Source organism: Apteryx rowi, unplaced genomic scaffold, assembly GCF_003343035.1.
Source record: "Apteryx rowi isolate R43461 unplaced genomic scaffold, aptRow1 scaffold_13, whole genome shotgun sequence".
Classification (NCBI taxonomy): domain Eukaryota; kingdom Metazoa; phylum Chordata; class Aves; order Apterygiformes; family Apterygidae; genus Apteryx; species Apteryx rowi.
In genome coordinates this window covers 4,975,871-5,120,049 of record NW_020447530.1, presented here as the reverse complement: position 1 = coordinate 5,120,049, position 144,179 = coordinate 4,975,871, and the positions used below count along the sequence as shown (strand labels likewise).

Sequence of the window (144,179 nt, the reverse complement as noted above, 5' to 3'; positions counted from 1 at the left end):
CTGCAGTCTGGTCCCACCGACCGTGACCGAGGCCACTGGAGGTGGGCTCCAGCGCCACGGCAGAGGTGGGCAGATCYGCAGCAGCAGGCCGATGTCATGGCATTTGCCAATCATCCAGGCACCTGCGACAACAGCTGGCCTTCTGAAGGTGTTGTAGATACTGCTCTTAATGGAATTGAATTTTTTAAAGAGTTGTTTCTGCCTCCCCCCCTCACTCAGCAGCAGAAATGATCCTTCTCCCRCCTCTGTCGTAAGTCATCTTGGCATGGCCCCTACTGAGCTACACAGGGATTAATCTGGCCCCATACAGTTTCTGCCTCAAACTGAGCCGCCGCCAAAAACAAGCTCATTTGCACATATTTATTGTAAGAAAAAAATAGTCGTTCAGTGATCCAGAACATTCATCTCTAAATATTTACAAAGCATTATTTATCTGAACGAAAGAGACATTTTTCCACTCAACAAACTAGGCATATGGTAGCGGCGTGCAATAGAAGATGAATTGTGCAGAGTAATTCTAAACYGATTTAATGCCAGCAATAATTATTTTTAATCAGACAGAAAGTTCCCTGGGTGATAACAGAACATCTAGCATTTTAAAGTAATTGCRTCGGCCCTCATTGTTTGATACTATTTGTTCAAATATGCTTGTTGTGCCTTTTGATGTTTCRGTGCAACTTTCCTCCCCTCCCCTTTCCATCTCCCTTGGAAAAAAAATAAATAAATAAAWAAGCCCTTTGTCATTTATTTCAAGCATGTCTTTTAATTACAGCACTGCATTTAGATAGTGTACAAAATATTCCGGGCTGGATGCCTATTTAGCAGACTCCCCGGTTGCTGCTTGAAGCTGCTCAGTAGAACACTGTGAATCATTATAAAATCTCCCACTTCAGTACGTACCAAGGAAAATGGAGAACAAAATGTACTGACAGAAAACATTTAAGAAAGAATGACACAGCAGGAGGGATTTTGCTAGGCTTTAGTTTTTGTAAGAGTTTGATAGATGCTACAGATGAACCCAGCAGGTTATCAATCCCAAATAGTTCTCTCCTACAATGCAAGGTTGTGGTATTTTGTGTAACCCACCTGTCCTCACTCTGAAATGTTAAAAAATGTTCTTGCTAGCAGTGTCAGAAATACCCTTTCAGAAGCTCTGAGTTTCCAGGATTTTTATAATGACAGGAGAACACACTCTGAGAAGCTCTTGAAACCTTTGCCATCTCCTTCAGCGAAATCTTCCTACAGTTCCTAGAAACACGGTTAATTTGTTTTTAATGATGGCTTTATGTTCTCTGCTTGTCACTTCCCAATTTCATCTGCGAGGGGAAGCAGCGACGTGTTTGCCCCTCGAGTCTGTGTCCCTTGCTGATTCAAGAACCTTCCTTCCTCCAGTGTGTATTTCCCGGGAGTTTGCTCACTCCTGTGCTGACAGCGCTCGCACTCCTCCGGAGAGGCTGGGCCTTCCCTGACCTGTCATCGTGTACCTGAACCGGTGAGTGGGGTCAATGGCACCTTTCCACAACAGGCAACCAGTTGCAGAGGTGGCCTGTCACTGGTCCCACAACACCACCCAGCTGGGCACGCACGGGGAGGCACCGAGCACCCTTCTGACTCCTAAAATCAAAGCCTTCCCAGTGCATTGGACTCAAAGGCTTCCAGTAGTCATCCTGATTCTCCAGTTAGTTGCTGTGTAGTCATAGGAAAGCTTCTGCTCTTCTGTCGATTGACGTTTTATCACCTGACGCTGGAGAGGATGAGCAGAGCTAAGCTATGGCACCAGGGAGGAAGGCCTTTTCTCTGCAGGCTTTGGAGGCCRGTCCCATGCAGTGGCTGCCACAGAGCCTCCCAGCCTTGCGAGGCAGCCTGGGTTAAAGGGAAACGAGAGGGACACAACTCATCTTCAGTAGCACATCCAGCAGGTAGCCATCAAAGAGAGGAGCTCCTTAGGCTAAAGGACACAAGGACAGATGGGTATAAACTCACCATGAATAAATTTAGTCTGGAAATCAGTAATAGGTGCATAATTTTATGAGAGTATTGTCAGTCTGAATTACTCTTCCAGTAAGAATAATGGAGAAAAGACGCTTAGCTAATTGTGAGGCCTTGCTTGATCGGCAGGGAAAGGACAGTGTGACACCATAACCTGGTGACACAGAAGCCCTCCTACAGCTGCGTTAAGGCACCGGACAAGGGTCTGAGCGCATGGGGTTTCACTCTGCCTGCTGCAGCCCCCCTCCGTGCCATCAACAGAATCAAAGGTGACCTGCTAAATACAGAACCAGGTCTTACAACCCCGGCGGTAAGATGGATACATCACCTCCACCCTGCGTCCTCCATCTAGCCACTAGACTTCAGAGCTCCTGCTCATTGCAGATGTTGTACAGCACCACGCATAACAGGGCCTCTACAGACAACTCAGATGCAAAGATTTTAATAAATCGACGGTGTATATAAATAACATCTGGGAGATGCTTTGAAATCCTTGGAAGGAGTTTTGATATTCATTCTAGTCAAGAAGGCCTGGCTATTTTGACGTGCTCTTGGGTAGCTCCAGCCCAGCAGAGGTTCGTGTGCCCTTTGCGGCTGCTCGGCAACACCTCAGAGGCTGTTTGAGTTCACTTGCCACTTGTTTTCGCTTCAGAAGGTCAGGAGTTACGGCAATGAGATGCAGAAGACCGGGTGAGTTGGAAACACAATCTATGCACCAGACGGAGAAAGGAACAAGATCTGTGGAGGTAAACACAGCGCACAAATAAGGCTAATGGAGTATTAATGAAAAATAAGATCTACATGWGAACCGTTCGTCCATCTGGTGAATAAGCCCCTTTAACAAGCTTACATGCACAGTCAGCGCTGATGCTAACTGGGCTGTTCACGCTTCATTATGCACCTGGAGGAGCACAAAGCCCAGGTGGCACCTCATAGACTTTCCCCACCAGCTCCCAGCTCAAGTTTGGTTCCCTGCCACCACTAGAGGAGCAAATCGCAGTGATCAGCCCCCCAAAATCAACATTTTAGAAAAGATTAAGTTATGTTTCTGGCATGGCTCGGGGTTTTCAAGTCCCCTACAATTACAGTGGCAATTACAGGGCTGCTAACTTTTGTAATCTGCAGCCAGGAAAGCAATTTAGGGTCTGCTACAATGTAGAGGATTGTTCATGCAGTTTCTTGTTTAAGGGAATTTGGATTCTTGCTAAACAGTGCAAACAATACTGGGACCTCATGGCCTGGACCTGTACAAACACACTGCAACAGATAATCCTGGCCCTGATAAACCCCTCATCAAAACAGGCCCTCATCTAGAGATCAGGGGTGYAAAAAAAATGGGGAAGAGTAGCATGCAGAGTGCACAGGACAGGTTTGTAAGTCCCCTTTCTAGTCCARAAGAGTATRAGTCCAAAAGGAAAAACRCCTTGTGTCTGAATTACTCACAGAYGCTCRGAGCATCGACGTCCTCATCCCAGAGCAAACTGATCYGGCAGTGCCATGTCCATTTACATTATCGGGGGAAATTTGGCTGGTGCTGTGTCTCAGTCCCTAATGCCTCTTCCCGGAGAGCAGAGRTGCTCAGGAAAACCTTTGCAGCCTCCCTTGGGAAACCCAGGACAGCTCCCACAGAAGTCTGGCCCACTCCGTTAACCTYCAAGGCTGATCTCATATTTGTTAGCTTATTCCTGATAAATCAAAGGAGGTGACCACTGAAGCCAGGACTCTGTCTGATGAGAAGCAGGCTTCTCATCTTTAGTTTTGGGAAGGGCAATAAAGAGAGTCTTATTCACAAAATCCATCCCCTGCACACGAGAGTTGCTATAACCTGCTTCTAAATGTGACCAACATCTCTGATCTTTTTAATATCCCTTCCAACCAYTGGAGTTCAGAAAAGACAAATAGGCTTTTCCTTGCCATCAACAGAGCCTTTTGCACTTTGGCTAAGTTAGATCACACCAGTTATCACGTACAGTATAAGCTGAAACATGGTTTGTTCCAGCCAGCATGAAACCCAAGGAGAATCATTTTATGCTACTGAAGAGGTATCATCCGGCTGAGAAGGTCCAGGACTTGCTGTTTAATAATCAAGATAATTTTTAGGCAGAAAAAAAACAGCACTGCTTCATCCGGGAGACTTAAAGCAGCCCCAGGTGAGGGGAGTGACACCTGAAGACGGGCAGCCCTTCTCAGTCCCGGCTCAGCGGCAGCCCTGGGTGGTGAGATGCTCCCATGTAAAGGTTTGTGAGGTGCTGGGCGAAATTCCAGTTCAAACTTGGGATCAGCCACAAATACGTCCAGGGAGATCCACCTGCACAGGTCAGTCCCAGCGGGATGCCTGGCACAAGACCGCCCAGGAGTCTGCCGAGTATCCCGGCATCCCACTGACTCCACATATTGACCTTGACTTTCAGACTAAGCTCAGCCCACACAGGCCCTGACGGAAATTTTTGCTATGTTCTTGAGCAGCCGCACTAAACTTTGCGATTATGCACAGATTTACTGACGCTGGGCACAGAGGCGAAATGATCGCTCTTTATTACTAGCATCAAAGCAGCGCTCTTACAAAGCACGACCGTATCAACAGTTCATTATCCCTCCCATCCTCCCGGCTTCCTTGCCCTGCCGTAATAAGATGAGCAGCAGAAGTAAAAGACGTCGTTCTGGGGAAGGCTCTCAGGAACTGTTCATCAGACTTGCCCTTTTATAATGAGAGCCATCTAATTTACATGCTCGTTTAATGCTATATATGGTCATACATCTTATAGCACATTTCAGGTGCCTTATTCCTTTATCTGAAAATCAGCTCATTTACAAAAACAGCATTTCCCTTAGATCATAATTAGGTCACAGTGACCCTACATTTGCCTTATCAAAATCCTTTGTGTCAAGACAGCACTGCCTTGCAAATGCTCTATCCAAACACCCTCATCAAGAGGTTAAACATATTCCAGTCCAACGAGCTAACATATCAGGAAGCTTCATCCACTTTACGAAAATGAAATGCCTTCCTTCGTAAAGGGAAATCATTCCTATTTCTCTTTCTGCTACACAAACAAACACCATTTCCATCCAGGAAAGCCTCTCCAGGGCCTGCTTCCTTCCTCCGTGACCACACTTTCCAAAATCCTAAGTGTGACCGATGGCAAACCTCCCAGCAAGGGCCGATCTGAAATAGCACCATGATTTTCTGCTTCCCCAGGAGAGGACTTTATGAATCATTTTTCTGGAGAATCCCAATGTGCAGGAGATATTCAGACTATTCGGGAAAATAAAGTCAAKTTTGCCCATTTCTGGGCTGCTGAACACCCTGTTTATAAAGCACTAGCTCACTGCCGTGGTTCCCATAACATGATCACCACACTCCGGATCATAAATACTCCTGAGCTCCTGGGTACGTATTTCTCCCCTGCCAAAGGAAAGAAGTGCGTGTGCAGCAAAGTCCTTTCTTTGCCTCCCATTAGACTAGCTTTTGCTGGGACTGTTCAGGTGCTTTTCCGCACGTACATCTCCCGAGAAAGACCCATGAGCAGCCTTCGGCCTCCTGCTYCCTCCCGCGGGGCGGCAGGCAGGCCGCGGGGCTCGTGGTGCCAGCCAGACCTGTCCCCCGTGCACCTTGCAGCGCTTTCCGCACTTTCACAGCTTCCAGACCCCTATAAATCCTCCCGTCAGTCCCTGCCTGATGGTTTAAGCCATGCTGGTTTTATTACCCCCTGCAGGCTCCTTAAGAGAGCCTGGGACCTCCTGGGCTCCCCCGGCCGCAGCTCCGATATTCAACACCGCTCAGGAGGAGCTGACAGAGGCACCCTGCACAGCCGGGCTGGGACGGCACGGCCCTGCGCACGGGCTCATTAACTCAGCTGAGCACGGCCATGCGCTCGGGGACTAATAGCAGGATTTCAGCTCTCAGTCCTGCTCATCAGCTGGAAATGACAAAGGATAGGGACCGAGAGCCACAGCAGTGCCCAGTACCCTTCGTGGTGTCCACGCGACGGCGAGCAGACCAGCGCAGGACCCACGCGAGCTCTTCCACGGGCAGCGCCACGCGGCTGCCACTGCTTTTTCTCTATAGCTAAGACATTGCCCCAACCCCCCCCCATGCTCAGCCTGGCCACAGCGCTGAGATCCAGCCAGAGCAGTGCAAGGCAAACTCTGCAATTAATCATTTAGGGGAGCGTCCAGCTCCTGCACACCATGACCTGTGCCAAGCGAGATAAACGATCCCAGCCTCACCTCCCGGAGCCACTCAGGGCTGACTCTTCCTGCCAGCGCGACTCTGCYGCTCAGTCCCATCTTCCGTCCGCTCAAATGCAATTTATCAGCTTCGAAGGGGAAGGACAGTCTTACAGGGGTTTTATGCAGAAGACACTTGAATTTGGACTTGGATCCTACTGGCCCAAATTAATTGCAAATAATTTGCAATTTCGTTGCGGGTTTGCAAATGGTGCAATGATTCACATTTCCTGAGGCGTGCTGGCGCTTGAGAGGATGAGCGGAAAAGTYTGGCATTTTCAGATGCTTCAGGATTTCACAAATAGCACAGGATAAGGCTTGGAAAAAATCAAAAATCAAAAAAATCACATGATGCTATTAATAGCCACTGCTAATATTACCGTAAGCTCAGGGTTCATCGGGATGGCACGGCTGCAAAGTCAGAGAGCTCACAGTAGTGCTGGCTGCAAGGGATTTCCCAGACCAGACCCCAGTTCACCGCCAGCAGAGACAGCCAGGTCAGACCTGTCATCAATTTAACAAGCACTCCCTCAAAATTAGCTCTGAGGTCTTTCGCCCCCCCCCCACCCCCAATCCCATTAGCCAGGCATCCCCAGATCCGGCTGCTCTGCTAGGAACCCCATGCTGGTCTCCTCCCCGATTTCTTCCTGACCAGTTCACAGCTATTTGTTCTTCTGCTGACATTGGCCTTCAAGTTAAATTAGTTTGTTTCCCTCCCTGGTGTTTACATTACCACTGGATTTATAGACAAGAATCACGTCCTCTCCCAACCTCCTTCGCCAAACAAACCAATATTTTTCATGTCCCTCCTAAAATAGGGCCCCTTTTCCCCTGCCCTTTCTAGCAACCCTTCTCTGTACCTGCTGCAATTTAAACACATCTTTGTTGGAGTGAAGACTAGAAGTGTATGGCACATTCCCAAAGAGATTTCCCCAGTGGTTCGCAAGACGCTTAAGTATTTCCTCATCTCTGTCTTGCTTATTACACTTTAGGGTCACATTTTCCTTTTTCCTAGCAGCATCACATATAACTTGCACACTCATTTTATGTCCAACAAATGCACCAAGGTCTTTCCCCTCCTTGTAATTCACACCCATAAGCCCTTAGTTTAGTGGAAAATCTGATTAGTCCCCCAAATATATGAGCTCACCCTTTGCAATATGACATTTTGCCCTATTTTAAATTACCTCTGACCTAAGTCACCCTGCTTTTCCAGCCCTCCCCCAGTCCATAATAACAAGGTGCACTCAAAGACTGAACCTTAAACAACTCCTGCTGTAATCTCCTCTCAGCCCAAACAGCCTAATTTCAACACAGCCCTTTGCTGTCTACCTTTCATAACCGTGTCCTTACTCAACTCAGCTAACCCTACCATGCAGCTGCGGTGATAATGTCTTCTGTGGCACAGGTTTGCTGCTTTATCGAAGTCGGACAGATTAGAGCCACTGTATTTTCCTTGTCTAGAAAGTCTGTTCTCATTCAAAGGAAGAAATCAGGTGATACCAGGTTGGCTTGGCATGATCTGTGGTGAAACCATGCCACAGTTTATCTCATTTTCTGTTACGTGCTGACGGTGAGCGAGAAAAAACACAAGTGGGAGCATTTTGAATGCAAGATTCTCAGGCCAGGGATTTAATTTTCATATAGCTCATTAACTCATCTGGCAGCTAGCTTTGCTGCCCACYCTTTACAACTCCAGTTATTCCCTCCTTCCCCTTTCATCCTGAGGCCTTCCAGCCTTGCAAACTCAAGAAAAAAAAGTCGTTTAGATGACTAGCTCTTTTTTCCGCCTTTTTAAGTATTTCCTACTCTCTAGTCATATGATACCACTTCTGACTTCTCTGTCCACAAAGGGCTACCTTAAGTATTTGATGTAAACGCTGCAGGGAGCAATACTCACTCCATTTCTGGTTATTATCTCAGTAGAATACTATATATTATCTAGCAATCTCCAGCCAAGCAGGGGGTCCACTGTATCATCACATTATCTTGTTTTGAGTGCACAGATTGCTCACTACATGTTTCTGCCCACAAAGAAGGAGATATAAAAAAAAAAAACAAAAAACAGAAAGCATCCACTTAGGCTGTTAATAATATCCAATGTGATCTTGGTGGAAAAATATGAAACAATTGCTAATGGCATGGGATTTGTCTTTGTCACATGCACACAAAGTGGTGTCTCGAAAAAATTGCCTCTGAAAGGGGTGCCTCCGGTGCCTCGGGGAATAAGCAATGAGAGGGGATGCAAGTCGGAGAAAAAATCCTCCCATTCCTTAAAGTATTGCAAGCGTTGTGTGGGGCTCTGCACACACGTGACAGCGAGGGACCCTGAGATTCAGAACAAAAAGCAGAATTAACTTGTTTGAATACAGGTAAGTTTTATACCACTCAATGTATCTCATTGCTATCACTGTATTTAGGATTTGTACTTGGATTTTTMGTACACAAGGCCAAGAGGGATCCACAGATACCTTATTCTGATCTCCCATACTTCAAGCCAGTGGCTTTAGCTCAGGTAATGCCAGACCAAACCAAACTCTCATTAGCTGAACTGTGTGCCACCGGCAGAGCAGGAGAAACCCCCGTGCCCCACTCTCAGGGACCGGTGAGCCGAGATTTACCACTTACATCACCCAGACCTCTGGCAAAACAGGGCTCACCCCATGAAAGGATGCCAGCTACCCCCACGGTCTCTACCACCATAGCTGGGGAAAAGTCCTGTCCGGCTCTGCCCAACGGTCAGCACAACCCCAAGCATGGGGCCAAGACATCCTGGGTGCTTCTCAGCGATGCAACGCGTGGGGCTGCTTGAGACAAAAGTGACAGCTCTTCTCTAAAGAGACATCAGGCAATATCACAGCACGTTGTGGATTTCATATTTCTTTAGCCAAGGGACACCACGATCATGTCATCTCTTCTGCAGAACACACTCCAGGGATCTCATAATCGAACTAGTGTGAGTCGTTTATGGATTTCAAGACATAAGAAATTTTACATACCCGTGGTAATCAATTCCACCGCTCAATTACCCTTGCAGATTTGAGAGAAGATGGATCTTACTGCTAGAGCAAGAAATCGGCTCCTTGGCAGCACGGCCGGCTTCCCTGGGCTGCACTCACAGAGGCGCGACGTGGCCCTCCACCTCTTAGCACCAGCACCACAGCGGGCACCTGCCCTCCGCGTTGCAAAGAGCCACACGATCTAGATCTAAAAGAYAGCAATAAAGCAAGAGCATGAGCTCAAAAGGTCTTGACCAGGYGGGGAATACAACAGTAAGATTAGGAAGGGCTGTGAAGTTATTCACTGAGGCAGGCACATGCGTTACAAGTCCTGCCAGGTCTGAAGTTGTCCTGGGGGGCCGGGGGAGCACTGGGCTGGTTTCTGTACCCTACAGCAAGGTGGTCATTTGCTCCTTTGCCCTCACTTTGGTTCAAGTCAAGAGATTTMGGTATTGATTTCCTCCAAAGGACGGAAAACTTTTTCCTGGACTGCTAATGCTTCAGAGCAGGCCTGAGGYGACTGCCACGAGGTTGAAGGGCAAAAAAATTCCCCTTAACAGCTTTTGATTTGTCTGTAGGATGCTCGAAGCCTCTGATCTGACTCACTCACGTACTGGCTGTGCACAGATGTATCAAGACAGGCCAAAGGTATAGGGCAGCCAATGCGCGGTACATGGGCAGCACGAACCAACCGCCTGCAGAAAAGAAAAATCCATATAACACAGTCCGAGTCTGTGGCTGGTGATAAAAGCAAGGGCTGAGGCTCTGCCTCCAGCAGGTTTAGTCCAGGGAGAATGAGGCAAAGTGAATTTAACCTTCAGCGTATGAGCTGCTCAGAGATTAAGGAGGCCTTAAATATAAAACAAGGGAAGAAATGCTGCAAAGTGTCTTCAGCTCCTGCCTTGCTCCTCTCCCAGCCCGCCTCGGCAGGGCTGCCGGGTCCTGGCTGCCTTTCAGGAAGGGTCCTTGGTGCGTGCTGGCCCCACACCACTGCTAGGAGAGGCCTAGCAGCCACTGAGCAAAACCCCACCGGGAACATGTCAGCTGTGAGCACCCCCTCAACGCACAGGGATGGACCCCGCTGCTGAGCCCCCGGCCGATCCAAGGAGCCTGCTCTGCCCTCCTCTCCTCCCAGCGCCTTGCCGGCTTCTCACGTATGACCGGGGAGCAAGCGGTTTCCGAAGGGAGACACAAAGGCAACCCTTCTGCCCCGGGTACCCCACGCACGGCACGAGGCACCGCCAGCACTGCCAAGCCGGCTGTGCAGGAGGAGAGGCACGCACAGGTCCCTTTGCACTCTCAGCAGCCAGCATCAAGTTTTCTGCCAGTTGCGATGGTGGCACGTAAGCCATCCTCCAAAAAAATGACATCTTCCAGCACACGGAGCCTGTCCGGAGCAGCCTGCAAGAACTGAAACAAAGCAGGCGCCGCGGTCTCCTTCTTGTGGCAGAGAAATATGACAGTGAGGCAGAGGAGAGAAAACATTTCTCCTGGAGGGAGCAAACCTGTCAGTCTTCAGCATCGCAGGAGCGCTGCTAATGCGGAGAGCGGAGAAGGTGTAACACTCGCAGCRAAGGGCAAGAGGAAAAACAGAGCAAGTGCATGGAAATGACAGAGCGCAGCAAAAGGAGGCTGCAAATTGCTGCTTTCAAACTGACTATTAAGGGGCCCGTGGGCCAGAAACACCTTTCTTATTGCAAGTTAAAGTTTATTTTTACTTATTAGATCAGCTGCCATAATATTTTCCAGAGCGGTTTTCCTCTGCCAGGAACTCCTAGCAGGGCTTTCTCCCCACGGCTCGCAGCGGTGCAGCAGGAGCAACGCGGCGCCAGCACCCACCTCACCGGGCTCCCTCCCCAGCTGGGCACCTGCCACCCGCTTTGCTGTCTCGGAGTGGGTGCAAGGATTTTCAGCGCTACAGCAGCTGAGGTGAATGAGGATTTGGGAAGAGATATTTAATCTCCAGCTTCAGGGCTCCAACAAGCCTCTTGCTATCGGAGAGCAGACTGAGCTCGTCATGTTGGGGGATTTTCCTATCACTCCCAGACTTTCTTACAGCCTCCCCAGAAACATCTGCTGATGGCCAGCATCAGGGCAAGATACTAAACTCAGTGGATGGGGGCTTCATCCAGTGTGGCAGCTCTCACGTTCCTGTATGGGGTTGATCTGATCCCTGCGGACATGTGAGCTCTTATCTGATTAATCAAAGAAGATAACTTGCTGCTTTCCGTCTCTTCTTGTCTTAAATATCAGATACCTGAAAGGACAATATTCCACATGTTGCACAGTAGCAAAGTTGGGTGTTTTTGCAGGAACGGAAGCATCTTCCTCATTCTCTTAACCTCTTGCCATCGCACATAGCCTTATCTTCACAGAGGTCATGTATTAAAAACGGTCTTTCTGCAGACACAGCAGACCATGGAGGTTTCTATCCTTATTATGCAGCCCAAGCTTTGCACAGTCCAAATACTCTACAACAATTCAGTGCAAGACAAGAGCAACTTTTTCCCTGGACCAAGGATATTTCCTTGCATTTGCTCTGCATCTTCCCACTCAGCTATGCCAACCAGGAGAGCTGGGGAAAACCCCAAATTCATCTTCCACAGGAATTATCGTTTTCCTACATATTAATCAATATTATGTTGGCTCACTGWATCCATACTTTGGTCGCAGTTCGGAAAGGGAAGACAGAGATCCTGACTCCAACTGGGCTGGCTTGGGAGATGTGGTACTGAAGCCAAGTACCTGGGCTAAGGCCGGAAAAAATCACAGCTGAGGAAGGGGTTTCTCACTCAGGGAAGGGATACGAACTGACAGCTCTTGGATCCTCTGTCCCTCCTGCTAGGTTTCGTCCTGGCATCTAACAGTGAGAGGTTAATTAAGCTTAACTCTGAAAGCAAGAAGCTTAATAGCCCCTCCAAATCTTTTGTTATCAATGACAATTGCAATTCTGCATTCTCTCGTTTTCCACAGCAGAATCCAACAGTTCTTTCCAACTTGCTATGTCCTGGGACTCCAGAAGTCCTGATGGCTGCTCGTTCCTATAGTTTATTCCTTTTTTCAGGCTCTGACACAGCCTTAGCCTCCGGAAAGCTATCTTAAAAGCAGGTGATGCCCTGCCCGTGCATCTCCCAGGCGAAGCAAAGTGACCCGCTGCCCACAAGGCCGCACGCCCGAGCAGTGTCTCCGCTTTAAAATCCTGCCGTGGCGATTAAATTATTTTGCATTCRACAGGGAAATAATTGGTGCCGCCCCAGTTGTGAGCTATTTCTTTCAGTAATGAAAGCCTCTGTTCCAGCCCAATTAGCCTGATACTCTGAAAAGGCGAAGAACGGCGCTATTATACCCCGGGGAGAAAAGCAGATAGTGTGCTTGCATTGAGGAAAAAAAGGGGGGRAAAAAAAAAGGTCATGCGGACAGCACAACCTTACGGCACCCCTCACCCCAGCTGTATAATTATGTATCGGCCATCTAGTTTTGGAGCAAAAGGCTAAATTGTGCCAGCACACAGCAGCGGTCGCAGAGGACAGGGCAATGCAGTCCCGACCCGTCCTTCCCGCGYGGCAGAAGCCCCAGTGGGCCCAAAAAAAAGCGTGGCGAGCTCACGCTGTTGCCTGAAGGATCCTTTAAAACATTATATTTCTGTTTGCTGCGTTTGTCTGAGCCGGCGCGGGCAGGAGGGCACAGGAGACCCCCCCGCCGCCACCGCCGTCACCGCCGCAGCGTGAGGCCCCGGGGTTTGTCATCACGGCGCCAGGGGCAGCCATGGCGGTGGCAGTCACGGTGCCTCGGGCCTGCTCGTGACAGGAGAACAGATCAGCGTTTGCAGTGAGCCCCCATCGGCTTTTACATGTTCCCTTCCGGAGCGGGAGACCCGCGCTGCGGCCCCCTTGCTGCAGCCCCCTCGCTGCGGCCCCCCTCACTGCGGCCGCTACCACCATCGCGGCTCCCCCAGCCCTGCGGGCACCCGCCCCAGCGGACAAAGCGCCGCAGGCACCGAAACCCCGATTATATTTACAAACACGGCCGCCAGGGTTCCGTCGGGATGGGCGAGCTGGCAGCCGGGCTCCACGCGTTGTTCGAAACGGAAAGCACAAAATGGCGAACGGAAAGCACAAAATGGCGAACGGAAAGCACAAAATGGCGGCGCCGGAGCCGTCAAGCCGTGGCGCGTGCGAGCGGCCTGCGTGCAGCGAGGTGTTTCGGTGCGCCCGCAGCCATCGCAYGTAGCACRAAACGCCGCGCTCTCCTGGGGAGCRAAAAACAGGGCCTTTAACCAGCACCAGAGCTGCCCTGAAAAATAACGTTATAGCCACGATAGCTGGATTTCTGAACCTCGGGGAGCAGCTTATGCCGTCCGACCTCCCGTGCCAGCCAGGCTTGAGGATTCGGCCCGGGTTTTCCCACTCTGAACACAATTGTGCGTCTATACATTAAGCATATTTGCAAAGGGGGAGGAAAAAAATGGCTTTGCAATCGCAGTAGCTAATTAGCGTTTAGCAACCGACGTTATCTCCTTTTTTTCCCCCCAGTTTTCCAATGCTTTTATTTCATCTTATTAAGATTGGCAGCACTGGCTTTGTTTGCAGTTCCAGAACTAAATGAAACTTTTAGACCGAAGAAAAAATGTTAATTAAAAAGTTCGTTTGAAAACAACTTTTCCGGTGATTTTTACTGAGTGAATGAATTTCGTCTGACGTTTCACACACCATTAAAACCGAAAGAAATTTTGACCAGCCTGTTGACCATTTATGATGGGGGTACTGATGTTCTGCTTATAGATGTGTGCACACACATGCGCCACCTATCACCATCTGGGAACAGCCTTTTACTACAGTAGATTTATCACACAGAGAAATAAGCACAGTTGTCAAACTCTCTAGTAAAGAAGAGAGTCACAGCACAGATCTAAGAGCAGAATACTGCCCCAAATTCCCTCTTAAGCTGAATACTGTCAGCTTTTTTTTTTGCATGCATTTCTGTTCCCTTTTCCCAACTATAATGAAAAGGAAACTGTGAGGCTAAAGAAAAAGGAGCAATGTTGTTTAATCTCRAAAGAAAGCAGCGTTTTCTTTGCAAGGAAACCCACTCAGTGCATAGTTCAGGGCTGGTGACGCCCACATATTAAAATTCAGCCCACATCGGGCGACGCGAGAGCTCCTCTACACGTGGACTCGCTCACGATTTCGGCTCGGGAAGAGCGCTGCCTGGCTGTTTTTGAGCAGCTCTGAGTGTGAACTGAACAGCTTCTGGGCGCCAAAGACGCACCAGGCCTTACTCCCAATTGACTTGCAAGCACAGATGAGCCTTAAAGCTTTCRGCCTGGTCTTCCCATCACTGACATCTTTCAGTTTGGCCAGCGAAGCATGAAAAGCAGCATGGTGCAAAAGCATATAGTCTGCCATCAGTCGCTTTGGCTTTTCCTTTCCCTTTCCCTTTCTTTTTCTTCTTTTTCTTTTTTCTTTTTCTTTCCCTTTTCCTTCTTATTCTTTCTTTTTTTTTCTTTTCCTTTTTTCTTATTCTTTCTTTTTTATCCTTTTCCTTTTCTCCCCTTCCCTTCCCTTCCCTAAAAGCAGACCAGTGCAGGAGTCCCCCTTTGCAATGCTCTGCGAGTTCCTGGTAAGACAAGTCCTTTGCCGTGYATTAACGTGTCCATTAGCGTCAGGTCCCAAGCTGGTGGATGGAGCCATCGTTGCGACAAGCAGAAGACGGGGCAGGGAGCTGCTCTAGGTAATGCTGCGTGTATTGCCAACAAATGAGGCTTATCTGGGGTGGCAGATTAGGGAGGAGGGACAGAGAAGAAATCAAGGGCCCAGTTTTACAAACCATGCAGAAGAATGCCTAATCTTAAACATAYAGTTAACACAAACCTGTTCAGCAAAGCACCTAAGCACTGAATCATCAGGACTTAAATATGTGCTTAAATACACACCCTAGAGCCAGGGCTTAGTCCAATACAGTGTCTGAGGAGTCCCTGAAAAGCCGGTTGTTTTCCTCCCCTTTGCGATGCTGTGCCTGAATATTTTATAGTCCTGGGAATTAAGCAGTGATGGCAGCTCTGTGTTTGAGGAAAACATTCATTAAAGCAGGGAGGTTAGTATCTCYGGGCAAAAGCAGCAAGAACGCTGCCTCCCTCCATTTCCCAGCCTTCCCTAAACCTTTTGTCCAATTTCAGGCTGCTCAGAAGATGCCAATACCACAAAAAAACAATTTGTTGCTCCAGAAATGTTTCCTTTGTAGAGGCCTCCAATGTTGACTGAAAGATACTTTGGGCTGCGCTCAGGCAACCCATTTTGGTGGTAGAAGCTGGGAGCGCTGAGTTTGCTGAAGCTCTCAGGAAACCTCTCTCTCACGTTGTGTTTTGCGAGACTTAGACTAGATGTTTAATAGGGACCATATATTTAACAGGCTTCTAGTGGGCAGCTGTGTATCTTCTGCTTTGCTGCACAAAAGTGTTATTCTTTCAACAGAACAGCTCCTTTAGTATTTGTCTTTTGTATTTCCCAAGCCATGAAATCCTTTCTCCTGTTTCCCACCACTCTGTATACACAGGACAGTGTTCACAAACATCATGTCATTAGGACTCATTATCAGCTCTGCCAGCTCTTAAAACTAATGGAAAAGTRCTTTACACACAGTTTCCTCTTCTGCTGTGTTAAAGCATACCAGGATGAGAGCCTAGGATATGCCAGCAGCCCAAGTGGCAAGTAGTAAATAACTGCTTTGGGGAGGTAACGTCACCCGATGGTTGCATCCAACTAATTAGATCCTGATCTCCCTGTCTGCCAGTTCAGACAGCAAACCATGCCAGAAATGGCATTATAAATTCAGTTTATAATTTAATCTTTTCTCTCTCTCTTTAAATTAAGAAGGGCTTTCTTAAATTTCCCGATGATTTTGCTGCACCCTGGCCAACATATTGTCCCCATGTCTCACACTCCCTCCTGTCACTGGTTTCAAACAGGGCTAAATAGGGCATGACACATCTCAACATAAACCCAGAGCATATGACCAGAGGCATTGCTATTTTATTTATTTATTTTTAAAGCCCCTTTTACAGGACCATTAGTCACACACACATAAATCAGGCACATTTCTTGTGACTGGTTAGCAGCACAGACAGCAAATTATCTATCCTTGGCTAGCAGCAACACCTCTTTCTGCCCAAATCTATGCCAGATTGGCAAATCTCCCCACAATTATTTGATTTGTTGAGCTTCTGTGACTCAAAATAAAAGGAATTCTGTGAAATGTAAACTTTTTGTGCATGATGTAAGTCTACTAGGATAGTCCTCTGTTGGATTTCAGCTTGGATGCACTCCAGGTTAACCTAGGAGACCTCACCAGCTGCTCCAGGAGAAATCCCAGCCCCACTGGCGTGGTCAGCATCCCCTTTTTGACTTCAGTGGGGCTGGGATACCATCCCATTTTCCTTAAAAATATTTCACCCTCTTCCTGACTCCTACATCAGTTTGATTGGGGATTCCTGTGATAGCCCCAAAGCTGGACYCTTTCAGTGACTGCTGATCCTACAAAAATGTGCTGGGAGATTTTCCAAGGATGAGGAATCGCATTTGGAACGAGCTTTTGAAAGGGCTCAAAGAAACGCCAACTTCTCGAGAGCACCCAGCAGCAGCAAAGCTCCTGCTGCAACGCTCAGCGCAGCCCTGTTTATTTTGGGATGGCTGCATAGCTGCCTCCCCTCCCTCCCCCRCTTCTCGCCTCCACTAAAGCTCAGAAATGCCCTCAAGGACAGAAAACGCTGTCGGCCGGGGATGCGTTTTGGATCTGATTCACCAGGCACAGAAGAGCAAAAGCAGAGCATGCCCGTTGCGTGCAGCCAGCTTGCCAGCCGAGCTCGTCTGTGGCAGCAAATGGACAGAGATGTGCAGTAATTGAATGGAATAATATACTGTACAGCAATTTTAAATATTTTTCATTCAGAGATAAATTAGGCTTTAATTAAATGGTGTCATTTAATGTACTGTCCAATAGATAYGGCAATTGCTTTTTTTAAGAGGCAGCATAGCAATATCTACTCATTCGTAAAGTGATAATGATCCTAATTTAACCCAGTGGATGTAAAAACTGCCATGCTGCTTATCGCATCCTCGGTGAGGACAAAAACAAAAGTTCACTTCAAGCACAACAGCTGCATTTTATACATTTCACATCCTCTAATCCCCTTTMTGCTCCCACTCAAACCAGCCGAGCCCCCCAGCCCGGGCCACAGAGCAGATGCAGCACGTATCCACATATGGCATACGTGTATGGCCCTGGGCTTCCTTACAGGAGCCCTGCATTTGCTCCAAATTACTTGCAGACATCTCCCTCCCAGGGAAAAAAAGGAAACAAACGGGGATCTTYTCTCAGCCTCTCTGCAAACTCAGTCCGGAGCTGTAGAGGAAACTTTGCCGTTAGGGCTGCATTGGTGCAGCAGGAAAAGGGATTTATGGCAGCACTCTGTTATATCTAAACTCACACCAACTGTTCTGCGTTTTTTTATTTCACATGCTGAAAGTTTACTCTGCAAACAGAGCAGCTGAAGACTTGCAAATATATGTATAAATGCATAAAGTCAGGATTCCTGGGGGATTTCTGTAGCTAGCAGCACCCAGTGCCTCCAGCATGAGAGCGGGATTGAAGCTCACACAAGGTGCACCCAAAAATAAACCCTTGTTTTGAGCGGAGCGGCAGTGTTTACAGTGCCTGCTGAGGAGGAAGGATGGAGAACAGCCCTCACAAGATAATTTTAACAAAGCTCACATTTTTCTGGCCCTGTAATGCACTTGCATATTTTAACTCCTATCTTCTGTTCAGCAGCTAAAAAGAGACTTTCATTCCCGTTTTGGCTGCTGCATCTTGTTTCCCATTCATGTACGGTTACACAATTAGGCACTATTCTTATAAGCACCCTCCTTCTGATAACAGGGGGAAGACTGGGTTTTCACGAAAATCCTCGGAGCTCGTCCACGAAACAGGTGGGTTTTTTGCAAACACTGGCTCTTATAAGCCCGTTACTGTTATGTCTGCAGCGAGGCAGGAATATGAATCAGTGCTGAGGCTAAATTAGCCTTCTGCCCACAATTCTTCCCAAGAATTCTTATAAACAGAGATATATTTGTATTAAACAAAAAAAGATTATAAGAAACCATATAAACTCAACCTCGCATCCACAATTAGAAAAAAAATTGTGTAGAATCAGGAGCAACTTTCTCTTTTGAAGTCCTTTTTCAGTAATATGCTTATATATATACTTTTTATATTTATATATTCAAGGGTTTTCTGCTAAAGTTAAAGCTATGCAATGTACATGTTATATATATATATATAGTGTGTATACATATATTTTTAATATATGGATATACACTGCCTAGCTTTAACTTTAGCAAAAATCCTTGAAATACTTGGATTATATTTATATGTAAAGCCCCTCCCCTCAAAAATCTCCATGAAAAAATAGTTCTTAAATTTTTTTACTCGCTTTGAGCACAGCTTTCCAAGGACTTCCCAAAGAGGGAAAGTATCATTTTTTTCATTTCACAAGCAGCCAAATTAGATGGAGATCCCACTAGCCGAAGGCTCCTTGGCTGCRTTCACGCTGCAGATGCGGCTGCCCGCTGAACGTACCCTCCCACTTGCTTACAGAGAAATTTGCAGCRTGGCTTTTGCTCTGAAGTCATGCTTTTTGGTGACTTTGGAGGGGAACCGTCACCCCACATAGCRGGGCTGGTTTCTAATCGGTCAGTCAGGCCGTTGCCCTCTGCAGCGGCCAGGAGAGCGACCTGCGGAGGTCTGCGGTCTCCGGCACCCAGGAAGGCACTTTCAGGAGCACTAAACTTACCAAAGACTTTTTAAAAAAACCTATTTATTTGGAAAGTGTGGGAGGTGAAAGGTTTCTTTAAGTAGATCTAAAGTGAAAACCATTAGCGGTGCATTGTTCATTCAGTTTATCCATGACATGAGAACAAAATGATCTGATCTAAGCAAAACTTGTGGTTCCCTAGCAACAACGGATATATATTTGGGGGGGGGGGGAAATATAATGCAAATCAGCGCTTAGGTGCATAATTTGTGAGTACTTTATTTCCTGTACTCAAGTCTGTTGAAACACTATTAAAATATAATTTAACTAAATGGCTTCCTGGAAAGAAAAAAAAAAAAACCAATAACTCTAGTTTAAAAGTCCAAAAATGTCAGAAAGGCTTCTACGGCTAAGTTGTTAAAAATAATAATGTTGTTTAGCTTTTATGTAACCCTTTGTATTGGCGGATCTCAAAAAAACTTCGTGAAGAAAATAGGATGCGTTATCCCTCTTTTAGGGCTGGGAATCTAGAGCCAGAGAAAAGGAAATTGGCTTGCTGCCGGTCTAGGAGTTAGAGGCCACACCAGAAATGGAGCTGAGGTTTCCTGACCCAGGTCTAATGGCCTGGCCTCTTACGAGAACAGACACACTGGCTAGGAAAACAGTGGGCAAAATTTCCAGAAGTCCTCAAGCACCTTAGGAACTTAAATTTCTTTCTTAAAAGTAACGTAGATGTCCCAGCTCCACTGAAGTCATCTTCTTCCCATAAGTCTGTGACTGTGCGATGAATTCACCATGAGTGTTACATACCTTCACGGAGACACAGGTTCTGGAGAAGTGCATCTTTCCCGCCTTTATTCCCATACCTTTCACAAGAAATAGTCCGGAACAAGTCACCCCTGCCACGCAGACGCTGACGCCATCGCCTCCTTCCTTTGCAGTTCACCAATTAGCTGACCCTCATTTCTTTCCTTTTTCACCATGCCTCCTATCTAATTGCCATTTCCCTTTGGAAATCAAAAGCGAGGTTCCCACGGGCAGCAAAGCGCCTTGTATATTTAAGACTAGACATCGCCACTAAGCTTTCCAACCCCAGGATATTATGCAAAAGATGAACGGCAGCAGGTCTCCCCGCCACCCAAATTTTGGGTGACAGTGGCCATGGCTACCACGCTGAGCTTGAGCTTGAGATGTCAGTTTTAGAATGGGAAAAAAAGAACAGTTTCTGGTGTGGAGGCTAAAACCCTCGATCTTCAGGCACAGCGCCTCTGAGCACATGCCGTCGCCCACCTTCAGGCACGGGAGCTTCAGTCCAGCCAGGGAGGCGCCGGGGAAATTTTAGGTRACTTGGAGAGTGAGAGAAATTGGACCATGGTTTTGCAGGTAGCTCGTCTATAARCTACTTAAACTACCCCAACATGCCAGCGTAGCCAAAATTCAGTCTTGCCTCTAATCTCTTTCCTTTTCTGTAAAGCAAGGAAAATAATCGCTTCTGGGCAGTCAACTCTGTGAGTTTGCAGGGCAGTTTTCTAGGAAATCCCTTTGGCAGCCTGCTGCTTCTGGAGTTTCCCTGCTCCGAGGGGACAGGCGGTCAGGTAGGGGCTGCAATCAGAGGAAAACGGGGGGAAAAAGGGACTTTGGGTGATCACCCAATGATCTCCCTGCAGCAGCGTGGGGTCGGTGATGCCTGGGYCCTTCCTGACACGGGATTGCTTAACCCATACTTTAAGCTTTCCCGTGGCAGTGGTTCCCTCCTCACCTTTTGAGTGCTTTGCTGCCCTTCCCATAAGAAAAAATGCTCCTAACATTTAATTTAGACTCCCTTGCTGCAGTTCAAACCCATTATTTCTTTTCCTATCCCAGATGAACAATAACACGGCAACATTATCGCACAATATAAAAAATTAAACTCCTGTTATAAATATTAAACAATATACAAATACAGCCTGGCACAAATAATATTCAATACATTGCTTACATTGTTACTGATTAATATCGGAAATTAAAATTAACACTCGCACAACATAAACATCAGCAGGCTTTTAGCACGCAATTAAGCCAAACAATTTCATCAGCACAAAATGTTCTTATCCCTGCAAAACGAGACATAATAAAATCAAAGCAGGTTTGAAAATATCGCTGAARTCAAACTCCAGCTGCAAGGAGTGGGGATCGCAAAATATTTTTTCCACTACGCAAACTTTGCTGTCCCAAATTGGAGCCTGCAAATGTTCGGCACAAGGCTGGACCACGTTACAAGAGGCTGCCGCCCCGCGAGAAGCCCCTCGTGCCCGGGCGGCCAGGCAGGCTGCGCTAGCACCCGGCGCTCCGGACTCAATGATTGTGTGACTTGCAACCACCACTATTTACTTTGCTGAAGGAGCAAATAAAACGGGATGCGTTAACGAGKCTGTTGGATTTAAGGCACGTCGGGTAACCTTTTGACATTACTCACCACTGCGGAGGTCTCAGCTGGAAAGCGCTATTGCAGGGGGATGTGACCAAAGTGGGGAGCTCGAAGGGGTGAAGCAAAGATGATCCGAGCTCCAGAAAACTTAACCCCCTGAGGAAGGTCGGAAGGAACTGCGGAAAGCAGAAAAAAAGGGGCAAAGACTGAGAGAAGAGTAACTGAGCAGAAAAAGAAGTAGTGGATTAAAGTGTAGCACATTGGGGTGAGACTTGAGGAGATCTTTCTAATCATAAGGTTAATTAAGCACGAGTATAGATTGTCTGGGGAAGCAAAGAACTCTACATCACTGGAAATCTTTAAGAACAAGTTAGACAAGCGTGTAGGACCAATGCAGAAAGGGCAGTGTCACCTTGGAGCAGGCAATGTATTAAATGGCCATCTATTTTCTCTGATTGCTCTTATTCTTTGCTTTTTAGCTCCCCTGTAGTCAGTCCRGTTACGTTCTGGTGCTGGATTCGAGGCACCTGGGAGCTAAGAGGTGCATTAGCTCCTCAGCAGGCTCCTGGACGCCAACCGGCCCAATGGGGGAACCCAAGAGATGTCCTGCCGGGGAACCTCAGTCCAGCCATCCTGGTTCAAGAAGTCCCAACGCTCTGACAGAGCAGCCAGGATTGTGGTTCTTCAGCGCTCGGTCTGCAGACCCCATGGCTGATGCCTCTGCAAGAAGTAAGAGAAGATATAAAGCAGAGAAGCCAAAATGTGGGTGCGTAATTAGGTGATGGCACATGTCCTGGCAGATGATTGCGGTGATAAAGCATGCCATATGCTCAACCTCCCATGTAAGTCTTCCTAGCTGACATCATTATGGAGTATTTTAGAACATACGCCGGGCCCTTATGCTTACTCTGTCTTCACCACTTGTTGCCAAGTGCCGAACACTTAAACACAATTAACCTCTGACCTTTCATTGACAGGCTCCACTATATACTCAAAGTGAAGGAAGCTTCAGTGGCCTGTTCTCCCAAATATACTCTTACTACACCACCTCCACGGCAAAGAGATGGAATAAATGTATAGATATTAAAGCAGCATGCATGGGGAGCAGACTTCTCTCGTCCCCTCTAGTCTTTGCAAAACGAAGAACCGGGGTATCAAATGCATCAAACGGTGATCTCAGCCAGTCCCTCGGGTGCCTAGAAGAGGTAAGTAGTTAATACCCCCAGCAACCTTTCCCCGGTGTGCTCCTGCTCAGGGATGGAGCTAAACGTCCCTTCGCCTGTGGCAGTGGGAGCACAGAGCTCATTTCCCAGCCCGTTTGAAGAGCAAGGGCTTGGGGAGCATATSTCCAGGCCTCCCCCCAGGGCCACCTCCTTCTGACAGAGAAGACGGTGCAAGCCTTCCTCCCCTTCCTTGCAAAGTGAAGGGAAAAAGGACACAAGTCTCCTCTGAAAACAGAGAACCAGGACTGCTTTTTTCTAAACACTGAGGCGCTCTCAGAGGATCGAGTCCCAAATGAGATCACGTCTATTTATACAGGCAGTGCCTGGGGCATCCCCGCCGCAGCCTCGAGCCAACAACAGCCGCCTGGCGAAAAGCAATTACCTCCGAGGGCTCACGGTGCTGGGAGAGCTCCCGAAGGACCACGGACGGGCAAATACAGATATCTTCACATGGGGGGAAAAAGAGCCTAAGGAACTGCAGACCAGTCAACTTAAGTTCAACAGCCAGAAAGTTGCCAGAACAAACCAGTAAGTAATTTGTAAGCACCAGATCAGAGGAAAAGAAGGGGAAGAGAAATTGCCAACGGGGACTTGTCCAGAACAAATTCCTGCCAATCCATTCCAGTCTTTCTTTGACAAGAAAACTGGTCCCRCTGATGGGGGGAAGCTGCAGCTGGGCCAGAGCCGGGCTTGTACAACAACTTTGTGATCAAACACGGGAAAGATGCTCCAGGTGACGTTATAAAGTGGGTGCACAACAGAGAGGAAAAACCCCATACTCAGCAAGTAGTTATGCGTTGTCCCCTGCCAGACCGGAAGGGTGTGTGAAGGSACACCTTCTCCCAGGCTATCCAAAATTTGCATTAGCAACTTGGATGACAGATTAAAGAGTGTGTTATAAAGTGTGCAAATAACACTAGATTATGAGGACTGCAAGCTTTTTTAAAGACAGGCATCTAATTAGAAATGGTTTGAATATATATATATTTATTTCATAAAGATAAATTTCAATAAGATAAAATTCAATAAAAACAGAGGTTGTAAAGAGCTGTGTTTTGGATGGATAACTGCAACACTCAAATCTAAGTTGAGAAATGGGTTTTGGAGCGGTCTATAAGCCAAAAAAAGGGTCAGGTAGTTGCGATGGGCCACAAATTAGCAACGGGACGTTGGTGCCAAAGAAAAGGGTAGGAACAAGGGCCACCCTTGGGCACATTAGTGTGAGTCACCCCAGCAGACAGCTGGCCTCAGGTGGGAGGCTTTGACTCACTGCAAGGCATCAGAGCAACTAGACTTGGTCTGGAAACAACAACCGACAAGAAAAGGACTGAAGAACTGGGGGCTGCAAACTTTTTAACCATTTGCTATAAAAAGACAGGCTGAGGTTTTATCTACTTCGCCCAGAGCCAGAGTGATAATTGGATCTGTTCATGCATATTTTGCAAGGAGGATCTTCTCATTAGTAATTAGGTAACATGAGAGGGCCTGTGCCCTGCAAAGGGATCTTGCGGCATCTTGCTCAGCACGGGCAGGCGGAGGTTTCCCCTGGCCGATGAAACAGCACCGTCACTTCTTGGCAATTCAGCACAACACATGAAGTTTGCTCATTATTTCTCTCTGCTGTGACAGTCACCCATGGATGCTTCTTAACCCCTGAGACGTGCAGAGAAGTCAGTGATGAGATTATTTTATTACTATTAATTTTATCAATATTGTACTATGTATGCACATGTGTATTTCTCTATACATACATGTATCTTTCCCAGAACATCTGTATTACATTATTCTTAATTCAGTTGTTGCTTTCCATGATTACTATTTGCTGTAAAGTTCATTTAAAAGTCACTTCTTCGGAGTGGTTTGTTTCTCTGGAGTGGGTCCCTTGAATTTGCTTCATTCCTAGTTCAGGTCTGGGCATCAGCACTAAGGAAGCGTGGTGACAATCCCCTGTATACAAAAGGTGGTTGTAACAGGCGYGATACCTACAGTTCTCCATATCCACTAAGAGAGGAGGAAAACASCTTTCCAGGTCTGCTTTGGAGCCCACCTGCACAGGAACTTCACCAATGCGCAGAGAGTCCATGCTAACAGAAAAGCCACATGCTATTCTGCAAGGGCAAAAAAAAAAAGTCCTTTTTTTCTTCTGCTAGCTCTAGCAAAGCAAACAAACCAACCAAAATGTTGCAAACTCCCTTTTAACCAAATTACTCTCTCTGAGCAAAATTCAGGGGGACAAAACAGGGTGCTGTGCACCCTGCACCTGCCTGCCAGCAGCCTCCACGTGACCGAGCAAAACCAAGCAGCCAAAAGTGACTCTCACTGAGGGGGCTGCGAACGCGCTACTATGGCTAAGCACATATCAGCGGGTGAGATCAAGAGAAGAATAATCTGCTCGACTGGCATTAGGATGCCTCAAAAATCACACGTCTAGTAGGCTTTGCTTATTTATCGATTTACTCAAAAAGTCAAACAACCGAATGTGGTGTTCATTTGGCACTTAGTGGCATTTTTAGAAGTCTGTCTTCCCCACGCCACCTCTTATCCCATCCAAGATTGGAACTGGGTCCTGGAGGGAGCTGCAACCTTTCCTGGTTCAAACTGGTAGGGCTGCATCTCCCTCAAAGACAGCAGTGCCTGAACACTCCCCATCAGCCGTGGAGCCAGCCTCACAGAAAGAGCCAGCTCCAGCGGGGTCCGTCGGGTCATACAGCCGAGGACCATGGGGTGGGCCAGCCCAGTAACACCCTAACTGGGGACAAAACCAAGACGCCAAGCTCTAGGGCACGTCCGAGCGTGGGAAGGTGTGCTGGGAGGCTCGGTGGCTCACCTCGAGCCCGGCATGGACCTGCATCGTTGACATTTGCACCAGCAGCATCCAGCAGCGTAAGAGGCACCACAGTGAGCTAGCATTTCCTAAGAAGCCAGAGAATTAAAAAAAAAAAAGCCCTCCTCTCCACCCGTGTCCTTGCTAATAACCTCAGTGGAGAAATCAATACGTCAGGCGCGGTGGAGGGAACCACCCACTTGCCACGGCAGGTCGCTGAGCTCCTCGATGTGTGGCAAAGCCTCAAGGCCATTCCAGGATGCAGCATTATGGATCCAGAGACCGGATTCGCAGACCTGCAGGCAGGAGGATACAGCTGGGACGCTGCCAGCCCGCGGCTCTTGGCACCCTCTGCTCTCCCCTGCATCGCTGCCCTCCAGCATTGCTGCAGCATTCCCGCTCCAGTATAATCCTCTATTTAGCTGGTGTGCTGGTGGCAACCTCGTAACCACGCTGTCTGAGCACTGATATTGCTGCTAGCGCAAATCCTCATGCACAGCAATATTTAGGAGAGCGTCACCACCCCGGGTCAGCGCCTGCTGCTCCCCGGATGCTCCCTGCTGCCTCAGGCCCTGCTCTGCCTCCGCATCCTTCCCTTTACAGCTAACAAAAATTATGCTACTTGCTTCCAATTGGTCAAAGAAATGTAAAAGCCCGGGCTGAGGCTCCCTTGGGTCTTGCTGGGTTGGGGTGGCTCGTGTCAGAGAAAAGCCGCGGCCCACAAGAAAAGGCAGCTCCGGAGAAGAAATGTATTTTTGTTAGCTGTAGTTAAGTTTCTATAGCTACCAGAAGCGAGCTGTGTCAGGCAGTGCTGCTGCACCCCTCCCCGCACACCGTTCTCGAGTGGAGAAGAAGGAAATGTGACTCATCAGCGAGGCTTTTTGAATTCCCGTATTTAAGCATCTCCCCCCGCTCTCATCTCGGCGCCCTGTTTCTGGTTGGGCCGAGCGCACATTTGGCTGCGTGCTGGCGGTGCTTCTCAAAGCTCGGTGATCAGATTGCAAGGCCAGCTGCAGCACAGTTTTCCTGTGGAGCTGCAAGCGGTTGTGGCCAATGATCCCGAAATCAGCTGGGAAGCGAGGTGACAGGCTGAGCGGGGGCTGCTGCCAGGCAAGAGTCAGTCCCCACTGCTCGGACATCTCCCATTCCTGGGAGCCAKCATCTGGCCCTGCCAAGGATCCCACGCTGTGCCCCTCCAAGGATCCTGCAGAAATGCAAACCCTGCTCCATTTTTCCTCCCCTTTCCTGTCTCCATCAATCYTTCAGTGATTTAAAATGGCCTTGGAAATCGTGACAGCAACCCTGCAACCACCACAGGACRTGGGGCCTCCTGTTCCTTTGGCTTCTGACTATCCCCCAAGCTCCCAAGAGCTGATACCTAGCAAGATACCTCCACAGCTACCTCAAGCCACTGCCTGAACCCTCTGTGCTTGGCAGCTGGCTTGCCATGGGCTGCATCCTCAGCGGTAACCAAAAACTTGGGCAGAAACAGGAATTCAGACACCGAGATCCAAGTACCATAACTTGCCTTTGAGACTGCAATGTGGGGCATGTTATGAACATCCCCAGTTGTGCTGGGRATACATTACATACACATAAGTATGGAGCAGATATACTTTAAATATCTCTCCTAACTYCTTCCTGATTTTGAGGGACTCCAGCCCTCAAAATGGGAGGAAAAGGAACAGCGGATAGAGAAAAGACTCACCAAGATCCAGCTCTTCTTTTCTCCTCCCTGTGCTACCTAATTCCTCTTTCAGCCCTTCAAAAGCAAAAAGCGCTGCTCCAGGCCCATTTCTAGCATGGCCCTACTTTTAACTGCGAGACCACCTTTGCACATGGGTGCTTGCACCTACRGGGTGCTGCTACGACAGACTTCGCCTTCCCTTTTCAAACAAAGAGCCGGTCTTCCGACCATTTTCGGGAGTAATGCATGGCCTGTTATACACTCTGCCTAAATTGGTTRAGGGGGACAGCGGGGTACTCTCAGACATAAGATGATAAATAGGGTGTAAGGACCATTTCCTCAAAGGAGTCCAACAGTATCTGAGTCCTAGCAGTAGCAGAACACATTTTGCTCCATCATAGAGGTGTTTCAGGAGGCGTTATCTRGATGCAAGACGTTTCTTCTCCTTCTGCCAAGTGTTAGGACTCAACAGGCCGGAGCAATGCAGTCAGATCACTGTTAGCTTATGCCTTCTTGCAACGATTCAGTCATCTTTCCACAAGGCACAYGCATATGTACGTAGACGACTGTTCCCCGAATGCTTATGAAACAGTAAGATGTGAGACTCAGAAGGCCAGAGGTTGAGTTCATGCAAACATCCTGAATTTCAAATATTTTCCCAAAGCTTGTCTGAACTTTATGTGACCTTCCTTGGTCTGGAAATGTGAGGCAGCCAGTRTTCCTCAAGAAATTACCAGCACTTCATGAATCTAGCAAAGTCTGTAGCATCACCAGTGGAAAATGCTTTTCCTAGATTATTTGGCCCTTGGCTTCAACTGCTAACCAGGACTAGGAGGGCTTGGCAGTGGGTCAGGGTCAAAAGCCAGACAATGCTTTGGACAGCTTCCAGATGGTCTCCGGCAGTGTGGACGTGGCCTTCAGATGTTCCTCCACCCACTCCCTTCATGCTCCTTGCTCCAGCCCTTGAGATCCAAGACCCAGGAACCAGTGGGGAAGATTTCCTCACTGAGCAGAAGCCACCTCCTCTAAATTCAGATTTGCCAGCTCTAAGGCAGGCATGATCATCACCAGGATGTTGGAGAAATGCTTGGAAATGACAAATGCACACCATTACCTGTAACACTGTTATTCTGCAATTTCCGAGATGTCCTGCCCTGATTTAAGGCCCAATCTGCTAAATGCTGTGCACACATATAGTAAAGGACAGTGGCACACTCTTATCTTCATTATAAAATCTGTCTCCTTCCCGCAGCAGGGATATGAGTCAGATGCTGAGTCTGAACATAGAATTTTACAAATATTCCCGGCATAACAAACTACCCAGAAACAGTGACGAACACAGGGATCCTGGTGGACATTTTGCTCTCTGCTCATCGAGATTACAAGATGTTGCATGAAACTAAAATTACTCTGCTTCTTTAACATACCTCAGAAACAACACAAAGCCATCTGAGGTCAGTGTTTTAGTTATAAGGTGCTCTACAACCCACAATATTTCTGCTGTTGTTTCTAGCAACCAATTTGCTACTTTTGCTGTTGTCTGAAATGCCCGAAGATTAACAGCCTCTCTCCTGGGTCTGCAAAATCTCCTTTTACCACTGAAACTAATTATGCTGTTAACCACTAATGCTGCTGAAGGAGAGCTAATGAGTTGCTAGACAGTGGGCGTTTTATCTCCCATGTACAAAAAGCTACAGTAATACAATATGCAGGACCAACAGAAAACTTCCGCAGCAGCGGCACGCTGCCTTGCAAAACAGAAAACCGCGGAGGAAGAAAAGCGACTGCTCCAAGACGCTTCTCCCTGTCCCCATCGCTTCCATTGCTCAGAAAAAAAAACCAACACGGAGATGTAAATGAAAGGATGCCCCGTTACCTTTACACCCCCAGTGTGTTGTCAGCCTTAATGAGTTAATATTGTTAAATCCTTCAACGATCATCAGCTGGGGAATAGTGTAAGAAAGGTGCTTTCAGAGACAGCCCTCCCAAGTCAGCATTTGGATATTCCCCTTTCCTCCAGCCATCTGCTGGCTGTCCACGTCTCCCCAGGAGACGCGTCCTGCATCTTGCACTGCTGCCATTATTGCTGTTTTTATTACTGTCATCATCACCATTTCTTAATATTAATATCACAGACGTGCCTTGGAGCTCTGTCATGCTCCCTGACCCTTTCGTGTTTCATATTGCACAAACACATTGTCAGAGATATTCTGCACCGGCCATTGATCCTACCGAGATCTGTCCTTGCCCCAGCCACCCTCTAGTACAAAGTGAGTAAATTCAGGCCTCCGCTGCACTTGGTTGTATCCAAAAACATTCCTTCTAAAGGACTCATGGGTTGAACAACCACAACACTCAGCAAACTAGACGAGAAGCAGAGCCTGGAAGGGGGGAGTGAGCTGTGTCCTCCACAAGAACGAGACCGGGGACATGGAGGCTCCCTTTGAAGCAATCAAGGGAAAAAACACTCATGATTTCTTTCATCCTGAAACGGACACCTCCAGTAGGCCAGGCCAGTACATCCCATTGCAATGGTTGTCTGTGCTTTAGACACCTCTGGGAGGGTAAGAAGCCTCCTCCTGGGCCAAGGCCAGGTGATATGGCCTAGGACAGATGGTCAGAGCCAGGAAAATAGACGACTCCTAACCCTAAAATGATGCCTCCTCTCTGCTTGAAGAGGGATTATGAGGGTACAGGTGGAATTTTCTGAAATTTCTTCTCTCCTTTATATAAATATCGAGCCTGAAAAGACAGAAGAGCTAGCCCTTTTGGATGCACTTAATGAGCAGCCATCATATTGCTCATTACTCTGCTGCCCAGAGCCACGGTGGCCTCAGCTGACCCAAGAGCTCTGCCAGCTACGGCTCCTTCTGCCAGCGATGGCTCTTGCACAGAGATACAGGGAAAAGCATTTGTTTCTGCATCCAGCATAAGGATCCTCAGTCCCTGCTTTGTGAGAAGTCAGCAGCAGCCTGTCCCTGCACCCCCAAATCCCACAGACCAGGGCTACCCATTTCTTCAGACAGCCAGGCCCTTTCCTTGCCTAGAAATACTCCCTGCTGTGCACCCACTACCAAAATGGCCTGGGTTTCTTACTCCCGCCCCAGTGCACACCACAATCCAGAGAGAGACTGCACGGACGTTGGCTGGAACGGGATGGAGCACCGCCCTAGAACTGGGTTTTCTTGAGTTACAGGACCTGATCCTTGATGGTACCAACCACAAGATGAGTCAGGACTCCTAGCTTGCTTTTCTTCCTCCAACCCTAAATGACTCATCGAGGTCCTTGTTCATCATTTTGTCCACAGGGATGCTAATGCTATCCATTATCACAAGAATACTAYAGGAATTAGGTTAACACTGCACAATAGAGCTCAGCAGTGAAAAACAACCAGGGGTATTGGCAACACTGCAAATATTGTCAATACATACATTTTACATTGAACCTTCCTTCCCAAGGGGCATATTCAAAYTCCACCTCATCCCCACGTCACCACCAGCGAGCACACACTTCTGGGAGCAGACCCCGAGATGGAGTATCCTGCCAAAGCACCCCAGCACAGCCGCTTGCAGGGAGGGACACCTAAAACTCAGTAGGGGTGTCCCCAATCCAGTCTGTGTTCACTACCGCAACATGATGTTAGTACTTCTTTCATGTCATGTCTCGGCTCATGTTCACAATGGCTAGTGTCCACCTAGCAAGGTGGGTGCCTCAAGGTCCCCTTCGTCTATAAGAGAGAGGGGCTTCTTCCATGGGCAAGTCTTAAGGAGCACAGAGTCACCTACATAGCACCCTAGGAAACAGTGAGACCTGAAGCCAAGGGCAAAATGGGATCCCCACTGAATCCAATGAAAACAAATTCTCCTGGACCTCGGTGAAGCCAGGGTTCGGCCCTGGGAGCAGGAGCCGAGTCAGTTGTGTGCCCACGGTGGGCAAAGCCGACTGTGGGAGCAGGCCAGACTCCGAAGGAAGCACGAGCACGCAGGGATGCACAGACATGCCAGCAAGCTTCCAGGCTCCCTTTCCATTCGCAAGCATGCTGAATTTGCATTCACACCTACTGTTCATCCAGAATCCCGCCTGTCCAGCGCAGCAGGCAATTTTACTGCATATCACCAGTTTTCAACCTACATATTCATGGTGTTAATTACACTCAGCATAAGCAGCATCATCACCATTGTGAATCAGTCACTACTTGTCTGACTTCCTGCCCGATTCACATAACTCCTTCAAATCCTCTGTGACTAACTTTCTACACTGTGCAGCCTTTCCTGGCTCTTCTTATTTTGAGTGCAAGAATATTTTTATATTGCCTTCTTTGATGGATCATTCGAAGGCTTCAATAACCATGTTTCAGTTTTTGTAACCTTTCCTGAACACTGCCGACTGCTCTTGTTTACATCTGGGACTTTCAACTGCACAACGATTCCTTCGTAAATGTGTTAGTTCCCCGCACCGGTGCAGAATTCATGCCTTGAAATTGTGTCTTTCCACATATTAGCACACATTTTGTGTGCCTCCCATGGCCAGACAGCAGCTCTCTACGTCCCGGGGAGAAATTGCTGTCTTAAAAATATCTCTTGCATTGTTATGATCAGTTTTGAACAAAGAGAATAAAGTGTATAATGCCACCAAGGTAGGAAAAAAGAGGACAAAATGCTTCAGAAACTGGCACAACCCTGGAAAGCTTCTGGAGGTGGAGTGGGGAGCATGTGCAAGGAAGAGGAGGCTTGAGGGGAAAGTGTTTTCTCCCTGTTTTTGCCTTCTTCCTTGACTTTCACGTGCACATAGTGTAACTGAAGGGTGCTTCTCCTCGGGGATCATCCCATCCACATAGGACAATAAGAAGTGCCTGGGAGCCAGAGGTCAGAGCAGGCAGAGCCCAGGAGGGCTGGAGTCCAAAGCTGAACCTCAAGTTACACGTTCGGGAGATATTTTCATGTGCAGACACAAGGCAAATTCAAGCACTTCAGAGAGTTCAAGAAAAAGTACCATTACCCATGTAGACTGGCCCACCCCAAATGCACCTTTGGAGTTTCACACTTGCCAGCTGGGGGCTCTAATTTAGGTCATCCACCACTGCAGAGGTCTCTTGAGGTTCCTCAGCTTCTAAGAGGCTATATCTCACCCAAGGGGAAGAAAACAGCTTTCCTGTACGAGGCAAGGGACCCCCTTATGGGCTGTTGTCTACTTCCCTTCCCTCCTCTCACCTGGTCTTGAGCTTCCAGGGTTCTTTCTTCTCCTTCATAGACCACAGGGATCCATATCTTCTAGGCAAGGTTTTGATGCTGGCCTGACCCTCCCATTGCTGTGTCGCCTGGTGCACTGGCAGCTCTGTGCTCCTGCAAAGCTCCTGCTCATGGAGTACGTCAATGCGCAGAGCAAACCCCAGGGCTGAGCTGCTCCCACCAGGACAGCAGCCATAGAGAGGTCCTTGCACGGAAAGGGCAGGAGGAGAAGAAAGGGGAGACCAGGGGTTAAATATTCAGACAATCCATCTCCGACATCAAATCCCTTCCAGGACGAGAAGCCAAAAATCATTTCAAACCAGCAGCTGTAAAGGTCATGAGGGAGAACGCAGTGTTGAAATAATTTCTTAGGCGTAGCAGAGGAGCACACTCGGAGGAGCAGGTCAGCTGGCACGTCTTCACCCGCATCTGACCTAACAAGAACACCCCTCACCGCGCTGGGGTCAAGGCCACCAGCTGCGACACCCTTGCACCTCACACAGTCGTGCATCATCACCAGGAGCAAACTGAACATCACTCGAGTGCCAGGCTGGCGTTCGCAGCCAGCAGACTCTCGCTGCAACGTCTCAGGGAGAAACTGCCTCTCCTTTAAAGCGTTTCCAAATGTGGTAGACTTTGATGCCTCCACACGAATATTTTTCTGTTCAAGCAACAACACTTGGAAAAGGGCTGGCTCTGGGAATTGGGACAAAGTTATTTGTTAAGCCTATTTGCTCTCTGTATCTTCTCTATTTTTTACAGTAACAACAAATACACTGGACCACAGATTCCTGACTGGATTCAGATTGCTTAAGAGTATATGACTGGGGAGTAAACCCTGCATGTAAACCTGATCATGTAGATCTTGCTCCAAAGCAATTGTAATTCGCTCCTTCCCTTTCCCCGTGCCTCTTTTTCTTTCTTTCCCGAACCTCCGGAGCTGAGTTTCGGCCCTTCCCGTCTCTCGGGCTGGGTTCCTCCCTGCTCTATTGACTTTCCCATCGTATCTCGCATTTAGCACATTCCTTCCAGCTCTAGCAGCTTGCTTGCAAGACGCAACATTTTTCAGGCCGCTACCACGCTCCATAAATCAGCCGTTATGGTGAATATTCGGTGGCCGCACACCTCCTCTGACTCCAGCCAGCCCGCCAGCTTGCAGGGAGCATCTCCCAGAGAGCCAGGCGGGATGGCAGACAACATCCCCAGCGATTCGCCTGCATTTTTTATTTCCTAAATTCCTCTCCTGCACGCACACTCTGGGATATATCTCTGTGTCCCTCGCTCAGCCGTAGCCGGAGCTACAAGAGCAGTGAGTAAGACAGAGCCGTTGCTGCCAAGCCTGTATTAAGGGCTGCATGAGGAGGCCTTCCTAAGGAAAAGCAGCCCTCGCTCTTCCTTAGCCTCCCTCAAAGCAGCGCCTGCAAAATCCAGCGCTGTGATTTCAAAGGGAAGAGACCCACCATAAATCACTTTTCGGGGCTCTGTCGTGGCTGCGCTTGGCTGTAAGGTTGCCTGAGCCGGGATCAAACAACGCTCCTTTCTACAAATAAGTGTCTGTTTTCATCTCGTCGCCGCCGTGGCAAGCTCAAACCTCCTTAACGGAGGCATCGCTGTCATTTCCGCTAGCAATAACCGCCCGGCTGCTGCAGCGCTCGGCTCGCGCMTGGCTTCGCACGCCGTGCAGGGAGGCAGCGCAGCAGCAAGGCAGCGGGGAGGACGTAACGCAGCAGCCCCCAGCAGCRACTCGCTTCCCCAGCTCTGCATCTAAGCCAGCAAAACCCGCTCGGGGCTCGGCAGGGGACAGGCAAGGGGGGAGACGCTGGTGCCATCCCGGGAGAGCCCCTTTTCAGCGGGGGCCGTGAATGCAGCCTGTGTCACGGCTCACACGGTGCCGTTACGCGGGAGGCGCCGGGCTCGGCATCCTCCCTTCAACGCGCAGCGCTGCCAGCGCGGGGACTGACGGCTGCTGGAGCTGTGCAAAATGACTTACAGCCGTGCAAAACAGACACGCTCAGATTAATGAACTAACATTCAGACAAATTGGTTTCAGCTACTTCTGGAAAATACTCTAAAGTTTTCTTATTACCAGTTCAGGCCTGATGAATTACAGCTGCATTCCCCACTCAGCCGGCCATTAAGAATTTGGGCTGCTTTCCAAAGAAAAAAGGTGCGTATGCGGCTGGGTCTCCTGCCTAAGTGTGTGTCTGTCAACCCACTTCAAGCATATCCGACAGAGAGGAGGATGTCTCAGATTAATGGGGCATTAATCAGATGTAAATGCAGGTAAAAGGAATTTCCTGTTCTTATTTGCACAACACATAATCTTTTTCTCAGGACTTGGTCTTGATCCCTGAGCAGCTGAGTGTCTCACTTTAATTTATCAAATAAAAGAGTTCCCTACTTTTTCATTTGTGATGGCACCAATATATTACTTTTCTACTTGTCCATGGAAGTGGGCAGAAGAGAAGACCCTCAGGTGGGGTGAGCCCCAGCATGGGGGCAGCTACAGCATCGGCTGCATCTCGCTCGCAGTGGGACAGCACAAATCCCTGCGAGTGAAGGACATTCCTGCAGGGAAAGACACATGCAGCATCTTTGCACTATGAGACACTGGAGAACATGAACCAATCGACAGGGCAAAGGAAACCAGGTACTACAAGTTGGTGGACTCACTTGGCTTTTGCTCCTGACGTTTTAAACCAACAACTGTTTTGTGAGGGCACCGGAGAAACGAAGGGAGAGAAAGGCAACTTCCGAGTAGGCTGGCATCGTATAGGGGATTGCTGCTGCTGTTGCTATTACTATTATTGTCCTCTTCCCTCTGAGCCTTGAGCTTTGCCATTAGCCACCCTGCAAAGCAAGTGAGCCCCACGCCRGAGGGCAACGGAGCCTGGGCACTTCAGATAATCTGCTGCTTATTTAGGCACTTACATGCAAATCAAATGCTCCTGAAATGTCAGCGAGCGCCAAGCACTTGAAAATCCGGCCCTGCGGTGTCCTGAAAATCTTGTTGATTACATTAGACATTGTATGAACAAGGGAAACTACAGCAACCATGGCCTCGGGCAATTCCCAGCCTTGTGCAACAGCAAGAAGCAAGCAGCAAAGCTGGGCAGGGTAGAGGRAAGCCGCGCGGGTGTAGGCGGGTGCCGAAGTTAGCAATCTCCTTCATCATGTAAATAAGAAGCCAGCRCCTTCCCCGCCAACACCATTCCTGCCAGACTGGAGTGATTTCCAGTGGCAGAACCGGATTTCAGTAAAGGATGGAGAGAGAGAGAGCAGTGCTATGAACTTTGCTGAGAAGCCTTACGTGGTGCAAGGTTAACCTTAGAGGTGGTCTGGGCACAGAAGCAAGGCTGGGAKGGCTAAGCAGGTTGTAGGTTCAACCTCAGAGTAGGGTCTTTCCACCAGAAGAGCAGGGAGGGGATGTTCGGAAAGGCTGGAAAGAAGAAACCAATGTGTTTGTGCAACATTTTGAGAGGCCAACAGGAGCAGCACAAGGATGGGGTGGACAGGAGGGGAGAAGGACCAATAAGACCAGCAGGCTCTTGGCCAGCAAAGGGGGTAAGAGTCCAGAAAGGAGTGAGAAGAAGTCTCACCGTATCAATGGACWGGACATTGTGGAGCTGCTCCTCCATCGCTAGCTACAGCGAAGAGCGCTAGAAAGCAATTTGGATCCCAGTAACCAGCACAGGGGATACCCAGCTCTCTGCACAGTTGCTCTCCTCCAAGGCGGGACTGGAGGCAGCCGACTTGTCCTTGAGGTCTGGTTGCCCGTTTTGCACCAACGCTCACCAGTGACAATTGTGCAGCAACATTTCACACCCCCTTTCCACGGGCTTAACCAGCAGCACAAGATGGGGGATCAGCTGTCGATCCCTTCCCTGGGTCACGTTGAACAGCTGAAGTCTCCGCTAAGACCAGAACGGGGACTTGAATTCAGGCCTTCCAAGTTCTTACTTCATAACCTAACCGCTGCTTTTCCTCCTTATTCCCTTTTCATCTGGCACTAGGATCAAACCACAGTTGGCTCCATGCACTGACACAGTTTCAAGCCGTGCAGCAGAGCAGAGATCCCGCGCGGAGTATGTAGACCAGCTCTGCTCCAGCGCAGCTTTGGCGTCTTCTTGCTTTCCCCTTTTATGCTCTCCCACAAACAGTCAAAGCTCCTACCCCGATCCTGAGTCTTACTGTTTGGGAAAACTGAAGCACAAGCAGAAACTCCTAGCATGCCGAAGATGCTGCGATCCAGCTGGCAAGTCCCACTTTCCCAGAATTTGTTCGTGTGAGGTGGAACAGAAGCCTCCCCACCGCAGAGAGGAAAATCCTCTGCCTTTTCCTTACAAAGAGAAAACTGCCGTTTGCTGGATGAAAGCCCTTGGCAGTTCAGAGGTTGTTCCTGCTAGTCGGAAGAGCCACAACTTCTCAGTCCTCCAGTCATCGCTTTTCAAAGCTTTTTTCCTGAGCTGGCTGTGTTGGGGACATTGCACAGCAGCCCTTGGTGCCATGGGACAGATCCCACCATACGGATTCGGCCACAGCAGCCAGGTAACAGGTACCGTTACAGCGCAGCCATTTCAGCAGGAYTGGCACCATGTTCCCCCAAGGGTTTCTGGTTTCCCTCTGCTCTTGTCGCACGGCATCCCTTGTTCAGCCAGGGTCGTGCCTGGTGCGGCTCTGCTAGGCCAAACTCATTGCCTGTCCTCCCAGCTGGCAGCAGGAAGGCATGGACAGCTTACCGTGTTTCTAAAGCAAATGCCATCAAAACTGATGCATTCYGGTGTATTAATTTTGATAAATGAACATTCTCCAATGTAACACAGTCTCGAAAATTTCTAAGTGGTCCTTCCCTTCCCCTCATTCCTGGGTCTCTTTCTTACCACTGTGTGAGCTCCTGTTTTCCTGTATCTTCAGAGCAAGCTCCCATGCTCTTCATTTTAGGCAAAGAGAAGGGACCTCCCTATAGCTTCACCCACCAAGGGCTAAGCATGCATCCTCATCACTGCCCAAATCTCTCCACCAGACTTATGTCATCAGAGATAAACGAGATAATCACCTGATTCCAGAGAAAAGCCATTTTTTTTCCCTGCTTTGCCACAAAAACCAAGAGGCTGCAGCTCCAGGAACAGCCCCTGAACTTCTGGAACTGAGCAGAGGGGCTTCCCTAGCGGTAGCTCACATTACAGCCCAATGAAAGGAAATGTCTGGGTCTGGTTTTTACATTGTAAAAGCATGCGGAGGTATGTCCATGGAGCCAGTGCCAGCCCAGGAGAGCTTTTGGTTTAAATAGCCAAAGAGCAGAATGGGGAACAGAAGTGCTGGAAGGGAAATGGGCTCGTTCCAAGTCACCCCGCAGCTCGGTTCAGCTCAGCCTGGAGAAATGGAGCCAGGTCTCCCAACTCCCGGCCCAGAGACTTGTTTCTGGTTAGTGCCTCTTCTGAATTTTCTCTTTGTGGGCTGCATGGCCAACGGCGTAACTGTTGACTTCGCCCCTCTGTAGGACACTGGCGATTTGAGTTCTGACATGCTTTCAGGAYGGAGGTCCTCCCCAAGGCAGACACAGTGGGCTTGCTGTCTCCTGGAGAGTTATATTTGCTCTTTCTTTCTTTGCTGTTTTCCTTAACCTAAAATAAGTTGTCCCAGACTGAAAAAASGGAGCATGTTTTGCTCCCAGTGTCTGGATAAACATATCACTTCCCAAGCCTTAAATAGAGCTGATGGGATGAGGCCACTGGGAGCTCATCAAGGTGCCACGGTTTCAAAGGCTAATGAGAAAAGCAGAGGTGATGGGACTCTATTTGTCTCCTTTATCAGCCCTGCCAGACGAAAAAGAGAGAGGACCACTTGGCCCTACCCCATGCTACAAGGCTTGAAAAATCAAACACTTTCCATCTTGCTCTTGATCTCCCCCTGTGCTTCTCGTTACTAATGTGYGGCTGTAATTAGCGTAGAGCCCTCACAGAGCCCCTCCTTGCAARCAGCTGCTGGCTGGAGCTGTCTATTTTTTCCCACCACAAAACAGCATTCGTGTGCGAACATGTCATTTGATGAGAGCTGAACTGCATCGCAGTGAGGAGGCTTCATGCTCTTCCTCCCCCACAAGCCAGGGGGAGGTCCAGGAAGGTCAGTTTTTACTTCAAATGGAAAGCAGTGATCTGTTTTGGCCTTTTTGGAGTGGAGGAGGCTAGTGGTTTTTTTGCTTGGTTAGGCTTTCTTCAACCTTAGGTTATCTCTCCCCAAACTAAATGAAATGCTTAAATTTCAGCACAGATAGTACTGAAATTACAGCTTGCCTGGTTTTGGATCAGTTCAAGAATTAGAGAGAGAGAGCAGGCTGGCAATCTCGCAGAAACCATTTTAGAAACATCCAGAGGACAAGACCGGAAGACATGACCTCAATCAGCTCTCAAGGGTGGGCAGGCAGAAGAGAAGCCCATTTGGCCTGGTTCAGCATCTCAGAGAAGATGAAGAGGAACCACCTGCACCATCCTCTGCAGGGAGACTGGCACCACTACCGAGGCACATGTCTGCCCTGAGCACACTAGAGACGGTTCTTCGCTGGTACCCGGTCAGCTAGATGTGCTGCCCACCTTCTCCTAATGATACCGGCACTAACGAGGCACATACCTCCGGATTCTCCTATGCACGAACAGCCCATTTCGCTTGTGCCAGGGAACAGTAGCAAAAGCACATTTCACTCGGTCCGGACAGCATGGCACATAGAGAGTCAGCTGAAATTTTGGCACGGGTCCTTCCCCAGCAGTGGGCGTCTCCAGGCATCCAAGCGGGATGGGAACATTTGCACACGCTGCTTGTTCTCAGCTGGGGAGCGCAGGAAAGATGCTCTCCTTGGGCTGCAGCCATCTCACAAAATGGATCGGCTGTTTTTTTGTGAAATTCTGCATCCAGGTTTGCCTTGCCTTCCCTCTCCCTCCTCCCAAACATGACACAGTGCATGGGTCCCTCTCTTCACGTACACCGATCAGGATGCAGGATTTCTTGACTAAAGGTAGTGTCCCACCCAACCAAAAAAGTGCATCTTCTACTACATGAGAAGAGGGCAAAGTTAGCCACGGTCAACAGCAACAGCAGCCCAGGCCACTATTTCRTCTACAATTTTGCTTGTGCAATCAACAATATTGACATGGCAAATACAGCTTCACCACCATGAACAACTTAGGCGGCAGAGCAGAAAGAAACCCTCCTCTGTGAATCAAGGTTTGGCATAATTCACCCATTAAACCGCTCCTGCAATGTCTCACTTCCATGCTCTTTTCAGGTAACTCTTTATATTTTGATTGCTTTCTTATACTTTTGGCCTCATATCACCATTGCATCATGCAAAACCAGGAAATGATGAGACCTTATCATGTATCACTTGAAAGTTTGCAGGATTCAAAGGACAATTTAGCAAACCGGAATATTTTGCACTTCAAAGCAAGGTTGTTTTCATCAAAAGATCACAGAGTATTATACAAAGCAGCTTAATACATCATTCCCTCTTTTCAAATGTGAAAAGCGAGGCAAAAAACGTGAGTCACTGACACAAGCAGCCTGTGGAGGAGCAGAGCAGAGAGGTCTCTCAAATCGCGGTGTAACGGTCTAAGTGCTAGGCCAGGATGCAGCCACAAACTCAACCTTTTAATCACAGGTTGTCCTCAGCTTATGTTAACAGCCATCCTTTGCAGGCAAAAAAAAAAAAGCACCTTTGCAAAACACGCAGAGCACAACACACACACACAMAAAAAAAAAGACCTGGTCTCCTCCTGCCTTTGTGAGCCCGACTTTGTCACCTCCGCGCGTCCGCCAGGCTGGGGGGGGCCGAGCTGAGCCGGCAGCCGCCGGCAGAGCTTGTGTCGCCTTGCGGTGACAATTAACGACCGGGTGCCACCGAGGGGCTGAACGGCCGACAGGGCAAGCCAGCGCCGGGCAGGAGAGCGGCCGTGCGGACCCCGGAGCCGCCGCRGCCCCTCGTCCCCGAGGAGGRGAGCATTTTCTCTGCAACCTGGCRATGAAAGAAGACAGCGTGGATTGAATCAGGCAGGGGTTAAAGAGCCTGCCGCGTTGCTGCTGAATTGCCGCTTATTTATTGTCAGGGTTTAAATAACTCATTTCGGGCCGAACGTGATGGATGCCAGAGTCGAAATCTGTGTAGCACGTAGGGACCCCAGGCTGCGACGGGGGACCAGGACGGCTCTCCTGCAGCCAGGACCAGAAACCGCTGTTTGGTTTGCAGCTAAGTCCACCCGTAACATCCACGGGCAGCAGGATCTTTCCCCAAAAACGTCAAAGATGTCTTCAGAGCGGGTGAAGTGACCCAGCCCGGCCCCACTGGTGCTGCACCGGGGCAGCGAGAAGGAGCCTGGGAGGAGGCACAGCYGGTCACAGCGCCCGCAAAGGACCCCCAGGAGAAGAAGCTGGGAGGAARGGAAATACATCCAGGGAGAAACAGCACTGGGAGAGACGCCAGAAAAGCAATGGCCCACGCCTCGGCCACACCGTTAGCTCAAACAGCGATTCCTCCTCTTCCTCTCCTACATCTCTCCCTTGGAGGAGCCATGTGAAATCCACAGCTTTTACTGCAGATACTGCAAAAACATCTGCAGTGCAACATCTGCACTACGTGCTAAACCAGGGATCTGAGCTGCTCGCTGCAGTTACTGGTGCCACAGAAGTGTCTGGAGGGCCATAAACTGGGCCCCAGCCACGCTAGGCACGAAGCGAGACTGGCCCCTGCGCTGAGGACCTTGCTGCAGACGAGGCGGAGGAAGGAAGGACGATAACCTCCATTTTCCAGATGGAAAGCAGAGGGGCAGCAAGATTGTGTGACCTTAACCACTCAATAGCAGAGCTAGGTGTTTGCAACAGATGCAGGAATAACAGCAGCTCCTGCATCTTGGGCAAAGACCTGAATCGCCCCACGTTCCTCTTTCCTGCTCTGCCCACAGCCCTCTTCCGTGGGGCACTGGGCGTTCTTGTGGYTGCTAAAGCCCCGTGATGCTGTCTGAAAACAAAATGATCTTTTACGAGGGCATTTCCTTCACGCAGCTGCAGGTTTAAACTCTTGCTTTTGCGTCCTTTGAAGGCAAGGCTGTACAAGCAGAGCGGTACGTCCCTGCTCATTAATGCGTTTCCAAAAGGTGTTCTAATTTCCCCGCTTTGCTTTTCACAGCGCGGATGAGAAAAAGGCTTATGTGAGCAAATCTAAAATTAATCACCTGAGTGTCTTTCCAGGTAACAAAGGCAACCGTGAATCTGTGTCTGTGCAAGATGCACAGACCCTCAGATAGCATACATCTCCTCGCTCCTCCTGCCCTTTCCTTGCATTTGTTGCTCCAGGACCAGAGCAAGCCTCGCTTTCTTATAGCAGGCATTAGAGGCAGAAACTGGGCAGCTTCTCACATGGACAGGCAGAAATATTGCAAATATTAATACAATTCTGCCTCTGAAGCAGGTTTTGAATGGTAGATCCATTCCCTCCACCCTGCTCCATCCCCTTTCTTCCCTGCCCACTGCGCTGCCGTGAACCACGCAGCCCGACTCTCCCCAAATGGTCCCAGAGCCAGAAGTGATGAACAGGATCTGAACAGAAGCATGCTTTTTAGATTACCACCAGGCCGGCAAACATCATTTCTGCAACCGGTTAAAAGGTTTAAACATGAGACCTCGCTTTTTACGGTGCGCAAGGCTGGGATCTGACACAGAATGAAAATACATATTCATAAGTGCTGCACACATTCAGACTGAGTCAAAAAGCTGAGCTCGGATGGCAAGGAAAATGMGAGACAGAGAAAAGTCAAGCATCCCCTAAATGGCAAGCAGGCTGGCTGTCAAGCGACTCCGTCGGCAAGCTCAAAGCCAAAGATTTCAGCTATGGCAAAGACCATAGGTGGAAGCACCCTTGGTGTGAGCACCCTGCCTTAGCCCCAGCTGATAGAGAGTTGTCTTCTATGTACTCTGCACCACTGATTCCTCTGGCAATAGCAGGATTTGCCTGCCAAGAGCATGGTCTGAATCTGGGCTGGAATTCGCAATATCCTGGCTTCCACGCTGCCAAGCACCAGTCCAGGTTAACGTATAATTTGACAAAAGAAGGAGAAGGTCCCTTTGCTACAACCTATGTCTGTTTTTGCTCTGAAAACACCTTTTCTGGAGGCTTCTTTCCTTTTCATCCAGCCCCTTCACACCAGCACTGTGTTTTCCTCCTGCCAAGTTTCCCAGAAATGCAAATCTGTGCAGAATGTTAACAGATCTTGCAAATCATCGTGCCCACTTTACCCCATATAACTAGAAGAAATCAGCGTTTGTTTTTTGCAGACCCCTACAAGAAACATTTGTGGGGTAAGGACAATCACCTTGCCATACCTGGAGCTTCTTCCACCTCCCTCTGAGGCACTACAGCCTTTTGGGCCTTTGCAAAGTTTCCTTTGCCTTTCTTGCTTTGTTGCCCTAAAACAGGCAAATCAGCTTTGCTCAGACTTCTCAGAACACCTCAGCTCCAGGCTGAGAAAAACATCCATCAAATCTGGGCCCAAAATCCAAGGAGCTGACAGAGTTATAAGCGGAAGGGGAATACTTCTCCAAGTCCAACTATGTGCATATGTATGCATTCTGAGTAATGTGTGTGCCGTACTGGGGAATAACTTCACATTAACAGCACTTCCATCTGGGAACGGCAACGTGCTGCTCAGACATCGGTTACGCCAGCCTGGCCAGGTCCCAGTTCGAACAYGAGCCACCGTCTCGCGGATCGCGGAAACACCAGCAGGAGACAGAGCAGTTTGCATCAGGAACATCAGGAGACAGAGCGGTTTGCTCATGATCACCTAAGAAGCATTTGCCAAAACCCACAATCTCCAGCGTTCCAGGCTTGTGCCGTAACCACTTGCAATTCCCCCATCTGCAAAACRAGAGCCTATAAGAGGTGCAGCAATGCCTCTGCAAACCACATGGTTGATAAACTTATGCTTACGTTATAGGATATTACTCTTCATCTGTTCTACATACATCTCCAGCTGCAGGAGTTCACCAGACTTCTGCATGACATGGACCTTATGGAGTGCCATCACACCTCGAGAGGTGCTGCARTCTGGACAAACAGGAGGAAATTCCTGCTGGCAAAGCACACCGAGCACAAACCCAGGCCAGCATCAGGGTGCTGGGAACCCAGCAGCGAAGCCTTTGAGCCGGGCTCAGGCCCCAGGCAGGGCTCGGCGGTGAGAAAGACCAAAGGCAGCTCCAGCACCCACGTGTCGGCAGAGGCAGGCAGCCWTGCCGCTGTGGGTGGCTGTTCTCACAGCTGCCCCCAGGCGCTCTCACTTCACATCCCACCTTCTTAAATGAGTCCGTGGCAGACGGTTTGACTATCCAGAAAGGGTCGGACACACTTTGTCATCTTCCTCAAATACCCCTCCAGGCCCAGAGCAGTTCAAGGTGCCAAGACCTGGCGTTTTAAGCTCACTGATAATTCCACCCCTGCACCAAAGAGCTCAGAGGGCCACACACAGGAGACACTCTGCGGGTAGCAGAGGATGGAGACATAGGTTTCCCACCCAGGCTCTCCGGTGCTTGATTTCCCCATGAGGAAACTTCCCCGGCTGAAGACTCCTTCCCATCCTCCTCCTTTCTGGGGTTGCTCTTTCTTTATTTCTGCAGCTCGTATTCTCTACCCATAAACAAAACCAAATGTTCGCCCTGGCTCGGGGCTGCCGTCTCCCTGTGTGGCAGTTGTCCACCCCACCCCGCGCCCCTCTAGGAACGTAGCGCTCAGACCCCGCGGGCGCCAGCAGCCGCCTGCAAGCACCGAGCAAAACTGCTTGGTGCTTCTCAGCCCATACTGATATTTATATAATGGCTTTTCTTGTTTTAAAAAGGCAACAGCACAGAGCCAGTTTTGACTGAGCAGCGCTGATCAGACAGGAGATAGGCTCCGATGTCTAGCAGGCTCGATGATGTTTTCCTGGAAAAATAGCAAGATGCCGTCCAGTGAAATGCTTTTACTTGTTGACACAGTGACAGATGCCAAGGTCAGGATCTGAGATCTCCCAAGTTTTGCTTTTGGGTCCTCCTCTGTGCTTCCAGATTGTCTCCAGCCTGGCACCTCCCTGACATTTGTTCACCCTGTGCTGTCCCCAGCCTGATGACCAGTTGTACGTTGTCCAGTAGACATGTCTCAAGGGCCAGAGCTGCTTCTTCTGCACCGGTCACCCCTGGGGTATATCACCAATAACCCTCCTGGCAGGGACCAGCAGGGTTTGTGCAGTGGCTTCATAAAGACCACCTTGGTGCTGCACRCAGCAGGGTTCTTGTGCCTTCAGAGATTCATTTTCTCCCAGCATCAGCCTCAGAGACACTCCTGCCAGATGTGTCTTCCTGGAGATGCTATTGCTGTGCCACATGGTGAGATTACCCCAGATGACAAGGCTATTCACACTGCCTGCTCTCACACCCTCGCAATACGAGGCTTCACCCCAGTCCTGTCCATACTGCCTGGAGTGAGCTCTGTGGAGGCACCTTCCAAGCTTTCCAAGACTCCAGCCTCTCCGCCTGGCACATCCTCATTACTGAAGTCCAGGTTGTCCATCCTATGCTGTACCCCGCTAGGCTGAAGACCATCTTCATTCATCTGTTGCTCAAGGTGGGTCAGGCAGGGCTGAGTGGTTCGCGGTCACCTCCTGCTAGCAGCTGTTTTGAACCAGTCCCTTAGCTCTCCATTAACCAGAGCCACTAACTGCATTACAAACACTATGGGAGCAGCAAAAACACTACGGGAACAACTTCTGCTGTACCATCCAACCACGCTGTGGGACCCTCCTTGCACAGTCCTGCTGGGAGCATTTCACGGCACATGTGGGGGCTGTCACCACAGTTCTGCATTTGTCTTTTGGGGATGTTGTCCCCAGGACATCTCCTCCTCTCCAGCCCCTGTTGCACAGCATACACAACTGTCTGTTTAGACCATCCCCACCAGCTATGAGCCACATCCATACCTGGCATCCTGMTTTTCTATTCGACCCACTCTCAAATTCTCCCCTTTTTCCTGTTATCAGCCTACTCTCTATGAAAACGTTGGAGGGTTTCCAGCCCAGATCGGGAAGGCTTTCTGAGGCCAACAAACTGTCCCTGTCCAAGGACTGCTGGATGGGGCCGGTGTCCCTTTGTCTTTGGCATTGCCCCTTTTGYGGAATTGAACTAAGATCAACTTCCAATCAGTGCCTCAAGTGTCTTCATTAGAGGTTACTTAAAGACCCGGCCTGGCGTTACACGGCCCCTGCCAGCTACCCGAGCAAAGTTTGCCAGGAAGAATGCTGTAGGTTCAGTTTGTTCTGTCTGAACCAATAAGTCTGAGAGCAGGGAGATCAGATTAAAACATTCCAGTTTTGAGGCCTATTTCTCATAAATGCTTAAAGCCCCTTTTCCTCCAGCCTAACCCAGKCCAACACATTCATTACTAGGCTTAGATCCAGCAGAGAGTTTTATTTTCAGTGCCAACAGCAAATTTTTATGACCACAAAATAAACTTTGAAATACGATATGTTTAGATAAGCGATGGGAATGCTAAGAGACTCTTAGAGAATTGAATCAAGAGGTGTGAACAGTTCTGCTTAAAGGACATTCAAGAGTAATGACAACAGGGCTGTGCTGCAAGTTCCAGGAGGAAATATGCTGTAGGCAACAGTCAGCAGACCATAATAGCAGTGGTTGAATTACAGCTCTGCAAAGCCGGGCTATAATGGAGCAAGAAGAGACGCATTATGATCAGCAGAGCCCTGCATGAAGGATGAGGTCCAAGGAGTTCCGGCCCCAAAGGCATGCCCCAAACCTGCCACCCAAGGGCTTTCTCCAGAGATGCCAAGTGATACAACCGGCTGCATCGTGGCTTCTTCCTGCCAAGGCAGGAGAGAAATCTTCTTCCCCTGCACAGCTGTGTCAAAGCAGCTTTACGTGGCCTGGTGCATTTTTTTTTTCCTGAGTATTGCTCTAAAGTATTTCAGTGCTTCCAGAGGATGTGCTCARCCTACCACCAGCATTTGACCTGCTCACCACTCCTGCCAACATTGCTACCACCAAGGTGATCAGTGCTTGGGTAAGATCAGTTCCTGGGTGAAGAACAGCTGTCTGAGGTAAAACCGAGGAACTGAGATGCTTTCTGTTCCTGGGTGTCTGCAGAGCATGTGCAATGTGTGGCCAACATGGAATAGATACAACATACCTCAAATGGCATGAACGGAGGGTACGTGTGCAGAGCAGCTCTATCCGCAGTCACTCTACCCAGGGCTCCTCAAAAGTCGAGTTGGCGYCAGCATCAAACTTCATGTCTAAATGCGCTATGTAGCTTGAGCCCACCTGCTTTACAGCGACTGTGCTCACAGTCTCAAGACCCGTCCAGGATTTTTGGACATACAGCAGCCCTTGACGGAAGATGAGTTCTCACCACTAACACCGAACATCACAAATACTAAAGATTATGGTCATGCAGATAGAAATGCTCAAAATCTGCCAAGATGGGATTTCCAGGTGGAAACTGGAAGACAAACAGTTCCTATGATCCCAAGTCAGGAARTGGCCCGGCCCCATGGTGACCTGGCCTCAGGCATACTTTTTGACTGCTCAGGGCTGAATTGCAGCCACACGAGAGACCCAAGCCCAAGTTGTCCATTTGTACGCCCCAGGGAGCAGAGGACATTTCAGCTCATGTCTTCAATCATGCCAGACCTGTCCACCCCTCTCGGAGCTTTCTTCCCRTGGGGTTTCAGGGTCGCAGTCTTTATCTGTGAAACACCCCGTGGTCAGGCTCCAGATCAGCTGAGCAATCCAGTAACAAGCTAAATTGGTTGCCGATGGCGTTTTCTGCAAGAAGGGCAGAGCTCAGCTGTGCATTAGCRCTGCTTTCTCAGGGGTGTCGTTCCAGAAGGGGAACGAGCTCCTCCAGGAGCCATCACAAACCTCCCCATCGCGTGCGGAGGGCATTTCGCTTACCACAGGAGCACAATACAACACGTTCTCAAATTAATGGAGACAAAGCAACACAAGTGGCTGTTCATCTTGCCTGGGAGGAGAGGATAACAAGGCGAACACCTAGCAGATGCTGGCCACCTGGCTCTGCTCGCAGCTGGAAGGCGCTCAGATGCCGCAGCGAGCGGCTTTGGGCGCAAGCCTGCAGAGGCATCRGCGAAACAAAACCTGGGCTTGGCAAAATTCCCGCCGAATTCACAGAAGGACATCCTGGTTCTGCAGGGCTGGGCATGGTCCACGTGAGGTGACCAACCCAAGCAAGACCACAAGCAAAAATCACGGTTAGTATTTCAATTAACGCCCCAGGTCCTAGAGTCAGGCGAGGAAGCCCGGGCCTCCAYTCTTCATTTCACAACCATTTCTAGCCCCTCGAGCCTGAGTTTAAGCCAGAGGCACAGTACCTTACATATTTTAACAAATCAATATTTTGAAGTCAACCCTGTGCTTCTGACTGCTTCCAGCTAGTCATAACATCTCCCTGCGGGAGCAGAGCTGGTTACCCACCCCAGGAAGAGGTTCAGCTCGGCTGCCCCATCTTCTCGCCCCGATGGTCTCCAGGTGCTTCATAAGGCAGCTGTTATTTTTAGGTTAATGTTATTTTTAATTGTGCGAGATTCCTTGAGAAGGAGCACATGCGTGAGTTTCTGTGCATGGGTTGGTGTGTGCATGTTTGCGTGCCACCCAGGCCCAGCACGTGGCATGGGGACATAGCACCCATCCTGCTCCGGGAACGAGATCCCAATTTCCCGAGCCTTGTGTTAACTTTCACTCCCAAGTTTCAAAGGAGCGAACTCAAAGCCTGGGACTTCTGTCTATTTTTATCGCATTCCCTCACTTCCAGCACGAACCAGACAAACAACCCCAAGAAATGCCTCAAAAAGTCTGGAGGACAAAAATAAATATCCAGACTGTGGTTAGAGGGGCCGAGCTTGGCGAAGCCAGCTTGGGCTGGAAAACAAGCGTGCTGTTTGCTTTTAAAATAACTCCTCTGCCCAGGCAAGAAGCAATGCCGGCCAGCGGACCCCGAGCACAGCGGCTCGGCGAGGCCGGGAGGGGAGAGCAGGTCTGAACAACCCCGACCTCAACGTGCCAGGGAGAGAAGCTCCCTCGGCCTGGGGAGTCGCATTAAACAGCTCCTTTCTCTCCCTTTCCGCCTCCTCCTCTGCCTCCGCCCTTCAGCCAAGTCTGCATCTGGACGCACCAGAAATAGTCGTGGAAATCCTGTTTTTGCCCAACTTCAGCCACCCGTGGGCCAGGCTGCAGGGGCAGACGCAGGACACGTGGTGGCTTTGTGGTAACGTAACCCGTAAAGCCTGGATTTAGTCCACTGCCCTTCGCCGCTGAGTTTCGGTGTCACCCTGGGCATGTCACTTAACCCTCTTGAGCCTCAGCTCCACTCCTTGAAAGGGGCCTTGAGTAGGGGCAGGACCAGCTGCATCAGGCACGCTGTTGACTGCCCTTAAATATTATTTTGGCTAGGGCCTGAGATCATGCAGAGATCTTCATAAGAGAGCCCGGATGCTGCCTCTGGGTCCCCGTTACACCTCAGCGAGCTCTGGCGGCAAAGCAAAATCCACCTGCTCTTCGTCTCCTATACGTAAACCAGCAGCCTGCCTAAACGCTCTTGTGTTCCTGGCGGTTCTTAAGAAATTCATGCAACCCTTAGTAGTCAACATAATGAGATTGTCTCCTAACGTGAGATTTCCTTTGCAGGATAAAGTACACCTAAGGGCTGCTGATGTAATTGTCCCGCACTAAGCTGATTAAATGCTGAGGAGTTAGAGCCTTTCATAATTTTATTACATTAGATTCCAGAGATGGAGTGAACAGAAATGACCAGACACCGAAGGAGGCAGAAATTTGTGTCTGCAGATTTTAAAGCCCGTAAATCACATTTGGCCAATATAGCTAGGTGTCTGCAAGAACAAATCTAATATTAGCATATCCGTCTGTTGGACAATACGGATAAACTTTTGCTATCGATATTGTGCGATATTAAAAGGAGAATCACAGGCAGGGCCACAAGTAAATGTCATCGTATCCCAAAGATTCATGCCACCTTTTTGAGGAAGACCAGCAACCACTAAGTCCTGCTTAACAGCTGCCTGTGGACTGTTATTACCGCTACTAATTATTTGCACGGAGAGACGAAGGCCTGCTGGGCAAAAGACTCGCCACAGCAAACCCATCGCCCCTGCAAAATGGAGGAGAAAATAGCAGAAGGCTTCAGGGTGCAGGTCCTGGTGCAGCTTTGACTTTGGGTGATGTGAATGAGTTTGGCCATCCTAGCAGCGAGCCATCCGTTTCAACAGACCATGACTTCAATCAGCTGGGGAGGGCGATTACAAACGCCGTCTCCGCCGGTTGAGATCYTTCCCGTTTCCTTTCGCAAGGAAATCTGGATTTGTGTCTTTGTGCACGCTCCCAGTTCGCAATTTTTGCCACGTTGGCTAATTGCAGAGGCCCCCCCAGGGGGATTTGTGCAGCCCGCCAACAAAGCGCCCGCTGTGCGCTCCGCGACCCCGTGCGCGACRTGAAATCCAAGGGGTATTCACCCTCCGATGCTTTACATTCTTCTCTGGGCACTGCTGTCGGCACAATGCTCGATTATTCAGCTGAGGGTCCTGCAAAGGTCAAATTGAAATTTGCTTGCGTATTTGAACAAATATTTGTGAACAATTTTCCCCATTATTCTYGAAGCTTTGCACATGGCCCGTGCGGTTGGAAAGCGTGGTCATCTTAAAATGTCGGTAGGGATTGCAACTGCTTTAAAACAGCCAGAGAGAAATTAAGAAGCTGTCTGTTCAAATGCATTTTCTGCAAACAAAAGTTTATTTGCTATATATAGATAAATGCTGTCAGTGGGCTAATTTGGAAGCATTGTTGATTACCCATTGTAATGAGGCCTATTACATAATTAAAAGAGTTTTCTCCTAACTGCATTTTCCTGCTAATTAACATTTTATACCGTCTACAATGGACACTCTGGGCTGCATCAAAGACATTATTATGCAATTTTATCCTAAGAGCAGTCTATGAATTATTAATTAATATTAAATCTGTTGATTAAAGGGTAATTTGTAAGTAAGCCAGTCATAGCTTGGAACGTGCTTTGCCCGTAACTATTCCCCTGAAATATGCTCCAAAATAACATGGACTAAACAAAAGGTAGAAGATTGCAAGGGTGAGACATAGGAGCGTGGGATAATTTATTTATGAGAACCCCTGATGTTTTTCCAGAAATTCCAGTTGTTGGCATTTTAATTAAATACCTTCTTCTAAAATGCTCTGTCAAGTCCCAGCAGGATTCAGGAAGTGAAAGCAATATATTCCTGGTTCTTTAAGTAAAACAACAACAGAAATGTAGTATGCAAATATACCACAACCTGGAAGTTCAGATCAAAAAAAATCCTGAGGCTGGGGATGACATAGATGAACCCAGCACGTGCTGGCAGAGATCAGAGAATATGTAAAGTGCCTTTGCTGGAGCATCACCCTAAAAATGAAAAGCAGAAAAAAAAAAAAATATATATATATATATATATATATATATCAAGACTGATATATGAACACAGATGGCCCCGAGCACCCAAAAAAGATCAAAACAGAAAAATGGAACAAGTCACCCTGAAAAGTCAAGCTCGGGGCTCCCGCTGAGACAAGGCACCACGCAGGATGGGAGCACAAGGCTCGCGAGCCGAGCAGCGCTGCGCTGCCCAGCCACCGTGAAATCGAGACTCATTAATCACACGCGCCGGGACACGGCATGGCCACGGGTTTCCAAGGCAAATGCGCAGCCCGCTGCCCCCGCGGCAGCCCCAGCATCTGCCGCAGCCCCTTTCTCCAAGGTGGTTGTGCTTAAATCGGCTGCAGCTCGTCCTGGGGTCAGAAATACAACAATAGCAATAGCAATAGCAATAGCAATAGCAATAGCAATAATAATAATAATAAAACAGCCCGGCGAGGTGTTTGCTATAGCATAGCTGGGGATACCTGGAATGCAGTCCCTGCGCTGCACAGATTGGGTCCGGGCAGGCAAGGGCAGCCAGGCTGCTTTTTCCGCACCGAATGTCTACCGGGAAAAACTACTTGTAGCAGTCTTGTTTACCAACACGGGCAGGCAGCGGGAGTGCTGCAATTAGACCTCGTGCTTAATCACAGCAAGGCCAGGGGAGCGGGCAGCCCGTAGGGCCGTGGCGTTTGCAGCGCGGTTCAGCCCCGACGCCCCGCAGGCGCTCGCGGTCTGTCTCACGCACGAAGCGAGCAGAGTGGCGAGAAAAATAGCCAAATAGGTCAAAAAGAGAAAAACAGGTCAAACGAGCAGGCACATTGCAGGGCCGGTGCGCCGTGCTGACAAGGACAGCCGGACACCGCGGGTGTGAATTCATGATGCTCTAAGAGCCGTGGATGTTGTGGACTGTTGTCTTGACTGGAAAGGGGTTTCTGAAGGATAACGGGGGATCCATAACATCTGTGTCTTGGAAGCGACTTGTCGCATCCCCACCCCATAGCGGTGCAAAGCTCCCGGTTGCTGGCTCAAGCAGGTCCTCCAGCCCCGGCGGTCGAGGTCTTCTCCTCCCTCGTCTCAATAACGCTGCTGGGACGGGCTCAGGCTCCGCAAGCCAGCGCACGCCCAGCCCAGCCAGTGAACCCCTCTGTGCCACGGAGCAATGATGAACCCATGGCCCAATTAGTCATTGCCCTCCCTCCAAGAGAAGTACACAGAGAAAATAATTGTTGGAATTCATAAGCCCTTGGATACAGCTGTAATTAATGACAGCAGCTAACGACAGAGACTTGTAGGAAGACACAGCTCTGTTTGCATTAGCCTTTTTCATAATGTTTTTCTCATTTTGACTTCTCCAATTATTCTGGAAGACATAATAAAGAGCTGCTTTCAGTAATGCAAAAATTAAGGCAGACAGTTCCCTAAGCTTATGGCTTGTACAAGATCTGGGAGGCTTTTCTTTACAAGGCTCCAGGCAATTTTCGAGACGGACTAGAGCAAAGGGCTGATTGATAGCATCGTCACTTTGCACGGCGCATAGTTCTTTCACCTTTAGCAAGGTGTTTTGCACCTTGAGTTAACTGACAGGTCACTCCCACCTGAGAAAACCTCAGGGCAGAAGGTATCAGTGATGCCCATTGCCCCGGGTCTGGATGGTTTTCTTTGGTCCCCAGCACCTGCAGTCCTGCTCTACCACAAAAACAAGCAGATGCTTCCCAAAACTGAAGGGGGATTCCTGTACGCCTCCCAAATGCCGCACCAATAGCTGTGGTTTCTTCATGGGAACTGCGACATTTGGAGGTGTTCTCAAAACCGTGGCACCTGGAGTCACGTCAATACGCTATCTTCCTTTTTAAGACACTTCTGGCCATCAGAACTGCAGAGCAAAGCATGAAAATATGAGTTGAATGCACCCAAAAGCTCCAGCAGTAGAAAAAGAAAAGCACCTTGATTGCTGTTTTCTTTAAGATTTTAAAAGCAGTTTCTCAACCGGCTAATTTCTGCTCTATAACCACAAGAAAGTAGAAAGTATCGCGGTCGCCCATTCACCACTCAGTGTAACTCCAGCCTCAGTATTTCCTCTCCTTACTGAGTGTACTCGTAATGAAACAACCCCATTTATTTTTAATGATACCAGCCATGAAAACGCAGATGACAGACTCCTCTCCCATCTTGGTAAGTTCTTGCAGTGGTTAAAAGTCATGCTATATTTCTTGCTTCTGACAGACGATGCCATGGACTTTTTGACCTGGGCCATTGGCAGAAAGCCAGACCATCATACAGGCTACAGTATTTTTTTTTTAAGAATAAATGTTTCACATACAAAAGCCTATAAATATCCAAGCAATTTACTGGAGATTTACCACTCTCCATTTGTCTGATCTCAATGCTGGTGCTCAAAGTTCAACCCAGAGCCAAATTAATACACAGCAGTAGCTTTGCATGTCAATTAGAGGGAGAAGGTTATTCTCTGGCCTGACCTCCGAGATCAAGTGCTAATGCACTACAGAAAAATGCAGTGATTTATCATCCAAACTCCAGCAAAGTCCACTTTTTTCCTAGGAGGAGAGCTTGCAATAACTTACTCGATACTATCAGTCACTTCTGGGCAATCCTCTCAGGGGCTTTCGTGGTGATATGTCCAAGTGCTGCAGGAGCAGGCAGAGCATTCAGCCTCAGATGCTGATTCAACACAACATGTTGCTATTTATTTTATTGTAGTGGCTTGGCACCCCAGGCATGGAGCAAGTCCTAGCCATGGTAGGGGCTGTACAGAGCAGGAGACCTTGCCCCTGGAGGCTTGATGATTGGAGAATATGCTGGACTTCGATGGTGGTACAATAAAAGCTCCCGTTCTTCCTACTGCTGGGTGGGCCAAGGAAGAGTGGACCGATGAAGAATTATGGCTGCAAGTGGTCAAAAGGCAATTTTTTTAAACCATTTCCCTGCCTTGTGCCATGGGTATTGGAAATTGCAGTCTTTAATCTGTCTTTCTCAGGACACCACTGCTTCAAGAAATCCTACATGCCCTTCCCTCAGACAGGACCTGAGGCCCAAGCCTCATCACRTTTGGACTGGAGGCGGTCCAGGTCTCAGGATGCATCATCACATGCCAGCCCCAGGACTCGAGCAGAGCTGATGGTGCCCACAGGCCAAGGATCCCAAAAAAACTTCTGTGTTGGGGCCCTCTGGACGGTCCGGCGTAATGCTGAGGCATCGAGGTTAGACCTGAGCTCCAGCCATCACACCAGGCACTTCCACTCCCCTGGACCTCAGATCTGCCAAAAGCCAGGAGTAGGACCCCAGAGAGCCCTCAGAGGATGCCACCAGTCCCAGTTCACCCAGGACCTGATTACAATGCTGGGGATGTGGCAGCCAGGTCAAAATGCAGCCACTGCCTGAGCAGGGCCATGCTCATCTCCTGGGGGTCCCAGCCAGGCTGGGCGAGACACAGGATGTCTCTGTCTCTTTGTGGGACGTGTTCAGAGCATCCACCAGCCTCACGGGAGGCAGCATCAAACGATCCCCAGGGCTGATGMGATGGAGCTGTGTTCCCAGAGAATGAGCCCCACAGGGGCATGAAAAGAAAGGAGGGGGAATCCGTCACCAACGTCCCCTCCTCTTTGTCCCTCAGTCCCAAGCCCTGAGCTAATCCGTTGCTAACTTTGCTTTCCTGCTCTTTCCCTTTCTTCCCTCCTTTCTTCCTCCTTTCCTAGAGGGACACTTCTAGGCCGGGAACAGATGAAGAGCTAGAAAGCTCGAGAGCTTCACCTAGACTCAACAAACACCCACCACAGCGCCCAACACTGATAGCAACACAGCATCCCATCCCTGTTGTATAACGTGAGCTGGGAAAGAGGCCAAAAGCTTGGAAAATATTTTCGAATACCTGCCGCATGGTGCAGTCTGTGAATTCACAGAGTAAAACAAATGTGCTCATCAGCGACGCTTCACTGAAGCACAGGGGTACGTGGTGGTAGGAGGCGATTTAACCGGCAGGAGGGAGGACCTTTTTCAAAGAGGGAGAGGGTCCCTAATGCTCCTGTAGCTGGTGGCAGGGCAGCACATCCCGTCGGCCGTCAGGAGCAACACACCCCTCCAGGTGCCCCASCAGGGTGGCCCAGAGCCTCATTTGCCTTTTTTCTCCAATTGCATGTTCATCTGCTCAGTTTGTAAATCCCTGGAGCCTCGTTTGTCCAATTAGCGTTTGCTGAGTCTCTTGCTACTGGCAAATAATAGGCTCTTCCATGCACTATTGCATTACCCAAAAGAAAATTACTTGGCAGCTAAGAACTGAGGCTGCTTAGTGCCACAAGGAATTGGAAGGAGAAGATACATCTTCTGGGCTTTAACTGACCCTGACATAAGCCCTCCTGGGCTAGGAGTGCTCAACCCAGGTGGCCCCTGGGGGGGGACACAAGGTCATTTCAGGGCTGGTTTGATGCTCTGGAGACTTGGATTTGAGAAAGACCTGCCTGATGCACTCAGATCCAAGAGTTTCATGAACAAGCCGCTTTAATTTCACTCCGCTTCACCATCCCTCTGCAGACCCCGTAACATCCTGCAGTCCCTCAGTGGGGGGTTTTTTGCTTTGCTTCCCATTGTAACTCACTGTTGGTGGAAGTTATTCTGAAACCTCCCCTCCGGCCAGACCTTTTGCAGAAGAATAAATCATTTGAGTGGGTTTAAAAAGACTCACAAGCATTCAAAGAATGAGGACATGTTCTTGGCAGAAAAAAAGTTCTTTTTTTCTCCCCCTCCTTCTACTGGTGCTGTTAATCACCCAGTGTGAAGGCTGTTATCACCAACAACAACCATTCCCTTCCAACCCACCCAAAACGCAGATATTCCCTGCCCGCTGGCTGCAACGTTAGTGCAAGACAAGCAAAAATCAAATTAAATCCCTTGCACTGCAACAGAAACTGAAAACTTGGGGTTCGGGCACCAAATGCAGCAGTGGGGCACCCATATCTTGTTGGAGACCTTGCACCTTTGTGGGTTAGGGGGAAAAAAGAGGGGGCAAAAATTCGGCATCCAAATAGAAGAGTAAAGAGAGTTTTATAACTCCCGAAATGACCCATGCTGTGACGTAGCAGGACCGCAGCGCTCAGGTTTTCTATTCTCCCCCGTGGATTTTATGCCTGACATTCGGGCTAGACACATATATATATTGTGTGACAGAGGTTTGTGAGCAATTTGACCCATGCTAATTCCTTACCCCCAGCTGGGAGAGTGCTACCCACCAGAAAGCAATCTGTCTTGCCTCAATTTCTTATTTGGCTGTGTGCGGTTCCTTAGGAAAAGACGAGCGTGTCCTTCCCTGATTTATCATACAACTTTAATAAGGGCGTTTTATAGTTTAGGTCATATCCTTTCACGAGTCTCATTATTTTAGACCGGTTTTATAGCAACAAAAATGTGCCGTAAAAGTGTCTTTCTCCAGTGGAGTCAATTAGCCCTTCAGTTTAAGCCCCCCTCATGGCTTGGGAAGAACGATTTTTGTTTGTCAGCGTTGAATAAGACACTAAGATGACAACATAAGTGCCTAAAAAAGGTGTCTAAAGTAATTGCAGCTACATTTGGAGTCTACTGAGCGTGGCTGTAATGTCTCTCATTCCCCCAGGAGAGTTTTGGATATGCCGCCAATTTACAGCTTGCCAAACCGAGCCCCTGGAGAAGGCTTCGTGCCGTAATTCTGCTCTCCCCACTCGCTTCCCTTGGCCTGGTTTCTGCTTTACATGAGATAAAGGAGATCAGAATCAGGCCCGGTGTGGGAGGACTATCCATCTCTGGTCCRGCTTGGGATTGAGCAAATTCAAAGTTTCATCAAAGACTTCAGCGGGCATCGGGCCTTGGTTCTTCTCCAGGTAATAGAGTCATTAGAACTGGAAATAAGCCAGAACCAGAAATACTTTCCCATATTCCAGAATAACCTGAATCAGAACCAGGTTTCTAAAACCCAGAGTTCAGATTAAAGTAGAGATTAGTCCAAGTATAAACTCCAGGTTCAAATCCACCTATGGTTCAGGGACAGTTGGGCACAAGAGCTAACGTCTGCATTGTGGCTTCCTGGTTGCATGAAAATAAGGCCTAAAATCAAACCATCTTTACTTGGACTTTATAGAGGACCAAGGACTTCCTTTTTCCAGAATCACTCCTGTATTTGTCCTTCTCTAAACAGACCAAGTACTGCAGACTAAAAACAAAACAAAAAGGAAATTCATGTCCCCACTAACCGAGGGGAAAAATCATCATATCCTTGACCTGTGCTGTTTCACAGAGTCCAGATATTAGGACTCAGCCTTTTACCTTTACTTATTTTCTGCTTAAAATCCTGCATCCCTGGTGTTTCTCTACCTGCGTGAACATGCAGGTAAGCAGCACTGAGTTTAGTAGACCCTACTGCCTAACCTTAAATTGGTTAAATTTAAATCGCTGCTTCCAAATTTGGAGCTTCTTGTTACCAGAAGACTTTATTTAACGACTGTTGGTGCACAAGGATGGTTTGCACTTGCAACCCTTGCAGGAGGGTTAGCGTGGACGTGATGAGCCCAGAGAAGATGGATCTCTCCCAGCTCAGAAATATTGGGTCTCCTCCATCCCACACATTCAAAGATCCCCCCAAAAGTGGGAGATTAAGTCTGCAGGGAGATGCATTTGCTCCGYCAAGTTTTAAGGTTCACTTCTCTCTCTCCCCCACAAGTACAAAGACTGGAAATTTGCGTTTCTTCTCAAAGAAACCAAAAGAGGATACGGTCTCCCACTTTTTAATTTAAAAGCAGCTGAGCTGATAATAGAAATAATTTTTACTCAGCTTGACATGACTTTCCCTGCCCTGGGTTGGAGCCCTCTACCCTGGGCTACATTAACCTCGGCAAGGTTACAGATATCATCCTTTCTCCCGGTTGTGCTTCTTCCATCTTCGGCAACAGGGAACTGTAAAGCTGAGGTCAGAGAGGAGTTAAGCAGCGATTTATGGGCCGAATTTGCCTGCTAAAAGGGCAGCTGGAGGAGCATCAAGCATAAAATGTGTTTTAATGCACTTTTTTTAAAAAACCGTGGAGGATGTCATCGGGGGTCTCAGCATTGTGGGGGACCTGCTGTGTTTGCGCTGCAGGCGCTGGGAGAAAAACCATCCTTGAGCTGGGGAAGCCGTCAGCAACGGCCAGTTATCTGCATTTCTACCATGCCTCTGTGGCAATCGGTGTTAAGGGAGTCGGTGCTGCACAACGGGACTAAGACAGCCTGCACCAGGCAAAGGGAAATGCCCTGCTATTGTTTTTGCAGACAGAAAGGAAATAGCATGGTTCATTCCTTTAATTATGTTTTAGTGAAAATAGGCAATAAAAAATTCCTCATACGAACATATGGGGTGTGAATATATTCACTCGCAAATACTCCTGCTCCAGCGAAAAGCAAGACATTGCACATTCAGCATCATACCGGCAATTATTCGCTACGAGCCTAAGCAAGGATCTCRTGAGCCACAACTCTACTGCCAAGTCATTTTTGTTGTATTTTGCAAATATTTGCTCTCGAGCAACAATGCCACTTTTGTTGTGCCGCCAGCCCGGCTCCTCTGCGGCAAGAGTCTCGCTGTGAGCGACGAGACATCTGCTCAGCGGAGCCACACAAAAGACCTTGACRAGCGAAGGCACGCACGGGGCAGGCTGCGGGGCACGCCGCGCCGCGTTGCAGGTCGCCCAGCGCGCCACGCACGCAGCCGCAGCGAGCAACGCGCCCGCCAGCCGCCCCTTTCCTCCAGAAGAATTAAAAGCTAGAGCTTTTAATGAGGGGGGTTAAACGCCGTCATCCTCCCAGACAGCGTTACCGTCAGGCTCAGTTTTCGAAAGCGAGAAGGAGGCTGAGCRGGTCCCTCTGAGTTGGGTCTAATTGCTGATTGACGTCACGAGCCCGTAATATATTCCAGGCACACATTCCCGAGGTGGCAGGCACCATTTTAGCCCGAATCCGCACCAAAACGGTTGGGGAAGGAGCAGCGCCACGAACTCGCCGGGCTTTTATGCATAATGTATGTTTTTGAATTGCGCTCTCGGCTCCGAGCTCGCCGGAGGATCGGCTGCAGTGATGATTCACGGCTAAATCAGCTCTCAGCTCGCTGCTCCATGGGTTTTTTTCCCCTACAGACYGGGAAAATAGCGGATCCCCTTTCCTGCCCGCTTATCCTTCAGACCCAAATGTGGTCCCCAACCCAAAATCGGGCCCGCACAGGACCCSTTTCTGCCGGCGCAGACCCTCTCGCGGGACTGGGGCCGGGTCCAGCACACGTCGGCACGTCCCCCCGTCCGTGGCAAATTGGGTTAAGAAGCAAAAATCACGCCGTTTGCACCAGGACCAGAGAGCGCCTGTTCCCAACGCCGCAGGAAAACGCTTAGCCTAATGCCGTAACAGGTTTTTCAAACRTTTCTGGCTCCGGTCTAATATTTTAATAACACTGATAATATTTATCATGTGGTTAGGGATGTTTGGGCTAGAACAAGCCGTAACTCAAGCTGGCAGAAACCCCAGAAGCTGAATAACTCCTCTCATTTGCTCATTAGCCGACTTCCCCGCTCGTGCGCTCGCTCCGACCGTTCCCGGCGAGGGGAAGCAGTGCTGAGCGCTCGCGGAAGCGCTTATGAAATGATCGAGGCACCGCATTCCCCATAAAGTCAAGGAGGCCGAAGGCCAGATTTTTAAAGCCACTTCAGGGCATACGGCGGTAAATAGGTTCCCGTGAGGATCCGCACCTTGCTGCAGGGAATTACGCAGCAGGGAGGCAGGGGAAGGCGGCACCGAGCATCCCAGGGGATTAAGGGAAGGCGCCGGGTTAGGAGAGGCCGCCGCCACAGAGCGGGGCTTTGCCGTGCCCTCGGCTCCTCCGGCTCACGGCCGCTGGCGCCGTGGGAGCCGAAAGCTGGCGCTTCCGCTCTCGCTGCTGCCATGACTTTCCAGACCTCTTACGCTGCCAGTATCTTGCCAAAAAGCCGTATATTCATCAATTCTTTATTAAGACAACTATTTCCACTAGACAGCTCYGTATGAAATGTCAATCAGCCCAGGCTGGTGCTTGTTTCAACACGCGGCTGGCCGAGGGGAAGCGACGGGATAGCTGAAGTCTGCGCAAACAGGATATGCCCTCCGGGCGAGCACTTGCAGTCACATCCCAGAGCGGGCAGGAAAGAGGTGGGTTCCTGCAGCCCGGTGTTTTCCACTCGGCAATAGAAATGGGTGGACAAAGCCACAGGCTACTCTTTTCCTGTTACGTGCACAAAGTTTTAGGTGGGTTTCTTTTTTCCATTTGTCTTGGACGTTCCAGGTCTACTTGGTTGATTTGGGCTCTGAGTGTGCAATACCTATTTATCGGCTTTTTTCCGCTGGCCTCAGTACATGCGATGTGTATATGCTTGCTTGTGCACGTGCATGAGCCCAGGAAGACTTTTACACTGCTGGAAATGTGTGCAATGGTCAGAAAGGCTTCCCACCAAGGAGATCAGCAAAGCTCCACGTGGCGAAGGAAATAACAAAATACAAAACTGCCAGCTAAAGACCTAGCTCGTATCAGCAACGACGCGCGCACCACTTTTTCTATATCATTAGTTAGGGATTTACCTGCAGTGCTTAAGAGGCACCAAGCAGCTATGTGTAAAACCATTCACTCACCTTCTTCACCTGCTCTTCAAAGTGCTGCCGGGGCCCCGAGCCCAAAGCAGAGAGACTAGAAGGAGCCCAGAGCCCCGCTACGRCTGCAGGAGATGAACCAGGGCGAGAGCTCAGGTCTCCTGCAGGTCTTGCAGCATCTCAGCTGCATCGGGCTACTCAGGAGACCGGCGYTTCCCTGCACGGCGCAATTAAGCGATAAGGCGATAAGGAGAATGTGCTTATTAGCAGATAATCACATCCCCAGGATGCTGCCGGCTGTAGCCCACCCAGAGGGACCCAAATCCCTCCGGAAGGCGATTAACGGCTGATGAGGAGGCCTGCTGGAATTTGCCTTTTCGCGGGTAGAGACCTGAGCTAGGAGGGCACGGGGAGGGGATTTGGGGGACTGAGGGCTGAAGGATTTGGTGTTTGACATCCCATTTCGCCGCGTGCGTGATGCGCTGGAAATAACGTCGCCTCCCGGCGCAGCGCAAACACGCAGTGACCCCGTTGTTAAGCTCCTGCCTGTTTTATAAAAGCAGGAGCATTCCACAATGGATTATGGGGCTTTAATAAACATGTAGCCTACAGTGTCTACGTTGGGATTTAATACCGCAGGAGAAGGAGGGGCAGGAGGTTGAATACCAAGAGGTAGAGCCGCAGCTACTGTAAAATTGGCCTTGGTAGAGCCGTGCTGATTTATCGCAGCTGAAAATCTGGCCTGAGGTGGGAAGGAGCACCCAGCGGAGAGGCCTGCTCTTGGATGGAGAACCTTCTTCACTAGAGGGTGGTGCAGCAGGGGCCCAGGGAGGTTGCGGTATCTCCCTCTCTTGAGGTTTTCAAGGTATGGCTGACCTGAGCTAGTCCCAGCAGAAGTCCCATTTTGAGTAGCAGGTTGGATTGGTGACCCCCCCAGCAGTCCCTCCCCATCAGCTCTGGTACCATCCATGATGGGAAGCCTGTGGTACACTCTTGAAGGACACAATGCCATGTGGCTTCTTTCCTTTTAGCTTGGATAGTCTCCAGCGGTTGCCACACCAGTGCAACGGGGTGGCCTTTGAGGCAGGAACCTGTCAGGAACTGCGACCGCCAATCCTTGAACCTACTGCAACACAAATTATCATTAATAACAAACCCAACAGCAAGCTGATGAAGAGTGCAACATGCATCCAATGGTCTGGGGTTCCTTGGGCCAGGCAACCCGCAAGAGTGAGGCAGAGCCCAGAAGAGCTCGCCGCAGCCCGGGTTTGCAGGTGTTTGGTGTCTGCAGCTGGGGAACAGCTTGAGAAAAGCTCCTCGCTCAGCAGGGTCCACTCCAGCTCCGCTGGCCCGTCTCGCAGCAGCATTTCCCGCCCTTTGGGCTGCGCGTTTTGGAAGGCTCCACTCTCAAGCAAGTGCCCAAGGCTGCAATATTGAAAGGAATCTGGAGCAACACTGAATTTCAATGGGATCTGAACCCCGGCTCCCTCGGGTGCCCTTCCAAACCCCCATCCTGCACAGGAGTGGTGCTGGCTGGGACATAAGCAGCCCTGGGTGAGCGGCACCGCTGTCTCGCCAGCTCCACGCACACTTCTTACATAAGGGTGCTGGCTGCTCAGCTCCAGCAGCATCAAAATCCATCACTCCCTGGACGGCCAGCTGGCAGCGGTGAGCACCAGGACGTGAGCCAGGCAGTTGGGAAGCTCAAAAATGTCTGAGCACTCCCGCAATTCCCTAAGGTCCCAGGCCTGCTCCAAAACTCACACTTCCGAGGTAGAGCAAAACAGTTGGTTTTCCAATAAAAAAAAAAAAAAAGATATGAGGAGGGCAAATCTCTAAGCTTGGCCTTGAACAGCAGGACAGACCTACCCACCCTTACGCCACGGATCAAAGTACTGGTGAATCAGTGACCTGCTATAGCTGATTACCTTTTGTTATCAGCACTTATCAAGAACCTCACGCCCAGATGAGAAGGCTGCGTATTGTACAAATACCAAACACAGCCCGCCTGGAAGAGCTCAGAAGCCTGTAATTAGAAGCAAAAGGAGGAGAGGGATAAGCAGGGGCAGGGGAAAGACCAGAAGCTGTGAGACAACTCAGGTCGACTGGGTGGGCAAAGATCTCAGCAGCCAGGAGCCTACCATGACCAGGGAGCATTTGCAACAGGAGACCTCCATGGGCCAGTCTTTGCAACATTAACCCAAACTCTTTAACCAGAAGCTCGTATGAAGCAATTTCCACCCTTCTTCAGAGAGGCCAGAGCTGCCCCGAGAAGGGCACCAAGGATGACTACAGGCCCCTGCGAGGCTGACGCCAGCTCTCTTGCAAAGATTTTCCTCCTCCCTTGCTGCGAGCAACCTCCTGGACGAGAGATACACGTCACAACACGTCCCCGGCCTGTTCCCTTGCCTGTGCTCGCTTAGCCCAGCAGCCCCCAGGGAGGATGAATTTCCATCAGGGCTTTCAAGCCTTGCTGCCGGTTATTGGTTACCACTGTATCAGCCATCAAAGTTCCCGTGAAAACAGTGAATAAGACACAGATTGCAAATTAGGCTTTAATTAGAAGCTGGCACCTGCTTTCTGACCAAGAAATACAATGAAGATGTCTATATGTTGCTATGGCAGTCCAGAAACACAGATTTCTGTTTCAGGACCCTTTGAAGACAAATTTACTCAACACTATAAACTTGTATGCCAAAGTGATTAACACTTTAATGCTAATATCAAGCCAGACCAGTTACACACATTTTATTCATTAGAAGGCATCATTTTTCAACTGTGTCTTATCAGGATGCAAATGAGATTTTTTGACTCGGTCGTTGTCTGCTCCCAAAAGCGCAGCCAAAGCGAATGCAATTAATGCGATTTACATTCCAATGTGACACGCGAGGCTGTGCCGGGCTCGATAAGGCAACCCAGATGGGAGCCGGGCTCCGGCGCGGCCGTGCCGCCAGCCCTCTCCCTCCTCCCGGCCCCGCTCGCTCGCCGGCCAAGGCCTGGACAAAGACGCCGATGGGATCAAACCGGCGAGGAGGGTGGAAGCGCTGGGGAGACGGCTCGGGGAGGCTCGGGTTAACCCCTCGCCCAGCACCAGGTGAAGCGCTTGAACTTTGGAGAAGTTATTTGAAATCCTTCCTTTTGCCAGGCAAAGCCAAGAGCGTGCTCGCAGGCTCTTCCCCAGAGTTTGACGGCTTCCCCTTCCCAGTCTAGACCCTTTCGCACGGACCTCGTGCCTAGTCCTTCCCCTGCAATGGCCTTTGCACGGGAGCGCCTGTCACCAGGAGGCAACACCTCAAAAATCCCTCCAGATTTTCCCCGATTTAGGCCCAAATCCTGATCCTATTGACACCAGGGTCAGCCTGGAGGAAGCCTGCTGCTTTCAGCACAGGCGCTGCTCTGGGCGCTTGGACTTCAGTGGAGATGCTGCAGATCCCCCGTAACGGCTCAGATGCTGCTCAGGTGGAGAAAGACACTTATTCCACCACCCTAAAGCCACGCGGCAGCTCTGCACCCAGCTATTTTATGCAGGTTTATGAGGTTTGTGGTATAACTTGGATTTTTATTTTTATTTTTTTAAAGGCCCATGCACACCAGCTGCTCTTGACATCTGTTCAGCCAGAGCTGGCTTCGGAGCGGGGAAGCACAGGCAATCCCCTCCCAGCAACGGGCTTGTTCACGTTTTGTCAGTGCTCAGGCAAGACGGGAGCAGGGTTTGGTCTCGGAGTCATCACAACACCCCTAAACAGGGCTCAGCGCCTGCTCTTAAAGCGAACAGCTGTGCAAGGCCCCCACTTCTTGGAGGAAAACTCCTCGGAGCAAGCCGGGAAGCCTTTGGCCGGGTGCGAGGGCAGAAGCCACCGTCTCGTTGCTCGCAAGTCCAATTTGTGCGCCGCGCAATAAATTCTCCGGCGAGGGAATGAGCCCTGGGTAATATTTCCAAAGCAGGCGGTATTTATGGCTTTGTTTATGCAACGCTGCTTGTATTCAGGTAAATCACCGATGTCTCCCCTGACCTTTGAAATAAATATGAGGGAGAGGTCTCCGTCTTTGSGACAAGCTGCGCCAGCGGCAGCTGATTTACAGCCGGGCTAGGGCAGGAGCGCCGCAGGCCGTGCACACCACCGCCTGCCCGCGGAGAGGCCCCGGCGTCCGTAGCGCCGCTTTTCCACGCACGCACCTGGGGACAAGCTCGGAGCGCAGAATCGCCCCAAAGGTGGCCTCGGTCCTGCTCCCGGCCCGGGGGTTTGCTCACCCAATGGGGATGCTGGCGCTTGAGCACCGCACCACCCCAGCTCATGCCTCTGAGACGGCCGAGAGGGTGGGAGCTTTTGATGGCCTGACGCTGGACCTGCTCTTTGCCCGAAGCTGTAGGGAGCAGCCAGCGAGCAGTTTGTTATCTCACCTGCGAGCCACGGCAACCTTTTTCTGCAAATAGAAACTTTCCCCAATAATTATTCACCTTAACGGTCCGGCTGCGGAGGGAAGCAAAGGCAGGAAAACACGTTTCTACAGCGAGCAGAAGATGAAATGCAAGAGGAGGTGACTTTGGCCTGGGAGCCGGCGCGGTCCCCCAGACCCCAAACGCAAAGTCAATTATTRCTAAAAATCTTCCTTTGTAAAGTTCAAAGAACAGGCAATAAGCAGAGCTCAAATTATCGCCGGGCCTTAACGAAGTCTTGTTCAGCCCGAGCAGAACTGCCTGCTTGTTCATGCAAATTCGCTGTCCCCAGCTCACGCACGTTATCCAGCGCAGGGACCCGAGAATAAACAAACCAGTTGCCTGTGGGAGATTAGGAGAGGAAACCCAGACCCTTGTATCAGCAGCTAAGGTGCTTCTGAAGATCCCGGTTAAGTCCTGGATCGGCCCCGGGTTAAGGCAGCACAATAGGTCCTTATCGTCTGAGCGCCTACGACCGCTAACGACTGGAAAAGGAGCATCTTTCTGCGTGGCTGGTGGCAGACCGCAGCGCCGAGGTCCAGCCGGGGCGGGAGCCCCAGGGGCTGGTGGCCGCCCGAGCCTGCTGGCAGCCTGAAGCAGCAGCGCCAAGCTGCTCCGCGTCGCGATGGGGACCGGGGCGGAAGGCGGCCCCTGCCCCGGGTGCCGGCGGCGGGACAAACCGCAAGCGCAACACATAGGCCGGCATCCGGAGGAGCRGTCCTAAACGCTGCACCGGGAGCATCCGGCACGGCGTCGACCAGCCCCTTCCAGAGCCTCAATCAATACTGGCTGTTACCGTCTGGAAACACTCATTTATCTGCAGCACGCAGGTAATAAGGGGGTTGTCGAGGCGGCTGGCTGGATGAAATACCTTCTCGGGCAACGGTGTGAACAGCCCCCACGCTGCTGGCATCTACGTGAATTTTTATTCCTCATTCCCGCACCACCGCAATTTTTAGGTATAAAAGGTCAGCGGGTTGTGTTGTCTCGCGGAGGTGTTCATGAACCACCGCTAGCCAGAGCACGCAGGGGCACGACTGTCTCTCTTACAGACCAAGGGCTTGTTTTAAAGGTATTGGGTGACCCGGCTCCAATGACCCTCACCCCAGTGTCCCTCTAAACACAGCCTGCAGGACAGCACAACGCAACAGCACGCTCGCCCTTGCGGGGCAGAAATGACCTCCCTGCTCCGGGGCCATCCATAATTCTTATGTTTTCGTTTTGATGACGGTCTCCAGAAAACAAGCTCTGCATTTTGGTTGGCAGGAAGCTCTGGGTCTCTCGCATGGARACCCAGTTTGTCACATAACCTGGGAGAAACCAGCCCGCAGGACACGGTGCTCACGGGGGMGCATCTTTCCCCGATGTGATGAGCTGAACCCAGAGATCCACGCTGCAGATTTGCAGTGAGCATCCTCCTCCGGCTGTTGGTGGCAGCAATGCAGGAGATACCTGCGAGAGCAAATGGAGTTGCACCAAGTGGCCCATACAAGACCCACGGGTTAGCTGGGTTTTCCATTACCAYGGGGTAAATCCAGAATTACTCCGTGAAACCACAATGACAACGGTGTGTGTTTGCAATCTTATAACTACCGGCAGAGTTTGGTGTCGCTGGCAAAACCACGGGAGAAAAGAGTAGCCCAAGGATCCGGCCGGGCATGGGGGAAGGACAGGAAGGGAGCGTGGGACAGGCCACGGTGGCCAGGCTACCTTCAGCTGGAGCAAGGAGAAGGAGCCAATTCAAAGACCATCCCACCCGATTTGTTTAGAGCAAATACACACCRGCTCCAAAGCCCGGGCCAGGGCGTTGCTGGAGCACGCGGTGAGCCCGTTCCCCGGGATGCACCTCAGCAACATGCCATGTTCATGCAAAATAGATGAGCAACATTTGCTCCCGCGTGGGAGGAGGAGAGGCCGCAAAAGCGATTATTTTGTAGCTTCAGGAAAGAGGAATACCTTTGGAAACGTATGATTTTTCCRTCTGTTATTTTCCTATTTAACAAGCCTATTGCGGGAACATAAATACCAACTTCCTTTTCCTTATCAGCTGGGGGAAAAAAATAACATGCTTTTGACCCCAGYTAACTCCTTACCGCAGCGGGGGCATTTCACGCACGTTAACGGCCGCCCCATGGGGTCAGGGGGTTACGGCTCTTCCCAAGGGTATCTATTTCAGACAAAAAAAAAAATCCCCGCTGTCACAAAACAACAGCCGAAAGAAAAAACAGGGATTGCTTTTAACTAAACACGTTAAATTATTGGGTGCCGAGAAAGCACATAAAAGCCGTATATTCTCTGGAGCAGCTTTGTGGCTCCAATAACTCAAAAATGGCTCGCTGCTTCGAGCAAAATTGTTTCAGCTCGCTGTGACCAGGAGGATTGGTGCCTTCGGAGCCGGACACAGCACGCCGGAAAGGCTCACACGGACCAGGGCTGCCGGTGGTGTCTGCCTGGAAACGGGAGGCTTTGAAATTTCAACCTCAGGCACAAAGTCGGTCCCCAAAACGTCCGCAAGGAGGGTTTTTTCAGGGCAATTTTTTTTGTGTAGGAGCTCAGAGCCGAGCCAGGGATCCCTCCTGCACGGGTGGTCCATGAGGACCAGCACCATCCTTCCAGGATCTAGCCTTCGCTGGCCCCGGGGCTGGTTCATTCCCTCCTTGAATGAGAAATCACATGGTAGCATGAGGTCCACATAGCGCAGAACAAAGTACGTCAGCGTCGCAGCTCCATTTCTTTGGAGTTTTGCAAAATAAGGGCATTAGTGCAAAACTCATGGCGCTTTAAAATATCACGCCAGCCTCTACGCTCCTAGGGGACTGTTTCATGGTATTTTTGCAGCCACTGTAGGCAACCAGGATTGGTGAGTGAAGGGTGGGGGAGCAGCATCGTGGAGTGACTTTCGGGCAGTCACCTGATCCCAGGAGCCAGAATTTTATAAGGGGGAGAGGGGGGAGAGGGGAGAAAAGCCAGCACCTTACCTTATATCAAAAGAGCGACACATCTGTCCCAGCACCGACTTCAGCGCTCACACCAGGTCATGGCTGCTGAATTGCACATCTGCTTCCATAAAATGTGAACGAGAGAAAAAAAATTGCTTATGGAAAAGTGTCAGCTTGAAAAGGCTAATGTCTCTCTGCAAGTGGTTTTATAACCAACATGGAGAGCAGAACGGGCAAGGAAAATCCTTGTCAGTGCCTTGTAAGAAAAGGCTAGAGACGTGTTATTATTCGCTCAGAGGTCTTTGCCACGAGCCCATCCACCACTTTCCTCTTATTTCACGGACACTAAGAGCAGTGGCAGCATAGCACTGCCTACAGCTCTACCAAAATCCACTCCTGTCCACTAGGCACCACAAAAACATCCTGAAAACTACAGGACTGGGACTATTACTATCTAAAAACAGGAAGGGCTAAGGGTGACGGCGATAAGCTCTTGGAAGAGACTGGGCAGAAGATCGGCAAGACGGCCAGGACTGAAACCGAGACCTTTCTTTGAGAGATGATGGTACACCACCAGGGCAGGTTGCCCAGGGTGGTGGTGGGATCTCCATTCGTGGGGGCTTGAGGTTTTCAAGGCTTCGTCCAACAGATCTGTGGATGACTTGAGCTAGTGCTGGTCATAGTCCCACTCCAAGGTTGGACTAGAGCCCTCCGGAGGTCTTTTCCAACCAACACTTCCATGGTCCCATGATGCAGAGTGCAGCCCCTCAACGCTAAGCTACTCTGGGGCTTTCCTCTCCTGCCCTGGACGTTACTGCTGTGTTTTGTGGAGCAGATCACAAGACAGTAACCAGGGTGAGCTTGGACTGCTTTCCAGCCTCATCCTAAACCCTGCTGCCTGCGACTGCACCTAGACCCACAAGCCAACCCAGATGCTGAAGGGACCCAAGCAAGTCCCACGAGGAATTTCTAGCAGCCGTGGCCAGGCTCCAGCTACTCTAACAGAAAGAAAGAACTGGCTGCAAAATGTACTCGTGTGGATATAACCCTAGAAAGCCAGAGTTAATCAAGCCTCTCACTTAGCTAAGCTTTTAATTGCAGAGTGGCTCGCTCAGGCGCTAGCAGCTCGATGCAGAACAGTCACGGGTGGGAAATGCAGAGATTTCCCCAGCAACAACCTGCCGCCGTTCGGTCCTCGCTTCCCGGCTTGCCCACCGCAGCACGAGAGCAGCAGGCCTGGCCAGCAGCTGGGGGATTTGCACATTGCTCCAGAAAGATTTACCATAATCACACTGCCTAGACCCAAACCCCTCCTCACCAGCGAGCCCAAAGCAGCAAAGGCGGCAGTTTCCGTACAGTGGCCAAGCGGAGCTGGACCCAGAACCAGGGCTCTTGGCCCCATAGCCCAACGAAACCCTCTTTGCCAGCCCCCTGGTTCAGGTGAAACCCTGAAATTGGTTTGCAACTCTGACTTCTTGCAATGGCTCCTGCTGGCCTCGCTCAGACATGGGAAATCGAGGTCATGGGCCCACCACCTCTCCTTCCCTTGGTCTTCCTTGGACAGCCCTTCCCCAACCAGGCCCAGAAGAGACCTACAGCAAAGGCGGTGGAGACACACCAAGGTCAGACCATGTTTATGGCACAGCTGCTAGTCATGCAACAGGTTGAGCTCGCAGGAGCAAGGAACAGCAGGACAGGGAAGCGGGCAGCCAGGACAGGTGCTGGGTTATGGGTGCATGGGAAGACACCAACCACAGACGGACAAAGCAGAAGAGAAGTCCTGGGTGCTCCCTTAGGGTGTGGAGAGGGTTGCTCTGCTGCGCCCTTCCTTGCGGGGCTAGATGCAAATCAAGGTGAGGGAGATGTCCCCTCCGCTATGTGGTTATGAAGACAACCACCTGCGGAAGGCCACCCCAGATCCCATCTCTGCCCGGGGCAAAGGGGAGCCCAGGGGCCCCGAGTGGGTGGTATCCAACCCATGCTCTTCCCTTCTTGGACACTTAGGGCCAGATCCACAGAAAGGTTTGCATCCACCAGGGACAGAAGTGCTGGGTGAGACCAATTGCGGTGGCAATTATCCGCGGCTCTCCCGAATCCCTGCATAACCGCGAGGCCGGTGCCTGCCCCAGGGGGCACACGAGCGGGGAGCAGAAAGCCACCCTGCTCTAAATGAAGCAGCAGCGACCGGCCACCGCTCTGCTGGAGGACCAGCTCACGGCAGTGGGCGACCAGGTCGACTCTGGCTGGAACACCTCTTGCAGAAAGGTTGTTTTGACCTTTTTTCCGCCCGCCCCCAACTTCCTTCCATGCTTTCCATTCAGAAATAAAAACAACAGCAGTTCTCTTTAGGGGCAGAGAACTAAAGAGCTGAAAAATTTGACGGCTGTGCCCGAAAAGCGGCCGTCTGTGCCGTGGAGGAGCTCGGCGATGGCCCTGCTTCCCTTCCGAAGTGTAAAACCCCATCGCTCCTCCACCAGAGACACAAAACAACTGTGCTCAGGTCCCTGCTGAAGGAATAGTATCTTTGCTGCCACGCAAGCACTTTGCCATTAACGCTTTTTTGCCTTTAAAGCACTTTACAGCCCCCCTTTCTCCTCCTTTTCTTTGTTTTGCAGCTTCGAGGCGCACACACAAAAATTTGAGAGTTTTCCGCAAATCTGCCTTTCCCCCCTCGGTCCCCCCAGCCGGGAGCAGCCGGGCTGGATCCGCTGCCGGAGGGCTGAGCCTTCATGCCGGTTTGGCAGGAAAGGAGCCCGCTCAGCCCTTCACAGGACGAGGTCTTCAAAAGATTAAAGCCAGCTCCTGGAGAAACCACTCCTCAGATCTGCAGAATTTCCCGGGTCGAATTCAGCCCTTCCGGCTGAAAAATCGCAGCATTTCCCCATTTTCTGAGAAGGGAATAAAATGCAAATACGCCTTGATTAGGCAATACCGCCAACCAAATAGACCACTGTGGTRGGCTAATGCCATCCCTGATGCTCCCTAAACACTGCGGAGAGGAGCAAGGTAGTTATTTCTGAAGGCAGAAGACATTAATCCTCTATCGCAATGCCGTAATTCCCATTATACCTTGTGACTGGAGGAGATGTAATCACTTCGGGTGATGGATGGAGGCGCACGAGGGTGCCAGCTGCGTCATTGACCCCCCGAAGCGGGGCTGCGCCGCGGAGCGCAAGCAGCGCTTCCCTCGGCCGACGGGAGACGGGACCGTCTCACCCGCGGCAGCACGTTTTGACGGCACGCGGGGCTTCGCTCAACAAGCCCGTCTCTGCCCGGAGAAAGGTTTCTTGTTCACCATAGCCGTGAACGGCGGCGGCGCAACACGCGATCGCCGACGGGCCGCGGGGCAGGCAGGGAAATCGGGAACGAGCTGCTCGCCGCCCGCTCCCGCGCAACAAGACCGTCTCGGTGCGGAACAAGGGGGCATCGCACGTGCGGCCGGCTGCTGCCCGCCCTCCGGCGGGGCCGCAGACCCCATCGCGCCCGAGGGGACGGACGGCGGCAGGCCGGGTTAGAGCCCGCGGGGATGTCACAGCCCGCGGCGGAGCCGGGTTCAAAAGCCCCCTTAGATATCTCTGTCCAGGGGATGCAGCACGCGGGGCTGCTCTCCAAGCTCGCCAACGGGACAAAGTCAACGGCCAACTTCTCTCTTTTAGCTCTCTAAAGAGGGCCAGGGCTCGGCGCGGGGCGGCCGCGGTGCCGGCGCTGCATCCTTCGCCGGAGGGGCAGGAAAACGCAGAGCGCGGGAATTACCTGTCGCAGAACGCTGTTAACGATCAAGTTTGGGCAACGGGGACCATCAAGCCCACTGAAAAGCCCACRAGGGTTTCAAAGCGTTTCCTGCGACCCATGTGACGCGACGGCACATTGTTCGGCATGGACCGCTCTTAATTCAGATGCCYGTTGCCGTGGCGACGGGATAACACCCCTCCTATTCCGGGAGGCCACACAAGCAGCCTCCTCTTCGCTGCGAGAGGCTGTTTAGCCCGAGCTACACTTTAGAAACAGGGGAAAAAAATCCAGGGAGTAATAGCGAAGCCGACCTTCCCTAACGCAACGGAGCCCGGGGGAGAGCCGTGCTGCACAGACAGACGGACGGACGGCAGGAGGGAGGCAGCCGCCCTCGCTCCCTCCCCGCGCATTGGGCTCAGCCGCGCCAGCGTAGGTGGGGAGCTGCTTTCTAATTTCGAGATGTCACCAGCGAGGTTGCCTCCCGCTCGCGCCAGAGCCAAACATCCGCTCGGAGGCCGGCAGGCGATGGCAGCCAGCGCGGGGAGGCAGCGCTCGGGCTGGTGCCGCCGGCTCCTCAGCCTGTGGAGCGGTGCTGGTTGGGGAAGACGGGGTTTTAGGCAGAATAAGGGCGCTTCCGCCTGCCCAGCCTATTGCACTCAGCAAAGCAGAGCGGGCCCTGCCGGCAAAGCCTCTTTCACGCCGGCGTCCACTTTGGGCAACCCTTTGGGTTTGCTCCGAGAAGGCCTGAGGCTGCTGAGAGCCTGCAAGGCGCGAGGAAGCGGCTCAGCAACGTAACTCCTCGTTGCAGAGATGGAGAGGGCTTAGGAAAGCAGTTTTGGCGTGCCGATGGGAGCAGAGGCCCAAGGGTGGAAGAAGGCAGCTCCACAGCTTCTCCACAGCATGTTCCCTAAATGAAGGGCTTCAGGGTAAAGGTGGGAGGCGCTGGCTCACGTCCTGTGAAAGTTTAGGACACCTACAAGGAGGGGCAAAATGGGAGAAAGGACGAGACAGAAGCAGCCGGAGGGCCCTGTTACAGCAGGCAGTGGGGACGTGATGCTGAGGACACGAGAGAGTTTTGGCTAAGCGCTGCACRGAAAAAGCAACACAGAGGAGAAACGTCACCCTCCTGTCACAGCTGGGGAAATTGCTAATGAACTTTCTCCGTAGGCAACCAGGGTTACACCAAAGAAACACCTGAGAAAACTCATCGGTTCCTCCTTGTATTCAGTACTACTTGTAGCACTGATCTGCTCATTCGTGTCAAAGGAAAAACAGCGACCAAGAGCATCAGCTATCATCCCCAAGCGAGGGAACAACTGGGCTCCCTGGAGCTGCGCGACTCATGTTTCTATCAAGCCACCAGTATTTCTCCTTGCAGAAGGYCCCTGCCCACGCATCGTGCTCTGAGACCAGCCCAGATCCCCTCCGCTGTGCCCACTGTGCCTCCTCCACCTCCTCCTTCTCTCATCCTCTCCCACACACACACGTTATAACCTTCAGTAGGTCAAGGCCAGGCACCAAATGCAAAGTGCTCCTCGGTTCCAGCTAGGACCCAGCAAAGCCACCGCGGGGTCACGGTGCAGACTGCTTCCCACACCGGGCTCACCGCAAAGGTGGTCGCTGGCATCTCACAAGCTCCCCAGATGCATGACTCCAGCAAAAGCTGCAATTCAGAGCACCTTGCAGGAAGGCAAACGTCCCTCCTCGTTTGCTTTTCCAGCATGCATGGACGGACAGATATCCACCTCGTTTCCCTTCCCCAAGTATACACAGTATATTGCTACCTAAACCTGCCAACAGCCTCCCTTTCTAGCTCGTGCCCTGCTCCAAACTCCCCCATCCTCGGAGATTCTCTTCTTCTCCCCACAAAAACCTTGCATGAAAACCAGTTGTCCTGAAGACATGAGGGAAGCCCAGCTTCTCCCAAAGCCAAGCGCCATCAAACCAGAGGCAACATCACACACCACGGAGCAGCTCTTTCCCTACAAGTGGCTTTAGAGCACGCTTTAATAGCAATGAACACCAAGTCTGGTGACTTTTCATAAGCTTCACCCAACACCTGTAGTCTCTGGGACCTCTGATCAAAAGAGCACACACGAGCCAGGGGAAGATGCTGTATCTGATTTCTCAGTGGCTACGTTAACAACAAAACTGCAGCTGCTGTGAGCAACATGGGCACCTGGCTCAAACTAGCTTGTGCAAAACACAACTAGCAGGTTGAGGTGGTTCTTCGAAGCACGAGAGATGCTCGGTTTTGTCTAAGGAAGCCTCCGATGCTGAAGGAGGAAAGTAACCCCAGCCTTAGGGAGAAGTTCCTGCAACCGGGACCAGTGCTCGCACAGCCCCAGTGCTGCACCAGCTCAGCATCAGAGCAAGGAGCAGCACCGTCGCTCAGATCAAACGCTATCCCTGGAGGAAATGCAAACCTGAACGCTTTCAAGCGGGTGCCGCTCATTTGCTAAATCAGAGCTACAACCTCCCCGGCGTTGGGGCAAGACTGGTATCACATCAACGGCTGCTCTGCGAGACTTTCGCTTGCTTCCTGCTCGGAAGGGCTGGGGAAACCGTTGCACTAAATGTGAAACAAGGCCACAGATTTGTGGAACAAATGTTTTAGAATTTGAGAGCTTTGTCAGGGTTGGACATTTGGGGGTATAAACGCAGGGCAGAAGGTTAGGTAGGATTTAATGATAAATCCTGACGAATGCATCTCAACAGCAGGGGTTTAACCTGCGGAGCTCCTCGCCCCAGGACGCTGGAAGCTATGTGGGCTCGAGGGAAGGCTGGACGCGCTCATGGGAGGTCACTAAACACACGGAAACGAGGCGTCTCTGAAAGCAGTCGGTGCTTTGTGCCGCGGGAGGAGATAACGGGCTAAGACAGCTTCATCGTTTCCCCCAAGAAGCGAGGAGGAAAACCACCTCCTCGCGTGCGAGCAGCGCCCAAGGGGGAGGAAGGACCTGCGAGACGGATGACTCATTCCCATCGCCACCTCCTCCTCCGGTGCCCAGCGCCCCGGGAACGCCAGGAGAGGAGGCCACCCTTGCCGCTCAGGCTCCCGCTTCGCCAGCTGGAGGAGGAAAACGGGAGACGCGGCCAGGGCCGGCACGGGGACGGCAGCCGCAGCAGAGCGGCTGCTCCTGGTGCAGCTTTTCTCCGAAAAGCAATACGGGGAAGCCCAGAAGCCACTTAGACCGGACCTAAAAACGCAGCCCAGGTCCGGGAGGCTCTAGCACAGGCAGCGTCTCGCTCGCTGCCTCCTCCGGTAGCTAAGCAACTTAAAGCCCGATATAAAGCAAAGCGAATCATGCAAACCCACTGAAACCGGCAGGACAGCCGCAACCGGCCCCACCATCGCTCCGTGCAACATGTGAATACTCCAGCCACACGACGAAAATTAGCTAAGAGGCTCTTTGCTCAGCGCCCGCCCCGCGGCTCGAGGAGAGGGGCGTGCGCAGGGCAGGGGACGCAGGGCTGCCGCCGGGGCAGCGCGCCGCCGCCGTCGCGTTCTTATGGAGCTGCTGCGAGCCGCCGCCGCCGCCGCCGAGGGGAAAAACTGCGCACGCCGAACCGGGAACGTGTTCTTCTCCCAAGTAACAAACAGTTTTTAAAGTCTTCCTACCTCCGGGATACCGCATCTTTGCTAGTCAGCAGCAACAAGAGCCGACTCGTGGGTTTCGCGTTAAAGGGCATTTTTTTGTTGTTGTTGTTGTAGCAGAAGAATGATGAAAGAAGGAGAAAAATCAATAAGYGGGAAACACCGAATAAAACCAGGATGCAGCAGCTCAAAGCCCTTGCGGTTGCCGACCTGTGTAAGCTCGGCTGCTTTAATCCGATCCATCCCCTCATTTTCACGACCTGCCCGTCGCTGCAGTCCTAACGCACGCCGTATGTTTGTCAGGCAACCGGCGACCAAGTGGCAACGGAACGTTTTAATCAGGTTTTAACAAAAATTATGGTCTATGCAACCAAGCGGGAGAGTAAACATCAGAAAGGAAGGTTTGACGTTCCCAACTCCAGATTTACGGCACGAATAAGCGGCGTTAACTCTGCTGCGGCTTACAAGGCGAGATGACACCGGGCTGATCTAACGCACCGGCTAGCTTGTAATGAGCGGATTAGCGCAGAATACACATGCGCCCCTCTAAAAGAGGGTATTTATTAAAAATACATCAATATATCCCTGTTGTTGGGCGCACGCAGCTTATGAACGAGACACCCCCTCCGGAGCCGGCTGCTGTCAGCAGCGAGCAGGCAGAGCCGCAGCGATAAAAAGCGGCTCCCGGAATTAAAAGCGGCTCCCGCATTAATAGCGGTTGCTGCAAACGTTGCATGCTGCTGTCTGAGAGGCCAGGAGAGCCGAGACGATTGCAAACACCRATCCCAAAATATGGGTATCGGCAGCAAGAGATGAGCCCGTGACGCCCGTCTGCTTAAGCAAAGGGCGAGAAAAAATGCATACCGAGATTTACCCATCCTTGGGCAAACGTTAACCTCAAATCAGGAACCTGATGTTGCTAGCCTTATGAGTGAAATACATATTTTTTTTTTTTCAAAATCAGATCACAGCTGCAGTCAGAACAACATGTGCTTAAAACACAGCAATGGGGGGGACTCTGCTCTGGTTTCGGTCCTGTAGGACTCGTGCTTTTACCTCGCTGCAAGGCTTGACGCGACTTCAGCTTCCAAAAGCAGCTAAAGACACTAGTGACACAGCTCCAGAAAGGGAGACTTTCCAAAAAACGTCAAATACTGCAAGATTTACGATAAACTTGCCACGACCGGCAACAACAGGAATCCAAGAGCAAAAACTTGGGACTAGTTTTGCCTTCTCTTCCTGCCTTTACATCGCCTCCAGCTCTCCGAGTACCTGGCAGTAGCTAACAGATCTGTTTTTAAAATACACCTGCGTGCTACAAGGGTCTTCAAAGGACGCGTTTTCAGTCCTGCGGGCAGAAAGCCAGGCCGGGGAGCACAACCCCGCATGGCTCACCGCGGYGGCAAAGCCAAGCACCGGCCCCGCCGCCCCCAATTCCCCACCAAAATTACCCCAAAACCCAACTTCCCTCAGCCGCTGGGCGGTTTTGCCCCCATTTTACAGGCTGGGAAAGCTGAGGACGCCTCGTGCTGGGGAAAGGGACGCGTTTGCTGGAGGTCCCCGTTCAATCACTGAACACGGTGGCAGCCAGTGGCTTGCCCGGGAGGCCACCAGGATGCTCAGGAGCCCGCGCGTGGCCTTAACGAAGCGATGCCGAGAGCCCCCGGCTGGGGGGAGCTTGCAACAACGATTGCATAAAACCAGGATAACAAACTGCTTCCAGCCCGGTCTAGCGATTCGCCGAGGGCTGGTGGTCCCCGCGGGGCTCGCTCTGCTTCGCGAGACCCAGCAGATCCACAGCTCTCTCCCAAATTCTCACTTTACGCAGAGAAAAGCACCTTTGGACCAAACAGCATTTACAGAGAGCGGAAAGGAGAGGAAGAAACCCTGCAACAAAAATAGCAACGAGCRGGAGGACCGTGGCGTTCCTCCCCTTTGCAGCCGGGAAAGGGGCATCGACGGCCACCCCAGCGGGTGCCAGCGCTATTTACGGCGCCCCGGCTACAGAGGATGGCGACCAGCTTCTCACACCTGGAAACACATCCCTCAACGCCCGCTTCCCATCTCAAACTTGCGCCTTTTCTTTTTTACGCCCCGCATTTAAACCAGCTCTAAMAGCTGGGGAGCAGCGGAGTTCCCCATCCCGCGCAGACGGGATCTGCCGCTCGGGCTGAGCGGCGCGAAAGCAAGCAAAAATCCTCCGCAAAACCTCCCCGAGGCAGGCTGCGGGCGAGCGGCGCTGCTAACCGCATCCGTGCCGCGTCCTCGGCCGATTCGCAGCCACGTTCATAGAATTAATAACGCCGGGGCCGGCGCCGCCAACGCGCGCCCGCTCGCTCCGCTCTTCAAACRTTTATCCATTTTAAAGAAGAGCATGCAAACGCCCGGTGCGGCTCAGGTTGTTCTCGATACGGTTGGACGAGGACAAGCCTATTTGCTCAAGCGAGAGATCAGATCTCCGAGGACATCCCTGGCCGGCACTAATGCACAACAGAAGAATGGCTGGCTCGAATACACATGCTCTGAAAGGGTCTCACGCTATCGCTTTCCCTGCCACAGCCGCAGCACCACGGCCCCGTTCCCCAGGATTTAAATCGGCTCCCTCAAATGCCGCAGAGCCAGAGCTGGCTTCCCGGAAAGTCCCAAGATGTATTCTCCAAAAATAGAGGAAGTTGCAAAGAGCCACCGAGGAGCCCCGAGGCCCCCGTGCAGACAGCGCTGGTGGTGCGAGAGCCGAAAGCTCGACCGCCGTAGCCTTTCCAGGTGCAGGGATGGCGGTGGACGGCTCCGGTGGCGGTGGACGGCCCATTGCCGCCCACCAGGACCGCAATAAAACCGGCAGCTGCAGCCCCATGACGGCTATTAGCAGGGGGACATCCGTCATCTCAGCGAGTGACGGAGACGGAAAAGGAGAAATGAGAAAAATGCTCAGTGCTAATAGGTTTGGGTTGTTGGGCAAAACTGTTTCCAAGCCGTTACAAAGCATCATTCGGGATTTTTAGGAGGGGAGATATTTTAGTTTCTTTCTGAGAAAGAACATTAGATGGGAGGGAAATTTATATATATATTTTTTTTTCTTCTTTCTCCTGCACATGCAAGTTTGAAGGGTTTGGGGGGTGGTTTAGGTTTTCTTGCAGGGTCATTTTTCATTTACAATTGCTTTTGTTTGACTTAAGTAAGCAAAGGAGTCTAACCCTGACATAAAAAACACAGGGGCAAGTCCTTCAGTCCTGGCTTTGGGAAGGATCCGGGCAGCCCAAGCCAAAAATCCACTTGGTTTAGTGCTATGGGCTTGAACCAGAGCCTCACAACCCTCGGCCAGCCATTTGCAAGCTCAGATGAATTATATCAACCCAAAAACCCAACAGCGTTGCAAGCAACATGCCYGAGACAACCTGAACGTCAGCTGGCAAATTTATACCTGGTCTCTCTCGGAGAGGTAGGAAACTCCTCGAGGCTTTCACTGACCCATTTGCTACGCTTGAGTTCGCAGAGGGCAACGTTCAGGTGAAGCTTTGACTGGCCAAGGTGATCTTCCAGGTCTCTATTCCTGCCACCGCGACTGGCAGAGCTCTGACCAAAAATAGCATGACTGATGCCATCAGGAGGCAAGTCTGGGACAGAAAATGCCCTACCTGAATCTCTTTAAAGACATTTGGCAAAACCGACATTGCTSCAGGAGCACGACGGAAGAGGCCACCTCTTGCTACACCTCCAGGAAGAGGGACGAGGCAAGGAGATGTGCAGACACAGACCAGGGAGGAGAGGTGAGGAGCRACACGGTCTCGGCCCCTGCAACAACAGCAATGTCCAGCCCCGTCCTGGGCTGACTGTGAAGAACGAGGCCCTGGGGAAACCACGGCAGTGACAAATGGTCCATGACAGGGGAGCACGGACACCCCTGGGACTGCCTGATGGCAGWGGCACTAGGAGGACATAGCAATGGCACTCAGAGAAGTCCTCTCCACAAGCGAGTYTCCTATGCATCTATGAAAAATGCGCTGGATTTGAGCCATGAGATGGTGTTTTGAGTCTGCGGGTGGCAACAGGGCTGGGACGGAGGGAGGGTCATGCTCTGCTCCCCATCCCTGGGGAGTCACCTCACCACTCCAGCCTCACATGACCATGTGGAGTAGCCCTTGCCCATTGCTCCCCACAGGGGTCACGGGTCACCCCAGGACACAACAGCAGGGCCGGGAGGGCACCAAGGGGAGCTGGAGTGGGAGCACGGCTGACTGCAAATGGCACTGCGAGTGCAGCCAAAAAGGGCCAAGGTCACTCACCGAGCAAGGAGGATGCAGGGACCCTCTGCGGCATTGACCACCAGCACCACCACCAYGGTACCCACAGCAGCAGAGACCACAGAAAGGAACCACCAGTGTCACTACAAGCAGTTTTACGGCAAAATTGTTTGAATTATTTGGGGTCAAATTAAAATTGCATGAAATAAGTAGTTATTACTGCAAGTAACATTAAAAGAGTGGGTCACTGGCTCAGAAAACCCAACAGCAGCCACCAAAAGATGAACAACTTTTGTAAACCTTACTGCTAACATCTGCTGGATACAGCTGAAAAAGGGTGGGGGGTGGGGGGAGGTCACAGTTAAGGATGAAGCAGCAGCAGCATGACTTCTGGAAGCCACAAGAGTAAACAGACAGCTCAAAAGCTTCCCAGGCATTTCTCATCTCCATTTTTAAAGAGGCTGATTAAGAACGGTAAGAAAGGGATGTGATTCGTACGTGAATTAAGCTCAGAAACACTCGATAGCCAGCACCAGGTTGGAAAACGTTTAGCACCGCAATGCACTCAGCTTACGGTGCACAGCTTCTTCTAGGGCAAATCATTCTGGCGTTTCAATTAAAATCCATCGCCAGCATCCAAACATCCACATTTGGTTTTTTTCCAACAAAAGCTTCTCTGTATCCATTAGCTATTGTCTCCCTCTAGTGCAGGCACAGACTAAACGCTGCGCTTCGGGGCCTGCAGCGTTTGCAGCACACCGAACCTCTGCGCTGTGGCTCCCCTCTCCGCTGCCAGCAGCTCCTGGGGCTGGATGGAGACAAACGGGCTGAAGCTCCAGCTGCAGAGAACCAGGGGCTTGCACCAGGCTGTGCGAGCGTGACAACTATCAGCTCTACCTTTGCATTGCTCAGTTGGGGTTGGGATTTTTCTCTTTTTGGTCATTGCATTTTACCTTAGAAGATGCCCAGAGCAACACTGATTTCTTACTGATGAAATCACCAAGCTAAAGCTGTCCAAATTTGAGAGAAAATTACTATCAGCTGCATTTTAATCCAAGGCTGGAGAGGACACTGAGACCATACATGATCCATCAACCTTCCCACAGGTCCTGGGGAACCGTCCTAACCTCTCCTCGCCTTTCAGACACGGGATCAGAGTTTGCTCAGTTGGGGTTTTGAGGGATCTTCTTACAGCTGCCTTTAACACCTCTGGAAAGGCAGCCAAATGTTTGCATCTCCTAAAGCAAACAAACAAACAAAAACAACCCTACACTGCATTGAGATTTCACAATAAAGGTCTCACATCCTCTCCTGGGAGGACTTCTGCCAAGAGAGAAGTGAATGACTCTGCAGTTCTTAAACTTTTAAAATAGGCACTGCAGCAGTACCTTCACCTCTGCTCTGCAACTTTGCCCTAAAGATCAAGGGCCTGAAGAGACCACCAAATTTCCAACTCCACCCATACGCTGTCTTTGCTCCTCCAAATGCTGCCCCCACAAAGACTTTCAAGGCACCCCAGAAGCATTTCTTCCATGGACAAGGCACTGTCAGCACTTGCAAAACAATCCTTCTGAGGAAAAAGGGGCATTGCCTTACCTGGAGACCTCAGTTTTCATTTGGATTTGCCCACACCAAAATTAGTCAAGAAACAACCCCAGCTCTAGCCATGCTGCTGGAGGGAGGCAGCATCAACACAGCTGCTCCCCAACCTGCTCTGCCCTTGCAGCAGTGCATCTGGGAGGAGGAGGTCTCCAAATAGATGCAGGTGAATCAGCCCAGCTCCACTTAGCATCTGTGCAACTTCCCTGTTTCTCCATTACCACCATCTTTTCCATATCCAAAAAGGCTCCCGCAAAGCAGCTGTTCCAATCTGAACACAGGGAAGGAGGGATTGAGGGAATTTGCTTGTGCCCATCCACATGCTTTTTGACCAGCAACACACATGGCAAGACAGCATGCAGGAAAGCTCTAAGCACCCCTAGACCAGTTACCCAAGGATAATGGGAGAACTGGGATGTGGTGAGCCAAAGCAGGATGAGAAACAGCTCCTTGTGACATTTCCCTGCTGTCCATTGCCCTTCTCCACATGGGGAAAGGAGAGGAGCAAAGAACAGAGCAGAGCTCCAGGAGGAGGCAAAAGAGAGCACAGACCTGGAGGGAGGTGAGCTTCCTGCCAGCTGCACACTAGAAAGCAACCATGACAGCCAGGAGGACAACCAAGGCCAGGAACATACAGCTACACCGCAGAGGACCCCAATGCCTTCCTCAGGCTGGATGGATTTGCACTACAAGCCCCTAGCCAGCACTGTCCAAGAGCTGCAGGATGGATATAAGCAGGGCGTTCCTTACCCTGCTTCTCCATACCGGAGAAATTCAAGTCTGCTGTCCTACACAACCACCACCAGCAGCCTCTGCCTCAACCACCAAGTCTTTTACTAAGTGAAACAGCTTTGAAGAAGAGGAAGCTTCTAGCTGGGGCGGTCACAGGGACTCTCCGGACAGGCAGAACTGGAATCAGAGCAACACAACACCCAACCCACAATGCCCAAACTAAGCTCACCTACGCATATGGAATAAACAGCTTCAAAACAATCAAAACTGCATCTATTACACAGTTACTCACCAAAAAATAGATTTTTGCAGGTGGCTGGACACCTGTCAGAGGATATGCATCCAACCATAACCTGGGCAAGTGTGGAGACCCTCCAGGGCTTGCATTTTCTTGAGACCTAGTTGTAGGGGGTGTCACTGGCGCTAGAAATGCCTACTATTTCAAAGTACCTATAAAACACAGGCTAAAGGCATTCGAGTTTTACTCRATGAAGTAACATCTCCAAGGAATACGATAGTTTACTGACTACAGTTGAAGTCTCAGTAAAGTGCAGCTGTTGTAGAGAACCACAAGTTTTCTGTCCCTGATCTGAGCTCACAGCGGGACTGTCATCATCCAGGAAATTACTGAGTCCATGTAAGGAAGAAACTTCTCTGACTTCTGTCTGGTCAAAGGGGCTGGGTGCTGAAAGGACAAAAAAATTAACAAAAAAATCCCACAAAGGCAGGAGTGTGAAAAGCTCAGGCTGAGCAGTTTGAACCATTTCTAACCTCTGCAATTAATTACCTGTGGCCCCCAACTGTTTTGTTGCCATCTCTCAGATAATCACATCCTCAAGCGTTATCAAAAACTCAGCAAGAACACCTCATTTTGCTTAGGATCCTCACGCAGAACTGGAGAACTCCTCCAAGATGCACACTTAAAAACCCAAAGCAGGGAAGGGCCAACACATCTCCCTACCTTGTCCCATCACAGGCACCCTGCCCAGGTTTGTTCCCAGAAAAGCACTCTGTACCAACAGAGCATCCAAAATCCCCACACACACCTTCCACTGAAGACTCCCATCCAGGAAGCAGGTCCAAGGGCAAGCAGAGATATCCCGCACGCTGACGACAGCCAGATGGGTTTAATCAGACACTTCCACAAGTGCTGGCTTAAAAACTTGGAGGACTGTATGGCAAACTGCTTTATACTCGCTGATTTTGCCAAAGAAAATACACGACGCAGAACCACCAAGAGTCTGCATGATGGTTTGCTGCCGTTTTGCTTTCTTTTTAAACCTTAGCACCCTTTCCTCTACAAACTTCAGAGCAAGACTTCCTTTGAAGCGCCCCAGTTTGCCTCTTTTCAAGCTCGTGCGTTCTCTGCCTCAGCCTCAGCCCAGAGACGCGTGTGCTGAGCACGGCTTGACACCTGTCTCAGGGATGGGAAAGGTGGAAATCTCACCTGAGTCCTCACAAACTTCAATTAAAAGAACAGAGCGGAAACACTTTGAATAATAGCATCCCTTTATTTGCTGACACCATTACAAAAACTGATTACATTAGCAACCGAAAAAAAAAAAAAAGGAGTGTTTACTTGAGGCTGAAGTCAGAGGCAGCTAATCCCAAAATGTATTTAAGTAAAACAGTGTACAACATCAGTATTAAAATGTTATATTCCATTGGTGACTTTACCGCATTGGAGTTTTCTGAACAAGTTTTATTGAGCAAAATAAAAGATTACGTGTTTACTGTCTCTCCAGGAATGTAAAGGTCTAATTATCCAAACAGTTTTTTTTCTTTTTTATTATAAAACTAAACTCTGGAGGTGCCTACAGAGTTGGTTTTTTCTTTAAATCAGTAGTCTAACAAGGATTAGAAAAGACAAAACTCTGTTCAGTGTTTCTGACGAAGTAGAAAGGGTGAAAACATAAATAAGGCTTTAATTTGGCAAAATATAATACAATGCCTTCTGCTATCCTCAAATTAACGATTCCCCCGTGACTTCATTCTGCAAGAGAAACACAAAACGCCATGTAAGCCGAGCGGTTTCTGAAGAGCAGCGTTCAAGCAAATCCATCTGCAGCCAGCGCGTCGGTTCGGCGGCTCATCCCAGCAGCTTCGTTAGCGTCGGCGCCGGGACAAAGCCCAGAGGGACGAGCAGGGAGGCGGAGGCCTATCCGACGGGAGGCTAAAACAGCCTCGCCGAGGCAGAGGCCAAGACGCCGGCGGCCCCGTCCTCCCACGTGCACGAAGAGCGGCACCAAGCCCTTCCCACGGGACCGGCGTCCCCCCACGGTGAGCACCCTGCTGCCAGCCCGCAAGAGGAGCTCTGCTGCCCACACTGTGCTACCGAGGCAGGAGCAGGAAAAACTCCTAAATTAGGGGGGGAAAAAAAGCCAAGTATCCATCCCCACTACATAAGAGGGAGTTTTGGCACTTTTTGTAACAGCCCATTCGCTGCCAAGCCTTTGCCACCTCTCATACCGAGCAGTTCACAACTCGCCTTCAGACCCGTCTTACGGCTCATCTAGGAGGGGCTCAGAGCGCACCAGCTTTGCGAGAAAGCTCTGGTGTCTCAAGTTTATCCAACCGCCGGTTAACTTTGGGTCATTTCAGAAGTTAACAGCATGATGTAGGGAACCACAAAAGCCCACGTTTCAAAGTTGGCCATATATTAAAGTAAAAGCCTTGCTCGTGCGCCTATAATTGGATCAAGAGTTCATGCCAGACTGATGCTTTAGATATTCATATCCCCGTGACCACAGCAAGCCATCATGGCAAACTCAGCGAAGGCCCAGTGGATTACTTTATATTCTCYGTCCCAAAGCACTTGGAGCTCAGAAGCACAGACATTTTGCCCACGCAACTGGCAAGAGGGAAGCAAGGCACGGGCACTGTGTGAAGAAAACTTAGAAAACCTGCTGAGTGAAGAGGCGAGCAGCAAGAAGCAGGGATAAAAAGAATTTCGTGTCCAGACAGACAGGGACACAGGGAAGTGAGATTGGTCCCGGCTAACTGAAGTAGGTATCCAGAGAGAAACTATCTCCTAGAAGCTTTTGATCGATTCCACATAGAAAGTTTCAGATTTCGACACCTGATGTGTTAAATCTGGACAGGGTCCCCCCCCATCCCTCCTAACCCACCCACCCGCTCAGCTAGGCAGCCCACGGCCGTTCCTACCTACTAGCTGGTAGTGTTCTCGTCCCTTTGACAGCATTTGGCTTACTGACACAAGCAGCTTCTTGAGATGACCTACATCCTGGTTAAGATTCACCGCCACATTTAGTCTTTTATCAGTCAATTCCTGGAAGGAGGGAAAAAAAAGAAGTCATTAAAAACTCATTTACAATCTAATTATCAAGAAAGTCTAGAATTAGATTCTCCATATAAAATTACAGCTTCTTGCACAGATGGGAACAATTCTTGTAAATCAGAGGGTTATAGCCACATTTAAAGAGAACGCCGTTCAAAGTCAAGAAGCCGTTTCCTGYGCCAAGGAATTACCTGCACGTGCTGAACACCAGCAAGAGCATCACGGGCTCCCAGTCTCCCTGCCCAGGACTCCGCTTACCCACTGGTCCCTAAAAACCCACGCTGACCAGACAGCATGCTTAATTTAACAGGCCTGCAAAGCACGGCAATAGCACGTCCCGGAGAAAGGATGACTTCTGGCACCCCGCAGCTGTAACAACAAGGCTGCTGGACCACCAAAGACTTGGTCTGCACGAGGAGCTGTGCAGGACCCAACAGGCAGCTTGGAGGATAAGTGGATGTTATTTTTTTTCGGCAGAATCCTGACACAACCTTTCAAAACAGCCCGAGAGCAGCACCACTCGCCACCCACCCTGCAGCACCAGCGCGCCGGCCTGGGGCACCTGCGTGCAGGCTGCTGCTGCCTGCCAGCTCTCCCAAGGGTTCCTGCTCTRAGGCCCGGTAAAATCATTATTTCCCAAGCGTACAGTGACACGTGGGCTTGCGTAAAAGGACTTCAAAGTAGCTCAAGCACTAATTGACATGGAGAACTCRAGAAGAAAGCTAGCAAGAGCCAGAAAACTAGTTTCTTGCTCTGTGAAATCAAAACACTGAATTTATTTTTAATATACCATAGAAACAAGAAAAGTATTTTTTCAGGAGTTCAGCAGTTTTGTGTGAATAGGGAAGCGTTACAACCCCAAATGGCCTCTTCCCTCCCCTCCTCCCCCAAAGTCTGTCTTGCCAAGGTAACAGTGACATAATCCCCGTTTTACTACCTTTATCGATTGCTTCCTTTGAAGACATACAAAGGACTCCACATCCAAAACATGCGTTACTATTCCTTACTCATTTCATAAGGCAGACGTGCAGGTATACCTAAGAGAACCTCCCTTGAAAGAATTCCCCAGCTAAAAATAAGCAAGTTGACCTTGGTGGCTGTGATACAGAACTACTCAGCTCTCCACGTGAACACYGAGAGGTGTTCGCAAGCGCTCGGCAGCGGCCAACCCTGTCCAACCGAAAGCGTTTTTTACAATCAACTTCAGTGGCAACAGAATTGGACTGATGCATCATACTGTTGCAAAACTCTCCCTGGAGTTTAAGGAAAACTAGAGCAAGTTCAGAGAAGGCCACTTTCAGACCGCCCATCCGGCCAGTGTTGCGGCTAGAGCTGCCTGCAACGCAGCGAGGGCAGTAAATCAAACTCAGCCACCTGCACCATTACAGGCACGATTCTGGGCTCAGGCAAGAGAGCAAAGCAATACATGGCACAGCTCTTGCTCGAGTGCAACCGGTGAACATTTTTTCCACTGTAAAAATCATTGGGAATCTGTACGAGGGTGGCTTTAACCTATTTTACCCATATTAAAGTAGAAAATCAGATTCAACTCTGTCAAGACTGAGAATTCACTTACAGATCTCATGCRGACAAATGGAAGTAGAAAGGCAAATCCAAAGAGCATCGGAGCAAATGAATGAGTCACAGCACTGACCCATACTGCTGGCGATGGGAGTGCATGTGCATTAGGGTGGAAACCATCACGAGCAGAAGGAGCCTTTCAATTCGCTCAGCCCCCCTTTCCGGAAAGAGCTCTCCTCTCCCTTATTTAGCTCTCCGCTTCCCCCCCTGTATTTTATGGCTGACTAATATCAGTCAGCATTCACTCGTGAATTATAAACATATGCCCAGTCCTCCTGGGGCCAAATCCTGCCCAGCTAAGGATGGATTGGGGCTCAACACCACCCCACCCCAACYGCAGACAACCAGGGCTGTGGGTACGTCTGCAGTTCGGATCTCCCTCCCGACAGGCACTGAACCGACACGTCCATCTCCAGCAGGCTTTACGTGACGTAGGGCACTTGGTTTTCAGCGATGGAGTGTTTTACGTAGGGATTTGGGGAAAAAAAGCATTAGGCTGCATATAAGCCTCAAAATAAGTTTACTGCCTAGGAAAGCAGCTGAATATAAATGGCTTCCTTAAAGCATACTAAAAGGCACCTTCAGTATTATCTAGTTCCAWAAGTGACAAGGAAGTTGATTAGAAAACCCAAATGATCCATTTTTAAGTAGAGAGAAAAGCAGTCTAAAGAAAATACACAGACTGTGTTTGAAGGTTTTCGCAAGCATCATTCCTCAGTTTTGTGGGTTGGTTCCCGTACCCAGAAGGAACAAATATGCTCATTTTCAAGCAAGCGTTCTCAGGTCCTTTTTAAAAACAGAAGAGACTGTTGCTAGGTAGAAGTGGCTGGAAGACTTTCTTTTTTAGTCCGAGAGCTATTTTAAGCTGGGTTTTTAGGCTTCTGGGGAGACAGCTCTTTTTAAAAAAAAGCAAGCAAAAAGGGAAGACGACAAAGACAATGTTCTAATTTTAGTCTCTGGCGATGGCTACCTATTTAAAGCAGTGCTTAGACAATTAACATTTTCTACTAATGAAGATTTAATTACAGGTTTATTGGGACTTTATTTTTCCCCATTCCTCTTGAGAAAAGAGGATCTGACATTCTGCAGGAATCCTGCTTGGGGCTCCAACATGCCCATGCAGCTATAGCAGAGCAATGCATACGCCAGGGGGGTCGCGCAAGCTGTTACAGCTAAAGCAATTAAATCAGAGTAACATCCTTAGGCCACAGCAGGGCACATCTGAGGACACCTGGCTTAGGAGCGCTCGCCAGGTGTTGCCAACCAGGAAGCGCCACGGCCGACAGCACAGGAACAACTTGGATAAGCAACTGCCATCCAGCAGAAGCAAGCAGCTCATAGCACCACGCTCCTGCTATTTGCAACTACAGCAGTTGTGGGCCACCACCAAACTTCCTACCCTGCGCGTCTGCAGACTTGGCCAGCGTGTTAACATAAGCCTGCACCACTGCCATGTTTGCAGAGCTTATGAGAGGCATCCAGTGCGTGTTTGCAAATGACATTGATCCCAAGAGGCTGAGCAGAGCTCCAAGAGGAGGGCGAATGGGCAGGATGAGGGCTCTCTGCCTAGTCAGCTCGTATTATCAGCCCTGCCCCAGGTCCAGTCAAGGTGGGAGAGCATCTCAAAGCCTCCTTGAGCCTGCCTTTCCTGCTCCCTGTCAGTCCCTAGCATTAAGCCAAAATGGAGGTCATCACAAGGGCACAGCAGAGTTGGCTTTGGCTTTATGAGGGCTCTTCCTCTCCCATCTGCTGCAGGCAGGGACATGGAGCACCCACGTGTCACTCACCATCACCAGCCGGCCTCCCGCTGGCAGCACAAGGGAGGGCTTGGCAAATCGAACATCCTCTCCAGGAAACCCACTCACAGAGCTGAAACATGAGTGGTCTCAGAGGCCCAGCTGCATCTCCAGCTCTTGGCATGGTTAGCCCACAACGCAACAGCCAAACAGCATCCCTGACTGATCACTCTGCAGAAAAACCATTTCATTTCTGCTAATGCCTACAAAGGCAAAGGCTTTTCTACAGTGCTCCTTAGAGAACTCCAAGCCTCCTCTTGCAGCTGAAGCAGCTACTTATTTTCAGCAGCTAAAAGGAGTCGATATAAATTATTTGTCCTACAAGCAAGTGCTCCTCTACCCCTCAGACTACAGCATTTCCTTCTACTCTATCCATCAGAAGAAAATGGGTAATGAGTTCCATTGACACCACTTAGCTGTACCAAATGTGCTGGGAAGACATCTGTTTTAGCCTTCTACTTCTCAGCTGCCTTCTGGAAAGCTATTTTGAAGCCGATGGCAAAGCTCTTGTTTCCAGAGACAGGAAAGCCCAGTTTCTGAACCCAGGACTCAGCAGCTTGTACAGGTGGTGCCTTTTTAGGGCCAATACTAAAAGAACTGGCTACACAAGCAGTTCAGCAGTCACCCACATGCTTCACAGGTGAGTTACCTGCAAAGGTGAAAGCAGACCATGCCAGACGGAGTCCACCCAACTCCAGACCTCGCAAGTGCAACCCCATTACTGGAGGCTATAAAAAACACCTTTGGTCTGGAGAGTCAGCCACCCACAGCATGAGGCACTGCTCGCATTTGTTGCCTGCTAAAGCTCAGACTAGTAAGATTTTGCTGCTGGACCAGGTCAAGGTCAGCACAAATTCCTAGGAGCCAGGGTCAGCTGAAGTTGAATTCAGGCACCTACCTACGGCTAACAACAAGCTCTTGTCCACACTGCAGAGGACCAGAAGGTTCAGTGTTTTGACACTAGACCGCATGGCCTACAATACCGAGGCACTCCAAGACAGCCATCTTCCTCAGCAAGTGCCAGCCCAACACTTAATATTTTAAGCTCATTTAGTTATCAGCAGATTTATTTTTAGCCTCCTTTAATGAGCAAACAAGTTGGGGACTCTTCCCCATACTCTCCCCACTTTTGCCTAAACCAAACCAACAACCCTTTGGAAGCCCAGGTCTCATGTACAGAATCTCTTCCCTTCCTCCTTGCAAGCTTGGTACATGGGACAGAAGTCACTATCCAGATGACAGCAGAACTCCCAGAGCTTAGAAAAACATCTGCATCCCCAGGATACAGCTCCAAAACACCACAATGACAAGTTGTAAACTAGGAAACTTCATCAAGCCTTAATTTTCTGTCAGCAGCACATGTCCTGTTCCTTTGCTGGAGCTCACTTCCCAAAGTCCATAATTCGCATGAGATTTGCGGTGCCCCCGGGGATGGACTCAAAGGAAACACTCACCGACTCTGTGCAAACGTCGCTGTTCTCAATAACATTGGCATCCCCAGCAGCTTTTCCAATTTCTCTCTCAAGAGATGCCAAAGACTCCTGGGCCTGTAGGGGGAACACAGAGAAGGCAACTACTAGCAAAGGCTGAACAGCAAACCCCTGTCTCTCCACGAGTGCTAGAGGCACAGGAAATCATTCTTCTGGAGGAAATCTGTTTTATGCCAGACTCACTCAGGGGACCAACGCGTTTTCTGAGATTGACATGTCTCCTTATAATCAGCATGTTGCATGTCAGCCTGCCTGCATTTGAAAGCAATTCTAGGGGGATGCTTTAATAGTCTCACATCAAGTCATTAGGTAAAAATTGCACAGCAATTTTTTTTTTCCACGTGAGAGTGTAGCACAGGCAGGTCTCCAAAATCCTGATTGTAAATCTGCATTTATACAGATCTGCACGAACCAGGGACATCAGCTCAGCTCACTTCAGAGCAGCTGGAGGTTATGTGTGAGCAAAGTGTTGTAAACACCTTATCTCAGCAGGTCTCCTTTCATCTTTTCACCCTCTCACAGTGCTTCTGTGGCCATTTGTCCCTGTCCCAGATCAAGGGCTGCCTCCTACCTCAGCCACAGCTCTCCTTCAGCATCCACCCTTCCAGTCCTGCAGGAACCCAACCTGACCTCCTTCCCTCCCTTCTTTCTGCCACCTTTCCTTCCTGAGCTACATAACTGAATTTCTGGCTCAGCTTCCGCTTTTGATGAAAGCAGTTCAGCCTTGGGGATCACCTCTCAGAAAGCACTGTGGGGTAGATCCCCTCCAGCTTGCCAGTTTGGCCAGATCAGCCCCTGCTTTACCTCCCTCCTCTGCCTCCAGTCACAAGCCATGTGCTATTGCTTTCTAAGCCCTTTTCAGCTATTCTCACCTTCCTTAAGGCGAGACTCACCATCCGTCCCCCATCCTTTGCTTCATGCCCTCCGCCCACCCCCAAACAAGCTTTGGGCCATCTTCGTTAAGCCTCCTTCAGCCTGCCTTCTGCCACGAGGGCCTAAACTTCACAAGCAGGCACACTGCCAGGGCACCAAGACCAGCACTGATCCAGTCAATCAGCCCATTTGTCCACCACTGACAGGCCTTAGAGTAACCCAAGAGACAGGCTAGCTCTAGAAGGTATCTAAGAGTTGCTGTTAAAACCAAAGCACTAGCAACCCATCTTACTAAAATTAACCCAACTAAACCCACCCTTTGCATGTTGCTTCCAAGCTTTATATGCTATGCTCATGGCCAAAAAAACAGCATCACAGAAGGAACAAGGAGGCGTTATACGATCTGGAGCCAGGCCGCAGCTACTCTGTGTATTCTTGTCTACGTTTATCAATCCTCCCGTGTGAGAGATCTCAGTGAATACCTCTAACTTGAAGATTTCCCTTTAAGCAGCCACTGAGGAACATCAGAGGTAACCCACCTGTCTGTCTCATCAAGATTGCATAGAGCTAACTGTGAAGACTTGCAGTGTCCTGGGTTATAGCCAATTTGTAACCACTTGCAAGTAGGCTGACAGCTTGTAACCCAACTTGCAACCACTGATTTGAGAATGGATTTAACTGCTCCAGTATGCAGTGGCATGGGGACTGCGGGATGCTTTTTTGTTCAGTTAGGTTTCTTTATTTAAAGAATGATCAGTCAACCCCAAATCATCACTTATTCCCATTGGCACAAAATTATCATGAACAAGAGATGCTTTCAAGAAGGAGAATTAAACAGAACTGTTTGTTGCATTTTATCATTTCAGCAGACACACAGGTATCTTGGATCAGCTCTTATATCCACAATCCCAGTCACCTGGGGAACCAGTAAGTAGAGCAAAAACTCCACAGGGCAGGCAGGCAGCTCAAACTGCTGGAACCACATTTTCCAGCACTGCTAAACTACAAATCGTGACAGCTTCTACAATATTTAAATCTGTGACCGTTAAAAAACCGTGCTTACCTTGGGCAAGTCACCAGCTACCTTCTGCCTCTCATTTTGATCAATTTTGAGTTTTGATAGTGTTTCATTTAACTGTGTTTTCAGCTGTAAAATAGTAAAAAAGAAAATCAGTTTCCCCCCCCCGCTTTAATCCATCTCCCTTGGGGATTAACCCAGTGCACACTGACTGCAGAGGGAGTACAATTACTAACAATTACACACACTGGATTAGTCAACAGGTATGATGAGGTTTACAAGGACAGTCAAGGAAGAGAGACTCCATCTGTAAAGATAAATGTAAAGAATGGAAACTACAGAAAAAAAGACAGGGTTATCAACTTGATTACAAGCGGTTTCAACTTTTAAACTATATTGCCAAAAAGAATATTAGCAATACGGAATATCCTTAAGCCTCTCTAGCATTCCTATCACAAGTCAGTCCAGATTTCAACTTAATTCACAACAAATATGCAAAAATGTAAGCTGTCATCTTCCTAATTCAGGCTAAATAGTCACTTTACTGCTGAATAAACTAAAAACTCTACTTGTCATCTTAATAAAGCACCACTTATTACAACAATGTTGACTTAACCAGTCTGTTAATGTCACATCAAGGAATGAATCACTGACAGGGGTATATTAAATTGTCGATTGTGCTTAGACTCAATCCAAAAAGTGAAACTATTTCAGTCAAGAGGGATGAATCCTTTATACTGGCTGTCCTTAAAATACAGCCTTCCAAAGAAAGGATATAAACATTTTTTAAGAATATTTCGATTGCTCTTCAACACAGCACACAGAACCAGCCACAGCACTTAAGGCTCGAGCCTCAAATAGGCACACTAACAAGGAGCTTGAGTGCCAATTTTGTTGGATTTGTGACTCTGAAGTGCGCTGTGCTAATGTTCACTATTCCTGCTGTCAATCTTCTTGGGAACCAGCAGGGGATTAAAGAAGTGAACAATAGGCTACTCAGAGCGCTGAATTCTCACTAATTCCAAACCCCTGCATTATATTTGTCTCGGACTTGGAAGGTTCCCCCCTTTGCAGCACCTGGACTAGCGCGTGCTGTTTTTCTGCAGTTCGGGGAAGCACTGTTGGGCTCCTCTGCAGCTTCATCTTCTCTTCCCAGTTCACCTTATAAATTAGTGGGAAATTCTGAAATCCCATCATTTCTCCTCCTCAGCCTCCTGCCTCTTACAAAAACACTCATATAAACTGGACAGCATTCCCAAGCTGTTTGCATGGAACTTGTTTACCACTTCCTCACGCTTCAACCAGCACAGCATCATCAGACTGCGGAGTCAAGCTGCCCTGCTAGGGAGCTCAGCTTTTCAAGCTTTTGTTGTTACAGACATAATAGATTGTTACCTCTTATATTCAAGAGGTTGGCATTTGCTGATTAATTCTAAGATGTGTGTTCAGTTCCCATTTCCCTTGCTTTCAAAACAAGAGGCTTCAGTTGCTGAGGCAGGATGTTAATCAGTGCTATACTAGGCTTGCCAAGCATACTAAAAAACAGTCTACTTAAGTTTAAATCAACTATTTTAACGCAGTTACATTAGTGGTGGTACCCTGGCAAGACCAGCAGTTAGCCGGCAGTGACAGGTTGTCCCATCAGCTACTCTAAAATCCACCAGCAAAGACGTGGTGGCAGAAAGAACCTTCCCTGATTCTGGCTCAAAAGCACAAGGAAAGCTCGATTCAACACAAGCAGAGGAAGGATCAGACTGCTCCTGCAGACTCAAAAAAAGCATGTTACTCTGGAAACAAATGAGAATTGAAAGGACTCAGACTGTAAAATCATGCATCTTTGGGGCTGCAGGTCTGGCATCACTTAATTCAACCCCTTCTTGAGAAACTTGCTTTAGGAACATTAAATGCTAAAGAGCATATTCAGCCAAAACACACCCTACATGGTGGTGCATGCCACAACCCAGAACAGTTGTTCTGCCACATCAGGACGCCGACTGCTCAGTGGCTGGACACTCAGAACAAACCTAACATTGTTTTGGCCAATTTCTGCACATACAGAGGAGCACGGAAGAGGCACTCCACTGTCAGGCTTACATAGACATCACAGTTGTATCCTCAAAAGCTTTGAGAAGACAACCAGAGGATAATCCTCAAATTAAACTGATGAGAGCACAACTTCTGTTGCCCCAAAGACATTCTATTCGCAGCTACACGTGTCTACACTGTGTAAAACATTGATTCTCAAGAAGTTTCAGATATGAAAGTCCTAAAGACTTTGGAAAAAGTCTCAAGAACCAGACATGCTATTGTTAGGAGCAGAGAGAGACAAATTGTAAAAGTCAGACTACATAAATGATTGCAATGGACAAAAATATCAAGCTGAAGAGGTTAGCAGAACAGACAGGATTTGGAATAAGTCTCCGCTTCGTAAGTATGCTGGGAGCCTAGTTTGTGCCCAGCGGAGAACAAGCTTCTTACCAAATTTAACTCTTCATTCTGTCTTACTGCTTCAGAATATGAATCATCAAGTTTTTTCTGCAATTCAGTCAACAGATCTTTGAGCTGAAATGAAGTTTAGAGTTTTAGGATTTGTCTCCTTAGGATGCCCACTTTTCTTCTGCTCAGTTATTAGTGTGTCGCTCTACCCTAAGGTCACAAGCATACAAACTCCTCAGCCACAGAGGCTAAGCACTTGATTAGTTTGTCAGCTGACTGGTAACCAAACAAAAGAAAAAGGACAGTCTGGTCAAATATGTTTACCTCTCTGACTTCTGAAACATAAGTAGATCGTTCTATTTCTGCCTTTTCTAGTTCACTTTCCAAATGTTCTCTCTCTTTTTTAAGCTAGAAACAGAAAAACAGAGTTAAAATGGACATTTTCAGTCTTTGCTTTACAGTATCGTTTCTTAATTTATTATTAGCTGAAAGTTTCTATCAAATACTCCATGATATTTAGAGCGCCTTTCAAAGCTGGCGATTGCACAACACACAGATTTAAACTGTTACACTTCAAAAGTAACTTGATTTTTGAACATAAAAGAATCAAGCCCAAGATTATCGAAAAGCAGATACAAAGTAAACTGCTTGGCCTCCCAAACAAAAGGCCCCACTTCCCAGAGCCTCAGCACCCAGTGGACAAGTAGTGAAGTGTTAAAAAATAAAAACTAAAACTAAAAAAAAAGAGACAACATTTCCTAGGGCTCAACTTTATCCATCTGCTTCTCGAAAAACACTGGCCAAGAAGTTCCAATTAAACTACAACACAAACTGCACTACATGCAAGAGCGGTCCCAATATGTTCAAATTTAGAACACAAGCTTAAACCATGTTTTAAAGTTTCAAAGGGAAGAAACATCTGCACGTACAGTTTCAACTTCTTTGACTTCTTCCTTTAACCTCTCTACCTCGTGCTCCAAAGGAACGACCGAAGAGCGTAACTGCAGTTTAAGAAAGATAAATACATTATTTAATTGGATTGGTCTAAGGCAAACTCTCCATATGCACACAGACTTGCTTCTATGGTTTAAAAACATTAAGGATGATGAAATCGTGGTGACTGCAAATAAAACAAGACACTCAATTCAGTATATCAAGTCTCCATCATAACATACTCACACCTTTTCTGTCTTTCGCCCAAAATAAGGAGTGCTCTGACAGATATTTGGAGCTAGATGACAAATGTTGGGATACTAGGACTAAGCTAGCTGTCTGTTATTCGCAGTAAGGGAAGTATCCTTCAGTCACTTTACAACAAAGATAGTCTGCGTTCATGAACTATACATAGCTAAACCCAGCATATTTAGCCACATTAGAGACTGCATAAGTGTAGCAGATGGTAGCACATCTACAGTTCAAGAGCTGACAGCCTGTTACAAGCCCCTCAAAACAAAAGGTTTTGAATTCATCTACATGTTTGTTTCAGGCTCATATCCTGGCACTCAAATTTGCAAAGCAGAAGTAGTTAAGAAATTTCTTTCAAAAAAATCAGTTTGACCTACTTTAACTTTAGATTGGGAAAGAAACATAAAAGGCTTTTCTCCTGCCACCTTTGCTAACGACAGAGCCTTCCCAAAAAGAAAAGCTCTGCAGGCAATTTCAAGTGTAATTAGTTGACCGTAATGGATTTTAAGTGCTATTTTAACATCTTCAAAAAACCGCTTATGATTATAGGATATTTAAACCTTAGCGCAAGCAGTCTGTATCTCTTCACAAGTGGACTTTTTAAAAAGAGGTGGCTAACAAATACAGTTTGAGTTGCCAGGATCAGAAACATCCATACTCCTGGGCACATTAATGGATCATGTGTATTTTCCGAGTCTTGGGCTTCCTATCCCACCTGGCATTACTATTACTATGCACTATTTGGCTGCTTCCTGCATCACCTGCAAAGGAGCGTGCCAAGGACTTAATAGACCAGTTAAAGACCTCACACCCATGCTGTTTGTTCTCGCTGCTTTGAAGATGGCAACTGGAATTACTCACAAATCCAAAGATACCAACAATTCCCTCACTTCTTAGTGTTTTTTTTTCTTTTTTAATAGAAAGATGTCTCAAAAAATAAATAAATAAATCTCTGCCCAGCATGAAACTAAGTGTCACAGCATTGGAAGTCCTACTGTCACAAAAAGGGATATTATACCCATTGCTGACTTCACCTTTTTCATCTGCTAGCCTTTGCGGCACTCAAACACCCTCTGACTTCAAAGGGAAATTGCCTGGCCATCCCAAAAGATAAATCTTCAGAAATACCTGCTTAAGTTCCTTTTGTGATTCTTCAACTTTTATTTTCCATTTACTCTCTTCCTCTTCCACGCTCCTCTGTAGCCTTTGTAAAATCCCCTCCTAAGAAGAGAGGGCAGTTTGAACACCTACAGCCGAGGAAAGGCGGCTTGCAACTTCACAAGGTACAAGCGACCACGCATGCTGCTTACCGTCTCTGCCAGAACCGACTTGTATTTCTCACAGTCCAGTTGCAACAGCGTGTTCATTCCCTCAGCCTCCTTCAACTTCTGCTCCATAGCCTGTCAAAGGAGAAGAGAGACCAGCAAAGTTATGCCTCTGCTGTCAGGCTTGAGCTCTATTATTGTCACAAGCAAGCTGTTATTATTTACATCGGCAGGTCTTTCTTTCCATCCTACACAAAGACACCAATATCAAGTGCAACTTTTCACTGCTCAGTTGCAGTCATCACGCAAGTTACTGTAGTAACTTGCTGAGTTGCCTGAAAACAAACCATTTCCTTGGAAAGGGACCAGGGATTTTTATTTCATTAACATTTTCACAACTCCACAAGGTCCTTTTAGGCGTTTTAAATACATTCCTTCCTTACAAGATGCAAATATTTATAAAACAGTTTTCTTATCACCGGTTAACTCATTTGAACCTCACAGTACAGAGCACGATTTGCAAGATTTATAGCGTGGAATATGCCACGCACAAGGAAGCTCTCCACTGCTCGCGCTTACCTTGACCTCCTCGGATCCCAAGGCCCCTCGCAGATATTCTTTAGCCATCTTTTCAAACCCACATATCCATTCGCTATGACTCTGCTGGGAAATACACTCTGTTAGAGCTACAAGCAACCTCAATAAATTTATCTTCAGGACATTTGTCTCCCAACTGCACGATTGTGGAAGAGTGTTTCGGCACTGGAATTCCCACGAGCTAACGTACAGCCCGACAGGAGTTGTTCATCTAGTACCGCACACAGSCAAGCTGACAGTCCACAGGCAGCAATCCAGGAATACAAAGTACAGCTGAGACACAGCTCACAGGGGCTTGGAGCTACCGAAATACRACTGGGTCAAAGGTCTACCTGCAAGTCTCAGGGCTCTACAGCAAATATTTGAAGACTTAAAGAAGTGTTTTCCAAAATCCATGAATAGTTAAAGTGGACTCTTTCAATGGGATTCACTATCMAGACAGATTGATAAACAAAAGTCATTTTTTTAGAGACCTCTTAGTTCATCATGACACTAAACTTCAGAACCCTGAGAATATTTTAAAGTATGAATATTCAAAAMCTCTTTATGGTACGCATTACGAGTCAACCACAGAGCTGGTTTTCTAGCCTCAGCTCACGTCATTCACACAATCTAAACCAGGCAAACGCAGGTTTCCTTCGCAAATCGCTGAAAGCCACCGAGAACACAAAACTGGAAGTCAGTGATTTTCAAAGAGGCTTTGGGAACAAAATAAACACTTTGGAGATATATTAACTGCCCTCGAGGCAGCACAGCCCCTGTAGAAAAGGCATTCAGCAGTTATTGGCACAGCAGTCTGGGAAGCTGGATTCCCATTGCGCCTAGACAGTGAATAAACATGCAGTAGACTTTATCTGCTCTTCAAAATTTACTGTCTTGGAGACAAGATAACACAGGCAGATGAAACAGATGTTGGTGAGGTAAAAAACAAGATAACGATAACATGGTGGGGTGGGTTTTTTTGGTWTAACACTTTTCTTAAGGTAATTGTCTGTACTCAGGGTGAAGCTCTTTGCTGCCGGCAAGTACATACAGCACCAGCAGAAAACAGTCATTTCCCACTGTAAACGTCTTGGGGCGAAAGGGACCGCGGTTTAGCGCTCRGGATTGCCCAGCGCAACAGGAGCGGAGCTCCCCGGCAGGACGGACGGCTGCTTCTCTTACCACGTTAGAAGGAAGAGACACCTTAGGGAAGAGCTTCTGGAGAAGTTCTCGCGTCTCCATCTCGGCAGCTTCCAAATGCTGCTGCCTCTCCTAAACCAAGAGAACAGCTCACATGAAATTGGGAAACACACTCCCCAGACCTGGCAATACCCTCTTCTAGGCCTAAAGTTTAACCCAGAAAAATCATTTTTGAGTGAAAGAGGCTCCACAGCCTCTAAAATTGCCAGTAACTTGCTTCAAAAATTGACATTAAATTGCTTCGGAATTTGGCCTTCACATTTGTTCATGCTTTTAAGCTATTATCCATGAAGCTCTCCTCCAAGCTAGCCTGTTCCTACAGAATTTACACCATCATTCGATTGTTTACAACACAAACTAACCAGTGCTGAGTAACCGTATACACAGATCACACCAACCCTTCCACTCAAATAAGCTGAGCAACATCTCAAAAACAGTAAGTTTGATTAACATTTAAAGAATCCATACTTGTTCTAAACAACTTTATGGTAGAAAAAAAAAAATTCGCTATAAATTAACATCACTACATCAAAACAGAATTAAAGTTGAACGGAAAATTTGTGTCAATGCACATTTGAACCAGGCCAAGAAAGCAATACTGCATCTTCTAAATATTACTTTTAAGTACTTAACAGGGAGACCCTTACATCCTCCTTCCCCAAGCTTGGATGGAATGGGTAATAATTATTAGAGCTGTGTGACAATCTCCAGGTTTTCTTTGTCATCGCTCTGCAAACTAAAAAAAAGAAAATCCACAGAGCCAAGAGACCCCACAGATCTCTAGTTACTTTGAAATTTATTTAGCATTAGAAGACAACCAGCCGCGGGGTGTTTGTTTGCTGTGCTTGTGGCAGATAGGTTTATTTAGGGTTAGGCTATACAACACTCCTTACACTCAGGCTCCCAGTTAAGTTTAAATATAGAAAGCTGGGACCCCTCTGCACAAGGCAGCCTTCCCGACCCATCCCTCACTAGTATTTGATTTTCTTTTTATTTAATGTCAGTGTTACTGAGCCTTGCTGCTCTGAGTTCCTCTACCGTAAGAGAGCGCRGTGGCATTAGTAGGTTGAAATTCAGAAACAGAAACAGACAGGAGACATCGGGCTGCAAAATTGTGCCAAGTGTGTTAGTTTTCRGCAATTCGGGAACCGCCAGCGAGCGGCCACTTAATCAAAACCTTTAGACTGCAAGAGAAAGCAGAGGAGCGTTTAAGACAGCAAAAGCACTTGCACAAATTCTCCGAACGCTGGGCTGAGCCAAGAGCGGAGACGTCTCGGAAACACCRGCACACAATCCCAGAGCAGCGCTCGTCTGCTTCTGGCTACCTGACTTGTGTTTTAAAGTTATTTGGATGCTTTTTGAATTCTGCACGATGACAATTAACACCAGACCGGGCTCATAACAAATACAAGCGCTTTGCAGAACAATTCGCCCCCCCGTATCAGTTTAACCACCGGGTCTGACAGGTCCTGTCAAGCTTCAGATACTTCCAAGGAGGGAATTCACAGCTGTGGTGACACAGTTTTACTGAGAAGTTCCCAGGTTTTTAAATAATGAGCTCGTCCCCATTCTTCACGGGTCCACTAAATTCCTTCAAGCACAGAGAAAGCCCAGTAGATGAAAGCAGGCTGCTCACCAGCACAGCTCTTTTCCTARAGCTCCCCACAAAGAAAAATGATTCACGACAGCTCTAACAATTATGCAAACAAAAATCAAATCAGCAGGCCCACAAATTAAGGGAAAATAAAAGAAACCTAARGACGACAGGAAGAAGCAGAGGTGAGAGTATATGAATGATCACTCAGAACAGACTATACTTAAATTGCAGTAAAAGTTAAATGCCTCCATTTGATTTAAAAAACCAGCTGCAGATCTGCTTCTAGCTTAACGCATCATTTCTAGCGGTTAACATTACAACCTTGGCAGTCTTGTTCACTTTGTCCTGCAGCAATTTTTCAGTTGATGCCAATGCTTCCATTGCTTTCCAGTTTTTCTCCCGAAGGTCCTAATCATTTTTAGAAAGAATGATTTCAGTTCAGCCAATATTCAAACTGTTTCCGCTTTTACTTCAGAGATATATTTTGCATTACATCCCATCATTTGCATTTAAATGCTGGTTACTGCAAGATGATTTTGCTGGGTAAGATGACATACACTAGCAAAAATAAGTGCGATGCTCAAGAGTTTGAATGAAAACGGAAGAGTGCCAATTTCTGCCCAACCGTCCCCCGATATCCAAAACCGATCCAAGTGTCACTGAGCTGCAGAGCGTATCGTCACAGCGCTAGCGACCCCACACTTTGACTGCACTTGTAAGAAGAGAGAGGGAAGTGTTCAAAAGTAGTGAGGAACACAGACACCAAACCACAGATTGCACAACAGAGTGTTAGGCATGTGGCATTGCAGAACCTAGAATGGACCCAAATACACATGGAAGTGTACACAGTTATGCCTCGATCCTGCAACCGGATCTAACGGGGTAGATCCTTATGCCTCAGCGCAGACCTGCTAAACCAGGGCTGACCGTGGAAATACAAAGTTCAGGGCCTCGGTTTGCAGCGTTTACCCCCCATTCACCGCGCCAGGATAAAACGCTGGCTCCCTCGGCGGCGCCCGCCCGGAAGGCTTTGGGATTTCACCAGCGACGAGCGCACGCRTGGGAACGACGGAGCACCGTGCTGTGCGCCTGTGTCTTTCTTGGCAAGGTCATCAAACGTGTACGCCACAAGAAGTCATCATGCAAGCTCACAGTTATTAGCCTGAGAGCCCTAAGGCTGAAAACTCTTTAAAAAGAAGGAAATGCCTCACGGCTGTTATCTAGAAAGGATGGGCGGCCTTGGAGGGAGGAGATAATGGTACTTGGGACTTTTTTTATTTATTTTTTTCCAACCCTCAGAGCAGTCAGCTTCAGCAAAGGACTACTTTTAAAAGGCTGCATCTTTTTATTCACCGCACAAAGCATCCAAATCCAAGCGTATGCCTCCACCAGTTTTGCTTCAGCACTTTTTTTACCTGCTTAACCTACGAGCTATTTCACTGAATAGGAAAAAAAAAATTGGATAAAAATCACCACGTGGAAAGCTGGGATTTACAGGCATGTTTTGTCTTTAGCAGGAACCAGATTTCTGCCTGCACGATGAAGGGCACTTAAACCTTGCAGTTCCCCAGGAAACGAGCCCACGGGAAGCACACATACGTTCTGCCTTCCCAGCTCATCAATCTTCTGAGACTACCCAGCCAYGTTCCCTCTACTTTACTTCAGCTCTTAAGCTACATTACTTGCTCAAAAGCCAAGAGCAACACACACTCAATATTTTCCTTCTGTGTTTCTTACACACTGGGCCATTTTTTTTAAATTGGCATGGCTTATTGTGTGGTATTTGCTGGGTTTTGTAAGCTATCAAGAAGAGAAAAATGAGCTAAAAAACCTATATTTTAACAACCTTCTTTTAAATGATTTAAGGATGCCATTCTCTCRCCCAGCACAGGTAATGTATTCTGGGGAGGTAATTTCACAGCTCTGYGTTGGAAGATACATATTTTGCTTCCAGCCACAAACAACCCATATTGCACCGTCAGTGGCTGCCATAAAAGGAACATTTACTGTCCTTGTCCTTTTCCTGAAAGTGCTTAATCCTGATTTTCTGTAATGGGATGAGCCAGCTCTGAGAGTCCTGAAGTAACACCTCCTCCCAYGTACACTGCACACACCTCTGAGAACAGCCCCCTTTCACCCTCCCACCCTCCCCCAAATCCTCCCCACTTCCCTAGGGAAAGGGCATGTTTCCGAGCAGGGCTAACAAGGCTGAATCGAAGTCGTGAGAATTTGCCGCGAGATGTGTCCTCCAGCAAGCCTCCTCCCTCTCACCAGTTCAGCAACCAGTGAAAAAGCTGGTAAAACTTGGAGCAGTAGGTAGGGGATGGTTATTTACTCCCAGGGTAGAAAGCAGAGTGTTCAGGGCACACAGTGYGGCAGGCAGTTGTCAGGTAAGTGTTTTCTTAGAAAAATGCCCTAGGCATCTAGTAGTGCTGTGCACACAGTTTTGTTTTTTTGGGGGGTTTGGGTTTTTTTTTTTTTGGGGGGGGGGTGGTCTTACGTTGTTCTTTTTCCTCTGTTGCTCAAAAGCGTTTCTCTGAGAGGCGAGCTCGCTTTGGAGACTGGTGATTTCTTTCTCCTTCCCTGCAAYGCTGAATTACCAAAAAGAATCACAAACAAATCAGGAGACATTTAGGACGTTGCAAGAGAAGCACCGATACCCTCCCTTCACGTAGGCTAACACGCTTTCTCCTCTAGCAATATATCCTGCTTGAAAACCTGCTCTCGCCGACCTGACAGCGCTGCTTGCTTCCCGCTGCTCTGAACTGCGGGCTGCCAGAACGAAGCCCGTTGTAAACCCGCTGTTTGCTTACAACGGGCATCTGCACATATTTATCAAGGCCATGGGAAGGCACCACATTTGATAAGTCAGCCAGTCCAAACTGGTATAAAGTCTCAAGACGAGCACTGCTCACTGGATAAGAGCATTCCTTTTCTAGCATCTAGTCCACAACTCATAAGTCGCTTTTAACTTAGAAGAAAAAGAATTCAGTCAGCCAAAATGCATGACAGAGGCAATTTGTGTAGCACAGTGTAAGCTGGCATGGCAGAAGCTTCCACGCAGTCCTTCAGCACAGTTCAGCTCTGCGTTGTACCCCACTTCTACTCCCAAGGCTTTCCTTGGGAAGAGATTTCCACCAGGCGGTTTTGTGATATGAACCAAAATCCTCTGCTAGGCTGTGGTTCTAAGAAAAAAGCCTGTCAGTTTTGCTTGAAACCCTAACATCTTACTCCTCAGACAAACAGCCTAGTTGGCATGCGTTTAAAATTAAATCCATCGTGGCTTGCTTACGCTGTGACTGCAACACACAGAGCAAGCACTGTTTGCAGAAGACCACAGCTGAGGGTTATCAGCATGAGCAGAACCTCTATATTCAGGTTTTATTAGGTATCAAAGTCTGTTGTTGTTTTTTTTAATTCATTTAAATTTTCCAAGCAATAAGTAAAATGAGGGGTTCATCTATCGCATTCAACTTCTGGCAGTACTTACACTTGCAGAAGCTCCTCCCTTTGGACAGCCAGAGATGCCTACAAACAGATCGGAAACTCGTTAGGAGCACATCAGCAAAGAGCGATGCAGAGGGCGTGATCTGCCTGGGTAATCAGTCACAGCTGCAATGTTAAGTGCAGCACTCTTGCCCTTCAAGGGAATCCTGTCTAACCTCCCTTGGCCAGAAAACCCTGACTGTGATGCATCGACTCTAAAGATAAGGGTGGAAAGCCAGAGGGGAACACAAYGAGCATAAGAAATAAGACAAGGCTGCAAACCCACACGCTAAAGGGAAGGGGGAACAGATATCCAACAGTCAGGAAAGCTGTCTTAATGCAATTCAACCCTGAGGTTGTTCCTGGATTCACACAGGCAATACAACCACTGGTCTTCCATGCATCCCTAAAAGCTACTGCCAACCCTTTAACCTCACTCAGCCACATTGCAATTGGAAGCTGTACCTGTTTGCAGTTCTCCTGTTTTAATTCTTGAATTTGAACTTTAAATGATGCATTTTCCTTTTCCACGTCCTATTTAAAGAAAAGAGGCAATACATTTATATATATTAGTAAAATATTTTTATTAAAAAACACATAACAGGTACACTCCTACTTGCAACACAAGACAATTCTATCGAAACTTTACCTGCAACCGTTTTACTTGGCTTGCAATTTCTCTCTCCTTTTCTTCCAATACAGCTTTCAACTTCTTCATTTGTTCTTCTTCCCCTTTCAACCTGCAGAGTTAGTTTAGGAAAGAGAAAAAAATTAAAATAAGAATTGGTGCTAAAAAGAGGGACAGATGCTCTAGCTGGCACAGCATTTTCAGCAGCAGCAAGCAGCTAAACTTTGTATGCTATATACAATAATCAGCCACATGGAGAGCACACACATTGGAAAAGAAGCCATCACGCTATGGCTCTAAACCAAGAAAACTAACAAAAATACACGTCAGCTGCAGGAACCTGTATTGCAAACACTTACCTGCTAAGAACTGGCCTGAGGCAAGCTACTCATTTCACATCTCGGTTAGCAAATGCCTTTAGCCATGACTGAGCTCAGCAGCAGCCGGAGCAAAAGTGGGAGAGGAGCAAGCGATCTCCTGAGCAAATCCTCCAACCCAGCTTGCTCTGAAGCACGTGCCGGGGACACAACCTCCCAAAAGCGAGGCTACCTGAGGCAGCACGTACTGGCTATACAGGAGCCCTGGTGGGCAGGCAGCACATTACGATGGCTACGTTGAAGACAGAGCCCTTTTTGGCATGGTCATATACACCTTCCTCTGATTTAGAGCAGCCAGACGGTCAGACAGAGCAGAGTCAAACCCAGAGGAAAGCRTGGCAACATTTCTTCACACAACAGGAGCTGGAGACCTGGCTATTGCGTCTCACAGACCGAAAATGGCAAGCTGTATCTGCTCATTGCTCTACCGACTCCACCAYGCTGCATATGCCCTGGGCACTCAAACCCACTCTCTAAACAAGCTAAACACAAGGAGGAAACATCACTAAACACAAGCAGCAGCAGCAATTTCACTAGTTAGTGGAGCCCTGGGCGATTGTTTCCTCTTGCGAGGTGTACGAACACCACTACGCAGGCAAGCGCCAGACTGCGATTACACACAGCAGCAGACGCACTGGCTGGTATGCGTCCATCAGCACCAACAGTTTAATTTAGCAAAGCCCAAAAARTTCTTGAAACCAAGTCATACATTCCGATTTAAGAAAAACACCAGCACTGAACACGTTATCAGCAGGCGCTTGAGAAACCGCAGCTAAGCATACTCACAGGCTCTCCAGGTCCTGGACTTGGGAGGCAGCAGGTACCTGACAAACAAAGAATTACCAGCCTCATTTGATGGCACAGTAAAGCCGTCAAAACAACAACTCTTTGCATGATCAAGGACATCACACAGGTTGAAAGAYAACTTTTTAAGGAAAGACCAGAAGTCTTGCATCACAAAATTCTGCATTGCTCCAAGAATATCTAAACACATGACCTTTAATATGTGACTGACACTACGTATCCTAAACCTCACTCCAGCCAGTTTCTCTCCCTCCCACCTTTCCCCTGGGACAAACACCTCTCTAGACATCCACCTGAAGTAAGAATGCAACTCTGCTTCTCACCCCTTTCATTGAGAAAATTCTTAAGTGAGCTAAAATACCAYTTGATAGGAAAAATTGCTCCACAAAGTAACAACCAACTGCAAGGATGTCCAGTYGCTTGTTTGCAAGTCCAGTGCAGAAAATCCAGAGCCAAAATATTCCAGGCAGTTGGAACTTCCTCAACAGGTCAAGGCAGGAAGGAATCATAGCAAGAGCCTGATCACACACAGGGAAGAGGTTATATTCAGGACCAGCAGAAGGTCCCATAGGGTCCATAGTCCTACAGGGACACRGCTGCAGTCTGGCATGGAGGTACCCAGGACACAGCTATGATTCAGTCTATGAGCTTCAAAGTATGAGGCCACTGAAGCCACTCATTAACAGCAGCAGCATCCAAGTTAAAGAAAAACTCTCAGAACTTATYTGCGTAACATCTGTTTTGGATAAAGACAGTTGAACTAATGGGCTCTTTGCACTGTAGACTRTCAGTCTAGTCAAGCAGGATTTAAAAATCGCTCTGTAAGTTGAAACCAATGCGAATCCTTTGAGAGAGCGGGGGCATAAACAAACAACATCTTCCAGTTCGACTAAGCAGCCCTGTTTCCGAATCGCATCTGCTCTGCAGGCCATACCTGTTGGAGCTGTCGCAGGTTCTGTTGTTCTAGCTCCTGAACTTTACTGGTTAATTGTGCAATTGTATCTTGCTGACCCTTTGGATAAAAAAAGTGAGTTTAGAAGCGTAAATGTAACCTTTCTGCATTCAGCAATACTGCAACAGACCTTTTATTTCCCTTTAGAATAGSAAGGAAGTTTACCTGCAGCCATTCTCCTTTCTTGACAATCTCTTTCTCCTTCTCTTCCAATAAGGCCTCCATGGTTTTCACCTGCTTTTCCTTCCCCTTCAACCTGTACCATTATATAGACGTAGACACACAGAATAAGCCCCACTCATATCCATTTGGAAAAAAAAACAAAAACAAAAAACACAAATCCTACGCTTTGGCACATGTAACAAACAAAAGCAGCCTATATGATCAAAGGCACAACCACAATTCACCTGCTAAAAAGCAATGTGTGAACACTCCCACCTCAATCTGGGTTAGCAGGAACCTGAAAGACACCCTTAATCAATGGTACTGCTCATTAAACAAAAGCAGACAAATTCTGCTCCAACACGTATTGCAGTGATTCCACACACGTGTGCTCTCCTTAGCTAAAAGATATTTTCTCCCCCCCTCCCAAGCAGGGACGATGAGGCACTGACACAGTGACTCAATTCTCATTTATCTACCCAGCTACGTTACCAAGTGATCTCCCCATAGTGCCTTGCCTACATGCTTCCATCCCGACTTGGATTTAATCCCTTATAAGTTGATTGGGGCCCTTGAGGCCACACAGCACTTAACCTTGCTTGTTGTCTCCAAAGACAGGACCAGAGGGGTGATGGTGTTTTTAATAAGGATGTATGTCCACTAGGAAAGCTGTTAATAACCTGGCTCACTTCACACAAACTAGAGACATCAGACCCGAACACTTTAACCCAAAATAGACTGGAGCAGGGCAGTGAGGGCTCCGCAGGGCGGATCAGACATGTTAACAACCGTACTTACAGTGTCTGAAGTTCTTTGACTTGCGAAGTGATTGACACCTAAAGAAAACAAGCAGTACTTCAGTTCAACATCCACATCAATGCTAAAAACTGCTTTATGGAAAAACAGAAAAAGGTACTTGGAGATTATTACAACAGGCACTGTTTGCTACAACAGCGTGAGCATAAACACACATTTTTTGAGGGAAAATAAATTATGAAGAAACATATCTCCACTCCCCATTTAAAACATTTCTTCCCCGGCAGGAAGGAGAACAAGGCAAATGGGCACACGGGCAGACCCACCGGAGCACCGCTCCAACGCAAGAGACGAAGAGAAAAGCGGAGACTAATGACAGCCACCTCGCTAGCCAACTGGAGCTCAAATCAGAGAGATCATCTCCAGCCCTTGCACAAGGAAAAGCTTTTTAGATGTCCTCTCTGCAATGGCAGTGCTCCCTTTTAAGAAGGGACATGAATGAGAGAAACAAGATTTAAAGAGGAACATTTCCTTTGAATTCTCTATAAAAGCCTCACAGAAGCCACAGACTAGCTAGCTGCGATTACAACAGATTTCAGCAGTGTGGATACTGGCTGTCCGAAACAGCTCAGTTAGTTTACTCTTGCTCCGCAGCATGGCAGGAACTTCACACATTCCCGATAACCTCTGTTTGGCTTGCAGAAGCATGCACACCATCTCTGGAGCAAGTGTCCCTCAAATGCAGCTTTTCAGAGACTGTGACTCCAAACTACATTTTGTTGTGAGCTCTGTATGAGCTCTGTATCAGTTCCAGGCAAGGAAAATTAAAAATAATTCCTCCAGTTCCTGGGAATCTGCTTTAGAGGAAAAGCCCAAGACAGAAACACATCCTCTGAAGCTTTGCCTAAAAAGGACAAAAGCTTTAACACTAAGGAGAGAAGAAAAATCGGTGGCATGTTAGAACGTAACTAGAAAGACACAAAAAAGTGCAGACAAAAAAAAAAAACCCACACAAACAAGCAAGCAAGCTTCCTGACAGCACAGGGGATTAAGCAGCTTGCACAACAGGCTCCCTAAGGAAACGTGGGTTCCCACCGTTTCAGACGCTAGACAGCAGGCATGCTGCAAAACCCAACACTCCTCCGCTTCTGCATTCCTGACAGCTAGGGTAAAACCTCGCTCTGCCAAGACAGGCTTTCTTTGGGCATGGGAAAGCGAATGGTCTTAGGTTTACCCGGAAACCAAATGCAGTTTGAGCCAGTAGCGTTGTTCTAGCGGAGAAACACCAACAAAAGGGGAAGCACCTTCAGCATTCGAGGGTTCGAAGGTGCCGGCCCCAAAGGACGTCCCAGGGTTTCCATGTCTACTACAGGGCACTACGCAACGTGCCCAGCCAGAGCCGATGCTGCAGCACTTTAAGCGATAGCAATTCTTGCCAAGTCTTTCAAACTAAGAGTCCCAAACTTGGGCATCCAGGGGAAGGGGGTTTCTGGAGGACAGCAATAATGATACTACATATTTACAGTTTTATATCCAAGTATAGTGTAGCTGTACCATTAAAAAGTTCCCTCATCCAAGGACATTCACCAGTGAAAGAAAACATACTAGAACAAACGAGTGAGCAGCACATCCAAGGCAAGGCTGTTTCACACTTCTGGCACTAAGTAATTTTACCTGTTTCTCCATCTCAAGCTGGGAATTTCCTACTTCTTCTTTCAGAGCCTCTATTTCCTGTGTCAAAGCCTTTTCAATGACAAAACAGACAGGATTGGGCAATGGAAACACAAAAACACCACAAAAATGGATGCTACAAATTTGTTATTATAGAATGCAGTGCAGTAACAAATAAATGGTAGTCAATGGCATAGACACGGAAAGGAAACAAGGTATTGCTCAGAGGAGTACCTGAACAGTTTTCTCCTTGCTTGCAACTTTCAGGATTTCAGCTTGCAGGAGTTCTTCCACTGATTTTATTTTTCCATCCTTCTCATGGATTCTTAATAAGAGCAGAGGAACCTCGTTAGCTGGCTGAACAAATGTGCTACCTCAGAGTTAACACGCTAGCTTTGGTTCTGCTATCACCCGCAGGTTCCTCTGGGAACCACAGTGAGACTCCCATTACTGTGGGTACCATCACTCACTAATTCAAAGCCAGATGCAAAAAAACAAGAGGAACATGCTAAGCAGATAACTTAATTTGTATTTTAAGACAAAAAATATACATATATCAGTGATCCCTGGAATGATATGCACTTAACTTCAGCCTTCACTGGGCATTCCAGCAAAATATGGATTATTAACTTGAATTCTACATATACACACACAGAAATACAGTAAACAAGTTCACTTCTTTTACAGTGCCTACTGAAGAAAAACAATTATCTGACAGTCCAGTGCGATTCCTTGTCTAGTCAAATTTGGGCTTATAAAGTTAATAGCTTAGCAGAAAAACCACTGGATTTTCAGAAGGTATTGATCTGACTTGATGCATTTCCAGAGAGCTGACTCTTCCTGCCACACACACACACACTTCATGCAGTTAAAAGCAAATCATAAGTCATTTCAGGGAAGCAAAACAGCTGTAGACATGGAATAAAGACAGGCAGAAGCAACAGCAATTAGAAATGAAATCGGTGCAGTAGCTTACACTTTCTGGAGTTCTTCCACCAGTGATTGGAAAGAAACCTGTACAAAAGAAATTTTTAACTTAAAATAACAGAAGAGAGCAATACAAACAATTTACAAGTGTTAAGGGGCAAGGAATAGAGCRCTCAGGCTCTTTAGCAGTGGGTAAAGTCTATGTAGCAGCCCCAAGATTTTACCTGACAGTTTATACAAAACTAGCTGGCGTCTCCATTTCCTGGCAAACCAATAGCGCCAAGTCTGCAGCAAGCTCCAGGAAAACAAACAAAAATCCATACCATCTTTATCAGGAGAGGCTGAGGTTCAAGGCCAGCATTCAACCAACTAGCTTTATCACACAACAGGCTTGGAAGAGTTAACATACAAGCGCTGTTATAAGTCACAAGCAGACCATTACAAACAAGTGCCAAATTACAATGCAAAGCTGCTGAGAGTGAATCCATTCTGCAGGTCACAGACCACGCTTACTTATTCAGGGGTAAACATACAGTCAAGTCATCACAAAGTTGGGGCTATTTGCTTAATCTCAGAGAAAAAAGTGAATCAAAGTTCTTGAACTACGAAGCAACTGGCCACTGCAGCTGGTTTTTCCCCCCCTCTTTGAAGGGGCTATAAAGACGTTGTGACAGGCACTGTACACTTCTCCACAGTCATTCTAAGAATATATATTTATACAGGTTCTCCTCTCCCATAAATGATTTTCTAGCAACTAAGTGCTCTCCTGAGCTGTCCAAGAAGAGCCGGGTGTCACAGAAGGCACTTTTTAATAGACACAGAGCGTATGTCCAACAATAATACTGTGACAGTGTCACTGCAAACAGAGACATAAATAAAAGGCGGCCAAATCACACCTGCATGGATATGAGTTAACTTCAGAAAGCTCAAGGATGCATAGAAAGCTGATGTTGTATCAGCTTAAGTACCAGCCATGCTTGTTACTTCTGCAAAAAGGCAAATCACAGCCATTTCATGTGGCAGACTAAAATCAACCCAGAATCTCAGCTGAACTGGGACCTTTAGATCCACTGCCTTTGACAGTTATGCTAAAGAAGTAGCTGACTGAAGTAGCAGCTTCTAGACCAATGCTGGAAGAGAACAGGATGCTTTGCCAACAGGCTTCAAAGACATCTTCACCTYTTTCCCTTCACTTTTGCAATGGCAGCAAAATTCTTTTAGATGTAGTTTAGGTGTAATAAAAGTTTTAGATGAAAAGTTTTACCTGCTCTGATTGCTGAATTTGCAGACTTTGAAGATCTTTTCTCAAGGATGAATTTTCTGTTCGCAATGCCTTTGAAAACAGACAGACAGATAATGAAAGACTCATTTACGGGTGCGGGGGARGAAGTGTTAAGCTTGATGGAAAAAATCATTTCCCTTAGAACAAGTGTAAAAGTATTCGAAAGCCTGGAAATAAACACCCTTGGCAGCAGCTGAAGCCAAATTATTCAACAGAATCATTATTCTAMTGGAAGAGCTCTGACTGTCCCTGTGGACACCTCAAAGTAGACTTGAATCTATAGGCAGCTGAAGTGCAGAGAAGCGTCAGGCTGATGCGCTCACATCTGCGGCTCTCTAGTATCCAGGCTGCTGCATTTCCTGGCATTCTGCTAGTGCACAGCTTCTCCCCACCTTGCACATAGGGACGCTAGGTAAAGAGCACTCTGCCTTGGCGACGTCCAGTTAGATGGGACGCAGCGTTCTGGCAAAACTCAGATGAAAGTGCATAGGGATTTTTGTCACTAGTTTTCCAGATTTCTCATTACTGGCTTCAAACAGAGCAAGAGAAAAACATCTTCATCAGTCCAGAAGCATCATCAGTTTATAGTTCAGTTAACCCTTCAGATGACCAACCAAGCAGGAAGATGCAAAAGCCCCATACTGCCAAGTTATCACAAAAACCATCTTTTCTAAGGAGAGGTTTATTCCAAATTAGACCACACATAYGGCTCTGGAGATGTATTAGCTTTATCTCAAGAGAAACCAGGTAAAGATCCTAATAATATCTTCTCTGGACTAAGCAGAGAGAAGCACTGACTGTTCACCATTAATGCTTATGCTTAGTCTATGTTACTGAAGTGTTTTTAACCTCGTGTCCAGGACATGACTTTTCCTATTCAAAGGGAATGATCTCAGATTGCACTACGAGCGCCCAAAGATACACTTCGCACAAGAGCACTTAATCTCTATTTCCCCATAAAAAAATATAATGTGAGAGATTTTACCTTCAGCTCCTCCTCTTTATTAGCCACCTGTATGAGTCCTGCCTCAAGCAGCTCTTCAACTGTTTTGATTTTGTCATCCTTCTCTCTCATGCTGAGGAATCAAAGGCAAGTATAACAAAAGAGAGTTAACCTTTGAAGGCATTTCAGCTATTGACAGCATGGTTGCTGTCAGAGTCAGGTCTCTATTTTAGCCTCTGATTCAGAAGAAAAAAAGTTTCTTACCTTCTTTCCATCTGCTCTAACACGTCTTTGTTTGCCTATTTAAAAAAAAAAAGATGCATATGTAAGTTGATCATTAATTGAATCAATGCTGGTTTGGGATTTTAGCGACAGGAAGGACCAGATAGCATCATCTTCCCCAGAAGCTTAGTTACTTAACTACACTAATCCAGAAGGGAAAACAGATTAGGGAGAAAATGTTCTCATATGCGTGTCTCTAATACGGATCTTGGAAAAACGCAAATTCCTCAGGGGAGGTACAGACCCAGCCCAAATGCCTTTACGATTTTGCACTGATGGACTACAGGAGTTGCTGTGGGACATAGGATCCCACAGCTCCTTGGCAGCGGTAAGAATGCCAAGCACCGTGCAGCACCGAATCCCTAGCAGCCAGCTCAAGAACTGAAAAAGTCTGCCTCCTTTGAGCATTTACTGTTTCAGACAGGATGCCAAACACACCAGGCCCAGGGGAATAAGGTTGCAAATCTGGTTATCCACCAGAAGAAAGGGAGCCGCTCCAGACAGGGAGCTGCTCACTGGCAGGTAGCAGCACAAGACTGAAAACAAAACAAATTTTCCTTGTCCTGCAAGTCTTCCCCCTCCCCGCCGCAGTGTTCCAGGAAGTTTTCTCACTCCACAGTAGCATGAAGTCAGGGGTGTTCAAAGTTGTCCCAGGCAACACTTGCAAGGGAGATGGGGCAGAACAGCACAGCACAGCTGTGAACCTGTAACATCCTGGGTGGGCACCGCTCAGACCTGCTGCAGCAAGTGTGCCACAGGGTAAAACATGGAAGAGGGAAAAAAGCACATTGTAAATAGTCTGCCCATTTCACAGGTCTGTTCTCAGGCTCCCATCATTATTACCTACCTACTGGGTTTAAGAACTCATCCTGGGACGGATGAAAACCAGCAAAATAAAGCTCTTACTCTGGTCTCCCCACACCTCACTAAGAGCCCTCTCCACTGGGAGAGTAAGTTGTTCATGGAGTCTTTTATTCAAAAATGTTGCCATTAAAACTGGGAGAGGTTCCAGAAAGAAGTTCTTGCTCTTAATAACCCAGCATTCGTCCTTGGGGGGGAAAAAATTTCACGTTTTGTTTGAACAGTCCTGGCCAGGTCTAGAAGGCAGCCACGACTACCCGACTCAGACCTTCCCTCTTCCATGGAAGAGAAACTGTCCTAAAACGCAATGAGTTCTGCACACCAGCTTTTCAAGCAGCTCACCCTAGGGCCAGCTTAAGAAAAAATACTTACAAAAAAAAAGGGGGGGGGGGGAACCCACACACCACCATAAAATACTGTGTAGGACCTCAGCAACCAGTGGCTGTACCTGCTCAGACAGGAGAGACTGCAGCTTCTGAACTTCAGCTTGCAGAGTTCTGTTTTGATCCTTGAGAACCTGGAAGAGATTTAAACATAATATCAGTTCAGAACTGTACACCCCAATTACAGCATTTTCCATAATGGCAACTAGGTAATTAAACAGCAGAGAAATTGTTACAGGGAACAGAAGCTGCAGGACGTGAGTCCTTTCTCCTTCTTTTTTTCTTTTCAGTATTAATATTCTTGTCCTTATGTTGCCATGTGAAATTCAACTGTTACCATCTTCATGCCCTGGCAGAGGATCAGACAGTACCAAGGGGAAGATGCAAGTGAAACTGCATTTTCCTCCTAAAGCACCATCACCATCATTTCAAGATTTGATAGTTGCCTTTTACAGAACACCCGTCTGGTGAAGCAAACGTTCTCGCATCACCTCTCTACTCCTTTTCAGCTGCCTTAACAGGTTAGGTAGGTAATCGCTGCTCCTTGGAAAGGGGGCTTCCAGTGAACACAGCACTGCTTTTGCTGTTAACCCAGTTGACATACAACTACCACCRCTCCACGGCACCAGGTACGACTGCAGAAGGTGCTAGGGTGCCAGTGGGAAAAGCGACCTCCACTACACAAAATACCTGAAGAGGACATGCCATCTAATATTATCAGCTCAGCGCTCAGACCAGGAACATTCCTGCCGACTCTGGAGGAGCTGCTTGCGAAGGATGAATTTACCTTGGGGTAAAACCCTCTCTCGAGAAAGGGGACGCTCTGAACAGAGAGGTTGGATTGGCAATTGTTAGCTTCAAAACTTTTAGAACCCTTTAGACACACTTGATCACATCCTCATTTTGGAGAGGGGAGGAATTGGGGAAATTCCTCATGTTGCCTTTCTGGCAAATTAGGTTCCTCACATGTATTTTAAAACCTCTTCTATCATTGCTTTTTACTTTACAAAATCTTTTTGAAGAACTGCTAGATGGTTTATGAAAGTAAGAAGCWGAACATATGATCTATGCTGCAGCCCCAGTGCCTGACAACACAAGCAGGATGGGATAGCAAGGGAGAGGATTAAAGGAATCGATCCGTTTTGAATCGTTTTTTTCCCTTTCATATGTGTGGAAAGAAAGAAACGCTTGCTCAGGTGGAAGCATTCAGCACAGAGCTAGACTGGCTTATGTTTGGGTTCAGAGACAGGAGGAGGAAGAGACTAGAAGCGCTCGCAATATTCAAGCTGCGAGTACACACTGAATTTCCACAGCATCGCTACGATGATGATCTGTGTTCGGTTCCCTAYTCACTTCCTACGAACTCGTAGCACTGCCTCCAGCTGATTTTTGGTCATTACTGAGCACTGAGTTGATTTCAGCATTTCACCATCCACAATAGCTCCGAGGTCTTTTTCCCAGGTAACAGCTACTACAGGGACCACCACCCTAAGGAAGTTCAGATTATTCCTCCTCATATTCATTTTTCAACTCTTCACCTGCCAGTTTAACACACTCCACCTTGAAAACCCTGCRATTCTTCAGTTGCTAGCTTATTCCRGGTACYGAAGTGTGCCACCAATAAACCTGGCACCTTTTCCCACTCCCCTTTCCAGATCATTTATGCACGTTACCCTGCACATGCCTCACTGACGGTTCAGCTGATAGCTTCTTTGTGAAAACCGACCATTGAAAGTCCTACGTTACTTCCTATTCTTTAACCAGCAGTTAACTGAGGAATYGATCTTCCTTCTCATTTTCTATGACAGCTTAGAGGAAACTAAAGGGCCTTGCAAGGGACCCTCATAAAATCTTCCTGAAAGTGCAACTACAACACGTGAGCCAAGTTTCTCATCTGCTTGCTAACACCTTCAAAGAGCTCCAGGAAACTCATGAGGCACGATTTCCTCTACAAAAGCCATGTTGCCTCTGCCCTAGCAGCTACCTACCATCTACCTGGGCAGTTCCTCACTAGCAAACCTACCAGCTTGACACTAGGGGGTTCAGACGTGGTAACCTTTCATCAGAAACATCACAAAAGCAGCGCTACCCGACATGGGCTTTAAAGGAGTCAAGACAGAGGCAACACCTTTCTCAGGAAGTAGGTCTCCATTTCTAACTGTTAAAGCCTCGGGTGGCAGAGTGAAAGGAAGGGTTGTGCCGCTCTGAGCGTGCCATTTAGAAACAAGTACCAGCTCTGTCGCGCAGAACCCAAGTGTCAGAACTAAAAGCTTCAGCAATTTAGCTGCTGCCTTACGAGCAACAATTTGGAAGACAGCAGGAGAAAAATAAGCATTTCTACACCTATTCCGACAAACTAAAATAAAGAGTCTGAGACCTGACAGCATGATAAGCCAAGCAACAGCAGCTCATATCAAGGCCTTGGAAGTTACATTACAAGGAGGAACGCAGAAAAACTACAATAGCTTTTACTGAACCACCTCCTCTTCCAGATTTCAGAGACCTCAGTCTTCACAGCTGTAGACACTACATTTGACTTGTGTTATCACATTCAGCTGCACAGTCTGTTCGTACTCCTGTGACATCCCACATTGCTCTTGCCTTGTAAACAAAATACTGAAATATAACCTAACATTTGAAAGCCAGTTCTATTTTACAAATCACCGTTCAACTGTATGAACTGTTCCACAACCTCAGAAGCCTACAAAGCTTACTGTAAATAAGCATGAGGATAGCCATTCCGTATCTTACCTTAAATTCTTCTTTTGTGTTTGAAATCTGAGCAAGTTCTTCTCGAAGCTGCTCTTCGAGAGTTCTTATTTTGTCATCTTTCATGTGAATGCTGAGACAGAGCAGAACAGTTAAACACACATTCTCCTCCAAGCTTTACAAAAAGCATCAAGGCAGAAGAACATTAGCAGACTGACAGAAGCCGTTTATGAAATGCCAAAGCTATTTATTTACCTTTTCTGCATCCTTTCTAGCTCATGTGCAGCAGCAGCCTAGATATAAAGAGGATTAACATAAACTTAGGATACATCACGTGATTCGATCAACCTTTCATTCCACAATATTAAAAAGCTAGAACAAGTCATTTGGTCTCTCAGCACGTGAGTCACCAGCAAGAGTGAAAGGGGTAAGCTTGTCTTTACACAATTTTAACACACCAGTATATACCAGCCAAGCAACTAAGAAGCAGGGAGGGGGCTTGCAGAGATGCATCTGACAACCACGAATTTCTCTAAATACAGCATTTCCATTTCTGTAACATGCAGGCCATAGAGCTGTAACAGAGGAACTGCATTTTGCTTTGTTATAAAAATATGTCCATGTCAGAGGGGTTTTTCTGAGGGATGGCTATGACCCCTGTATGCAACTGCCAGGACTGCATATTCAGTCACAGTTGTGTTTGCTCCTGTGAAGTGTTCTGCACTTTGCATGCCTGCAAATCTAAATGAATCTGCACCAAAAAAGGCCCACTAACAAGCAATTTGCTTCAGTAACTTGGCTAGCCAGTAAGAAACAGATTTAGCTGGTGGGGAAGGTAAGAAATAGGCCTCAGGCCAGCTGTAAGCTCTGTGGAATCACATATTAGCCTGGTTCTGCAACCTCACACCTTTAATGGGCTTAAGCACAGCAGACTGAAACCAACGGACCTGCCCTTGTGTTTATGACAAGGGGAGGTGGGGGGGAAGAGAGTGCAACAAAATCTTTAATGAATCAAATACAAACTTTTTACCTGTTCATTTGTCAGAGCCTGTAACTTCTGTACTTCTGATTTCAGGGATAAGTTCATATTCTGTAAGACCTGAAGGAAGAAGAAAGAAACACTTGCATTTTGCAGAGTCAGTATTTCAGGTAAGTGCATTCTTCAGCGTGAAGTATTTCAGGTCACCCTTTGCAAGGGTCTAGCATTAACAGCAAGGAAAAGCCTCAAGCTTTCTTATCACCAGCTTTCCAGCATCAAGCACGGGTCTTCCCTAGAAGGGCCAAGTCAACACACTTATAGCCAAAGGGGCTGGTTCCGGATGCAAAGACAGCAGCCTTTCAGGATTCATTTTACAAGGCCATCTGATGTGCCTGTCCCTGTATCAGCTGGCTTTGATTATACCTTGAGCTCCTCCTCCTTGCTGGTTAAACTGGCATGTTCATTGCTTAAGGAGTCCTCCATCTGCTTTATCTGTTTGTCCTTTTCGGCAATCCTGTACAAATGAAAAAGAGATGACTATCAACACTAAAAGGTCTTGGATGAAATTTATATGTGAAGCACCAGGCTAAACATGAAATACACACCAGCCCTCAAACCCAGCTCACTAATTGCACTCCTACTGACAGTGCTCTTTGGGTCCAAAAGACTTCCCATCCATTTTAAATGCTCTTTGCTTGCCAAGAATGTATGGGATGTTCTCTAGCTCTGAAACACAACTACCCCATCTCCCAAAGGGAGACGTCTCCTGGCACAGTGATACAGCCCAAAATACTAACATTCTCATGGTCAGGCACATTCCTGCACGCTGCACTGATCCCTGCATATACACAGGGGTGAACAAGAGAGGAGACAAGGCTTTCTGTGCAAGTAGGGCTGCACACAACGGACTCCAGACCCGAGGCCAGGCAAGGAAGGGAAATCCGCAGGAAGCGGTTTCGCAGCTCCTACAAGGATCTCATAATGGAGAGTTAAAAGCCAGGGCAATGGCATTTCCTTCGCAAGTCCCTCCCGTACGCACCACAGAGGCAYTGGGGAAAGGTGGTATGCACCGAAAGCCAGTAACACCTTCCCAAATACAAGGGGAAACGAATGCTCACACTTTGTGTAGTTCTTCTGCCAGGACTGAGGCTGAGGTCTGCAGGAGGAAAAAAAATAAATAAATTGCTGAAAGTAAAGCAAGTCAAAGAATCCTCTTCTACAGTGAGCCAGGAATAACTTTAGACAAATCTTACAAATGCTATTTTAAACTGTCACAAGCAAATTCTAAGTATTTCCTGGCTAAGGAACATTGAAAGAATACAAGCACATTCTGATGCCCCTTCCCCTTCAGGCTAAATCAACATGAAGAGAAAGATGAACCATCTTATTTGCCATTTGCTTTCCACCAGATTTGAACAAGCAACCGGGTTCACCAGCACTAGTGTCCTATCTTCATGAAGATACCGTAAATCCAAAGTGTCTCTTCCCTCACTATTCTCCTCACCCAAAGGGTTAAAGCACCAAGCTCTTCAAACAAAGCCAAAAGAAAAATTTTTACTAGTTGGAATAAATTCAGCGCCAGACTAAAGTACATCAAGCACGTCCATGATTAAAAGAATTCAGCACCCAACTGCATATGAATAGGGAGTTCTTGAATTGTCTCCACTTGTGCCCACGGAAGTTGCAGCTTTTCTGAGCCGGTTCCTGACATTTAGCTCTACACAGAAGCAACTTCAGATACTCAGAAGCCAAGAAGCATTCTGAAACTTTATGCATAGTATTTACAACAGAAATCGTTTCTCAAGGAAATTTAGTAAAACAAGCGTTTCAGAGATTAAAAGAAGAACTGAAAGAGGCATTGTGCAGAATTTTTACTTTTCACTGTAGTCAGCACCAGAATGAACAAACAGCTTTATAAGCAGCTACCATGAGACAGTGTTTCTCAACCCTGACATGTAAGAGAAAGGCATTATTGGGGGGTTCATAGGAGGACTACAAAAAGTCCAAAGAACCACATGAGACAGAATACCCACACGTGCAAGTGATGGGCAATAAACATTTAAGATGCTGTATTCTACCCTTTGGTTATAAATGAAAAATGAGTTAACACCACAGGAAAACATAGGTGGATTCGTTCGTTCGTCTGTCCCCCCTCCCCCCMAAAAAATAATAGAAATTTAGGTTTTAAAGCAGGTTGAGAAACACTAGAAAAGATGCTAGCAAATCTTCACTTTCAATATTACACATCTCATATCGAGTTAAAAAAAGCCTTTTAAAAGAAGTTCACTATTCAAGACTACAAAAGAAAGGGTAAAGTCTTAGAACATGCCGTACCTGGGCTGCCATTTGCGAATGAAACTTCTGAAGCTGAGCATTCAAAGCATCGTTCTGCTCTATCAGCTCCTTGTAAAAAGAGCACAAAGAAAAGCAGGCTGAAATYTGCAGCTGGTCAACGTTTGCTAGTACGAGCTCTTAGCTGTGATTAAGTTAATAAGGACAGCTTAGCACTTGCATATCAGGTATTTTTTGAAGACATTGCTTTTCTCCCCACTAAGACAACCCAATATGAATGGAAGTGTAACAACACGCTCTGTATCGAAAGCAAACGTTCCCRGTCCTCAGGGAACTTCAGGTTTCCCTGAAGCCCTCATGAGCTATGGCAGCACTGCCTGCAACCACTTGATGCCAGAAGGAGAGAGATCACTCCAAAAGCACTTCCACAAATACCAAAAGGGGCATGCCGGCTCTTCCAGGGCGCTCCCCAGACTAACGCATCGTTTCACAGCTTGGGTAATCGCCCGGCTCGGCACATTTTCCTGACTTGCCTAGAGTGTTTCAAGGGTCTGAGATGGCTCCAGACCTCCTCGCAGCACTGCACAGTATCTCATTTCATTAGTTGCCAGATGATAGACTGGCACGCAGTTTTCTTGCTCCTTCTTCAGCTGCAAAGCTTTGTTAAGAGTAGCATTTCAAGATATTATTGGGTTTCCATAGGCAGAAAGGGGAGGGAGGAAAAAAAAACCCAAAACTTAAGACACTTGAGCAATACCTGCACCTGCATTTGCATAGAGTCCTCTGCAGTCGCTCTCTTTTGCTCAGCCTCCATTAACTGCAATATCCTCTGCTCCAGCTGCTGTTTTGACACCATTGTATCAGTAAGTTTACTGTGCAAGCTCTGGATTTCATTGTCTTTGGCCACAAGCTTATTCTGCACATCTGTAGCAGAAACATGAGGATTTTAATTCAGAAGTAAGTATTTGAACTTTGGGGGAATAACTTTTACTGTAAAGAGGGAAGCTGATTAGAAGCCTCGTTCTAGCAAGCTGAGGCTCAGCTCTCATATCAGCATTCAAAATAATTTATATAACACCACACTGTTTCCTCAGGGTGCTGAAGCRGTACCGACTTCACCTGAGCTTGAAACCACTTACTCAATAACACATTTTTTACAAAAGGGAACAGCCAAATCACTGCAGTTGAGTTATTAGAGAATTTCACATATCATACATGCCTTGTTGTGCTGCCTCCTGTTCTGCTGTTCTTTTCCTGAGATAAGCCTGGATTTCTTCCCATCTTCTCTCTGCTTCCTGCTGCTGAACCTTCATATTGAAGACAGTTCATGGAAAGAAGTCAAACCTTTAACTTATTTTTGAAACATTTAACAGAGTGCATCTCTTCAATGCTATTCCCAAAACATATGGCAACGAAGCAAAATTGTTCCTCGTTTCCATTAGGGCACATCAGAGACACCGAATGCCCTATAATCCTCCTCCCACAGCAGTTTAGCCTATTAATTTGGAAGGCAAATTGTGAATAGGATTCTTCACAGGCTTTTAGCAGGATAGTTTCTGTAATATGAAAATATAGCTTTTTTTGCCCTGCAAGTTCAAAATTAACACTAGAAGCCAGACTAGCCATGTATCACATAAATCTGCATTTATTAAAATGTGTCTCAGCCCTAGATAGCAACTCTTCATCTGCAATAGCTGGGGGCAGGGAGAACTGCTGGAAACCAGGATTTAGTTACAAACAAGGAGGGGAAAAAAAGAAAAGAAAAAAAAAAGTAATGAGCTCTGGATTGGCATTCTCACCTGAAAATGGAGTTTTTCTTTTGAAATGTATTTTAATACAGGAGACCTTTTCTTTCAGAGAAAGAAAGAGATGCATCCAGAAGCCACTTTAAATTTTAACTCTTAAAAAACGTACGTTTTTTCTTTAATTCAAGTGTACACTGAAGCAAGAACATGTATTTTGAAGAAGGAGTCACACAAGGACAACACCATCTGGGTAAATTACTGTAAAATATCAAATCTAGCTGGAATTGCATGCTTACAGAAAACAAAGTTCAAATCATTGGTCAAGCTTTTGAAAAGGTATTTTCCTGGAACAATAAATTTTACCTCATAGGGCATTTGTAGTTACTGAAAACATGAAGTATTGAATCAGACATTAAATAAGCCCATAGACTGGATCAGCAAATACCTGAAAATAGGTACTGGCGCAAAGAGAAGAAACAGATTTAGTGGCCAGAGAAACAGCTAAAGGGATTCTCACATGTCTCACACCCAGTTCTGCCCGACGCAGAACTTGGCTCAGATAAAGCCTCAAGAGCAACTCAAGCGGCAGAGGAAACAGAAGTCACCTTTAGCTGAGCAACTGCCTGCTCCGCATTCTTCTTTTGGAGTTCCTCTTGCTGCAGTTTGCTGGTCTTTTCTCCCAGCTCGTTCATCAGCCTCGCATAATCCTGGCGCAGTTTGTTCAGCTCAGCCGACTGCCTAAAAATAAAAGTTTTCAGGGCTTCAGCTATGATTGCTTAAGTATAACAAGAAGAACAGGCAATAATAATAGCTACTCAAAAGCAACACCAAGTCCTAAATTTGCAGCCAGAGGTCCATACTGGGTTTTATTCACACTGTCTTGTCCTAGGAAAGGGATGAGGGCCAGGTGCTCTGGCCATCACCACCGCACAGCAGCTACAGTCCACCGAGTCGGAACCGATGCCCGTGGCTTATTGCTGGCCTGTGTTTCTATTTAAATGTTTGTAAGTTAATGGGCATATCCTGGACAAGTTTCACATAAAAATAAAGAGGTTCAGCACATGGAAAGGTTTCACATTGAAGTTCACATTCCATTCTTCTTCCCATTAAGGATTATCGATCCATCGTTTACTCAAGACTCAGTTCCTCCTGGACTACTAACTGCATGTGTCTCTCTGGACTCCATGTTACCACCTGGACTTGACTCACCTATTAACCTAGAGGTATATGACGCACTCTACCACTTAGGGAGAGAAGACACATTTGTATAGGAATATTGGAAGGCTCTGTGTTTAAAAAAAAACAAAAACAGAAAAAACACGACTGCACACACACACAAAATAGTTTAATTGTTATCTTAAATTTGCGTGAATTAAGGATTTTTTTCAAGATAACTGTTTAACATCAGGGCATTCCATTCCTACAAACAAGGAAGTCTTTGAAACCAAGGTATCAGTACCCTCTTGTACCGCTTGTTATGTCAGCRTGTTCCCGCAGGAGACACGCAGGTAGCAGAATGCACCTCCGCTGGGTTGCACTGGCCAGTTCAGGAGCTGTTAGCAGAAAGGTCCATGGAGAAGCAGCATCTTTTCATGAACAGCATAGCCAGAAGAGGAAGATACTGGTGCCCCTTCCAAGTCCTGAAGGAATTTTTGACACTCTAGTGTCCAACAGTAACAAAGCTGCCTAGCATCCAAGAGCATACAGTTAGATTTTTGCTTTCTGTAGACAGAAACCCACTGGCAGCAACACACCTGTCTGACTACACACCTTACTGGGGCCCTCGGCCGTTACCACAACACACAGTCCTCTTCCTTGGCTCAGGGACTTGCAAGAGATGAAACACTGAGATGCCTTTTTGTTCCTCTGAACATTTGCAAAGCCACCAGATAAATCCAAGCGCCGCCCCAGCGGTACCATTAACTGCAGGCTGTTGACATTTTTTGCAGCGCTGATTTATAAGTTTAGAGCTGTTGGCCTCCCAAGAGGCCAGCACCTGCACCCCTCCTGAAGCCACATGAGAAAGGGGACACAGCCTGTGAAAAAACACCAACTTTGGCTGAGCACTTCTACACTTTGTGACATATGCAGCACCTGCTCTCGGGGGTGGATGGACCAAAACCAGCTTTCAGTTTGATAAGAGACACTGATCAGTTTTGAAAGCCTTGGCTCAATGCAAATGCAAACACAGACCTCCTGAGCCCCAGATAGCTGCACTCCTAGCGCAACCACAAACTCAGAGACAGCCAAAGGAGATGGAAACAGAAGGAACAGAAGCCAGAACAACTCTTCAGGGAAAGTTTAGCGCACACACACACAGTTCCAATTAGCTGCTAACATACTTGCTTTCCATTTGATTGGTAGAAGTACTGACAGCATCTCTCAGGATACCATTTTCCTGCTTCAGGTGGCTTATTTCAGCCTCCATCTGCTCACGGAGTTGCTGGAACTGATGGAAGAAAAAAAAAAAAAAAAAAGAAAGAAAGAAAATCCCAAAAGGATTAAACTAGCAAAAAGTAGAAGTCCCAATAACTGATGATAACACAATAGTTTAAATAAGGAAAACTGATCTGGATTTTTTGGGAGGGGGACAGCTTCACCTCCTTCCTCACACACCCAATTCCCAATTAAAGTGCATAACTCAGACCCTCTTGCTTGAATCAAAGCACTGGTTTCCTTTTGTACCAGTGTATCTACCTGTGTATGAAGGCAAAAGGTTTTTTTAAATGGTACACAAGTATTACTTAAGATACTGATTACTCTCAACTGTATAATTTTAGGTAGGTACCAATAACTGGATATCAATATACTACTTTTTCAACGGAAACTAAAATAAGTCCACCAGGAGTTACCATTAGAAATTTTAAAAGCCTTCAAACAAAGCAGAAAAGTTTAAAACTACTAGCAAAACACAGGTTACAGGCTGAGAACTGCCAAAGTTTAGTCCTCATCTAATAGGCTGCAGTTAAGACTATGAACTAGATCCTTTGTTTAAATGATAACACGTTGCTGTTGCACTTTGGACCCAGTTGGAAGCTCAGAGAGAAGCCCTGGCAGCCCAGGGCTGCTTCAGAAGTGCAAACAAGATCAGCAGACTGGATTCGAAGGAAAAACAGGACACTGCACATCCAGGTGACAGCGTAGCTGGCTCTTACAGTCCAGCCGCCTGCTCTGAACAGTCCAGAAGCACATGCAGCTTACAGTATTTCTTTCTTTCTCCACCAGCAGCAATTTGTGAATACAGCTGACACCATTTCGAAGACCTAGTTTCAAATGATTGACTCCATGAGAATTTTGTATACACAAAAAAAGTCCAAAYAAATGCTTGCCTGATAACCACAGCAGAAGATAGCACTAGCTTCTAGGGCAACCACGTGCAGTTCAGCACCAACATATGTACCAAGCTGTTGTTTGGGTGGTTTTTTATGTTTTGGTTTTTTAAAAATTCCACACAGATATAAAAGTCCYGAGAGAAAAGGGGACACAAGCCCCAGGTAACTGGAAGTTTGAGTTAGGGTTTCAGCCCGTTTGCAATGCTATAGCACATCAGCAGGGGGAGCAGAACCAGAGCAGCAGTTCCTCACAAAAGTCACCCATTCCTGCCCAAATCTGCTTCAACCTCCCCAGCCAGCTGCAGGACCCCTTCCTTATGCAGTCCCTGCACAGGTTCAAATAGGGCGGTCTCTGCTCTGGAGAGTGTAGTTCTGCTCCAAACCCACAGAAATGGTCCTCGCCGAAGTGCCAAGACATAATGCAAGATACAGCTTGAAAGTTCACATGCTAGGTTTGATGCCGTGATATCTATCTGGGAAAAGAGAGATTAGAACATCAAATCTAAGCACCGCTCAGTTGCTATAAGAGAAGCCATTTTTGGCAGAAAACTAGAAGTTAAACTTTTTAATCTGATTAAGCTAAAACTCTCCTGAGGTCACTCCAATATAATGCGACTTAGAGAGAACAACAAGGGTCTAAAAAGCCTCAAGTGTCTGCCCTTCAAATATTTCCAAAGTACTTCTCCATTCAATGATCTTTCTTGTATTGTAAGATAACTATATTGCCTAATCACTTTGTACTATAATTTTAAATGAGATTTAGCTGCTGGTAAATAATCATTAGCACTAATGTCTTTCTGAAGTTGAGTATTTCAATTAGATTTTACACTTTAATTGCATAACATTTCAGCAGAAGATCATGAAGAGGAAGTAACTAGATCAGAGGCAGGCTGCCTAACATTGGTCTTTCACAGACTCAGAAACAGTCCCCTGTGAAAAGACCTTGCCTTTCCTTTAAGCTAGGAAATTGCCATAGTTTTTCCTATTTTCATGCAGACGTGTCAAACGCACTGCCTACCTCAAGGTTTGGGGTAAAAGCCATTTACTACAGAAGCAAAAAATAAATGCTGCTCCCTTTGCTAAAGCAGATGTTGCCCAACATTGATCTGCTTGCTCACAAACTTCAGCTCAAATAGGTTTTGGTAAAGTGTTTTACCTTTATCTTCATCTGCTGAGATTCTTGGTAGCTAACATGTATTTTACTCTGAAAAGTGCCGTGCTCCTTTTCTAGCGTGTTGATACGGTCTCTCATTTTCGCTGTAAGCAAGCTGTTTCTCTCTTTTTCTGCAACCAGCTCCTTGGGAAATCAAATGAAAAACAGAAAAGTCATCTGCTGCTCCCTTTTACAGTCTAACGGTCACATTGCTTTAGGATTACTAAAAATTGGATTTGCCAAATCAAACAGCAATTTTTTATTGTCTCATTTTTATCGGGTTTGGCCAAATTACAGCAACTCCTAACAATTAAAGCCACAGATATTGCACAAGGAAGATTTTAGATTCTTCCTCCCAAATTTAGCAAAATGGAAGAACTCAGGTAAAGGACTGTGACAAGACTACAGAGCATTTTAGAGCAAATATCATTTCATAGGGGGTTGTAAAGCCAAGGTCAAGAATAGTTTTGTAGTACCCAGCCAATAGCCAAACTGAGAGAAACTTTGAATCCCACTAGTATGACACCATACTAGAGTTTTCAAATGAAAATACACATTTTTATTTGGATGAATCATTTATTAGCCAGTAACTCAACCCAGACACTTGAGAAGTGCACAGAGCTGCTCCTCTGCAATATAAATGCATTTGCTGCAGGAAGTAAAACTAAGTGCAGCTTTCAGCAAGCTCCTATCGCAGGATGAGATATTCGTACCAGCGGAGCTTCAGGTGCCTCTAGCTCCACAGCACCGGCTCCTTATATTGCCAGTGATTTCTCCAGAAGATATTCAAAAGCACCTACAGTAGGAATCAGCCTCTCTGACAGCACAAGGAGCCTTGACAGATAATTTAAGTGCTCTAAATTATTAGCCTGAATACCTTCCATCTCTTGGTAGTTAATTATAGCTTTTTTCACATTTTAATTTAAATAAAAGCTATTCTCTCTTTTTAGCTACAACTTATTACCTTCAGGAGGCTGTTCCCTCCAGAAAGAGATAAGTGACATGAGTTCCCAAGCCCATGCTCAAAGAGCCATTTAGGAACTTAAGTCACACCGAAAGTGTTAAGCTGCTTCTGAAAATAGAAGGTAAATAGTTTGACACAAAACTTTCTCAAAGTTAATATCATTATATATGCACCTTAGCAGCTGCAACAAGAGCAAGGGCACTAGGACACCATTTTTTTAATCCTTCCACCAGTTCTACCACAGTCCTCACTACCCCACCTAACCTCTGAAGGCAGTGCCAGAGCTCCAGGTAAGATTAACTTTCACTTTGCTTGTGTTTTGCTGAATACCTCAAAGGTCAGGCACTTCTTGCTCTCATTTATCCTCTCCAGTTATCAACATCCTTCCAGAAACACTTCTGCATTTTCCCCTCCCCTAAGGTTCCTCCATAGCTTTCAACAATATCTTCAGAGAAACACATTAGTTACAAAATAAAAGCTTTTTGTCAGTCCAGCTAAGCTTGCTTGCTTCATCCTGATGATTTAGTACTACAGTGACTTAGCTTTTCCTGTTTTCTCCCAGCTTTCAGGAACACTTATTTCTCCTTCTCTCTTCCCTTCCTCAACCCAAATTGCAAAAGCCTCAAGACGACCCTGCTACTCTGCAGGTCGTGTCTTGCCTCCGCAAGCAGGACTCTGCAGACAGTCTACTGCCACTGCATCGACTTCCCCCACACCCAGGCTCCTGCCAACGCTCCCTTTGCTTCTCCACCAGCAGACATCCTCCTTTCGTTACACAATCCCCAGCCAGATTTTTCTTCTCCCTCTCTCCAAATGACTTCGAGTCTCTTCTCCATTCAACTACGTAATGACTACCCCAAAACTCTTGACTCCACCTGCAAGTATAACACCGACCTGCACCCTTCCAGTAGGTCACGCAATACCTACTTCCTTCTCATCTTCAAGGCTCCCAATTCCAGTGTCCTGTGCCCCATCTGCTCTCATCGCTAACCACCCAGCTTTCTGACCACAGCCCATTTGTCCCGCAACACAACCGTCCTGGCTCCTAATGCCGCTCTGCCTCTGGATTTCCCCAAAACATAAGAAAAACAATTTCTCATCTACTGCAATAACTGCATAATCGTGTCTTCTACAGAAACTGCTTTCCTCTGAAATCTTCACCAAAAGAAAAAAAAAAGGAAGAAAAAGAAAAGTCAAGTTTCATAAATTAGTCTGGACAATGACACATCAGCATCCCTTTAAGTCCAAAGCTACCAGGGCTGCAGCTAGGGGTTGCAAGGGGCTAAGCGGGCAATCTAAGCTTTCTGCAGCTTTCTTCAARAAGAAAACTGTTGATTATCATGCCTAGAAGCACACGAGCATGTGAATGCTAGAATATGTACCAAATTAGAACTGGGATGCAGAACAGGCATTTAATATTTGCATCCACAAAACTATGCTATACTCATGAAAGAGTTTGTTTTTAAACATGCTACGCTCTGGTAACCTATTAAAATGAAAAAAAATAGTCTCAGCTTAAAAGCCTCAGTAAACGATCTGGAAAAACTCCTGGGAAATAACTCAGCAAATATCACTAGTGTCATAAAAAACAAACACATAGCGTCTTGCTAAACTTTCAATCTAAAAGATGCCCCTTTTAATTCATACCGGTCTCAGCGAACCATCATTTGCCAGCTGTTAGTTCTAAAGCCCTTGCCCCTGCCCCTCTTTACGTATAAACTTGYCTGTATTTACCTGGGTTAGCTGCTTGCACTGCTCCTTCGCAACGGTCRCCTCCTCCTTCATAGCAGCAAGCATTTTCTCTTTGTCTTGTAGCTGGTGTATAGCTGCAGCCGACTCTGCCTTGCTAGCCTGCAGCAAAAGTACATTAAAAGGATCATACTCCCTGGAAGTACTGGAATAGTACAGTAAGAGGCAGCAGAGCAAACTTGAAAAGAAGAAACACAGYCCCGCCTGCCCCCCAATCATTTGGCCACACGGCATAACATGGCACCATTTGTACCAAACCCTGCTAATGGATCTTCCAGGGCCGATTTCATTAGACCAGGAAATGCATTTTTAAGTGCTCTGAAACCAATTAAGAGAATAAATGAGCTCTTAAGGTGCTTCCGCCTTCCAAGAGAGTCAGTTTGGTGGCACTGGGGAAAAGAGAGAACTGCTATTAAGAGAAATAAAAGGAAAAGTTATGGATATGCTGAATCACTAAATAACTGAGGTTGGAAGGGACCTCCAAGATCACCTGGCCCAACCCATGCTCAAAGCAGGTCCAACTCGGATTACAAACTTAACCTCCTGAAATACCTCGCTACAAGAGAGACAAGGGGAATGCGGATCTGCTCCCTCCCTCCACCTGCYGCTGCTGACAGCGCTCGCCAGAAGAGCCTTCAGTTGACATCACTGCATTGCTGCTGGGGACAACTGACACACAAGTTTAAGAGATGCTACAGGAAACRGAACAAGAACAGGGCTAGAAGCGTTCCCCACGCTACTGCCACTTGTACACCTGTCCTCAAGTCAGGTAACTGCGGTAAGGGGCCAGTCCTCTAAATGTTTGCGCTCTGACTTCACTAAACGAAGTCCGATAGCAGAAGAAGCAAAGAGGGCTGTCAGGCCCGTAAGCCCACTCCACAACCGTTTGGAAGTTGTCCTTTAATGGTATCATTTCTGCTGCATGCTTGGGGCAAAGGGGAAATAAAACGTATCAGAAGGTTAAGTAAATCCTAAGAAAATTATTTTACCCAAATCTAGTTCATGAGCAAAGGAAATCTCTTCCTCACTACACAGAACGAATTCTGATCTTCATTGCTCAGTTAACGTTTCTTTCACAAAGTCTGAGTGGTAAACTACTACTCTACATAGGAATTGCCTGGAACGGCATACAGCAAAAAGTCTGTGTTCTGCATACCTACACAAAACAGGCTGTCAGCATCACAAGATGTGCTACAGATAGGGCAATAGTCACATTTACAGCTACAGAAAGTTATCTTACATTGGGTTTTATACAAAACCCAGGAACCCATTTTGGCCCTAAAGGTCTAGTTTTAACATCAAACCTTTTAAAAATACATATATTTATAGATATATAGATAGATATTTAATTACACATACACACACAGCAAGCAAACAGGCTGCTGTTCTGAAAAAAACAGGCAATAAAACTGCAAATGTAGCACTATAGGATTTTCAGACAAGCACTGAAACGGGGGTCCAGAGAGATTGTGAAGTCTCCATCCTTGCAGGTTTTCAAGACCCAGCTGAACAAACCCCTGAGAGCAACTTGGTCTGAATTCAGTGYTGACTCTGTTTTGAGCAGAAGACTGGGCTGCATTACCTCCTGAAGTCCCTGAATTATTACACAATATGCTATTATGTTGTATTAGCTGAATCGACATATATTTCATTCTGCATTTCTGTTCTGGTACCATATCCAGTGTAGCATATCTGGTCCCACAAAGTGCAAGATTTCAAGTGTGACCAAAAGGATGTTTTGAGCACAAAGGGGCAATCATAAGAAAAACTCATGGAAGGGAGAAGAGGGTATTTGTAAGAGATATTGGTGGTCACCATTCTCCTCTGTCTAAGTGCAAAATAAGAATAAAAAAAAATAAAAAATAAAAAATAAAAAGAGTCAAGCATTGAGACAGGTTGCCCAGAAAGGCCATGCAGTCTCCATCCTTGAAGATTTTTAAGGCCCTGAGCAACCTGGCCTGACCTCAGAGCTGACCACATTTTGAGCAGGAGGTTGGACAAGAGACCTCTTGAGGTCCCTTCCCACCCGAGTCACCCTGTGATCCTATGACAAATATCCAAAGAAGTCAGAAGACCAGACTGTACAGGCTTACAAGAGGGAAAGTCTTGCACAACACAGAATTAGCTGGGAGAGTGCACTGCCACAGAAGTTTTTTTTCCTCCATTCCTATAATACAGTTTGTCCTATTTACACATTTATGCAAGACCACTCCTGAAGAAGTCACCAGACAGACTGACTGACTGGTGTCTGCTGGCACAGGGGAAGGCTACGTTACATACCTTACACTCTGTGGTTACGCCTACTCCTTCCAAGCCAGTCAAAAGCCATCAGCCTGTCTAGCCAACCCATGGGATGACAGATGGCAGTACACAGATATCCRACAACTGCTTTATGTTTGCAAAACCAGCACAGATCAGCTGGAAAGAGTCTTCCAAAGACATAATGCAGAAGTCACAACAACACATTGATAGAGCTAATTTGACAGTGTCTCTTGCAATTTCTGCTTATTTAATACTCTTCTCTCCCTGCTACCCACGGTCATTCACCTTTTGTAAGGCCTCTTGAATCGCAGTCGACTTCTCCTTTAAAACCTCCACTACACAACGGGCCTCATCATCGGTGAGGATCATATTCTTCATGGTCATTACAAAGTCTTTAAATTTTACTTCAGCATTTTCTGCAAAACAAAAGGGAGGATTTTTACATTGGAATGCAAACAGAATTATTTTGCCTCAAAATACCATGTGATAGCGTATCATTATGTATTACTTTTAATTTTAGTTTGAAGTGCCAAGAAGCAAAAGGTCATAAACATTCAGCAAAAACAACATATCTTAGATTTAAAGCCGATAACAATGTCAGCTGACAGTTTGGGGAAAAGAAATCCCACCACTTTGTTTTTACAGTTGGTAACATTTATAATGTCACTAGCAAGAAGACAAAGCATAACAGATTTTTTAGAAAAAAACAGCATGAATGTGAAAATACACTAGGAAAGAATTGTCAAGTTATGACAGTAATTTAAACTGAGCTCCCAATTTAAAGGAAAGCCTGGTTCCATAAGCAATATGCAAATGACCGGGTAAAGAATTTAAGAAGTGACACATTGAAGATGATGATATATGGAAATCAGGAAAAATACTCCAGTCTAAGGTTGGAAATTAATTGCCGTAGAAGGATTTTAGCAGTAGAAAAATAAATTAGTAAGATCCATCTTAATTGCAGTCTCCMTAAGTGTTTAAAAAGACAAACAGCTGAACACAGATCAGCTCAACTATCTGCTCTCAGAGGAGCAAAAAYCCAGTTCAAAAAAAAAAATAAAAACAAAAATAAAAGCGCAGCTGCACTTATGCAAGTCATTAGGTGGCCCCCTAACTTAAGCAAATGGAAGCACAAGACTCTTGAGGCTCCCATTACCTCTGCCAAATACTCACCAGCACACAAAAATAGACTTAACTTTTTAAAAAATCCCATGATAAGTGATGCTTGGTTCAGGTAAAAAAGGTATCCTGAAGATCATGGAGAAGGATCCAACTTTCTCACAACATGTACTAAGTGTGTCGCGGAAACCAAGTCACAAATCAAACCCAMACCTCTCCAGAGTTTGCAAAACAAATGAAGCACAGTCGGAAAAAACAAGAAAATGCTGGTGTTATTAAACCCCTAAGAGAGACTATCTAGCATGAGAACATGTCATTGAATAACAGAGTCCAGGGAGGCAGGGGGGAAGGAAGCATTGAGAAATTCCAGCACCATCTCCTAGTCCTAAATCCAAATGACTCTTGGCCACAGACTTCAGACCAAGTCATCATTGCACTGACATCGTCAACGATGCAGTTACCAGGAAAATGCCAAAATCCTGACAGACCAGATTCTGGTTAGCTGGAAGCCTACAGGACCTTGGCATGGAACAACCTGCGCTTTGTGCTCCCTGAACACAGGGAGAACCTTGCGCCCTTGCACCCAAGCAGCTTACAACTAGAATAGGGAAAGATTTCTATATCGGGAGGGCAAATCCCAGCTGATGCAGGAGAATTAGGAGCTCCCACAGATGGTTACAGCTTGCAAAGGAAATGAGAAGGGACGGGTGCACGTGAGAGGCTTTGACACCGTAGGGCGGTAATATGCAGCCACCCGAATCAGAAGCACAAGAAGGGCCTCAGGCAGGTGGGAACCCAGTCTAGGTACCACACAGTGTTGCCAGGAAGCTTTCAAGTGCGCGTTTAAAAAAAAAAAAAAACACAAGTCTAAGAACAGTGGTTCCAAACAGTGCAGTGAGCAGCCAGGCAGACATTTGAGAGCCAATGCTCTGCTCTAGCCTGAACAAAAGAAAAAAAATTWAAAAAAAAAAAAAATCACTGTTTCAGTCAGTCACTTGGTCTCCTCACTACAGCCTCCACATATTTGAGGGTCTCGCCTCACAGCTCAGTAAGCCTGGCACATTTGGAGCAAGTCAATGGATTATTTAAAATTTCAAAGCGAGACACAGTTCTCAGGAGTCACTCTAGGCCTCCATATGAGAGTATGAAGGAAGCTGCCATATCCCAACCAACTCCAACTGCATTAAAAGGAATGTCAGAAGTCTTGGAGACTGCCAGAGTCCACATCCACAGGCAACTGGCCTCGGGTATCTCTGTGCTGCATTCAGGGATATATGCCAGTTGGTCTGCCAAGAGCTGCAAGAGCACTAGAGCATACCAGCTGCACTCCCACTCTCCAGCAGACTCGCACAGCCCATGCCAAAAGCCCCTGCTTTGGAGCCTATCACTGTTACTGATACCTGAATTATCTACAATAAACTAGCCCGGGTGCATCTGCGTGATCTGCGATCACCCATTTGCTTGCTGTGAGGACACGAAAGCCTACGGTCAGTATTAAACGGATTCAGAGGGAGCAAAGCCCTTTTAACAGTGTCCATGACAAGGGAGAAGTGAATCTGAGCACAGATGAGCAAGAACAGTGTCCTGCAGCCACAAGTGTTTTCCCCAAATCACTTATTCCTAGCCAACAAGAAAGAGAACCCCCTCCCCACGTGCACAGTATGCTTTTGCTGTTCAGATTTCCAGGCACTCTGTGCCCGAGATAGGTTACGTCATCCATCCRTTACCTTTATCAGTTTCATTCTTCAGTTTCTTGCTGCTGCCCTTCTGGATCCCCTCATTTATACTTTGTTTTGCTACTTCAACTGCTTCTCTCTTTTCCAAAGCACTGGCATCAGAATTATCCATCAAAGGAATATAAGTAGTTGCTTGAATAAGAGGTTCATCCACCAAAGCTGTAACAGAAAGTCCATGGGATGGGTTAGAGCTATTTAATAATTAACCTCAGCATTTCAAAATGATGCATAATACATTAGAGTTGGATTAAAACATTCTAACCTCAATAGTTACTTATTTATACTCTCCATTTCTATTATACTTCACAGCTTAATTCATTAAAGCTCTTCAGGTAAGTTCATTAAATAAAGGTCTCTAATGCATAGTAATTTAATAGCTTCAATTAAACTTACATTTTCAAAGCTGCCTTTTAGCATTTTAAAAAGTAACAGAGAAGAACCTTTACATTTTGACTTTCATTTCACTTTAACGAAAAAGTTGCACGTAGCATCCACAAGACTGGTTTACTTATGGCTGCATATGAAATACCTCCAGCATCCCTGAAGAATAAATACAGTAAAGTGTCTTTCCACTCTTCTGTTAAATGCTGGTATCCTGCTACCCGGCATCCTCACCCAGGTTACATCACTAGTGAACTAAAGCATTTAGGCAGAACATGTGGTAGAGACAGCAGTCAAGCCTACTTCACATGCAGACTCAGCTGCACTTAATGAAGATCTCTCATCTGTCAGAGGCAGCTTTAGGCATCATTAACATTCAGAGACACCCCCCAGGGGTACGGACTGATCCTGGGTCTCCATTCATGTAGCACTGTATAAACACTTAGCGAGAAACATCCCCTGCCCAAAGAGCTTTTCAGCCTGCACGGTTGAGACAAAAGCACGGGAGGGAAGAGGAAGAGCGCCAGACCAGGGATGACAGATAGGGCCAGCAACAGAGCTGAGAAAGCCAGAGTTGCTGTCTGCTCGGTGCCTGAGCTGCTGGTCCACACTGCCTGGCATATAAGGGACATTCTGCACAGAGCCTCCCCACTGAGCCACTCAGCCCAGTCTGAAAAACTCGATGGAGAAAAGACGCCACGTCACAGACRCAGGGGGAGGAAATGGGTGGGATACGAGGTTTCAGGGATGCACATTCATATCGCACCAGTGCCTGGCTGCAAAAGAGCAGATTAAAAGCAACCGGAATACAAAAGTGGTTTCTAAAGAGTAAAATAGGCCAGATGGGCCTTTGATGTCACCTGCTAGACACTCTCTTAGGTAGCCAGCAAATAGCTGCTGTCACATGGCAAGTGCCRAAGTGCAGAGAATTCTCCTCTAGCAGAAGTTTCCTCCACCTCCTCCAGTTACCATCCCCACCTTTTTCCTTCCTCTCCTTATTACCTTCCCCTCCCTATTTTAACTTCCTCCAGTTTTTCCAAAACACATGTAATAACACTGAGAGCCTTCAGTGGTATCAGTAACATGTGGAACACCCACAGCACTGCCTTGGCTGCTCTGGATGCCCACTACAGCTAGTCTTTGCTCTGTCATTTCAGACAAGTGGCTTTAGAGCAAGACAGATTTCATTCAAATAAACTGAGCTGTTCCTGTGCAGCACTGACAGTATAGCTTTAACGCTATAYGGACACTTGAGTTATCCACATACAGACAAGCCTGTGGTCCACAAAACAGTCCCTCAGGAAGGGGCACAGGAATGTGTCATTGTCAAAGGCCAGCAACAGATGCACCAGGGAAAGTATAAGAACACCCACGAAAGACAGTTACATACTAGTTTCCCYATTACTAGGTTTCTGTCTTGAACAATTTGGAAGCAAGGATTTTTTCAGTTGTTACAGCATACAGGAACTTTACACATGACTTGGAACCCCACTCTGGTCTGACCAGGGCCCAAAGCTGATCCAGGCCCCGACGGCCTGACTATCACAAGCGTAAAGGAAACACAGCGACTGACACTGTGTACACTAGGAGCAGTCCAGCGACTGCCAATGTCCTCATAGCTGTCCCAGCAAAGAAGAGTTTTGAGAAGCTAACAAGGTAGCCTCACAGAGCTTCATGGCGATGCTCTTCCCAAATGCCACAGGCACAACAGCGGTCATTGTGACAGGCAGAAACACAGAGGCGAACTGAGCCAAGAGGAGACAAGAAACAACGTCTTGGCAGAGAACGAGGGATGACGAACAGCAAAGGCCCTGACAGCAAAGATGAGCAGTGTATGTTGGGGCAACAGACAGCTAACAAAAGGACAATAAGAGAGGAACGTGGTCAAAGCAACTGGCTAGGAAAGTGCAGCCTTGTTCCAAGCAGATTACTGCTACGGTTACAGACATGCCTCGCTCGGAGCATAAGCCGAACAGGCTCTAAATTGCTTTAAGTCATAACAATGTATTATTCCTTGATTCAAGTGTGGATGTGTGGATCCAAAGGCTCAGAAAGGTTCACAAGGTCATCCCATGTTCATAGGTATGAGAGTTTCATAAAATGAAGAACAGCATCTCAGGTTGATTAGTCTTTTAGAGAGAAATTAAGACACCCCTCCTACCTGAAATTCCTGTATTTTCAAATTAAAAAGTTATTCTGATATGACTTTCTTCCACAGAAAGAGGAAGTAAGGTACAGACGGCACAAAACTTTAATAGTGAGGTTTGTTTGAATTCATAAATCACCCTCAGTATTCTCACCRTTATCAATTTTCTGTTTCTTCGCTGAGACTTTCTTCTTTCCCGATATATTTTCTTGCTTTATCTCTTGGTGGAGCAGCACCGGGTCTTGCTTTTTGGCAGGAGATGGAACAGAATCAGTCTTAGCATCTTGATCATCTGTAACAGAAAATTAAGACAACATGCTCTGCTGTATATTCTCATCATCACTTAAGTCAGTGAATTTGTAAATCGGTGAAATCCACTCCCAGAGGGAAAAAAAAATCTCATGTATTTTAATCAGAACATGAAATTTTACATATGTACAAACATACACACACAAACACATACACTTTCCATACCAGATGACAGCCCAAAGCAATAGAAAAGTTTAGCAGAGTCAAGCAGACCAAGGGCCGTTACAGCTGATGTTTTGACAGATGAGGAATTTTATGTGCAAGCAGAACATATGGCAGTGAAACTAAAGATTTGACAAATCCAATCCAGGTTTTACTGCAGAGTGGATAGCATGTGTCACACACATTAGTTCCTCGTTTGCAGGAAGTATTTCCCCCCCCCGCCCCCATGAACACACTTAAACAATTTACACACACCCCCAATAAATACTGGGACTGTGAGAAGCAGAAAATAYGTGTTCCACATTAGGGAACTGTTCTTTTAAAAAGTTATCGTTACTAGCCAGAGATTTTTTTGACTTTTTTGGAGAGCGTATGCTATGTAATATTCTTGTCAGAGCTGACCACACACAATACAGGGTTATGGTATCGGCTCCTGTAATCCAAGGATAAAAGTTAGTTGTGGCTGCCCTCAGAACAGTGTCTGCAGACCACATTTTAACCATGCCACAGAGATTTTTAAGAGAACACCCACAACCATGATTTGACACTTTTTTTTGTTATCGGTGGGTGGGTCTTTCTCTCTCTTTTTTTTTAATGAAAAAAAAAAATCCACCACATCAGGCAGCAATGTGTGTCTTTTTCCTCACTCCCTCTAGCAACTCTGCTATGCCTGCACCTAAAARGGGGCAATCTGTAAATATCCTGATTTTCACTTATTTCAGAAACTGTATTTTTTAAAATCTTATATCTCTGTTCTTGTCTGATTGTGAATAGAGTACATTCGCTTCTGCAGAGGATATGATCAAGAGAGTCAAACAGACACTCCAACCACGATTCGCCGTCTCTTCTAGGCTGGATCCACTAGTTACAGGGGCTGCATCAGTTCTATTCAATTTTAAAGGTGTAATAGGTGGGAAGCAACCGTAAGTGCTTCTTTCCACCGACTCCGTCACCAAACACCTCTTTGTACATTAAGCCTGCACTTAAACAGTAATTTATTTTGCACACTCTGGTACGGGGTTTTCTAGAAGTCTTTCCTTATCAGAGCAACCACTCTCTTGTGAGCTCCACTTTTTCATGGCTTGACATCAGAACGCACACAGCAAACGTTTAATGACTTCTTTGAGGTAATCAAAGTTTTGACCGCTTGAGAGCAAAGTAGACAAACCACAGAGCAAAGCAGAGATAAGAGCTACCCACTTTCCCTCAACAGTCTCTGGTAGAAGAAAGCAAGCAYGGGAGGAGGAAAAACAGAACAGTGCTGCCAGATGAAGACAGGAGAAAAAGCAAAAGCTCTTAAAAAGAAAAAAGTTAGAAGTGAGCTTTGCCCCATACAGCTCAGGTAGGACAGTTCTGAGAAAGAGACACTCTGTGGCCTTGCCAAAAGCAGAACACAGTTTTGGCGTTCTGTGCAAAAAGCRTATGCAACAGGAGATACCCATTCCATTTTTCTGCTTCTTCTGCCCAGGTTTCTTCTTAGATGCTGCTGATTCAGCTGGTGGAGTGGGCTGTTTTGTAACAGGGACTGGTTCTACTTTCTTGCCTGAAGACTTGGATCCTTCCGACTCCTTCGTTACATGATCATCTTGAACCGCCTTATGCTTCTTCTCCTTCTTCTTCCGCTCTCTAACACCGCTAGATGCTTCAGCCACGCTCAAGGGAACAGGAACTATGTGCTCTTCATCCGTACTCAGGGCGTCAGAGAGTTTGAAGTCCCGAGGAGTACTTTCAGAATCAGATTCATGGATGTTCCCATTCTGAGCTTCTTTCTTCTTGTTCTTCTTCTTCTCTGTTTTCTTTTTATCAGTCTTGGCAGGTGGAAACTTTTGGTCCCTTTTCTGTTTCGCAAGGACTTCATCATATAACGTTTCTTTCATGAAAAGCCAGAAGAAGAGGAAGATGACTGTAATCACCACTGAAGGAATGAGGATGATAAAGTAGGTAGACTCGTAGAACTCCATTGTGCTTTTTCTTAACTATGTTTAAAAAAAAAAAATCTATAGGAGGGAAAAGAAAAAACAAGAATTAGTCTTCTGAMCAGGTTTTCTTCAAGATTTCCTACACACGCACGCTTATAACAATAAACAAAGCTTTGACATTACTGCTTTAGAGAAGCYTTAAAACAGCTTTAACAAAATTACGAACTATATCAATCGGGCAACAACTTCTGGAGCCATTATCATTTGCTTCGAAATTGTTAGCCTGCATAGGAAAGAACTGCAGTTTGTAAGACTGACAGTCCTGGAGGAGGGCAGTTTTCCTTTCTTTCCTTACTTTCCCTAGCCTCCTCATTCTTCCYTTCCCAGGGGAATTTCATAAAGTTACAGCTTTTGATATCGCAAATACAGAAGACAGCACTTCCAGAAGCTGTGAAATAGGTACCAGTACATGCAGAGCAATACAGTACCACCTTTTCAAACATATCTTTTGCCATAAATTAAACACTACRAATTCAGATTTTTATCTTGGCAAAGGGGAAAGTCAAATTTCAGCTTCCTTTTGCTCCCGGATTTTTGACAGCTTCAGAAGTGACATGAAGGGAAGAAGGGAGAGAGCCCTAAATTTTATCAGCCATAAAGATTCAGTCATTTTCAAAAATGTTTTTTGAAGTCCAATACCCAGCTTTAAACTCATGAAGATTCCATACATTTATAGGAAAACAGGAAGATCTGTTACTTATTTTGTGCATGTAACAGCATACAACTTTCAGGGCACCAAGAGACCACGACTCCAGGATAATTTGCTGAAACACTATGCTTAGAGCATTGGATAATAATAATAAWAAATAATTWAAAAAAGCAGTGACCACAGAGGTAAAGAAAAATAGCCAGAATGGAGCTACAAACCTGACTTTGGGGCCAAGATTCAACAAACTTCCCCATTTCACAACTGACCACTATGAACAGCCTTATTAGAAAAAACAAACAGACCTGGATTTCTGCAGAAAGAATTCAGATTCCCTCCAGACTGTTTGTTCCAAGGAAAAATACATCATCATTGAAAAACATGACCAAAATTCCAATTAAATAAGTGCAATTCAAGATTCTTGGAAGCAGAGTCTTCCACTGCCCAACCACGGCATCCCCCCAAACTGTCAACATGCAGAATGGTCTCCAAAGACAAGTTCCCTCACAACTTGTACTGTCAGTGACTCCAGGCAGCTGCACACCAGTCTGCCCTTCTGCTTCTCCTCGAACAACTTCGAGACAAGAGCTTGGCACAGGCTTAACATAAGGTRGATGACTCCAAAGAGAGTAGGGAGAACTGCCTCACAACTCAAAACAGCATCGCTTGGAGTATTCCCACCACTGTTTAACAGAAGAAACACAGCACTTTAGAGGTCCCTCTTCATATCCTTGTGCCAGCAAGCCCACCAATTCTTTTCCAGCTGCACTTGAAGCAGGATAAAACAAAATCATCATATCTGCAGTAGCCCCAACACAAGAAAATCTGCTCCCAGGCCTCCGCAAAAAGCAAAGTTCAGACCTCCTAAACCAAACATGGCTATGGAGGGTCCAGGGACAGAAAGCCCAYGCGGCCCAGGAGAAGTTCAGGCTTCCCGTACCTCCAAGCAGACAGAGGATTGCTCTCAAATACCTGCTGGCATTACACCTGTGTGATTTCTACATCGCCTCCAGGATGTGCTGGAACCTGCTATCGGAAACCGGCTTGCCATCCTGCCACAGCAATGGGAGCACGGCTTGGAGCCCGGCTCTACTAGCTCAAGAGGGAAAAGCTGTTACAGGCAATAGCTTCTGGACAGAGAAGAGTTACTGAGATAATATATTTGTACAGTGCATTGAGCAGGACCAAAGAGCTAAATTAGAGTTCTCACTTCTTGCTTTAAGTTATCAAAATAAGGACCAACTTTTCAATACACTAATTATTCAGTTGTCTTAACACTAAGTCCCCTCCCAGTTTGCATTTATTTTCTGCATGTACACCGCTCACCAGAAAGGTTTGTGTTGAGAACTAGATGCAGCACAGAAAGTTTTAGGGGGGCTGAAAGGAGGGAGAGCTTGTCTGTCTGGGAGAAAAGCTTAAGCATTTTAAAAAGTTGGAGCTTTCCAAATGATTAATGACACCTACTTGATAAAACCAACTTCCTGTATTAGTAAATGAWCTAATATTAGTTATCACTTGAAGGAAGCAGATCTTGAAAACTTTATCTCAGCCAAAGTCAATATTGAATGCTTAGGGGAGAAGCTAATCCCCAAAGTAAATATGTAATTAAGCAGATTTTTCACAAGTGTAATTAAGTTGATCATTACAGTACATTACTGCAACAATTACGATACCTAACCCACTAAGAGAGCTCCACCAGAACATGCCCAACCTCCATCTCGCCAACACACGCGCACGCAGCTGGCCATAAACTCATCTCGCCGTTTCGCTCAAGCCCTGGCAATCATGCCCTGCGGCCGGCCCCAGCACCAGACACCGAGCGCTCAGGTTGAACCCAAGTCAGCATGTTAGGGAAAAAAACAGAACTAGAAAACCCTACAACATGCACCGTAAAGGCCCGAGACGTCAAGCATCAGGAGACRCAACAGTCACAGCTTCGCAGAGCCATGGCTTGCACCAACCGGAACGACACCGGGTGCAAAGGGAGCAGGGTCGCGGCGTGACGGAGATAACTAACCCTGCAGCAGCGAAGCTGGTCAACAAGGCAGGACCAAGCGTAAGCAGAAAGTGGCTGTCATTTTAAAACCAGGGAAGCAGGAGCCACACGTACTTAAAAGCTTCAGATGCTTTCAGGAGGAGCCATAAATACGTAATTAGAGCAGTCAGTCCGAGGGGGGAACACGTACGGGACTAGACGAGCTCTTATCTCRGAGCTGGCAGAGCAACACAAGTCCCTGCCGAGCGTCTCCATCCACCCCCTGGCTCTGCCTCCCGTTTTCCCTTCCCTGCAGGGCCTCCCCTCCCTGCACTTTCCTCCGCTTGTGCAACGACTCATTTGCAATTCCCTGGCGCTGGGAAAATAAAGTGTCACAAGTGATTACAGCCCAATAACTTGGCAAATTTGGGTTCCCAGTTGCATAAGCCCGGAAAAATCYCCCTCCACCATCACCCCTTTAAGAAAAGGGAGACAACAGTGTTTAATTGTCTTTGCATGTTTTAACCAGACCTCAAGAATTCCTTGGAAGTTAGAATTAAAACATCTGTTCCCAGAGAGCTTGCATTTTATTTGCCAAAGGGGCATACATGAAAAAGATGGGGACACCTCAGAGATTTCTGAATATAAGCATAGAGGAAAATATATATATATTTAGARTTATGGATTCATCTCCCAAAGGGAGCACTGGTTATCTCAGGCGCAAGAGACAACAGATTCGTGACCTCCTGGTACGAAGCAGTGTAGGCAGCATCCAGAGCCCAGTGCTGCAGCTTTTAGCTTCAAAACCTTACCAGACTCTGTTACTGCTCCTGTTCTCCACTCGCTCAGAGCAAAGCAGAGCACGAGCAAAAGCAACGCATCCACCATGAGCACTGTCATCAGAGGGGTGCAGAATGGATCCCCGAAGCCCAAAAGGGAACTTCACATATACAAAGCCAGTCAGCCTTTTCCACGTGGAAACAAGGCTCAGAAAAATTAAGTAAAAGCCTTAAGATGCCACCAGAATTGAGCAAGCGCACTCTGCAAATGCCAAAGAACGCYGATCTGATGGCAATACTCTAACTCCCCATCTCAGCCCTGCATAAGAGCAAAGGCACTTAGAAATCCCTGCTGGAGGAACGGTACCATCGCTGGCTCGTAAGCAGGGCGACGAGCTGACAGCCTTCACCATCAAGCCCTTGTCGAGCGGTCTTTATCAAAAGCAACATCCTCGCCACGGGGTAAATAGGCAGCGTTTTGCCTCGCACAAAGCCCATGGTTGTCCTCTGCCAATTTACAATTACTAAACAAATTTCGCAGTTCCCGTTTCTACTTCCCTATCGAGTTGACAAGGCATCTGGGAAAAAAAGGAAGCATCCATAAGCTTCTCTTATTAAGCCAGTAAAAAGTGAACATTTAATTAAAAACCTTCACATGCCAACCGAAGTTCTCCTTAGCTTTTAGCTTCGCTGATCCTCCCACTTGTACTAGCTACAGCAAGGCGAGATGCCCTCGCAGAGATAACGCTGCTGGTTCCCCAGGAGYGCTTGCAACGGGGAGCTTCGCCGGTCGCAGGGGGACGCGGCGGCCCTCGCCCGGACACCGCTCTGGCATGGACAACGCATGCCGTCCGCCCGCGGAAAGCCCTGCGGCCTCTGGGGCGGGCGCGCCTTGCCGAAACCGCCTCCGCGCTCGAGCCACCGCGAATTTAACAGCGTGCTTTTAAAAGGAGTTAATGTCTCGCCTGTCACCCGTTATCAAAGCATTAACCTGGAAGAAGCAACAGGCGCAGCACCTTATGGACCTGGAGGATGGTGAAAACAAGCCAGCTTATTCGCCCAATTCCTACGTCATGGTCCCCACTCGGAGACTTACTCATAGCCAGTTTCTAAATTCAAGAACCCGAAACATCCTTTTCGTCACTCTGGAGAAAGGGGAACAAACCGCGTCTGTCCCGGTCCGTGCACAGACTCGGTTACTGTTCTCATTCCGCGTTTAACAACAGAATTGCACTTTTGTTCCCCGAAACAGAGGCTGCGCCACAGAAAACAACCATTTCTGAATTCAAACACTGAATTATTGCTTGCACCCAACTTCCTCTGCTAGTTACCCCTGGATTTCACACCACACCCTTGGCTGTTTGCATTTGAAACTCAAGTTTCACTCTGCAGAGATACCACCTTTCGCTGGATATTCATTCAGTTTTTAGGCACATGGGATTAACTGCCTTGAAGCCAGAAATAAATTATAGCTCCATCTGGCTAATGAGTCACACTTAGCTTAGCCCCAGCACGTTAGCAGCACAGCTTCTATAAATGCCTAGATCGAGATGCATGTAATCTCCACAGATTTGTGCCTCTCTAAAAATTAACGTTAAAGCGGGAAAAATATATATATATAGCAAGGTGATTTTTTTTGTTGGTTTTTTGGGGGTGTTTTTTGCACCCTAGGCAATTTAGGAGAGGTGATTTAGCTAAGGCAGCAGCTCCTTTAATGAGGGTATTTTCCCTGGGATTTTGGCACGGCTGTTTGCAAGCCCTCTTACCCAGCAGCTTGGTGCCGAGCAGCGCAGCGAGTCCCACGGCAGCGATTTAACACGCGGAGAGGCCGGGCAGCCCCCACGCGCGGGGCTTCGGCGGCAGGCAGGGGCCTCTCGCCGCRCAACCGCGACGCGGGTCGCTTGACCGGCAAAGCGACCAAAAAGCCCTCGCGGGCAACGGTCACTGGGAACATAGCAAAACATCTCAGAGGAGTATCTGTATTGAATAAATTCCTCAAGCAGATAACGCTATTTATTTTTTTAAATCTGCACGCAATTAGCAACACACTTCGTGTTAGCCAGCTGCAAAGACGACAACCTTGAAAACGGCTTCGCTCCCAAACTTATCTTCCC

At 47.7% G+C, this 144,179-nt stretch overlaps 1 protein-coding gene across 7 annotated transcripts; it reads right to left on the bottom strand.

Moving 5' to 3' along the window:
- Positions 1–83,313: 83,313 nt before the first annotated feature.
- KTN1 (kinectin 1) lies at positions 83,314–138,672 on the bottom strand. Of its 7 annotated transcripts, none has more exons than XM_026056212.1 (43): positions 138,125–138,672; positions 136,370–136,507; positions 133,680–133,847; positions 131,119–131,249; positions 128,557–128,673; positions 125,862–126,002; positions 123,716–123,822; positions 121,979–122,111; positions 120,848–120,935; positions 120,386–120,552; positions 119,671–119,739; positions 118,455–118,492; positions 117,760–117,850; positions 117,388–117,456; positions 116,613–116,650; positions 116,400–116,490; positions 113,714–113,782; positions 112,387–112,421; positions 112,165–112,255; positions 111,162–111,230; positions 109,947–109,984; positions 109,205–109,295; positions 108,974–109,042; positions 107,342–107,379; positions 106,547–106,637; positions 106,364–106,441; positions 105,412–105,449; positions 104,270–104,360; positions 104,086–104,154; positions 103,625–103,662; positions 102,635–102,725; positions 100,456–100,542; positions 98,520–98,609; positions 97,338–97,421; positions 96,804–96,893; positions 96,622–96,714; positions 95,238–95,309; positions 94,633–94,716; positions 94,351–94,434; positions 91,918–92,001; positions 89,946–90,038; positions 84,982–85,105; positions 83,314–83,809 (listed from the first exon to the last, which is right to left on the bottom strand). In XM_026056212.1, the coding sequence occupies exons 1-43, from the start codon at positions 138,645–138,647 to the stop codon at positions 83,805–83,807; spliced, it is 4,095 nt and encodes a 1,364-aa protein (XP_025911997.1). In that variant the 5' UTR covers positions 138,648–138,672; the 3' UTR covers positions 83,314–83,804. The 7 variants fall into 7 exon arrangements, with proteins under 7 accessions (XP_025911997.1, XP_025911999.1, XP_025912000.1 ...); XM_026056214.1 differs by having other exon boundaries at positions 97,338–97,418; XM_026056215.1 differs by lacking the exon at positions 94,351–94,434.
- Positions 138,673–144,179: the final 5,507 nt, after the last annotated feature.